The sequence below is a fragment of the Bactrocera oleae genome, chromosome 4 (assembly GCF_042242935.1).
Source record: "Bactrocera oleae isolate idBacOlea1 chromosome 4, idBacOlea1, whole genome shotgun sequence".
Taxonomy (NCBI): domain Eukaryota; kingdom Metazoa; phylum Arthropoda; class Insecta; order Diptera; family Tephritidae; genus Bactrocera; species Bactrocera oleae.
Window position 1 is genome coordinate 69,423,315 of NC_091538.1, and position 104,460 is coordinate 69,527,774.

Consider the following 104,460-nt stretch of genomic DNA (forward strand, 5'->3'; position numbering starts at 1 on the left):
GGCAGGAATTCCAAAATTATCCAGTGTGTTGCAGCATTCCCACTTTGAGGGTAGAACACGAAGACAACCGGCTGATCTGCATACAGGATCCATGGTAGGTAAGTAGAGTGCAGTTTTGACGATCCGTTGTAGAGTGAAATATTTCTCCAACACACCAACCTCACATTTTTATATTAGAAAAGCTTCCGTACTTTAATTCTTATTAATAGCCTTCCTGGATAAATAGAATAACAAAAAAATGTCTATCAAATTTATAAATTAATCATTAAAATTAAAGCATTAAAGATTCTTTACTAACTTCAAGGAGCTGTAATTTGAACCATATTTTTAGAAGTTTCAAGTTAATATTTTCGCTCTTCACAATCAAATGTATCTGGTAGCGAAAAAGATATTTCGTAAATTAATTCTTACAAAGCTACTTGAAAGGTGTTACAGCTGACTATTAGAAGTGCTAATGGTTAAAGAAAGAACACCAGCCATAACCTCACAGCCAGCTCTACTAACGCTCTGCTGCTGACATTGTTTTTCTGCTGCTAAAGCTGCTGCATGCCAGAATCTCGACTGCAACCAAGACATGTCAGCTTGTTTTGGTTTTTCCTGTACAACGCCGATCATGTGAACGGGCAAGCAGGAGTTTGGCCTTTCGGCAAATGCGAACACCACGATCACCATTACGAAGATGCGCGAAGACAACAATGGTGTAACGCGACGTTGCGACAAAGAAAGAAAGGCGCTCTACCAATGCGGCTATCGTTGATGCCAGTTCGCCTGTGTAACTACCAATAAGTTGGCGCTTGTTGTTGCTGTTCCACGGCAGTCCCATCCAGCGCGGTGTAATGTTGTGCAGTGAGATCGCTTCGTCATATATTCGCGTCAAACAGTTGGAAAGTACCTTTTTAGTGTACAATTGATTGTCCAACAAAGCATCCGTGCACAAAATTTGCGCGAAAAAATCCAAATGATCGAGGTATAAGTTACGCCCACTTGGTGGAAACAAGTTAGCGCAGGTTGTAGACAAAGTCAGGTGCGAAATATATGAAAATTTTGTTGCGCATGCGTATTTGACTAATTAGTGAAACATGCAGGCAATCACAATATCACTTGTGCGTCAATGTGGGAGTGTGTGCAATGTGTTTACATGTGTACATATATAACCGCCATATGTGAATGTGTGTGTGTCATGTAATTCATTTGGTGTCAGTTCAATGAAAAAAGTGTTTTGGAAATTAAAACTTAACTGATGTGAATTTAACTATAATTTTTTCATTTTGCACTCTTACCATTTCTTTACGATCTTGTGTTTTGCTTATCATTCGTCATCACGTACAATCGATAAAATAAAATACTGTTATATGTTTAATGTGATGCAACGCTGCGATTTTATATTTTCATACACACACGTATACATACATACAAATTACATTAAATGCAATTACACAAGCACAAGAAAGTGTCACATAAAATGCACGAAGTTGCACGATCAAATGACCACGATCATACAAGTAATACTACAAACAGACATTATTTGGAGTGAAAGAAGTAATCACAAATTATACGAGTATAATGCCCAGCACAATCAGAGGTGAGTGGTTTCTATACATACAAATGTGTTGTCTACATAAATGTTATATATATACATATGTATGTACCGCACATAGGTATGTACTCGTATATATAAAGTATTGATATACATATTACATATATTACCTTTAAACAGCTTAAATCAATCATATGAGTTATTATTATTAAGCAATTTTACTCATTTTTTATATAAATATATACATAATATTTATTATATAAACGAAATCGGTATAAATCATATTGAAGAGTCGATATTATTAGCGAAGTTACAATTTAAAATACTTTGTTTAAATTGTCGAAACCTAAAAAATTAATGTTCAAGATTTTACTTATGCAATGAAAAACTATGCAGCGTTGTCATATATTTCAAAAATTTATTTATTAATATTTAAGAAAATTTCAAATAGCTTTCAGATCATATATTGCACCACACAAGCTTCCCATGAAAATCCAACTTATTTCTATCTTAATTATTACAAATAACCCAAAAATAACACACAGAAACTCCAAACTTTAAGACAACAATTGGCTAGAACGAAACTTATTCATATTTCTTCCATTCAGCGTCGATTATTAAGAACACTTGTTTTAATAATAAGCGATTGATTTTTAAAAATTTTGGATTCCTTTGATAGCGTAGCCGAACTCCAGGAGGCCCTCCGAAATAAGTGTCTGGTGGTAGGAAACATTTTTCTGCTTAAAATTAAATGAAAACCAAAAAAAAGTATTATTATTATAGATAAATACAGATAATAATCGAAGGACTAGTCAAACTTTTGATTTGAAAATGGCGGCTTTCGAAAAAGGTCATTTCAGTGTGACTTAAAAAATCGAAATTATTATCATAAATCTTATTTCTTCGATCACTACCTGACAAATATATGTATGTACATATATATCTAAAAAGGTCGTGTAAAAATGTCAAGCCGATCGGTCCAGCTGTTTAGGAGAAATTTTTTTTTACCCATTCTGAAAAAAAGCGTTTCTCGAAAAACTCTTTTAAGGTTTTTGGAGCCTAATCGGCACTAAGTTAATCTAACACTTATGATTATATCTGCGAAATTATTTACCTTAAATTTACCTTATAACCTTAAAGGGACAGTAAGACAATATTTCAACTATCGTATTACTTCAATCGTTACAGAAAATGTATTGCTAGCTCTTTCTAACCACGTTGATTGATATTTACCTTTATGTCGAATCAAAGTTGCTTAATAAGGAACAAATAATTTTTTTGAACTTCTTCATCCTGATTTTATTTGGTCACTTTGTAAGGCAGCTTTATGTTCGGAGAATGTGGAATTGCCTCGGACAATAATCCATGTCAACTTTTTTAAACAAAAAACTTTTTCATACAAGGACTTAATTTTGATGGATTATTTTGTATGGCAGCTATATACTATAGTGATCCGAAAACAGGCCTTCCGACAAATGAGCGGGTTTTTGTGGAGAAAAGGACATGTGTGGTATTTGAAGTTTCCATTTAAGTGTTCCAAACTTTGTGGCAAATTTAATATACCCTGTTCAATTCCCTCAAGTCTATCATGATATTTACTGATTTAGTACCTCGAATTGAAACATTTATAAAGTATCTTTTCTACTGTAACAGAGATTGTGTTTCTATGCTTAAAGTTTAAAAATATAATTAATTCGTATTCGTAAATGCACGTACAAGCATACATACATATATACATGTGGTTTATACAAATTAATTTTCATTAAATATTCCACACGCGCAATGCGTTGAGAACCGTTGTTTACCGTTAAGGTACATATGTTATTAAATTACAAAATTTCCAAACAAGAAGCAATTCAAGAAACGACAGCTAAATAGGCACGATAAGAACTCACATACCTGACGCCGCAAATTTACAGCTAATGCTTACATACATATGTATGTACACAGCACATCTGCCATTTTAAAAACCCAACTGAAAGGCGACGCTGGTGCTGGCGGGGCCAAACAGGCAAGCTGGCCAGAGTTGTGCTTATGCGTTGACCCGCTGTCAAATGCTTTCATCATCATTAACGCGAATAAGGTTAAAGAGAGAAATGCTGTTACTCTAATCCACCAGCTATTGATGGGGCAACTGCAATTGCAGAAGAATCATGGACGATGCGAAAAAAGCACGAAAGAGGAATACATGCTAAAAAAGATAGCAAAAAATAAAATATTAAAATTGGCTAATAAGAAATCTGGAATCTGGAATCTGGCAAGGTAAGGCGAGGCTCAACAAAAGGCTAACGAGTAGCAAACAACATTGCAGAGAAAAAGTCCAATTCATATAAGACTCGTTAAGATGTAGCCACATGCAAACCTACATGAAGCGGAGTGCATCGTTGCAGTTATGTATGCGTTGCCACCACTGCCGTGTCATCAATCAAATGCATATTGAGTAATGCTGCGCCCAAGTTTTGCTGAAGAATTGGGAATTGCCAAAGAAGCAAAAGCTTACAGAAGAAAAAAAGATTTCGACGATAATATCCGATAGGCGGTGAAGACACGCTCCTCTTTGGTCAGTACGCAATGCAGCTGCCGGTCGACAGCCAAAGTGCTTGTGTACGTGCATTTCCCGTCATATATATGTGTGTGTTGGTATGCAGTTGCCCCGAGGTGTATCCCATTTTCGACGCAGAAGAAGACTTACTCGTTTCTGCCATAACAACACAGCCAACAGGAATTTATTCATCTTTGTTATTTGCTAGCGTTGTTATTGTTGTATTTATATAGTTGTATACAGTTGTAATTGAACCGGTCGTTACTAATCTTGCAACACAGTTGCGCAACACAAAAACTCAGAATCAACGGTACTGCGCGCCATGACTCCACTAACGAATAACTGGTTCTTGGCTGTTGTTGTTGCTTAACTGGAGTTGTTAGCTGGTTAGTTGGTTGGTTGGTTGCTGGCAGTGTGGAAAAAAACTGGGGCTTTATTACGGGACTTTTACTACGTTTGAGTGAACAGGTTTGTCGACGATTCGCTGACGATGACGAAGTCGGAGAAATGCCTGCTGAAGAAGAAGAACGAAGACTGCGACTATGTAAAGACATCGTGCAGTAGAAGCAGTAAGGCCGATGGCGACATCCAAAGATGGTGTGCAACAAATGCAGCACAAAAACTGGCGTTCGTTTATACTTACATAGAAGTGTAAGAATTAGCGTTTGGCCAAAGTTGTGCACGCGCAGAATTTGTCGCTGGCACATGGGATATCAGTATGCCATTGAGCAGCAGCTTTAGTGTGGGCAACATCAGCAACAGCAGCAACAACTATGTATGTATGCGCATATTTACAAGCGCTATAGTGGAATGTGCGCCGCGCATGCGTGCAACTGTCTACTTCAATTTGCACGCGGCCGCACTCGATATGCACTTGTGCGCCACACACATATACACATACAAACATCTATTGTTTTTGCTGCCATACTGCATCTACCTGCGCATGCAGAGTCACTTATCACATCACAGGCGCGCATGCATTTTGCAATCTTCTTACCTCGTCTTCGTCGCTCTTGTCCTCTGCGCTCAATGGCACATTCTTTGGCAATAACAATATCAATTGAAATCGCATCCAAAGAAACAGCTGGGTATGGCTTTCTAAATGCTTGAAATGATAGCGTATTAATTTGAGCGGCGGAAATTCCTGTCAAAGGCAGTTTTCCTTATTTATGCACATAAACAGAATCGGTTGAACACATGTTCACATGCAGGCATTTGTGTATGTATGTGTTTTTGTGCGGATGCAATGCAAATCTATGCGCATAATGTTTTTATATTGTGGTGAGAGGGCGTGGATTTTCCTCAACATCTTTTATCTAATAATACAATGGGGTCTCTACTTCAAGGGTTGTCTAATAAAACCCAGGTTTATATTCGCCAGGTGCGCACAATAGGAAGATTTCCTTCATATGAACTACGGCACATCCCAGCAGGAGAAACCTTGGTGACGGCGTTTCAATTATTTATTTTTATAAAACAGCTGACCCGTACCTAATATCAACAAATTGCGGTGTGTCTACTAGTAGCGTAGGGGGGAGAGATCTAAAGCTAAGAGTTTTCCCGAACCCAAAATGTCTCTTTAGTGGCACTAAAATGTTTCTTAAATAGCTTGTTAGCAACCTAACGAGCTGCAGACCACCAGAATGCCAGTTATACAATGTTAATATATCCTTTATTTAAGACACAGGGTAAGGCAGGGTACTGTGGTAAATATTTTCGCAAAGTCGCTTATCGAATAGTCTGCCGCAAGTTTCCTTTACGATCTGGTATCGCCGTTATCGATATGATACGGTAATGCGATTCATATATGCAATAATAATTAAATACAAGACATACTGCAATTTTAGAACGAGAGAGAGAGAGAGAGATATCAACAAAGAAGCCTGCTGCACCACATAACAATCAAAGCAGAATAGATTATTAAAAATCATATAAACTGACCGATCGAACTTAAGTTCTTGCTTGGAAAACATAAGCTATCACCATTAAATTTGGCATAGATTATTATTCGAGGCATCCTACAATCTTCGAACATATTGCTCCGATCGGACCTCTTTAGCATTTAGCTGTCATTTAAGCTGACCGATTAAAATCAAGATAAAGATCTTTTGATGCCCTTTTATGCTATAAAAAAGGCACCTGTGAAGGGTATTGTAACTTCGATGCAGAAGAAGTTAACGTTTTCTCTATTTAAATTTTATAGGGTCTCCGTGTTACAAACTTCGTGGCAAAATTAATATACCCTGTTCAGGGTATAAAAATCAGAATACGAGTACCATATATAATAGGAATTTGAACCCGCTTTTTAAAAAGTAACACTCATGCAATGGCACTATTTTAGTATTTTATCAGAAATTCGTCTTTTCCTAGCTCGGGGCTTAAACCCCTCAACTACGCCTTTTCAAATTTTCGTGCATCAACATAACGCGGTCAATGCATAGATAAATAAACATTAAAGAAACACTAACAACATTTAGTTGGTAAACAATTCCCCATAAGCTTTCCGTGCGACGCAACTGAATTTAAGGGTTGAAAACTCACCATTCAACAATATTACTAACAGCTAGTTACAACAACGCCGTAGCCACCATTACCACCACCACTACGACTGATAGGTTTTCCAACTTTTCCTTGCTCGCTGCACTTGGCATTATGCCTACTAACCCTATTTTCCAGCAGCGAGTCCTATTTTCTACACATGGAATTTAGTTCAACATGCTTGCTCTCGTGCCCACCACAGTCTTTCTCTGTACAATATTCCAGGAAGCACACACACAAACAATCATACATATAACAGTCAAGTACATGCTCGTGCGAGTAGACAGAAACGAAGCAAAATGATAGTCGTATCCGACGAGTAAGGACGAAAGCTCGCTGTATAAGTAACACGCAAACACACACTCGTACATATATACAATTGTAGATATATTTATCGGTTGGTGGGTTAATTTTTCGCCATTCGTGCGGCAGTGTAAGGGTGAGAAAATTTCCTGTGAAAATCACAATAAATACAACCGGAAATTTAATATGAAATTATGAATGAAGAGTAAAAAGGAAAACGATAATTAAATTAAATTAAAAAATTCGATATATAACGGATTGAAACAAAAAATGATATAAAATAGATATAATGAAAATAAACGAAATTAAATTAAATAAATAGAAATTAATAAATAAAAATAAATAATAAAAATAAAAAATAAAATATATAAATTTAAAAAAATAAAATTAAGTTCAATAAAATAGTAAACAAAATAAAACAAACTGAAATTAAATTAAAATTGAAATCAAATTTAAAAATACAATTAAATTTGAAATTCAAATTAATTTAAATTAACACCAAAACTACAAATATAATTCAAATTACAATCAAAATTAAAAGTAATAGTTAACTAAGGCTAAAATTAAAATTAATTTAATTTATATTTTAATTAAACACAAAATTAAAGTTTATAACAGAATTAAATTTAAATTCTTATTATAATTAAAATTAAAACTAAAATTAATATTAAATAAAAATTATATAATAAAATAAGCTTAAACTTGAATTTACTTTAAAAAAAGAATTAAAATAAATTAATAAATTGTTTGTATTTCTATTTTAGATGTTTTGGGTATAGAAAAATTCAAATAACGTAAAAAGTACTTATTTAGTTAGCGATTTTTTTTAAATCAAATTATTACTATTTGTTTCATATTACATTAATTAAAATTAAATAATCTTTAAGCAAAAAAAATATTTTATAAAATAAAATAAAAATATCTAAAATCTATTAAAATTTTTTTTCTCTATAGAATACTTTTTTTTTTATAAAAAATTGAAATTTAATAATTTTTTAAAGAAAAAAATTGTAAAATCAAAAATGAAACTTGAATTAAATTTCAACTTGCGTGTTTTCCTACCACTTTAAATACATATTGTATGCTCTCATTAAAGTAACTACAACAGAAAATTACTGAAAACTTAAAAGCACACTTCCAGGCGCACTGGAAGCGCTTTTGTGTGTACAACACAACCATCCAGTGGCTAAGGGGTGGCGCAGCAAGACATCGCTATTCGTATGTGCGCGTGTGTTTGTGCGTCCTTGCTTGCGCGTTGCACTGTGTCATAAGCGAGTATTTTCCTTTTGCTGCAACGCGGCACAACGTTCGTTCGGTCGTACGCTCGCTGGCCCGCAAAACAGCTGCTGCCCGTAAATCGCTTGCAATCACATACATGTGTAGTTTCGGGAAGTTACAAACAAGTTTGCAGTTAAAATTAATTAAAACGCGACTATAAACATTTGATTTTGCTGTGAATTGTGATATATTTTATGAAAACTCGCAAGGACCAGATTTTCATTCGCGAAAGCTTATTGGCATAGCGCAGTCAGGAGCGCATTTGCGCACAGCTGTGATTTTTGCCACCGTAACGCACCCTTCCACGGGAACGGCATTTAGAGCGCAATAAAACAACAAAGAACAACAAAGCGAAGTGCAAATGTTAGCGCGCTAGTGTGTGTATGTGGGCGCGCGCGCTTGTGTGACAGTGAACTAAAAATCGATTATCAATACGAATGATGCACCCATTGTTGTTGGAGCGCACTTCGTTCACACCAACGAATACGACGACGGCGACGTCATTGTGCATGGTGAATTGCAGTTGTTGTTGCCTGCGCTGCCCCAATCGTCTGACCGCCGTACACCAACTGCTTACTATTGCATACAGCAAGGCGCACAGCAGATGCTTTGCATATCCAACGTCTTCGTGGCTACAATTCCACCAATTCCAATTATTTTGACATATCGGCCCATTCCATAGACAGGAGTACAACCACGGCTTGTGCGGATTGCGAGCGCCTCGTGTTTGTGCGTATGTTGTTGTTGCGTGTTGCTACTATAATTTACTTAGTCACTTCCTTTGCGGGAAGGAACGCGCGCATCGCATTGCAATCGCTGGCAGCGCTCATTGTTGTTGTAGCATTATGTATGCACTACACCGCCACCCGATGCGTTACCATTCCAGCTGCCGAGCGCTGCGTACAACTGCGAATGCAAACGCGAATATCCTTGTGCAATAGCGAATATTGAAAGGAAGTGTCGCAGCGACCAGCAGCAATGGCAGCAGTGCAAAAATACTTGATTGCAATGCAGCAACAGCAACAGTACTAGCAGCAGCAATAGGAAAAGCTCAGTGAGAAATGTGAACAATATTGTCGGGAAAATTCAATGAAAATTGGAAGATTGCAACAGCAGCAGCAGCAGGAGCGGGCGTTGTGCAAATTGGTGTGTGCAAAATATTTATTAAAGACAATGCAAGTGCAAGTACACACGGACACAAAATGTGAAGTGAAGTAAATGTTGCAACGCAATTAAATGGTAAATCAGAAAATGTGCACGCATGTGTGTGTATGTGTGCTGTGAAAATTTAAGCAAACAAAAATTAAAAAAAAAACAAGCAAAATTGAGGTGTAAGTGAAATTTCGCAAAACTCTCGAACTGCAGGCGTATTTTATGCATGAAAACTCCCAAATATACACGCAAAACGGCAAAGGAAATATTGCCAGCAATTTTCAGTAAGCAATTTACTTAAAAAATTATTTTAAATTTACTATAAAAATCCAGAAAATTAATTTTAAAAAATAACTAACTACAACAGTCGTCGTCGTAAACTATCGGTAACGGTGCATCGGTGAATTTCGGTGAATCGCTTGCTGCTACGAGTCGTTGTCGTGGTCGGTGCAGCGTCGTTGTTCTTAAGTGCACTTAAAAGGCTGATTTTTTCTTATTTTGATGTTGTGCTTCTACACTCGTATAGACTCGTTTAATATAATAAAAAGTAAAAACAAAAACAAAGCAAAACAGTAATAAATAAAATAATAATAAAGAAATAAAGACAAAAACAGCAAACAGCAAACAAACAAAAAAACAATCGAAACAAATTCTATTACATGACTTTGAATAAAAAAAAAAATTAAAAATTTCTAAGAATTCTTAGACTTTTACGACTGACTGACGAGTATTTCAAATCTATACTAAATAAGTTCATAAAACCCGCACTAAATTCACCACAAAAACAGCGCATCAAAACCATTAAATCTTTATGTGCAAGCGCTAAGAAAAAACAGTTAACTGAAACCATTTCAACAGCAAAAGTTTCAGCATCCAAAAACATTTTGAAATCAACTTTGGCGATGTGATGATTTTCTGTGAGAATTTGAGGTTAGTTTAAGTGAAGTGTGGTATAGTGAAGAAATTTACAGTGTTTTAGTGTAGACAGCATTTATTTAAGGCAAGTTGAAAAATTCAATGAAAAATATACTCGTTTTTTATTTAATTTGAAAAATCAATAAATTGTTCCAAACGAATAAGAAATTCATCAGAGAAATAGCAATTTTTTGAAACGTGCAGAAGGTGGTAAAGCGCAAGCAACAAATTTTAGGAAAGCATTTATAAAATGTGTTGTTTATATATTTAAACTGAAAAATAAAAAAACAAATAGAATGCAAACACACATCGCAGAAAATTGATCTTAAAATAATAGGCAACTTAAAGTTCCTTAACTCATGTAACGTAAAGATTTATTGTCAAGAAGCACTTATTAGATACATTTTTTAATTACTTGTACAAATCGTGTTTTATTTTTCCAAATATTTAGAACTATTTTATGGTACAGGGTGCTACGTCTTTTATGTTGGTAGGCTGCAGAAACTTTACAGAAAGGCAAAACTAATCTACGGATATTAATTTTCATCATTCTCTAGTTTTTTTTGACAAAATATTCCGGATTTTATAGCAAAGGTATTGGCATGTTTCTTAAATGCAGCTACAAGCTGTAGTAATAATTTCTTTGGAGATTATAGTATTCTCTTATAAATGCCAAATTTCACGAATAAATCTTGTCAAAACAAAAAAAAATTCCATAAGAGGACCGTAGTTTGATCAGTCAGTTTGTATGGCAGCTATATGCTTTAGTGATCCGATCTGCACAGTTTGTTTAGGGAATATAGCGGTGCTTTAAGCAAGAAGCAATGTCAAATTTTGTGCAGATATCTTGTCAAATAAAAAAGTTTTCCATATAAAGACTTTGGATCGATCAGTTTATATGGCAGCTATACGCAATAGTAGACCGATATTGGCGGTTCCGACAAATGAGCAGCTTCTTGGGGAGAAAAAAGTGTGTGGAAACTTTCATACCGATACCTCAAAAAGTAAGAGACTAGTTCATGTATATACAGACGGACATATCTACATCGATGCAGATCGTCTCTAATCATTTATATATGTATATACGTTATAGAATCTTCGACGTTTTTTTCCGGCTGTTGCAAACTTAGTGGCAACATTAATGTACCTTGTTTAGGGTATAATGATGGCGCACCCTGTGTATTTTCGCAAAGTCGCACACTCTAATCAATATTTGAGTTACAAATAAATGTTAGTTTTCTTTAGAGATAAAATTGTTGTTGTGATAATATAGAATGAATATACTTGTAGATAAAAACAAACTAAACTAAATTTTAAATTTCTTTGTTTGAAAAAAGTATTATAGAATTTATTTTGTATTAGAGCGTTTCATTGGCGAAATAATTGCCGGATACTAAAAAATGGTACATACATATATATTAAAGATTATATATTTTTAAACAGCAGTGGCGTGAAAAATTTTAATGCAAAATATGTTATGAAACTATGAAAATAAATTCAATGTTTATTTATTTAAAAACAGTGAAAGTAGTTAAAACGAAATCAGCAGCAAATAATTAAATAACATTAAAAATATATTTAAAAAAATTAGTTGTGCAAAAGCAGTTTTCACTAAGGAAATAAAATTTTTGAAAACCGAACATTATTTCATTAATGCATAATATAACATACACAGCAACAAAAAAATAAGTAACTAAAATAATAAAATAATTAGAAAACACACAAAAATATAACCTAAAAACCCAAATTCAAAACCAAAACTTTTCGCATCTTAAAATTCAAAATCTCCATACTAAACTACAATATATTTTAGTGTTGCATTGTTACCCCAACTGCCAGCAAAAGGTGTGTGTACAACGCGTAATGGAAAAAAGTAAATTTAAAATAGTTTCAAATAAGCGTTTAAATTATACAAGTAATTTTAGTAGTTTGAAAATAAATAAAAAGTCAATATTTTCACTGACATTTAAAATAAACATAATCACATTACATAAAGTACTTATATAAAAGTTCTTTAAAATAAACGATACACCAAATAAGTATAAAATACACTCGTATATACAACTATATAAATATATACACTCTAGTATACGTATGCATATAATATATGTATATACACATGCATACATATAAATAAATAAACGTTTGTGAATATCTCATTCTACTTGTACTGGCATGCAAATTAAAAGACTATACGGCAATTAAAAAAAAATATATATATACTTGTATTTAAAAAAATATTTAACGCGCTAAAAATATATGCATATATACTTATATGAGAATCCGAGAAGGAAAATTAAAACTGTAATTTAATGGAACTTCATAAGTAATTACAATTCCAGTGGAAATATACATACATATACATATATAAATACATAATAACTGTTCTTATTAATCAAAAAATGTACCTTTATGCACGCACATACATACACACATACAAATAAAAAAATGTATACTCACCACAAAAAGTTGCAGTTAAATGGTAAATGAAATATTTATGTGAAACAAAAACAAAAGCAAATATATCAAACTAAAACCGCGCCATTAACAACTGCGTTTTTTATATACAAGCACACAAACACACACACCTATGCATAAATGCATACAGATGTGCATAAGTGCTTTCATGAATGCGTGAACTTCAGTTATCCGCGTGTGTGTGTGTTTTTCGCAAGTGTAAACATGCATTAGTGTGAGTATACATACACATATGCAAACATACATATATGCTGTGTAAAGCTTCTTGTATAATGAATGTAAACAAAAAATTACAAGGCATGCTGTGAATGACACACCTACCAACACTCTGCGCTGCCCACTCGTGAAGAGACACAAAGACGTGTGTATAACATAAGTGTAAGTGCGTCAAAAACATAGCAAAACCTACAAAGTGAAAAGGAAAATTCTATCATTTTACGGTTTTTGAAAGTTTTATTAAGCAAACACTGTGTTTTTACGATTTTGTGCGAATTTTCACGTGACACGAACGAACAAAACATGGAATGCAGCCATTTTTCAACACTTAATAAAATGAATTTATGCGTTTAGCACAAAAATTGTTATGAAAAAAAATTGAACGTGGTATATTTAACAGAGCTGAGTAAACAGATGCGCTCACGCATCGTGCGGATTCAATAATGTAACGAATATGCTTAAAAACGCAACAAAAATATATTTAATATCAACACTGTTGCCATCTGTGACCAAAATAAGTAAAATATGGAGCGTCGGTAAATCAATTATGACAAAGGGAATCACTCACGCAGTGCAAGATTTGTAGTTTACCGAATAAATGCAACAAGCTAAGAAGCATATTTGAATGGAAAGTTCGAAAATTGGGCAAACGATATTTAAATATTTATTTTAATTGAGTCACACCAAAATCACGAAATTTAAACACGCGGAAAGTGAAGCAAAAAAATTGTGAAAAAATATATATCAACAGATACAAGTACAATATTAAAATCGTAACAATATACATATATGTATAGATAGACCAAATTTGCATTCACAATTTAATAGTAACATAAAACATTACGCTAAATAATAATCACGAAGTAAGCGTGAAAAAAACGCTTAGAATAGTCTGATCACCACAAAGTGACTGAAAAAAATTTACTAGATTAACGCACATAAATGCACATAAAACTAGTTTTCACGTATTGAAATACAACATTTTTATGAGAAAAGTGAAAAAAGTTGACTCACGAAATACTTACGAAGTTTAAAGCGCACAATATTAGGCATAAAAGCAGTATGAGCAGCAAAAGCTTGTTCCAATTAGCATAAATGCAATAAAACTGACGTAAAAAGCACTCACGCGCACTGTATAAATAGGTATACTTAAAAAGAAGAAATAAAAAAACAAAAACACGAAATATCGCATTTTAACAAAGCGCACAAAAAGAAAGAGGGAACATGGTGGATGCAACCCAGTCCCAAAAGCGGAAGGAATCATTCCATAACAATATCTAAAATTTTGAATAAAATCGAAGCAATAACAGCATAACAACAACAGTATACAAACAACACCAAAAAAGACTTTTTAAACGTAAAGTTCAATCGCGCTTGTTAGCACGATCCTTCATCAACACATAAAAACAAACAACGCATTTAAATGCTGCCCATCGACTCGACACTTGCAGCGAACTCTGCAAAAGTGTCTCATAGCTCACCACCCTACACGCTGCGCTGCCGACCGTCACGCAACACCAGCAACGTCGTGTTAATCACGCAACAACAGTTGGATAACAAGTGTGCCGCTGGACGCACGTCAGACGATGCCACCAATGTCAGCACAACTTCAGTGCATGTACACAGTGGTAGTAGCAACAACAACCACCGTGCAACAGGTGTCACGACTTTGAGCAATGACAATCCAGGCGGCGGCCAAGGCAATAACAGCAGTAGCGTTCATTCAGCAACGAGTTTTCGCAACAAAATGCCATCGATCTCAATTATACCGTTGCCGGTTAGCAGCGCAGCGGCCACTATCGCTATCTGTAGCGGTACAGCGACGAGTACGAGTGTAGTGCGAACCGTGACCACCTCGAATAAGGCCACTTCGCCGCCACCGCTTTTCAATTCACCGCCAAGAAGCAATAACAGCGGTGGCAGTGGCTTGCAGCCGCAACGTCCACTATTGCAGCATCAGTATCAGCAGACGGACAAGTGCACTATATTGAAATTCGATGTGGTGCGTAAGCCAACTGTCGCTGCGACAGCGGTCGAGCAATTATCGCGCAACATTATTGCCACGGCACCGAAAGCGCAGACGACCGCCACAGCAACTGTAACGAGCGGCATGGCGTTTTCGGCGACGACCGTTGCCAGTCGTCAACAACATTTGCAGGCATTGCAGCAATCCATTTTCGATCATGAGATGTCCGATGATGCTGAAGCGGATGCGGAAATTGCTGCACTGCATCAACAGGTTCTGAGTGGCAACAACACCAGCACACTGGCTTCAGGCAGTCAGCCCATTATCGTAAAGATCGAGCCAGCACAGTCGTTTCACATCGTCGATGAATCGGATACGCGTGTGCTGAGTTTGCCGCTCTCCGATGCAGATAAAGTCGGTGCGAGTTGGATTGATCTGAAGGATATCGCAGGATTGCAGACCACCTCGGCCACATTGGTCGACGTGTGTTTCGATTCGCCGCCCGGATTGCTGCCGGTTAGCACGAATATGTCCACTTCCACGGCCGAAGCGGTGGTGCAGACGGTCGTTGAATCGGGCGGCATTAGTCATACACAAGTCGCTAAGAAACGTCAGTTGGTTGTTAAGCAAGTATCGGTAGAGCAACCGGCGACATCGGCAACTATTATTGAGACTGTAATCACACCTGCTACGGTTGTAACAGCTACACCAACACCAACAGCTACGGCTACGACATCCACAGCATCTGGAACGACTACCGTGAAGCGCTTCATTGCGAATGAACGTGTACAACAGCAGCAACAATCACAACAGCAATCGCAACAACAGCAATTGCAGCAGCAGCAACAAATTCAGAATAAAGGTACCACGACAACGGGTACTGCATTAACACCGTCCTCATCAACTGGACTGAATGTTGGTGGAGCCATGACAGGTTGGTGCTATTCAATATTAGTTTATACTAACTAAAAGAGAACAACTGATAGTACGTATATTTATATTTATTTGTCTGAAGATTACAAAGGAATGACGCTTTAATTCCTCCAAAGACACCGTGTTTGTATTTATTTTATATTTAAAAAATTCCTTTAATATGAATTATTTTGAGGCAATGTGATTATATAATATCAGCTCCTTTTTTATTTGCTGTTGCTAAAGTATTATCGTCATCAGCTGCTTTCAGGGCATTGAAATTTCGTTAGTTTCTTTCTCATCTTGTAGCCATTCAGATCGCCGGTGACGTGGTGGCTACCCAACTAAGCTGCTGATTAAAATTTAAACTGACTTTAAATGACTGTGTATTGTGGAATAGCTGAAAATTATACCTTCCATAGTATGTATGTTATACTACATACCCTCAGCAGTCGTGATCGTGCCCAAGCTCTAGGGGTTTTAACTAAGTTCTAGTGGGGTTAGACGAACACCAATTGCCAGAACTGAGTGGAAGAAGTTCAGAAATATATCGTCACTTTTCGAAAAGCAAGATGTTTCATTTCCTCTAAACAGGACGACAAAATTTTGTGATATGCTCAAAGCGCTTTGTCGATACATGAAGATCTCTTCATTTATAACCAAAGAATGGTGTCAAAATGCGATCTTCTAGAAACTAACCTAACCCATATAGTATACAATGAAACTGTTAACAAGAGTATAGTAAAATAAAGTAAAACATATGAAATGGCATAATATGGGAGAAGGAAGTTTTCTTGAAAGCAAATTGCTGTATGAACGTAGATGTTTCCGTTTGGACCCACACAATGAATCTGAAATTGTTAACTCTATTGGAATACTTATATTCCTCAGCGCGTTTTCCGACCTTAGTGAGCAACTTCCATGAGAGCGTAACTGGTCTCAATATAGTCTGTAAGGTAGTAAAAAGCGAAGTTCGAAACAGAAAGGCATAGATCTTAGATCTTCTTCATAGTCGGTAGTACACCCATTGCGACTGTCAAACTCGACTTTCGAAAGAGACCGAGATTAAAAGTAAATAAAAACTTCTTTAGTTTAAATCAACTAATAGCTCTCATATTTTTTTTCTTTGCCCTAGAAAATAAAGTAGACTTATTACCTAGAAGGAGCCGGAGATTCTCTGGTGGTACCAAAATTTGCAGTTTCAGAAGCAGGAAGTAATAAGTTTTAATATAAATTTGGACCAGATATGGAAAAGCTAAAATTCTTCGATAGTTCAGGGGGCCAATGTCAGGCTCATAACCATCGAAAACGGTTTATAACAAAGGAGCAATCCTTAACCAACTGTGTGACTGTTCAGCCTTGGTAAAAATCAGGTCAGTAGTGTCATTTAGCGGATTCTTGTTGCAAAGAATTGGACAACACTCTTATACTTTATTAATATAAATTGCGACCAGAAGTTGTTAGGCGAAAATTTGGAAAGAAATCACCTATTATTATCAATTACTAACTAATAATATTTAAACACTACAAATTGCAAACATAATCACCTTTAATGGTTAGCTGTAAATCTCTAGAACCAGTGGTGGTATTATACTTAGTTATTAAAGGTGATTCGTGTGGAAAATCGTCTTACCCGTTCGCAAAACCGTACTAACTGTTCAACACATTGCGCGAAATATTAGTTTAACGATCACCGAAAAATCAACATAATTAACTTATAAATTGAAACTGTTCTTTTGTTGTTACTTATGCGCGTGTTGTTGTAATTGTTGTAATTTAATTGCAAAATCATCATCAGCAGCAACATTAACATGCCATTGCTTGATACACACCCCGCGACCACTTGCTCTACAACAACTGCAGGCGAACTGCTGAGCAACGTAACAGTAAGTAATGCCAAGCAATTAACTAGAAAACAACAAAACACACACACAAAAAGCAAAATTAAAAAATAAAATAAATAAAAAGAAAAAAATACAAAAACAAATGAGCAGCAAAATTAGCAAACAGCAGAATGGAGTTTATGCATATATATGTATGTGTATGTGTGTGTGATGAAGAAAAAATTAAGAACTGCAATTTCAACCTGTAAAATAACACACGTAATCGCAAAATCCCCAAGAAGATTTCTCCATGTTCTTACACACACACACACAGAGATTTGCGTGCTCAGCTGTATGAAACGTGCAGTTGTGTGCGTGTTTTGGTATGAGTGCAAACATTTATTGGCTATTCACCTTTGCGTGGTGCGCTTTCAAGTGTCCCACTTTCCACACTGATCCAACTAATACGCGAAGAACCGCAAGCAACAACAGCAATATGCCAGCAAGCGACGAGAACGAACGCAGAAAAGAAAACAAATAAAGAATTGCCAGTCAGCCACAGAACCAACACGTTCTGACACACACACACACACATAGGAATACGGAAAACATAACTGCGCTAAGAAGCCGCTTCTTCGGCTTGGAGCTGCCACTTCAGCTCAGTTATAACTTTGGCTTCGTCTTCAGCTTAGTTTTGCTGTTGCGATTGTTATTGCTGCCGTTTGTCAGAGTTCGATTACTGCTCTTGTTGTTGTCTGCGCATAAGAGTGGTTGGACTTGGTGCTGTTAGCTTTGCCTCTGACTACGGCCGCTTATTGTAGAGATTCTACAATTTCGCGGCGCTCATGCTTACACAACACTCGCCTGCCGGCCTGCTTTGCTACACTTGGTTGACTTCTCAACATTTTAACCGCAATGCTCTGTGCGCGCTGCGCATTGCTCGCCTGCTTCTGGGCTAGAACATTTGCGCTGCCAGCAGGCGAAATGACGAAGTGCGCACTTAAGTTGAAATTGTAGTTGAAGCCAGAACCGAAGTTGGCCAAAACCAGAATCGCCGGCCGCACGAATAGCACTGAGCCACATTACGGTACACCAACACTCTCGCATTTATGTGTGTTTAGTGTGTGTGAGTGTAGCGGTGTACGTGCTCGCCAGGCTACATGCGCTCGCACAGCGGCAGTTAGTGCTAATAATTTTACCGTAGCACGAACCTTAGCGGTAAAATTTTCTACTACAAACTATACAGTTAGCTCATTGGAGCTATGTGCCAAAGACAGTGGAATTGCCAATAGACACGTAAAACCAGACACGAAGAAAGCGCAAGACCTGCATGGCTAAAACGGGAATGTAGATCTATATAGATGTTTGTATATAACTGTATGTGTGTGTGTGTGTGTGTGTGTCTGTAAAAAGAAGATGTGGGCTTAAAAGGCCCGCAGAATTAGGTACGCGTCTATGTTAATAACAGTACATTTATACAAACAGACATAAATATGTATATGTACACTTAGCCGAACGAAGTGGAAAAAGTCAGTTTCATATATGGTTGTCGTGCAAGCCCATTGACTATCTACCTAGCCAAACTAACAAATTCACCAATTGCCTGTCTACCGCATTAACTACCAACTCGCCTGACATTGCCTTGGTTGCCAAAGAGGCTTGTGATTTTTGTTTTTCGCCTGAACTGTGGGCTCACACCGCCGGTTGGGCGGAAAGGGAGCGTCGTTAAGGTACTATAACTTACGAGTGGCTGTGTGGCATTGTTATTCATACGAAGTTTTCGCGTCGCATGAATGGAACTAACTGACAGTTACATGGCTAATCACAGTTACCTAAATGCATATAAACATGCAGGTTCTTTAAAGCATTTTTTGTGTTATTGCGCACACACACACACACATCCATGTGCATGTATTTGAACATAAATATTAACATTTGTACTTTGTACTTTGTATGCTTCTTGTGTCGAGCGTGTCTAGGTCTTCTTAATTATTGTGTAACTGTGCGTTGCACATGCGCAACAAAACAGGTATAAATGTGTTGAAGTTCGTACAAATTAGTGTCAGTATGTAAACATTTGTGAATTTTGAAATAATTGAATGCGAAATTACAGGTAACGGTATTGTACGCGCATTTTATCTAAACGCGAAAATATTTACAAAACTGTATAAGAAATAAAAATATAAATTATTAAGTTTGGTTTTAAAATCTTTAATTATTTGAACCGCAACTTGACTGAAAAGCAAATAGATGTTTAAAGCTGATTTCACCTGCAGCTTATAAGGAATATAATTTGTACTTGCTTTTTTATCATATAAAACGAACCGACTTTCATCATACTGATACTTTCAATCCTCTTGATTCGTTTGCTGAAAAATTTTCGCTTATAAATTAAGGAAATCCCAAGAAAATAGCATAAGCCCTATGCGATTAGCAGATAAGGGCACTCTCTGATATAATACTATGTAAGATTATTGCCTTTATTGCCGCTTTCCTATCGACGTATATGTTGATCTTACTTATGATGTTTTCTGCGTTCTTAGGAAACTCAGCAGCTTTTCTAACCGCAAAAAACGGCCGCCTGGAAGATATAACAGTATTACGAAAGCTTGAAGGCTTGCTTGAGCTCTAGCTCTGAGCAATAGATTCCGCCGCCCACTCCATTAGCGTTTAAGGATTTTTTTCTTGAAGAAAGTGGCCACCTGTTTATACATTTTACTCAATTAAATTTTTAAATAAATGAATTATTACGATAAGAGTAACACAATTAATAGGCTTAAGAGATCTTGCATTTAAAAATATTTTTAAGTTGGGCTGCCACCTATTAGAAAACTTTCAAACAATTATATATGTATGTATATATATATATAAAATAAATGAAATATTATATTATTTTATAGGTATTAAATTCAAGATGTTTTAAAAATGTTTCTATTGAAAATATTTTTAATAAGTGTTGCCTACTGTTAACAAAATTTGTTTAACCTATAAAAAAAATGTTTATTAAATTATGTGGAATATTATAATTTCATTGATGAACAAAATATTTTTTAATGGCTAGAAAATTGAGTTGTGAAATTTACCCAATATTTATACCTCCTTTAATTTAATTCAAACTTTACAACACATCCTGGTGTAAGTAAACATGCAGAATATTGAAAAAAAAATTTTGTTTATTTTTTGTTTTTGTTCTGAAGGTCCTAAGCGTGATTATTTATTTTCCAATGAAGCCAATCCCAGAAAAGAAATGGTACTATTATAATAATGCTAGAAGAAAAAAACTCACAATTAAGCATATACACTTTGAATTCTTTGCTATGTTCAGATCAAAGCGCTGGGCGCATGCGCATTCGCCAAAAACCCAACAAAGCTATAACAACGAACCATCAACGAAACAACACGAATTGGCGCACACAAGTATTACATAGCCATAATTAGTTGCTACTACTAAAGTGCAATTGTACCACACGGCGCACGCGTGCTACAGCACAGCACACAACCATACACGCATACAAGCGCACAAACGAATGAATATTTTCATTATTATTCGAACTTTGCAAAATTTCATGATTTTTTGATCGTTTTGCGACCACAAGCGGAGTATTTTCGATGCCATTCGGTTTGATTAGTTCGCTGTAAAGCTACCTCTACACTTGCCAACACATGTCTCTATGTATGTGTGTGCGTTTTATCTACTGGCTTTTTGCTGCGATTTACAATTCACCTTTGGCCATATTAGCGTTAGAGGTGGCTGTTAGCTGCTGGCTGCGTTATGTTGTTGTGTTGCTATTGTGTTATGTTGTGGCTGTAGCCAATGCTGCTGCTAGTTGTGGCCCTGAACATGGTCGTTGGACTTGGTTTTGGCTCTTAGTCTTTGAACGCAACAGTGTTTCACAATTTCCACGCGATTACAAAAGTATCTGCACACTATCACTTTTTTAGCCTGTTTGCTTTTCGGTGGTTGTTGTCTATTGTAAATCGGTTATTTTTCTATGCATATATTTGAACGCTGCATATATATCGATATATAATATATGCAGCTATGCATGTGTATATATGTACTCACTCCTATATATATATATATATATGTGTGTGTGTGTGTGCTCTTTATTTATTTGTATATTCAAGTCGATTATTATTATTATATTATTGGCCGTCTAAGGCGCTTCGAAAGCTATGGCACTGGCTTCACCTAAGCAAAGCTGAGCCAATAAACGAAAACGAGCCATCTAAATGCGCCAAGTGGTTGTAATCGCCTGCTGGCTAATTTTGCAAAGGTGTGCGCACACACACACATGCACAGCCATATGCATATAGACGTTTTCGTAATATTTTATATGCAAAATTTATTTATAAGCTTTTTCAATCTTTCAAATTGTTAGTTGGTTAGTTATTTGTTTATTATTAGCGGTGCTTTTTCCAATACCTACATATACAAATACATATACACGTACATACGTATGTGTATATATTTCAGCATCATATTAATTTTATTTTCTTAATTTATTTTTGAAGTTTAATTTTTAGCCATACATATTTAAATTTTTATTTTTATTGCACACATATTAGTTGTGTTTCATGCATTTCATTTCGACATTTCGACGTTGTTTAACATAATTGTTTTAACTGAAGTGTAGAAAAAAGCATGAAATGGAAACGGCGACAGCATTGCACAACGTTGCAAAATTAATGTTTGCAAAATTTGCAAAAATGCAGATTACTATATATTTTGCACAAATTCCAACCTAACATATATACACACACATCTGCACATATATGGCCAGACAATTGGTTACTCAATCTATTTTAGCTCGTTCGAACAGGTCTTTAATTGGTTTGTTCGCAAAAAAATGTTAATTTCAAGGGCAGACTTCTCTAAAATTTCATACATCTATCTATGTATATCCCCTAAAACACTCACGAATTTTATGTGACAACACACCAATACAAAGCAATTTAATTATCACGAAATTCGATGATATGATATATTTTTATTGCACTATTTAGTGTAGTTGGCAACATCTTTATCTGATTTACTGATGAAAATATAATCACATAATTTTATGCGCAAAAACAAATCCCTCTTCTTAAATTATTATAAATATCCATAAGCTTTTGCAATTGTATACTCGTAGCATTTGTTCAATTTAATTCGACTTTATTCACTTAACTCACAGAAACTTTTTGCATGTTGGATGTTGTCTCTTTAGAGGATATAGGAAAGTAAATTAAGTTGGCCCACAATTCCGGCCGTTTACGACGGATGTTTTCGCGCAAACGCCTCAAAACGTTCAAATAATACTCTTTATTAACCGCCTGTCCCGTTGGAACGAGATTATGATATACCAAACCGTGAATATCGAAAAAAAACAATTTCCGGAATTTTTTTGCTCTCCATGTACAACATGGTGCTACAGAGTATAATGAACGATTTTAAGACAAAAAAACTCGTTTAATACCATCGATCAACCACCGTATTCACCGGACTTGGTCCCATGCGACTTTTTGATTGTTTCCAAAACTCAAGTTATCACTCCATGGAACCCGTTTCGACTCGATTGAGGCCGTAAAAAAAATTAGCAGAGGGAACTGAAGGCGATCACGGATAATCAGGACTACTTAGTATACACTCCTACATATTTATCGCGTCAAACTGCTTCGGAGTAAGAAAGATGGTTTGGGGTCGTGTTGGAGATCCGCTGTCTTTTTATGTTTAACATCTAAATGGATGAACCTCGCGTGAACTCGCTGAGCTCTGGTCCACCACCAATACTTACAAAGATCTTCTAACCCTAAGAGGCTCATTAAACTGAGTAAGGTTCATCTTCCACTATTTGTTGTAATAAGTTATTACTCAAAGAGCACCTTCACGGCGACGCTAAAAATGTTGATTGACGCCAATTTACGCCAAGTTGTGTAGAAGAAGCCAAAGTAAAATTATTCCCAGCAATTTCGCAAAACTATGATTGAAACATCTCGAATCTGATACCTTCAGTCAGTCTAAGTCGCCTCAGAAAATTTGTGATGAGCCTTGTCGATATGAGAGGAATAGTCCGTCTTTAAAAACTTAATTAGACTATAAAGTGTAAAAATACAATTTACAAGTGAATGTTCTCGATTCTATCAAATGAACGTGATGACGTTTTTAAACTGATTTATGTAGCAAAATACTAAGCCAATTAAAATAAGTTACTCCAGAGATGAAGCGAGTTATGTAGGGAAGGTGGTCGATTACCTTAAGAATATTATATTGTAAATTCTATTGAACTCCTCTATATCGTACAATCCCAATACCCAAAACTAAATAATTTATTATTTAAACCACTACGGTATCCGTTTTAAATGTAAAGTGTCTATTTATGATAATTTTAGTTATAAACAGTACATGTTGAAGAAACCATTAAATATATTTCGAGTTTCCTTGGATGAAACTTAAAAACAAAAAATTTAGACTCAAAAATGTCCGTAGAATGACCTACGGTAAAAAAAAATCAATGACAAACTGGGTGTTATAAAAAAAAGTTGAGTTTTACCCAAGATGTCGTTTTTGACCAGCAAAATTTTATCAGATCCAAAAACTGTAGGTTATTGTATATAGAACTATGTACAGAAAACGCAGAAAAAATTTATAGTGATCGGATCATTTGTGTAAGAGCAATCATTCGAGCAAATTTAAAAAATAGGTTTAAAGCTTTACTAGCTTTGTAAGTATTGAAAAAAGCAACGGACCGGCGTTTTAAGCTGTCCAAGTGAGACGCGGTTAAATATTAAATTAAGTATGCATGCAAAGGGTGTTTTATAGAGGTAAAGATTATTTTTTTTGCTGAAAATGGAAGAGGAAGATCAATAGTGAGCATAAGAGCAAATCAGTCGTGCCTTTTTGGGTTACCAACGAGAATATTAATACTATAATTAATAAATACAGGTAAGGGAATCATATCAAGTGCAATTGCAACCTTAGTCATGTGATAGTGTGCTGTAGAGAAATGTAGCAACTCTTTCTATGAAAATTTTATTTTTACTTGCATATGTATGTACACATGATGATGTACATACGAGTACACTTGAATACCAATTTATAAAACGAAGTCATAGGTAATAAATCATTGTCGACCGAATTATTATCGATTTTCTACTCACCGAAAAGTATCTTTAAATATAATTACATTACATGCATATATTTACTAATATATGTGGATATGTGTATGCAGATGTGTGTATATATATACAAATATTATTGGTTATGCATATAAAATGCAATCGCTGACAACAGGTTGACAATTCTTCAAAATTGCGTCTTTTGGCCATCTATTGCGGTAGCAAAGCAAATAGGCGAAGTAAAGAAGATATAAAAACAAGAAAACAAATGCGAAATGACATGCCATTAAAGTGTGTAAAGCATATTTACTAATACATGAATATATATGTACTTATGTATGTAAATACGCAATCTAAAGTGCATACAAATGCATTTGCATGTTTTATGTATGTACTTAGGTATATATATAATTGTGTTCGCATTGTGTCATAAAACTTCTCAAACATATGAATACACACGTGTGTATGTATCTGAGTGTGTGTAAGTATGCATACAATGTGCATGCAATTTTTTAACGACTCTATGACAGCTTAAGCTCGAAGTTATTCGCGAAAGTATGTGTATTTGTATGTAGATGTGTATGTATATTCCTCAGCTTACAATTCGCACATTCATAGATTTATGCATACACATACCATACATACATATATACATGTATATTATTTGGCATGCATACATACAGTCGCATTTAAATGTATGTGTATGTATGCGCTTGTGCATGCTTAACAACTTGTCCGCAAATGTAGGGCAATAGGATGGGTCAGTGCAGATGCGTTCGCTGCCAAACGTTTGCGATGGCAATCTATTAAAATTGGTTCAAATCGCAGGGTTGGCGCAGAGGCTGCGGAGTAAGAATAAGAAGAAGAAGCAGATGAAGACAAAATCTCTAAAATTCACTTTCAAACGCAATGCATAGTAAAATAAAAATGGAACAATTTCGGCCGACGTCAACTTGAAGTTTTGAAGGGGCAAGCTAGCGAACAAGCCTTAGAGATACAAATGCACTTACATACATACATACATACATATATATCTGTTTTAAACCACATGCACGTATATAGGCTAACCCTTGCGCGTGTAAAGAAGTCACATGTCAAAAATGAACTTGGTTTGCATTCTTTGAAGTTTTCAATGCATGTACAATACATATATAGTTATGTATGAATGTTCCATTTATGTTTACTTATGCATGTATTAATTTTTGTATATGTAAGCAGATTTACGCATAACTTTGCATATATTTGTAACTGTTTTAGTAGAAAGTCGGAGTGCGGGACTAAAATCCGCTAAACCTAGCTTAATCCCAACTCATGGTACTTCGTAAGAGTGAAAAAATGTTTTTAGGTCTCCTCTATGATTCAGATTAACTGACACCTAATCTGTCGAAAATTTCTCAGTTTTGACATAATTAAAGCTGACGCTTCGCTGATAGCTTCACATTTATTAAAGGAATGCCACATGATTATAGTTGAAATTTCGTCCTCAAACTCACAAGAGTCGTTTTTAGCCTTTCCGTTTTGCTTAGAAAGGGGGAGCATTGAAAAATACCGTGTCCAAGTTTACTGCACATCTTGTAGAAGTTAAACAATAACTACTAATGTCGTGATGGACTTTACAGAAATTACTTCTAAAGCAGCCTTAGTTGGATCAGATGGATCCCCGAATTTTTTCTCCCGCATTGCCTCGAAAATCTCTTCCGCAGTAGATTTTCATCCATGTCTTTGCACATAATCGTGACGTAGTGGGTTTTGGACTGCATTACAGCCATTTCACCAACACCTCTCTCTAAGGCGTTTTGGCACGTTTCGGCTCTCTTTTCCCTTGATTTTTCAATTCTAACAGCAAATCTCCTTTCAACGTCTTCCGTGGTATCGCTTTGAACTAATGGTTTAAATTAAAGGTTTGGGTAGTTTCACTACTCTGTGGTTCTTCAAAGAGTACCCACTAGTATGCTCAGAGGCCAAACCCTAAATGAGAAAATTGTTGGAAACTCCTGACAATAAGTATGTTCAATCAGTGCCCCTTAAACCTTGATTATATTTTCGATAGTTGGGAATGCCAAAACCAAAGGGAATACGAAAAGGAAAAACGAAAAAGGAGAATAGCTGCGTGATTAAAATAAAAAGCAGAAGAGCAAATTAAGCACACGTTTTCTTATTGATTGATCGCTTGTACCCCAGGATTCAATAGTCCCATGTTGTCTATCTATCTATTTATAGATGTTCGGTATCAGACTGTGGGTGCACCTTCGTGGGTCCTTTAGTCCTTTGGATGAGGTTTGCAACCGTTGCTACCACTTTTTGTCACACTTGTTTCTATCTTCTATCTTTCGCAATATATGGGCTAATGAGAGTGATATCGTGCAAATTCGTTTTATCAGCCGCATCGCTTTATATGCTTCGGAACGAATTCCTGTAGACCTATGGTTACATAACATCCATCTCACCAAGCACTCCCTCTAGGTCGACCTGGAACATTTCGAATCCCTAGCCTACTTGTTTTTTCAATTGCATTAGCATGACTTCTTTGAGAGTTTTGCTAATGTAGGTAATATTTGAATCCAATATTTCAAAACCATTGTCATTTTTTATTTGGCGAAGTATAACACATAAGTACTTGTATGTATCAGTGTCAGCATACGAGACAGCAAGTTTTTTATTAATAAAATAGCGTCTTAATTTATATCTAATTTTTTTTAGCACGATCGGTCTCCACAATTTTACCACGTCGACCCATTTTTTGACTTTTACTAAAATTCCACTTCACCTATTTGAATTATTTGAGAACTTTAGCAAATCGGAGATACTTCAGGAGTACTATAATCAAAAAACTACTAACCAGCATTTGGTATTCGAACCTAAGGCTAACGGAATGTTAATATCGCAGCCGGCCAACTTGATCTCCTGAATATATACAATTATATTTACATATCTATAGACACATTACTGTTTGATTCCCCAATTTATATTCGTAGGTACTTTTTTATGCATTATAATTCGATCAGTTTAGCAAAATATACAGATTTTTATCGTTAAGCATAAATGCATTATATACCCGATGTCATCGGCGAAATCTAATTCTGTTTGGGTTAAATCTATGGCTCTTTCAACATATAAATCAAATTCCCAATGTACATTTACATATGTATATACAAACACACATATGTGACTGTATGCTTCCGCCACCACAGCTTATCGTACACATGCATAAATACATATATATCTACATATGCATATGCCTTATCCACCAGCCTTAAAAGCGCAATTTGCAAACAGCTGTTCCAAAACGCTTTACAGCTTGCATACTCTTGCTGCAGCAAATGAAGAGAGCCATGTAATGAAAGAGCGCAAAGCCATTTTAAATGAGAGTAGCAAGCATTTCACTAACACAAGCAGACACGTGCGCTCCGCAAGCTCTCAGCCAACGCTGCAGCGCGCTGCTCCACCACTGCCACCACTACCACAACTACTCATGCAGCGGCCAACAAACGAATGATCGGCGAAAGCAAAGAGGCAAACATAGCGGCACAGAGACACAAATACCCACTCAACGCAGGCGAAACTATCTGTAGTCGCAATGTTGAGGCGCTGCTCTTGGCTGTGTAGTCATTTATAAATATCGCCTTTGCTACGTATTTCGGCTGCACAAACTCTTTTATGTACAATGTGTATGTGTGTATGTAGTGACAAGTTTGTTTGTAGGTGTGCGCCCCACCACGTCACCGCATAGCGCAAAGTCGGCAGCACAATCCCGGTATGCCCGTTGCTACTCGCGCTTTTCCCGATTGCTGCCGCCGTCAACGTCTGCGCCGCACTACCACTTTCGCACTATTACTGCACACATGTATGTGTGTGTGTGTATGTGGATGGCATATGCTTATGTAGCTTTGGTACCGTTCGTTTGCTCAGCAACGACAGCGTGGCTACCGCCTGCCGCCAGCACACCGCCCCGCGCTCGCTGTGCCAAGCAAACTATCCAGAGCATTGCGTAGCCAAATGAATTTTTGTGAGTATGTGTGGCTGTGTGTGGGTTTGTACCTCTTCCCGGTTGCTACTTTGGCCGCTTTGGCTCTTCTTTTGCTGCGTTTTTGTTGGCAGCGCAGCCAACACTATTTGTTGTAAATTAGTTACGTACATACATACATACATATATGGTATATGTACTTATGTGTACTCGCCTATGTGTGTTTGTGTGCGTTTGTATGTTTCGCTGCTGCGCAGTCGCCGCCACTGCCAGTGCCACAACCGTGGCAGCGACTTCACTCAGCGCTCTGTTGTTGGTGGGTCTTTTGCTCGTTGGCGCTTGTTGTTGTAAAGTCCGCGCGCGCGGCAATGTGCAGCGTTGACGATGATGGAATACAACGAACTCGATAACATTTTGAGGCAGTCTTTGGCTACACTTCGCATTGAACGTATCGCGGATATGTTGCGTTGTCTCGCGTTGCGTACAACATCAATAACATCATAATCATCAAATTCTCCATTTGATGTACTCAACTCGATTATTCAACACATTCGACTTTAAAATAAATTTTTACAATAAATTTTTCGTTACAAATTCACGTACATGGATACTCTAGGTATTGCAAGCTAAGAAAACAAAACATAAAATTTAACAAACAATTATTTAATTGCATAGATTTTAATATGAAAGTAACATAAATAAAAGTGCAAAGTGCTGTGTTTTTAAGTGACGCTTTAACAGTGTGTGTGCTGTGTGCAACTCCTACTAATAAACGCTATTGCTTTTACAATTATGTTACGGTATGTAATATTTGTATAAAATCGCCTACGAAACGGATACGCGCTGTACGGTTCACATTAAAGTAACAACTCTGTGCGCTTACGCGGATGCGTTTCGCAATTGAAAACTTACAAAATCTGTAAATTGTCTTAAAGCGGCAAGCGAACGGTTAGTTGAACGCTTACGGTCGGTCGTTTGGTCGGTCAGTCGGTCGCAGGGTCGTTGGACGGTCGTTGGCTTACAGACGTTGCTTATTGGTGCCTGCATCCCTGCGTCTGCACCGCCACCCCAACTCCCCAATCCCCCACACATCCCGCGCTGTTTATACCGCACCCCACTTGCGCAATGCGCCACCTTGCCGGCTGGTGCATTTAGGCCGGTCGCTTGATGCAGAAGCCTGCAAAGCAGCACTTGCTGTTAGCCAAGCGCCCAACCGCCCACCGCAACCCAACCAGCGACCAGCTGCCCGGCTTTCCTGGTGCGTCGCGCCTGCCAGCAACGCGCACGAAGTCGCCGTCGGTGTCGTGTCGGCACTCATCGTTCGCAACGTACTAACACAGATGCACACGCCAACACACACAAACGCGCGCGCGCACACAAACACTCGAGCAATGTACTGGACTGCACAAGCTGCATTGCAGCAGTTAGCAGCAGCAAAAGCAACAACAACAACGCGCCGTTAGAATAGAAACGCTGCAGTACGGCGCTGCAGTGACGGAAGTGACGTAATTTCCGAAACAGGAAGCAGCAACATAGCGCTATAGTGAGCGAGTGAACGAGCGCAAGAACAAACGCATAGACAATTTCAATGGCCAACAACAGCAGTATCGTGCTGCTGCTGCTGGCGAACGTTCAGCAAAAAACTAGAAGGAGGCGAAAAACTGTGAATGGCAAAAATTGAAGAAAAAATGTGCAGATTTTTTGAAATCAAATAAAAGAAAATTATGTATGAGTTCAAAACGAAAATGAAAATATGTAAAGAAAAATCTGAAAAATAATAATAATAAGTTAAGTAAATAGCAACGCGTGTGCAAATCCGAAAAAAAAAGTTCTGAGCATAAAATATGATTTTTGAATATATGAAGAGCATATCAATAAAAACCTACATATTTCTTCTTCTGCGAAAATATTGAATTAAAAAAACACCTAATTACCAAAATATTTACATATGTGCCGAAAATCAAGCGAAAACAAAACAGCATGAAAAGTGTAGTGCTTATCTCAGTGCAAACTTGTGTGAATTTAATAAATAAGAAAACAGTTGAAAAGCAAGCCAGATTGTTCGATCCAATGAAGCGCCGCAAAGCCGCTAATGAAGCGCGCTAGTCGAGTACGTTGCATGACTATGGATATGCGTTTGAGTATTACAGTTGTGGTGGTAGTAGTTGGGCGTTGAGCGGAGCAACCCTATATATACATACACACACATATGTGTGGCTAGAAGAAAGTTATATAAATAAAAAAAGCGAAGCAAAATAAATTTCCCGGGGAGTGAATTATGAAAGAGGTGCCTACTTACCCCCAACCTTCCCACACCCCTGTGCTACCCCCTCGTACATGCAAACCGTAATCCAAATTGTCGCAAAATTGCAAACGAAAAGCAAAGGCAAAATTTCTGGAAAAGACAAAATTTGATTAAAAAAGCGAAATGTTTGGCAAAATAGCGAAATTTTTGAACAATTTGGACAGTTAACTGTTTATTGAAAATAAAAACAAAAACTAGTATTTCTTTTCGGACACAAAAATGTATTTTTAGATAAAATATTGATAAGCAAAAAGTCTCAAAAATAATTCATTTGCGAAAACTGCTTTGGAAAACCATGAAATAATAAGACAAATCATTAAAAAAAATTTTTTTTTTTTTTTGAAATTACATCATTGCATTGTGCATACACATACGCGATTTATCTGAATTTGTCGAAGTTGGTGGGATTGGATTGTCTGCTGGCTGCGTTGTTTTTGCGTTATTTCTTAAATCTTTACTTATGCATTTATAGAAATGAGTTTTGTTTTAACAAGTTTCAGGAAAAACATTTTTTTTAGTTCTTATAGAAGTTTGCATATTGTTTATATTGTGCCGCAACTAGTTGACTTCCAATAAGTAATAAAAACAAATAAAGTTTGTCGGAAAATTTCAAATTACAGAATTGAAGTTTACTTACTCCTTAGCTAGTCAGAATGAATTCATAAAGAGAAAAAGCAATACAAATTTAATAACACTTTCTAAACAGTTTTTAATCTATGCGTGATTTTACCAAGTTTTGAAATAAAACCTTGTTAAGTTTAATTCTGCAGCGCTTAAACTTTTTAAATATTTTTAAGTCGTCCATATCTACTTTCCGATACTCTCCATATATTTTCTTAAAAGCCTAAGTTTTATTTTTGTATTATTGGTCTCGTCCACCTCTTGACTCTAAGCCTGAGCAGGCTAAACAACAACTTGTTATCATCACTCCTTAATAAATAAATTTGAATACAAAATTATCAGAATACTCTCCACATATTTGATTGAAAACATTTTATTATGATTTTGTTTATTCTTGCAATTAATTCAATTTAAAAATTTTTCTTCTTAAAGACCATAATTACATACATATTTCAAGAGATGCTTGGTTGTGACCTATTCAAAGAGACTTCTGAAAATCTATTCAAATTTTATAATTAAAATAATATAAGCCTTATGAAGGCTAAAGCAGATATTACTGAAATAACGGGATTAAAAAGTTTTAAAACTTAAAATTTTTTTTTAGCTTAACAACATACATACATACGTTAATGATATCTGTTCTCAAATAACATTGGAAGGAGTAAATGTAGTAAAAAGTCATAAAAATATCATTTTTACATTATACTTTAGTAACATTTTTCTCTAAAATTATTGATATTTACAGAATATTAAAATATGTATTTTCAATAAAAAGATTTTAGAAAAATTTTAAAATTATATTAAAACCAAAAAAAATATATATTAAAATAAATTACATAATAGGATTTTTTTTCTCAATTTGGAAGGTATAGGAAAACCTGAATTAAAACTAAAAAAAAGTAATAACATTTAAAGTTAAAAATACTATTCATTAGACAGTTATAGCAAAAAAAATTAAGTAAAAAATCTAAATATTTCATAGACTGTCACATAAGCAGAAAGAAAAGAAAATAATGATTTAGTGAGTTAAATTCTGTTTAATTGAGTGAATTTTTAAAACATACAGTTAGAGAAAAAAACGAAAGCCTTACTTTTTCCATATGTTACCAATTTTCTTCCAAATTTGAACAGCTTACAGTATCTTTAAAAAAAACAACACATTATCCAAAAGAACATGTTATAACCCAAATATAAATGTTGTAGAGAACCCTATCTAAACAAACCAATTATCATTTTCCACGTTATGTTTGGTCTCTTCATAATTATTCGAAGATTACTTTTCAATTTTTTGTGCAATAAAAATCAAAAAATAAATACTGCAGCCGTAATTAATAATTTGTTTCAATACGAAAACTGTAAAAAGCTACCACCAAATTATATGATCTCTGCAAATCTGCAGACATCTGTATGTATGTACATGTGTATATAAATAAATTAAATCCACAATGCACATGAAACCCAAATTTACTAGCATGTATTAGTACACACATACATGCAAATGACATACATATTTATATATAGATGTATTGTATATACATATACATATGTATTAAGATATGTATATATACCGAAATGCATACAGCTATCATCCCCTCATTTGCGAGTGAGTAACTATTTGGCCTACATTTGCAATGAATTCCTGAACAATTAAAAGCACATCTTTACTCTGCACCAACACGCAGACAGCATGAATTACATACGCACATACATACGTGTATGTTTGCAGTATGTATGTATGTATGTTTGTATTTGAACAGAACATCGCTTTATGCTGCAGCAAAGCAGCCAAGCAAGGAAATAGGCAAGCGAACTGAACTAGCCAATATGCGAAGAAACTTGCATAGGACAAATGATTCGCTGCAGCTTTCTATGATTGAGTGCACAAACCTACATGATTTCTTTTCGAGCGAGCAAAATCTTCAAAAAGCAAAAATCAGAAATCATAAAAAGAAAACGAAAAACGACGAAGCAAACAATAAAAAGAACAGCCACCATCGGCGGCAGATTACAATGCAACGAAGCAAACTATTAAAAGCGCTCCCCCGTCATGTTGTTGTTGTTTCAATTTCATTTTTTTTTTATAGGCTTTTGTCTTTTTGTGGGCGCTTGTATGGTCGTGTGCGTATGTGCGTGTATTTTGTCAGCAAACATAACTAATTGTTAGCGCTGTTAGCAAGCGAACCCAACCGCGTAGCAATCAGATCCACGCCAAAAACAACAACAGCGCCGATGTCCAAAGTAAAAAAAAATAGTCAAAAGTTTGGTAAACGTCTACGAAGACCGACACATAGAGTAAACACTACATACAAGCGATAAATATTCCGTCAGCATGAAGAAAACATATGGTTTGATCGTATAAGTTTCGTCTAGCGAGACATTAGGCTACTATGGGTTGGTAGTAGTCCAATATTAGAGCCAACAATGACGGCTGTATAGATTTCCGAACAGTTTGAGAAAGTGAACGGTAGTTACGGTTACTCGAAAAAACCCCTTAGAAACCAAAAAACTTTTTAATTGCTAGACTAACACAGTTTTTATAGTCTAACATCTTTACTTCGAATTATAGAGTTGTTTTTATCAATATTCAAATTTCCATTCCCATTTTCTGGTGTTATGCACTTCCAAAAAAAAACGGGTTTTGTAATTTTTATTTTTTGAAGAGGCATTTAAAAAATAATTAGAAATCGTATACATTTTTTGAATTTAATGTATTTTAATAATCAATTAATTTCAAAAATCTTTGGATTCCCTTGATCCCGTAGCCGATAGGCAAGAGGACCTTCGAAACAGGGATGAAATCCAAGAACTAAAAAAATTTTAATAATTATTGATGAAAACAGGTAATGATCAAAATAAAAATTTTGATTTTGACAAGTTGACGTCTAACCAAAAAGAAGTCGATTTTTGTGGAAAAATTTACAGCACAAAAGTCAATCATTCCGTAAGAAATATATAATTTTCCTCGCCGACTTTGAAAAGTCGTTTCGGGAAAAGCGCTCAACAAAAAAAAATCGTATAAATACGCACAAAACTCAGAAACTACTTCCGGGTCAATTCAAAATTTTCGAAGAATACTCGCAAATATATGTACATATGTATGTATATGCATTCGATATATATGTACACATGCAAAATAAAAAATAAAAAATTTGCGTAAATAAAACAAATTTTAGTCCAGCTTTTAAAAATTGGGTTTCGACCTAGCGCATTCATAATTCAAAAAAAAAAAAAAAAATTTCTACCTGCTAAAAAATCACATCAAATTTAGTTAATATGACTAGAAGGCTTATATTCAATTTTGAACTAGTATGTCTATAAAAAATTCCATCATTTTTAATGCAAGGGCTGAGCAAACACAACACACTTTAATGCACACTCCGCATACCGCTACACATGTCAAAACTATCCCCAAACTCATTTCATGCTTACACCGCTCTTTCTCTGTGTTTCGTACTGTTAGTAGAACAAAAGCTGTGTAGCCTACCCAGCAGGCAGAATAAGAAACACTTTAGTGCAAACAAACACAACTACAAACACGCATACATGTGGCGTGTGAGTGTGTGTGCGCCCATAGAATAAGCATTTTTTCACAAAGCACAAGAAGAACAAGAGAAAGAAATGGAGAAATGAAATGTTTGTTGTTGTAATAGTAACAGTATACGAGTACCGTACGAACAAACATACATACCTCTTCGAGCATAGGTCATTGGTCTTTTTCGGCGTCAACGACACGACGGCTAGCCAAGCAACTAGCGAAGCAATCTAGAGTTCTGTACGACGCTGTCGTCGTCGGCGCCGTCGCTAACGTAGAACGTAGTAGTTGTAGTCGTCGTCATCATCATCATATAGCCATTTTCTGACGTCGCCGTCACAGTTATTTGTGTTGACTACAAACGCAAACAGCAGCAAACATAGCGCAGAGCGGTGTAGAGTGTGTGGTGGCGGAGAGTGTCATGCTGAGCGAGCTTGCGAGCGTGTCGCGGGGAGGCGGTGGATATGAAAACTGTGAATTGGAATTCGGTTAATGTATGTATGAATGGTTTGTGGGGTGTTGATGGGGTAGTTGGGTGAATCAAGCGCGGAGCTGGTGTCAACGCCGTGTTTAAGTCGATTTGTTGTGGGCGAATGTTTGCGACTGTTTGCTCACTCCCAGACTGACTGATTGTCTGCCTTGTCTGCATTACCAAACTGCTATGACTATTCGCGATCTATCGGACTCCTTATCTGTATGCTGATAAGCTTGCATACAATATACATATCTATGTATATATATATATACATACATATATATATATGTATGTATGTACTCACAAATGTAAAGCTCAGTCATTAGAAATCAAAATCGGAAGCCATGCAAATGTTTGTTGATATGAGAAGTGTGGGAAAATTATTCAATTATATTGTAATACAGTTGTTTTGACGTTATACTCGTTATCTGTATTACCAAATCATATGTCACTAGATAGTTTAGGCATTTAGCTTATGGCTAGATTCGCCTATCGGGGGGAAATCAATTGTTTAATACCAATAGATTCAAAAAATAAGTATTATTAAGATCCTTTGGCGATCCCTTGAGCGGGAGCTTGATCTACTGTGAAAATTATAATTATGCCACTTAGGTTTAGAACGAAGAACCCTTTAAGGAAATACGTTAGTGAAAAATATGGTAGTCAAACGGACAGAGACTAAGATATTAATTCCGATTCGAAAGCAAAAAAAAAATATTCTGACCATTTTTCAGATATGCTCTCAATATCTGTCGGTCCGAAAAATTTATTTAATTTTACTGGGTATATTAAGTTTGCCATGAAATTCATAACACCCAGAAGGCAACGTCAGAGGCAATATGAAATATATATATCAGCGGGACGAGCTGAGTCGATTTAGCCATCTCGTCTGTCTATATAAGGCGAAGTAGTTCGTCAGTTTTTGAGAAATCGATCTGAAAATTTGTACACGTTCTTTTCTCTTCAAGAAGCTGCTTATTTGCCGGAACCGCCGATATCGGTGAACTATAGCATATAGCTGCTATACAAACTAACCAATCAGAATCACGTTATTATATGAAAAACTTTTTTTTATTTAAGAAGGGTATTGTAGCGTCAGTGGAACCGAAGCTAACGTTATTTCTCGCTTTTGTTTTCCAATGTTGAATATCATTATTCACCTAGAAGGAATATATGGGACCTTCTAGGTTCTAGGTCTATCACACTCATCAGTTGCTATTATTTTGTAGATATTCAGAATAAGCGCGTTCTATGAAGTTAAGGAATGTACCTCAGTCCATACATATGGTATGTACTTGTATATACAATACATGTACATACTTATGCACAATACATATGTATGTGTCTAAATAATTTTACCAAAAATCTGGTGACAATGAGCTATTAATATTTGACTTTGCACCGCCAAATCACCGCTTGATTTTACCAACGTGTGTGGCCAGTAATAATTGTTCCAGAAGCTGATTGCCACTGCGAAATTTCCACCAAATTGCATATATTTACACAATACATAGTGAGTGTATGTAACGAGGCATGTCGCATGTAATTTACCGACGAATATTACTGCGATTGCCGTGGCTCCTGCTCCTTTTTTTTTACTTATTTGGGATATGCCACTAGTCTTTGTTGGGGCTTATGGGCCGCCCGTTTGTTGCTGCAGACTGCCACTGTTGGCGGTTGGTTGCATGTGCATAAATAATTTCATTCTATTTTTTATGCTGTTCCCCAGTTTTAAGCCCATCTTATGCGCACACAAACATACGGATGCACATACATACATACACTTATATATACTTATGCATATTGGTGCATGGCTATATTTTTATATTCCACATTATAATCATTCCATTTGCAGTTAGTCGCGCGACGAAGTCAATTTCTCCGACAATTGCTGTTGGCACAATTTCCGAGCAGCGCTGCTAACAGCAATTAGCAGCGCAGTAGACTGCACTGTCGGCTTCGTTCGTGTCGCGTCAATGTAATGTTATGATTCGTTGAGTCGATTGTTGTTGTTATTGCCATTGTTGCTACTGTTGTTGTTGCTGTTGCTGTTAGTGATGATGTTCTAGCGGCTCGCCGTTGTAACTGTAACTTGCTGACGATGGCGTAGTGCGCGCGCGCACACACACACACATTTATTATTTGTAGGCATTTAAAGAAATAACTGTATAGCGCTGCCTCTATGATTATTCAGTTCAGTTGGCTGCCCCAGAGTCGCTTGAATTGCTGTTCGCCGTTCGCTGGCGGCTCAAATCATGATGACGTATTCCACCCATTCCACGACACTCCAGCTGGTGGTAGCGTGCCAATCGCACTTACCAACAAGTATGCTCATACCTACATACATACATGTTTTTTTGTAATATACATATGTATGTATGTATCTACTTGTATGTATGTATCTACTTGTATGTATGTATTTGTGTACATATGTATGTAAAGTGCTTGTTAGACAACAGTGTAAACATGTTTATATTCGGTTAGATACCGGTATTCTGGCCGCCTTTGGATACCTCACTATGGTTACATATTTGAAACGTTGAGTATATACTGTCGTACATATATACCGTTACATTCATACAAAAATTTTCATAGCTACACTATATGTATGTACACATTTTTACAGATGTATATACGCATACATATATATATATATGTATAAAACTCAATATCTAGTATATATGTACGTGTGTGTGTTTGTATGGTGGTATTTGTGCATTTCTTTTTATGCCTGTATCTGTGCTTATGCCCGCGTTTGGCCTGTTGTTTTGCTCTTCTGTTCGCTGTCACCAACGCCGAATGGAGCTTTAGGTCATAGAACTTTTGGGCTCCTGCTGTTGTGCTATGTGGATTGTTGGTGTTTTCCTCTTCTTTTTCTGTGCATATTTCCATTCGCGTTGTGTATGTATGTGTGTTGGTTTTCTCGTTTTTTTTTACTGTTGCTGCTGCTGTTGTTGTTGTGTAAATTTTTTGTTGCTACTTATATGTATGCTGCAGAGATTCCACATTCACACACTGCAGGCATATCAAGCCATTTTTGTTGGGTCAGCAGTGATTCATTGAATTAAATTACTTTGTAAACTTACATATGTATGTGTGTATATAATTACAGCATGCTTTAATATTTAGTGAAAAATCTTTATATCTGTAGGAAATATCGCTCTTAAATTACCGCAAGCCATCAACACCTTTGCTATAAATGGAAATATGCGGATATACTTGTATTTCAGTTCTGCTTATAATTTTAATTATGAGCTGTGAGTTAAATTTATTGCACTGTGAAGAGTATAGAAAGAGTAAAATATGGAGAATTCAAAATATAAATATATACCATATACATATTTACTTAAAATAGCCGCGGTAACTATTTTTTACGAAAATTATTGGACTATAATAATTTTTTCAAGTCCGCCAGGGTTTGAAAATATAAAATTTCTTCTTAAAGTTTTCCAAGAATTCTTGAGAAAATTCGTTTTTAATCAGTCTCCATTTTTAAAATTTTTATAACGAGACCACTAGACATCGTACCAGTCCCTTAGTAATGAGCATTCGATAAACAACAATTCGCAATAGTAAATTCACTCTAACGTGACTTGTAATCGAAATTTTTGTATTGTTGTAGAAATATTATTGTATTTTTATTAAACAGTTTAAGCTTAGTTAAAAATAAAACCTAATTATAAATTTTTTAAAATATTTTATTTTTCATGTTTTAGTTGATATATTTTTATAGCTTTTTTAATATATTTTGGTTTGTTTTTTCAATTTGTGTAAATTTTTTTTTATATATTTTCTTTTTAAAATTAAAAAAAAAAATATTTTGGTTATATTTTTAAATATTTTATTTTTGTAATACTAATATTTTCGAATTAAGTCAAACTCTTAATTAGTTCATCTAATTCTAAAGGCAAAATATGTCAAACTATTTGTTCACGTTTTGTATATAATACATATTTATGTACTCGTATGTGATAGAGTATTGAGCACGTGATACGCGGAAGCACCCACAATCGTTTATTTATCGATTTTTCGCTGCCAAGCAACGTATACATGCACCCAGCGGAACATAAACGTTCATACATATACTACATATAATATAGATATGGTATTCATACAATATAAATATATGTATACAAATAAGTGTCGGGTGGATTTATGTATATAAGTACATATGTTCACATATAAATATCATTACAAATGCATATGTTAACACACCCACAACAAGCGGCAAATGTTTGTTGGACTTTTTTGATATTTGAAGCCTATACTAAGGCGATTTGGCTGGCCTCAAGCGTTCATACTAAATATATATGTATTAATGCAATATTACACATGTTATGTAGCCACGTACATATATACACTATACGCATATACGATATATGCACTCGTATATATTACTTTCGTATTTGCCTTCGCTTATGATTGTCTAAACTCAAAGTTAGCAATGGCAACGATAATGTTATTTGTGTAATTTATCCTACACATATATACTTTTTTTTACATATCTATGACATTAATGGGCTCTTTCTACTCCAACAATAAACAAACCGGCTCCAATATTTGCTCATCAATTGTTATTGGGGTGCGTGCGATAATTGCGTTGGTGTCAAAAAACAGCATCCCTCAAGCGCATTGAGGCATATATACAGTGACTGATAACATTGAACTTATTCTAGCTGGTTTTTGGAATCGCAAAAAACATATGTGATATTTAGATTTGCTAGCTTAGACGTAAAATCTAGGACGTAGGGAGCAAAAATATCAATAGCCATCAACGATCCGTCATTTCTCCTTTCGTTCTCTTTAGACAATGTTTGAACATCTGAGATAATTTGTAGAGAATTACCGATTAATGTACATATATAGCAGCCTGACAATATCAGTATTTTAAACCAGTTGGAATGACGTTCAAATTCAGCCTGAATAATTGTGAGGCGCACTATAGATATGCGCTCTTAAATATTGAGGTTTGCTTAATTGGGTATCCAGATATACAAAAATACAAGCTTATACGAATATAGCTGTTATCATGTCGCATGCGTGAACCATTCTGCCAACACATGTGCATTCTACCTCCAACACTTGACCAGCCAACGAACAATCGAGTAAACATCGATAAATTCTAGTAAATTTAGCTAAAATATAAAATTTTGCTTATTATTTTATAAGCGAACATTGCATACCCCTTTTACACTTATCGAATAATCCAACCAACAACACTACTAAAAATCGCTTAAGAAAACATGAAAACAACAAATAATTTCATTAAAAAAATTCTTCATTAATAAAAAGCGACCTCACCAACAAACAAAAGAGCAAAAATAAATATATTAATTGAAAACAACAACAACGTTTATATATGAATCTCTGGCAACGCAGAACAAAAACCACAAATTGTGTGCAACAACAACAACAAAAGTGTAATATTTAAAATAAAAACGCAACAATAGTAATAAAAATAAATAAATAAAAACAACAACAGCATTAAAAGTTGAAATGGACTCGTCGCCGCAATTGTATAAAATAAATTCCAAATGTCTTCCGGAATAAATTGTCGTGAAATTTTCGTATTTTTGGAAATCTTAATTTGGAACCAAAGGGATCATCAGAAGAAGAGAAATCATAGTCATCAACAACAGCAGCAGCGACACAGCAACAATAATAATGATAGTGACCAGCAACAACACAAGCAACAACAACAACAACCACAACAACAACACAACAACGCAGTGAAAGTGTTAAAGTGTAAAACTAATAATAATAACAACAATAATAACAATAACATTCACAAAACCTATAGCAACAATAGCAGCAAAAGCAGTAACAACAGCAACAACAACATCGACGTCATAAGCGATAGTCAAAGTAGCGACAGTAGCAACAGTAACAACAACAACAGCTGCAGCAGCAATAACAAAAGCCAAAAATTTAACAATTACACGCATAGTGCTGGTCATCGTCAGCAACAACAACACCAACAACAGCAACAACAAACGCATTTCCAATATTTCCAACAGCAGCAGCTGAATAAAGCCAAATCTAATAATATCAACAACAACAACGCCAACAACAATACACATTCAAACCACTTGAAATTGTTGCAAAATCAAATGAAAATCGCACGCAAAGCCTGCACCAGCAGCGGCCAACAGTAACAGCGCGTTTGAAGGGAAAAAGAAATTTCACAAAATCCAAAGAGGAAATAAAAATTCAGAAATTTCTACAAAAGAAATTCCGCAAACTGCTGCGAGTTGGCACTTAGTCGCCAAACACAACCACACATACATAAAAGTGTTAAGTGTATATGCGTGGCTGCTGAGAGCGAAGCAATCAAAAGAGAAATTCGAAAAAAAAACTATAAAACGCTTTGTTGTTGGCGTAGAGACGATGTTTCACACCACAAATGCGCATAGCTAAATTTAATGAATTTTATATAAAAAGAAAAATAATTTTTATAAGAAAAAAATGTTTGATGATATAAAAAAAATTAATGATTTTATAATTTAATTTACATGCGCGTATAAGTCAACGGACAAAAACAACAAAAATCACAAAAGCAACTACGAACGAGTAGCGCGCAGCGAGTGTTTTGTTAAATGCATAAACTATTGGGGAAAAGCTGATTACGAAACTATTTGAGTTGGCATTTTTTTTACCGAATGTTTGAAAATTGTTTGTTTCAAACAATTCGCTAATTGTTCGAACAAGTGTCTTAGAATAAAAAGAAATAATAGTTAAATAAAAAAGTTAAATAATCTACACACACATATAAACTATATATATACAAATACATATATATATATATATATAATATATACATTATATAAGTTGAAATTGAAGAACTATTAATTAGTAAATAACCAGCAAATAGTACCTTTTCATAAAAAAATAAACATTAACAAATATATATTCGAAAAACAGTAACAACAACAACAACAACAGCAGCTAAATTAACAGCAACGTTTAAATTATATACAAGCATAAAATAATTAAAAATTAAAATTAAATTCGAGCGAAAATTGATAAAATAGCAGAGCAAATAGCAGCATCATTTAAAAAAATCAACAAAACTGTGATACTAATATTTCACATTTACATACATACATATTTATACATAGCAGTTGAAAACAAAAAAAAGGCAAAACGTGTTGGCGAAAGGAAATAGTAAATTGCGTAACTGCAGCCAACAACAACAACTTGAAAATTCAACACACATAAAAAGTTGAAAAAAAACAACAACAAATAAATAAGCAGCAAAACAGTTTCAAACTTTAAAATAATTAATAAAACAAGTACCGTAAATCCTTACAAATTTATATACACACCCTTACTTATATATGCACATATAGTACATACATATGACTTAAGTAATAAAGCATTTTGTACACTTGAAAAATTAAAAACAAAAAACATTTTGTTAAAAGGAAAACTTTTGAAAAATCGCTGAAGTACTTGAAGTAATAACGTAATGCTTAGAAATAATTACATTCAAAAACGTAAATACGTTATAAAAGTGCGTTACGCAAATTAACTAAAAATTAAAAAAAAGGAAAAGAATAACAAAATAATTTTCAAAACCTGAAAAAAAAAATAATTTTCAAATACTGCAATATAACAAAATAATTTTCAAAACCTGAAAAAAAAATAATTTTCAAATACTGCAAAAAATTAATTTTCAAATTCTAAAAAAATTAAAAAATAATAATTTTTAAAAATTAAACAAAAGTTAAATAGAAATAAAATTTAAAAAATTTAAAGCATTAAAACAGTTTTAATTTACAAGCATATAACACACAACTCCGAAGTGCAATGGCCCCCCTGGCAAAAAATTAATATAATAATAATATTACAAATATATTAAACCAATTTATTCAAATTATACATATATAACATAGCATAGCATAGTCATAGCCGTTAAAGTTTTTGTATAAAAGTAGTTGTAAAACAAACGCTGATAATTGAAAAATGTAATGCAACATTTTGGAAATTACATTATATTATTAATGCTTAATTATTGTTAATTACTTGCGAGTATAATTGTGTAACTGAGTAAAAATTGTAAAAAAAATTTCGTCAAAAAAACTTCGAAATAAATTTTTTGCAACAATAAAGCAAATAATTAACAAAAACATATTATTTGTGGCAAAATTAACGGTTTTCCTAATTAAAAAAAGTAACAACAAAAACAATTTAACGAAATGTGCACGACTACAATGCCTACGGCACGTAGACGAGGACGAAAGCTTTTGAAAAAGATTTCACACGGCGCAAAATTTTCAAATTAAACAACTACCAGTCAAGTTAATTAATAAAATTCCCACAAATAATAAAGGAAAATTAAAAAATTAAAAACGCGACAGAAAAGTTGCAAAATAAACGGAAGCGGTAACAAGCAACAACAAACGCGAGTGCAACCACAACAACAGTAAAGGTGTAAATAAAATAATTGAAAAAATAAAAACCAAAATAAACTACAATAAATAATAAAATATAACACACACACACATTCAAGCATACATACATAGCAACCATAAAAGCTACTAGCAGTTGGCTGTCTGTCTGTCTGTATGTATTGCAGCTGGTTGGCAGAAAGATTAAAGCTTCGCTCACATACCAACACACCTACAACAATAATAACAATAATAACAACAACAAACGGTTAGTTAGTTTGCGCCAAGCTATTGAAGCTGAAAGTTTCGTAATAACAAAAACAATAAAGCATATAATAATTACAACAACCAGCACTAAACATTACATGAAAACACATAAACCCACACTCATACATACAAACATACATTGATAGACAGCAAACAAACATTCAACACAACTAAAACGACGTGCAACATTACCAACAACAACAACAACAACAAATTACTATAATGTATACGCAACGTATGTTTGACATGTGGAGCAGTGTTACATGCAAGCTGGAAGCACACGCGAACAATTTAGGGCAAAGCAACGTACAATCGCCGGGACACAACAACTCTAGCGGATCAATAAAAGGTAAAAATAAGCAAACCACAATTTCTCACATAAAACCAAACATGATGCATATAAAAACACGGAGCACTAAAATATTACATACAAGTATGTATAATATACATACATACATATGTACTAGTGCAAAAAGAAGTAAGCGTAAAGGATATGGGGAAAACTAGTGAAAATAGGTAAAAAAAAAACAGCAAAGGTTAGAAGCGACAGGGGCAGTGGTGAGCGAGCGTTTGACGGGGGTAGCGTGCCAAACTGCAATTGGCAGCACTCAGCGACATACACACTTGCACATGCACCTGTACACACATGTATGGATATTTGCGTATAAATGTGTGTAAGTGGGTTATAAAGGCTGTGAGACAGAAGGAAGTACACTAACGGAATTAGGCAAATGAAAGTTATTTCTGAGACTTCTTTTGATATATGAACCTGTGAGTAAGGGGCTAGCTTGGGCGGTACCAAATAATAGAGTTTGCCTTAGTAATTTTCTGAAGAAATTTTACATTTACAATGTTACTGTTTTGTAGAGTTGCCAGACTTTAAGTTATTTTAAACAAAAATGCTGTTTGAGAGGTGAGCGGGGTTATTAACTGATTTTACCTATTTTTACATGGTATTATTCGTCAAGCGTTGCAACACTGCGCTAAAACATTAGCTGACGCATGCACTATAATGTTGCGCTTCTTTTTTTTAATGAAGAAATTCTTATTTTCGCCATAAGAGACATTTAAGTAATCTCCTAATATTAAGCCCTACATTTACCATAAACAGTTTTAAAAATCAATAATAATAATAATAATAAAATGTTTATGTCATTTTTGAGAGTAGTTTGTCATAAGAGCCATCCACAATGGCAAAACTTCTGTAAACTCCGTAAAACTCAAATTGATAGCATTGAAGATACCGGTTATACCGCTTTAATAAGGTATCCGCATACTCATTCTCTTAATTATGTTCTATTTTATTGTTGTTTGTTTTAAATCAAAATTTTCTGGACAAGTAAGTAGTGCGCAAAGTCAGCGAGCAGAGAAATGGCGAATCGAAGACAACTAAAACTAATCAAACACAAGAGAAAATTACTCGACAGGCGCATTTTTTATAGCATGAAAGGGTATGAAAAGCTCTTATCTTTATTTTGATCAGTCAGTTTGTATTCCAGCTATATACAAGTATATGTCATGGTATTTGGATCAGACTAATATGTTCAGAGATTATAGCGCTGTATTGGGCATTAATACATGCCAAATTTTGTTAAGATATCTTGTCAACTAAGAAAGTTTTCAAGTGCTTGATTTTGACAGATCAGTTTGTATGGCAGCATATACAAGCCGCTTCTTGGAGAGAAAAGAACGTGTGCACAATTTCAGATCAATATCTCAAAAGCTAAGGGACTAGTTTTCGTATATGTACATAGACGGACGAACAAACATACAGATAGGCATGGCTAAATCGACCCAGCTCGTCATACTGATTATTTGCATATATGTACATATGTAAATTTTATAAGGTTTTCGACGTTTCGTTCTGGGTGTTACAAACTTTGTGGCAAACTTAATAACTCTGTTCTAGATATGAGAACTTTATAACATTCAGTCATATTCCCACAAAACAAGTTATTATAAACCAGAAACGTTTCTTAACAAATAATAAATTAAGAAACCAACCAAAAATTTTAAAAAATGTGGGTTTTTCTCAATATTTTACGAGGTTCAATTAAAATAAATAAAAACGGGCATATTTAAAATATATTATCTAGAAAATTTTATTTGTTATTTAAAAAAATAATTATTTCCAAAGCACAACAAAAGACAACAAAACATATACATGTATGTATAAAAATAAATATAAAAATACAAAACAAAAATTAAATTAATTTAAAAAAAACTATTTTTAAGACAAACAAAAAATGTATTATTGAAAATTATTACAACTAAATTTAAAAAAAAAATATATATATATATTAAAACTAAATGAAATTAGCTAATAAAAATTAAAACTAACCAAAAAATAGATATATTATGACAAGAAATGAAAGTGAAAAAAAAGAAAATAAAGTGAGGATGAGCTCTAACTTACAATTTCAAGACCATAAATTAAATACATACTTATTTTTTATTTTTATTTTTACAAATTAAATAATAGTTACACACAGCGAGAGGCTATGGGGCATTTTTAACTTTCGAAATTACTTTTCACTCAAATTTTTTTTTCACCTTTTCATTAGCCAAATTTAGTGCGAAAGCAAATGAAAGTAAAAGTATTGTACCTGCTTATATATATGTACATCTCTGGGTATTCACATATGTTATTTGTGTATGTTGGCTTATACATACCGTAATTTTTAATAAACATATGAACACTTAATAAGTCAAAAACTACAAGCAAGTCATTCAGTCACTCAGTCAAGCGATCGCAGCAAAAGTCAGCAACGATAGCAAAATAATAATTACATTGTCGATGATGTTGCCAAAAAACAAAACAACAAAAATAAGTAAAAAACCACAAAAACAGAAATAAATATAAAAACAACAAAAACGAAAATAAAAAAGAAAAAACTGCTAAAAAGACAAAATAATAAGAAAAGGAACGAGATACAAAAGTGCGAACAATCAAAACACAAGGAAACAGACTGTAGCCAGCAGACGGTAGTGATACAGATACCCAACGCATTTCAGTCACACAAACACACACATACACACATGAGCATATGCTTACGTACGAGTATTTAGTTGATAAAATATATTATATTATGTGTGCTGTGCATTTGCTGTAGGAAAGCTTTTGCCACTTTCATATTAACGCACGAAAAAGCTAGCAAACCTGCATATGAATTGTTGTTGTACGCGTACATATGTATTCAAGCATTTGCACGCAGCCAACGCCGCATAATGAGAGTGAAAGTCGTCGCTGCCGCCACTGCCGCCATGGCCCACGAATGCTCGACTACCGCAGTTGTTGTTATTGTGACTTTTTATTTTCAGTTTTCGTTGTTCATCGCTGCTACTGGCTGTTGGTTGCTGCTGCTGCCTATGAGCTGCTGTTTTGCTGCTCTTTTGGCTTAGTTGAAGGGAAACCCATGAAATCGTAAATGGCATTACGACACAGCTTTGCTATCTCCCTCCGCAGCGGCGTCACCACCATCGACCGCTGCATTCAATGGACGCTTTCTACATATGTACGTCCGTCTGTCCGTCCAACCGTCCTTTCTTTGCGCTGCGGTCCGCATTGTGTTTGTGGTCGGTCGTTGGTCGCATTGCATATTGGCGCGCGCACACATACACTCATACCTACTTATCTATGTGTCACACGTTTGTTTATATTCCGCAAGCATGAAAGTATGAAAGTATGAATGCAAAAGTATGAAGTAATATCGTCAGATGACTAACTAAACAAAATAACTCACTAACTCGCTGCCGCAATGCTGCTGCACTGGTTCATCGGCTCACTGACTTACTTTCGTGCGTTTGTATGTTTTTAAGTCAGCCAACCAACTGACTGACTGAGTGCCTTACATATTCACATTCATGCTTGCAAGCTTCGGCTGTTATGTGCATGTTTGTGTGTGTATTAACCACGCAGGTTGCGAGCATTTGAATGCAAGTCTGTTAATGTGTGTGCGTGTGTGTGTACTGATTTGGCGAGTTGGCCAAGTGATTGACTAACTGATAGCCGTGTTGATTTTGTTTGAATGCTTGCTGAGTTTATCAGTTGAATAACTTGTTTATTACTTCATAATTCGTTATGCACACCAGACCGAATGTAACCGTGAGATTGAGGTCCACTCAAGAATTTAGCTTTTGAATGGTAATTTGAAATTATGTGATATAATAATTTAAGTAAATTTGTGTTAACAGAAGTATGTAAGTATTTAAATTCTTTTGAAATTAGGCAAATTTGTCGATCAAGATTTTTCAATTTACAGAACCCGAAATTTAACGAAACATATTTGGGAGTAACTTAGCCACAAATGGTTAATGTTGAATGTAAATTTTTAGCCGTCTTCAAGTACTAATATTTGACCTGCAGAGAACGTGAAAAATGCTTATAAAGCGAGAAAAATTGCGATTGTAAGATCCTTCGCCGGATTTTTTTCTAGTTCTTGAGGAGTCCTCAATTTTTATCCAAAACTAGAGAGCCCCAAAAGCAATAAATTCACTGTAAATGACTGGAGCATTTACTAGAAGCACTTTCTTGACAAAAAATGTCTCAGAGAATTAATATTTCTTGCCGAGAGCAGACAGTTACTAACAAAAAAGTGAATGTCCGTATAAAGTATAAATATATATGTATATATGTATATAAAGACTATAAGAATTAAATGAGGCGATTTAGCCATATTCATCTGTATATGTATACAAGAAGTGTCGGAACTGTCGATATCGGTTCACTATATGATATAGCTGCCATACAAACAAATCCATCAAAATCAAGTTCTTGTATGAAAATTTTTTTTATTTGAGAAGATATAAGCACAAAATTTGACATAGTTTACTTTCCAAGCCAAAGCTATAAGCTCCGAATATTTTTTTCATATCGGATTACTATAGTATACATATAGCTGATATTTGTATGCTCTTTTAGTTATATATAAGAAATGCACCTATGAAGGTTATTATAGCTAAGGTTCAGGTGAAGTTAACGGTTTTCCTTTCTATGGTTTAACATTTCCAACATATTTTAATACAACTGCTTAAATTAACTATACGCACAATTTTAATTTTATTCAAAACTAATACAAAATCGCAAATAAATTTGAAATGGGTCGTTGAATATTATCTGAAACATCATTAAAATCTCATAAAAGAGTAAAAAAAATAATCTTGCCTAATTTGAAATCCGCCATCAAATATTTACGTTAACAAAAATCACATGCACATGTTTGTATGTATGGAATGTCTTGTAAGATGTTTGCATTTTTTTTACCTTAATTTAAATAACCATCATTTACGGATAAATAAACACGCATATGCATTAATACATATATACACACATTCATACACATATACCATACATATATACATAAATATAGCAAGACACATGCTACATTTAGTTACTGCATAGCAATTTCGGCTAAAATTACAAAACACCAATATATAACCATTAAAGTGTGAGAAAGTGAAAACAAAGCAAAAAAATGAAAGCGCCGAAATGTCAGGATGACGTTAATGCTTTAAATTGCACAAATTCCGCAAAAATAGAAATACCATAAAACCATCGTTAACAAGTAAAGAAATTACAAAATTTCCGTTATGCATGAATAGTTGCTGCGGATTAACAGTTGATTTGATTGAGTGATGCCAGATCACAAAAAACTAACAATCAAAGTTTTTTTTTACTTTTATTCATAGATATGGATATTATACACAAATGTGTATATCATAATTAGGAAAATGTATTATTCGAGATAATGCCAATTTATTCCATTATTCAGTTTCTATCTCTAACCTGTAATAATATACCATTTCTTCAAATTTGAAACGGACTGAAAAAAAAATTTAATATCGTATTCAAAATAGGGCCTTGAGCCTATACAAGCACGTCAACGTTTAATCCAGTTTTCAAAACACTTCTGCAACAATTTCGATAATTCGGTACCCGTGATTCCACTAAAACGCACAAAATTTCAAGCACGCTCATTGTTAAATTTTTTTTTTTCAATGGTAAAAAAGAGCAGTCAAACTTTTCTAGTCGTAAACAAACAGCTACCAAACACACACTAACTGAATTAAGGAGATCAAACTTCATACGAATATAAATAAGTATATTGTAATAATCTAGGAAATTTTTTTTACGGATTTTATATTTTCATGGCAAAATATTAAAAAATAGGGCAATTGCAGCAATTAATCGAGAGCGACTCAGTAAAACTGAATTGCAGTGCCTTTCATATCTTGGTGCTGAATCATGTGAAATCAAAAAATCAAAGTTATATCTTTAGAAAATCATTTTGCCTAGGTAAGACTGGGGGTTCTTCGAATTTTTTTACTTTTTAGGAATACTTTGAATGAAAAACCGCCGGTTTTTTGCAACAAAAATCGGTTTTTTATTGTAAAATGGAAAATATTAACAAGTTTAAAAAAACGATCCAACATTTCCTATCGGTGCAGTAGTTTTGAAGTTATGAGGGGCACCGACTTAAATATACGGGAGTTGAGTTGTGAGGAAATCATTTTAAAGTTTTGAAATCTGACGTAAGACATTCATAAGACAAGTATTAAAATACTCGTACCCTCGTCAATTTTGCTCTAATCGACTTTAATTTTGAGACAACATACTTGAGATATTATGCATTCAATTAATAAAGATATTAAAAACTCTAATTCCTCTTTATATGTATACATACATATATATTTATAAATGAATTTTATGGAATTATATGTATATTTTTAAAACGCAAAAATTACTTTTGCGCTTTTAAAACCAGAAATAACTATTCAGTAGTTTCAATATTAGCATATGTTAGTACATACTTGTATATACATACGTACATATGTATGTGTATGTATGTGTGATGTGACAATTGTTTCTTTTATTGTTTATTGTAGTTGGTATTTTGCAGATAATAACTACTTGACTTTTAATCTGCGAACAACCACTCACTCATGAAAATAGGGAGCGCGAGGGGTTAGAGGCGAATTCACTCAATTCTTATGCAAAACAATAATGCTGGAATTAGAGACATCAAAAGCAGTTATATTTTATATATGTATTACTAAATTTTTGGATTTTCTGTTTGGGTCCATACAATCAGACATAATAGAGATTATGTAAAAAATTCGTCTGTTGGTTGCTCATTAAAAGGTTAAGCGCTTCTTGGCGCTTTGCTTAGGTGTGTGAAACGGGAAAACGAAAGTACCGCTACAACAGAGAGTGGGGAGGCGTTGTTACTTTCTTGCTGCTTAACAGAATGGAGAGAGGAGAAATAAAGAAATGTTAGTAATTAGAAGCGAAGTTAACTGTATTTAGTGGCAATAACCTCAGCGTAATCGACACCAACACACACACTCGCACACAAACATTTGCATAACACACAGTCACACACACCAGTATCATCAGAGCCAACACAAAAACGACATCCAACTCCACCCCCACCAGCCTTTTTTGTTGCCATTAGCGGACTTTAACTGTATTGTTTGCATACGGAAACACAAGCGTTGGCTCAAACGAAATATATACATACCTACATACTTGTATACACGTGCATGTGTGTATACATGTATCAACCAAAGCAACGAAAATTATAATCGCTGATTCGTTGCCGTATTTTCGGGTATTATTATTATTGTTGGCGGTGCGTTTGCCCGTCGACCGCTTGTCAGGCAACGCACGCAGTCTGCCGCCGCGCCACTGTCTGCCTCCTATTGCGCCTCCTCAAATAACGCTTCGCCTTTTTGCTTTCGTTCGCTTGCCTTATCTACCTCAAAATCGCCACAGAAACAACAAACGCAAACGGAAAAAAAAACACAGCAGTAGAAGCTAACCACGAGAATGCACGTAAGCCCTGCACTCACCAGCTAGAGCCAGCAGCTAACCTCTTGTGACCGCCCCCTCCATTCCATTCCAAATTTACTTGGTCGCCCCTCATTCCACTGCACTCCAGTCGGCAACAGCGCGCGCTCGCGTTTTTACAGTTTTCTATGCGTGTTGTATTGTTGTACGGTGTATTGGTGAAACGCGCTTGCACACGCAACCATCAACACTCACTCCACTCTGCTGGCTCAACGCGTTCGCTCAGCGCACTCGTATTTACATGCGTGTGTTTGTGGTGGTAAAAAGAAAGCCCAAAAAATGTCCATAAATATAAATTTTGGGAAGAAATTTCTCCAAATCGCCGAAATGACGACGCCACCCGCTGCCGCCGCCAGCTTTCGACAAAGAGAAATATGTTGACGACGCTGTGCTGTTGAAGCGCGTTCACAAACACACGCACACACACACATGCAAGCATAAAAAATTGTCCAAACGAAACGCAGAAAAAATTACTGAGCAAACTTCGAAAAGTGCTAGCAACAGCAACGACCATTGCGACAGCAACGCACTTTTTGACAGCAGTCCCCACAACACAAACGTACAATTGCGGGTTGCTGGTATTTCGGGGCTCGAGTCGGCGTGTGAAAAGACAATGAAAAAAAAGTTCAGCGTGAAGTAAAATGAAACGCTCTCACTTGCTGCGTAAGTAGAAAAGTAATTAATCGACGATCGTAAGTGGTGAGAGTTAGTTCCAAAGCGCGTGAGAGAAAGGGTTGCCGAGAGCAAATAAATTGCAGTGTGAAAAATTTAGAAATTGTTTATGAAAAAGTGCTAAAAGCGTTCCTGCTTGGTGGAATTTTTTAAACAATTTATTTCTGCAACACTTTCAAAAGTCAAAATTTCTACTAAGACATCTTCGAGGATATATTTTTATCTAACACTGTATGTTGTATAAAACAATTTGTTCAATAATTACCTTTAAACCGTACTTTGCCAATTTTGTGATTGTTTTGATTTTGAAGAAAAGTTTTAAAAATTAAAAATATATTTGAGTTGTGAATTTAAAATATTAGCTTCTGATTTTAAAAGGCATTACCTATCGAACGAAAATAATAAAAAGAAAACAGTTTTCTTTCAAAGCATTATATATTAAAATTTATTTCAAAGCAAAAAGTTAAACAAATAGCTTTCTTACCCACTGTGTGAGCGGGAATGCGTTGAGTGCGTGGATACTTGAGAGCGCAAGAGACCACTGCCGAAATAATCCCAAGAGGCATTCTGCAGTGCGTGCAGCTATTGTATATGGTAAAAAAAAATCATATGTAAACATTATACTTCTCCCATATATACACATTATATATGTATGCAAATGTAGATGATTAAATAAAAAATAAGTAACTGTGGGCTGATAAGTGAATACGCACAAACAAACTGACAATGCCTGTGCTTTCACGCGAGTGCGTAAATTTCTCGCTCTCGCCATCGCCCTATCAACAGTGCGTGGTGTATTCGTGAGTGTGTATGGAAAAGCAGGCACACAGTACAAAACCCAAGAGATACGCGAATCGGCGAACCATAAGCAAGCGAACGAACATGCGAACGCTTTTAGGCCCCAGAGCGCGTGACAGCAGTGAGGGGCCGGTCGAGTGTAAGCGCAAGACACCGCAATCGTCGTCAACGTCAACATAGTAAAAGTCTAAAATCGACAAAAATTAAATTTCGGCGGTCATTCACCCGAGTGACGAGCGCATACAATACACACATATGTATATATATGGATGTGTGTGTATCTGTGGGTACGTGTGCTTTTGCTTCAACTGTAGGCGACGACACGCTCCACGCGTTGCGCGCCTAGAAGTCGGCTGCTAGCCCAGCTGCGCTCATATTTTGGCAGCGTTCGACATTTATGTCTACAAAATTCACAGTTATGGGCTGACTGCACGACGCGGCGCAGCGTTTGTTGATCAAACAGCTGAGCAACGCACAAATTTTTTTTTTTAATTTCATGCCAAATAAATGTATACGCTGGATGAATAATGATTAGAAGAGCAATCGGAAGAAGAGCGTTTGTAGCATTCTATTGCTCGTTTGCAGGTGATGCGCCGACAGGCTGACATATCGCCAGTCCACTAACCGATAACTCAAAACAAAAATAAAAATCAAACTAGCGGGTAGATTTGTATATCATAGGCAAGCATTCAAAATTGAAATTTAGCGTCGATTCGATATTTTTGAGAGGGTAAATAATAAGAATGCTTAATAAGAGCGGTATAAACATAAATTGCGCTCTTCTACGCTTTCTTCATCTTCTTCACTTGGATGTCCACACAGCGCCATAAATAAAAAGCGTCGTGTGACGTATGTTCGAACCTGCCAACACTTACTTTAATTCAATTGGCAACAACGGTACTTTATATACGTGCCATCTCACACCTCAGCGCAAGCCAGCGCTGCCGCTTGAGCTTGTCATGCCCGGCCGTAGTTGGGTAAGGTTGGCGCAGTTGTGAAATTTCAAGCGGATGACGTTGTGCGAACAGTGTAAATGCCCTCTGGGCCACTAATCAATGGATCACGTATTACATCAGCGCTTTGTGGAGGATGAGCACGCGCGCGTCCGCTAACCGCCAACTGCTAAGCGCGGATGATGGCATTGTTCCCACGTTTTGAGCTCTCACTCACCTCATCACAAATCGTCAGTAAATTTCTTTATTTCTTTCTATTTATGGCATTTTAATAAGGTTCTTCGCCCGTTTGTTGGCACACAGGATGGGGTTTTCTCAAAATTAGTGGGATTAGGCGTTTAGTGAAATTGTGAAATGAATTATGGGGTTCAAAAAACTACTTAACAGTTTTTGATTGTTGGCGATTAAGAGGGCTTATTAAGCTTACATATACAAAATATTTGATCAACGCTATGTACAGCGTACACTAGCAAACCTATTTGCATATATGCAGAATTGTATTTTTGTGGATATATGGTATATATGTACATATTTATATACGCGTATCACATGTACAAATATTGGAAAAATTTATTTTTACTTTACTTTTGCAGTATGAGTAATTTGCCAAGTTCATTGTACTCAACCAGCAGTGGAAATAGTTGTACAAATATATTCCATTTTTTTATGTACATATATACATATGTGAGTATGCTTGTACACTTCCACTGCGCACGTGTGCGTGTGTATGTGTATGTGCTAGCGTCTGCCCGTATGTATAGCATTTAAGAGATTTTTATTGATTTATGGGTGATTTATTTGAATGCTGCGCTGTGCTTTGGCTTCACTAATCATGTAAAGATTCGTCATTAAGTATGTGAGTATATGCATACTACTACAGATATCTTTGTATGCATGTATATATATATTTATATGCATTTGCATCAGCATTATGGCTTGTTACGCTAAAAGGTATTGTGGCTTACAAGTATACTATATATTTATGTACGCTTGTTGCCGTTGTAGTTGCTGTTAGTTACAATTTCTACACAGTTTCTTTTGCTGCGTGTAGCTGAAACGTTTACTGCCGGCGGGGTCGCCGCAAAGTTCAAATATTAATCTAATATCGTTGGTCATTGCCTCTCTGATTTGGTATTATTTGTGATTCAGTCTAAAATATTCGTTTATTTTCCATAAAAAAAATTAAAATATTCAATATTTAGGAAGCTTTTGCATTCCTTTGTGTTGTTTATTATGAAACTTTTATAGAGGCTGTGTATAAAGCATCATTGTATGGTCATAACTCTAAAAATTATTTTACGATGCTAGAAGGGAAAATTAATAAGAGCCTACATAAGCCTTAGAACTATTAAGATACCTTTTTTTTTTTTTGCTTGCCCAACAGTAATCAGAAAATATTCTACTCAATCATGCAAATACTCTATATAACATGTTGAAAGCTATTAAATTAAAGTCCATATGTTTCTTCCTGAGATGTGTATCGACGTTGCCAATTAATTATTTTACATAAAGGCGACGATTTTCATACATATTTTCGATTATAACCAGAAGAACTAGCGATTTAAGGGGCAAGCTTTTGCTTTGTGCTTTGATCATTGTGTGTTAGTTTCTTGCAAATTTTATGTAATGAGTTCATGATCCATTAAAGTAGATGAGTATTATAAGATGTATGACGTTTCGGTAGATATGGACAGATAGTTAGCAGCTGAACAATCTAGTGTATTCAACTCATAAGACGGATTCTTTCGTGTGACTTATTTCATAGGTCGCACTTTCAACGGTTATATCCACTTAAAAATTTTGAATAATCGATTTTTCGTTTTGTAGTATATTGTACATATGTCCATACAAAAATTGAAAATATTCTATGAAAAGTTGTTTTATTTTTATTTTTTCCAAGATATAAGCGTATTTATAAGAATTTTTTATCTTAATATAATAGGCTCCCAAAATTTTAAACACTTAAACCTATAAAGAACTGCTACAAAATAATTCGCATGGTTTCCTTACCAGTAATTATTTATTCAACACATTTGTGGTCTGCTCTTTGTTACCGAGGAAACTCGCTGACTTCAAATGCAGTAAGAAAATGTTTAAACAAAACTAAAAAATGCTATTTTACTTGGAAATATGTAATCAGTTGTATTTTACAACAACTAACATATGTTATTCTTTTTAGAAAACCTCATTCGTTTGCATTGTTTAACTCTAATGAGTATAATTAAATTACAAACGCAAAATATATATATATTAGTATATATTGTACTTATACTGCAAGCTACAGAGGTACATACATACATACACATACACAAACATGTACATATTATGGCTCTGTGTCAATATGTACAAAAGTGTGAACAAGTTAAAAATGGAAAAATTGCTGCTATTGCAAAACTACGCACGCAATGCACAAAAGTGCAAAACCAGAATCGCATTAACAAATTGAGTGAGTACGTACAATCAAGCACACACACGCACATTAGCTCAGCTTGCAATAGGCACAGGGTACGACCAACACTTGTAAGTGGCAAATATTTGCTCACACACATATAAATACATAGCTTTATGCTTATTCTTTATCTATTCGCCATGCGTTTTTACTTGTTTTACACTTATTTATTACATTTTTTTGTTTTTTATATATTTGTTTTTTTTTGTGTTTTTTGTATTCATTTCCAATTAACTCGCGCGCTCGCGCTTCAAGTATATCCGCAACCGCCCGCCTCGAATATTTCTGGCAATCATCCATCATCGATCTAACTTTATTTGAAAAACTGCAAGCGCGAGCCGCATTAATGAAGACAACAGCGACGGCGAATAATGTCGAAAAAACGCATCGCCATGTAGTCGCATAAATATTTATATACATATACATATACATATGTACATACGTTGAAATGTGCGTGAACGCAAAATAACTCGTTGCGCTTACAAATACACAAAAATGCACACATACATGCATGCTTACGCGCAAAGTGCTCATACGCCCCGGTGGGCAGTGCGAACGATAAGCGAAGACCACCAACTAGCAAGCATATTATGAAAACATTTATGCGCACACATATGTGTGTGTATATCTATTGTTTTACACTGATGCATATTTACATTCACTTTTAAAACATAAATTAAAATGTGTTTTCTAAACATTTGAAGATAAATGCGGCTGAACATTTATTATTGTTTTCACTAAATATTATCGATTCATAAAAACGCATGAATCAATAATATTTAGTAAGATAATTGCGTAAAGTATGTAATTTGTATATATATATATATTGAACATCCTCGAAAACGTTGGAGACCCTGTCGATTAGAATGCCCGTCTGTCTACCTGCCCGTCTGTTCCCTCAGTTTTTAAAATACCGCTCGGAAATTTTGCAGATGCCCCTTTCTACCCACGAAGTTATTTATTTGATGGAACCGCCGATATTTTACTACTTTAGAATACAAACCATACCATGCCATACAAACTGATCGATCCTAATCAAGTCCTTCTACAGAAAACTTGTTTTTTTGACAAGAAATATATTGCTTAGATCGGACCACTATAGCATAAGCATTTGGTAGGAAAGCTTTTTGTATTTCAGGAGATATTATCACGAAATTTAAATGCGTTATTATTCAAAGCAACGGTATAGTCTCCGAAATTATTAATTCTTCAGATCAGACCAGTATAGCATATAACTGTCAATCAAGATAAAGCTCCTTTTAAACCATTTTATTATAATAGAAATTAATTTGTGGATTCTTCGAAGCGACTTAAAACCTGCAGCCGACTATATTATTGCTAAAAATAAAACGAAGCTTAAAGTTAAATATAAGCATATATTTTTAATCGTAGCGAGCTGATAAAAATGTGCTGCTACTAATCCTCTTAAAGTCTTTTTGAACCTAGTATGAACTTTCTTTACTTAAAGCTCCAGAAATTATGTTTTTTGGAATCTTCTTTATAACCTTAAAAACGAAGTGCATACGCAAAACTAAACTGATTTATTCCTGCAATTGATCAAACCATACACCCTAAATATACTAAATATATTAAGAAAAGATTTATTAAGTACTTATTTTGATACCTCGCACACATATTTATACTTTTACATTTCATACAAAACATATAAAAAAAAATAGTGAAATATTAAAAAGTGCAGAAATTCTACAATCATCTATATTTCTACGGAAATCTCCAACTATATGGGATACAGTCTACACCGAGACCAATATACTTGTATGTACACGCATAAGCTTCTATCACAATTTCAATTGCGTTTAATGCTTCAATTCTACTTTTTATTTCTTTGTATTTCGCTATAATCTAACGTCATTGTTGTTGTTTTTATCGCCGTGGCAAATAGTTGTTCCTAAATTGCAACGCATCTGCGTATCTTATCTGCGCGAACAACTAACTCGATTGGCCAGCCGTTCACCCGCCCAGCTATGCGACCACCGCTTGCTGCTGATCATTTTTGCGCTTTGTCGGTGCGTCGCTTGGTTGATCGGTTGATGGGTCGCTTTATAACACACACACACATACGCAGCTCGCTGCATGCACACTTTGCATCGATTAGTTTTGCGTGAATTTGCGTGTGTTCTTAGCAAAAGTGGTGCGTGCATATGTGGATGTGTGTGTGTGTGTGTGTGTGGGGGCCCACTGCCCCACCGCCCTAACAGCACCGTGACCACACAATGCTACACAGCCACTGCTTCGGAACGCATCGCTTTGCATTGCTGAGCCGCTTCACTATTTGCGTTTGTGTCTGCCGCCTCGTTTTCGCTTCGCTTTGTGTCTGTATTTGCTTTTCGGTGCGCGCACCGGCATCAGCCACCACCACCAACCATATATGCAAGCAGTTGTATGTGTATGTGTGTGTGTGAGTGTTTTTGGTCGCGTCTGTATTTGTGTTGCATTTTCTGTTGTGTTCGCGAATTCGCCGATTCGCCTGCATGCAACTGTGTCATCGGGCCGCCGACCACCACCCACCGGACCCGTCGTCTGTTTGCTGCCAGCTGCCAACTGCCAGCCAGGCGATGAGTGCGAATGAATGCGATTGTTCATGTGATTGTTTTGGTGCGACGACATGTGTATGTATTGGTTTGTATGTGTGTGTGTTTGTATTGGTTTTAGTATCTTTATTCGCATGCTTGCATGAGCTGGTATTGTTGTTTTCCTCTTGCTGTCGCTGTTGTTGCTGTTACTGTTGCCGTTGTTGGTACCGGTGTTGGTGTTGGTGCTGGTGTGCGCGCATGCAACTATGAGGCACCGAGTTTAGAGCCAACAAATGAAAATAAGTAGGACAAAGTTGAACACACCAGCCAAGGACGGATATTAGTTAGAAGAAAAACACAGAGCAAAAACAAAACGGCGAAAAGCAAAACAAAAAGCAGAAAACTGCACAAAAATACAAAAACAAAAACAAACGAATGGGGAAAAACTCTAATTTGCGTTGCTGGCGCTGCTGTTGTTGCTGTTATTATTATTAGTTTTGTTGTTCATGTTGTTGTTGATGTTGTCTAATGGTTATTGCAATTGTTGTTGGTTAGCGGTGATGTTGCTATTATTGTTGACTGCCTGAGTGGCTCCCTGGCTGGCTGAGTGACTTCCACTGCAATATGGCAGCAATTGTCGGCCGCCCGGTGCCCGTCGCCCGCCGCCAGCACGTTTGATATGTTGTTGCTTTGCCGTGTTCTTTGTCATTTCTATTTTTGTGTTTTTGTTGCCGATGTTTTACAGCATTATTGCATTTTTGTTGTTGCGATTATTATGCGGCTTATTTTTTTCACTTGTGTGTTTTTCGTTGCTTTGGTTGGGTTGTTGTTGTTTTTGTTGTTGCTGCTATTAATTCACAGCAATGCACTTCCAGCGCACATTAGTGGTCGCCATTGCATTTGTAGGCTGTATGCGTTTACACGTTGTTGTTGTCATATTTTATTCACACATTGCTATTGTTTTCGTTGTTGTTGTATTTCATTTATCGTTGCGACTGCAAATACAACTACAACAACAACAGCTCAAGCCACCACAATAACCGCTTTAGTGACTTTATTGGTTTTGCTGGTTATATATACATACATACATACAATACATATGTACATATGTACGTGCTTGTCCGCACGTCCGTCCGTCCACCTATCAGTCACTCGGTTACTCGGTTTGAATGACTATCTGGCGGCCAGCAAGCAATTTACACGTTAGGATGTTTTTGCAAGCGCGATAACTATGTACATATATATGTATATGTATATGTATGTGTATGCATTTATGTATATACGTAAAAAATGCATCCGTAGAGCTGTGTGTGTATTTGCAGTTTTTGGTAGTTGTTTCTGTGTGTTTTCGGGTGTTTTTTATTTGAATTGCTGAAACCAGTTTTCGGCTTATTCATATATTTTTTTCATTTGCTGCTGTTGTTGTTGGTTTTCTCCGTTTTTTTTTTAATCCATCCGTTCGTGTGTCCATCGTGTTCGCTTTAAAGCCGCTAAAGTTCTTAACTTTATTGTAGATTCGTTGCATTTTTATTCCTCTTCTTATTTGCAGTGCTTAGCCATACTTGTTGTTGCTGTTTTTATTATTCGAAATTATTTTTTTTTAATGACTGCGCACACCGTTGCATTCTATTGCTTTTGCAGTTACTGCAATTCTCATTTCGTTTTTGTTCGTTCTTTCACACAGCTCAGGCATTGTTTGCCTTTTTTCTCAACGTCGCTGTTGTTATTATTATTGTTCGTTGCAACAATGCGTAACCGCTTGTGGGCATGTTGCAACACACAGCCCCAAGGCTCTGTCTAAAGTTTTGTTCTTAACCAAAAATCTCACAAAAAAATAAAACAACCGAAAATACAACAACAACAAGTAATTTAAAGCGACGAAAAAGCACAAAACCAGATTTATTACACACACCGCAACCGTAACCGCAACCGCAACCGAATTTGAAGTATTCGGAAAGCAACGAAAACGTATATAATATTAGCAAGCAAAGCGCTAAGTGCATAACTTCAGGGCTATAATTTTTATTTTAGACGATTATCTTTTGGTGATATCTTCTTTGGGATTTCACAACCATTGTTGGCCATTCTACAAAAAATTCGATTTCTACCGCTTACAAAAATAACTTCTGAAATCGCAATAAATATGTTCAGTGAAGGTTAATCAATTCTGCACATATTTTTTTGGTTTATTTTAGAGAACTAGTGTATTATGATTTTTATTATGCTATTTTATGAGGAAATTCAATTCAATAGCGATTTCAAAGCCAGTTATTCATAAGCATAAAGATAACTAAATTTGCAATTGTAAATAGTACCAAACTGCATTACCTGGTTTTAATATATGTATCTAATAAGCGCGGGACTCATTGAGAGCGCAGCTATATGCTAATTCTTACATTCAAATATGGTTAAGCCTATATTTAAGATTATAAAAAAAATGTTTTCTCTACTTCCCATATCGAAATTCATAAGTCATTAAGCTGAGATGCTGCCTTAAATAGCTGAGAGTATTCATTCGACAATAATCTCAAGCTATTTTCTACAAATCACTTTTTAAAACAGGTATAATTTATGTTAAAGTAATTCTGGATATTTCAAATTAAGCTTTATGTATGAATTGCTGTTTTGAAATTTAATGGCTTATCTGAATAAGGATGACTAACTGATCTCATAGTGATGCGAAGACTACAAATCCGGAGAACTTTAAGGACTGAAATTGCGTCAGAGCGTAATAATAATGATAGTAATTATTACTTTAATTATGTTAACCGTATATTATTTGATTACACTTAGATATGTTTCTCTTTCAAACACATCCTGAAATGCCAAGGAAACTCCACTTCAATATATCAAAACTAGTTATAACTGCTATTATATAGATGTCTTATATTCAAATGATATCGAACCATGAGGTTTTTTCTGAAGCTCCGAAAGGAACCATTAAATATCTGTTTCCAGGAAGTACCACATGAACTGCATTCATATTTGCGCTTAAAGTTTTACTTTTTGTGGTTGTTACATATATTTTTATGCCAAGCACCTTTTTTGAAAGGTTATGTAAACTTGTAAATTTCAAAAAATCGATTTTGTATTGCATTATATTAAGTGTGTACATACATATAAATTAAAATATTATCCGCAAACTTAAGGTAGATACGGTAAAAAGTTTCGTAGGTATGGGCATATTTGTAAGAATTTTTTAGTTTAGTGTAATCAACTCCTAAAATTTTAAATGCGTTTCCACGATGCGCTGTTTTCAGAGCCGGTGAAGAAAATTTCTTTGAAACGGCTGGAAATTTTCAAACGACTTTCTTAAATATATGTACAAGTTTGTCCAGTAATGGTGGAAAGAAAACGATTTTGCAATAAATTTGTATTTAAGCCACCTTTTGGTGTAAATTTTTTTGCAAAAAAATTACTTTTTTTGGGTAGCCACCATTTTGTCAAGAATTACAAACACACACTACGCTGTATTCATCTATTATAATAATAATTTTTTTTTGATTTTTGGATATGCGAAAAGCATAAAAATCTTCCTCACCGCCAGACACCTTTTTTCGCAGGTCCTCCTGGAGATCAGTTACGGCATCAAGGGAAGCAAAATTTTTTCAATATAAATCGTTAATTATTAAGTACATTAATTTCTGTAAATGTACATTTTTTTATTTGTTAATCAAATAAAATGTCACTTCAAAAAAGAAAAACACAAAATGCACACTTTTTCTGACTTGAAAGTATGTACGATAGATATTAACCTTAAGTCATCAGCTGTCGAAAAAATACCTAATAGTCAAAAATTTTTAGCCACAGTATTTATTCTTTGCTTTCACAATTGAGCTGTAATTTCTAGACCTTGAGTAATTTCTAGAACTACAAGTTCTATTTCGATTATTTCAAAACTAATTAGAATAGAAAGCTTACGAAGTAGTCATTTACAGCTATTGAAAATTATTTGGTTTTTAACTGAGATATCTTAAACAAATTGGCAACAATTTGGCTGCAGAAGAAGAACCTCGCGATATTTTTCTAAAAGCAGTTATGTCATAATAAGAAACATCAAAACGGATTGGGGGACTGGCAATTTACAAAAGATATTTCTAAGACATATTCTAGAAGACGCAAATTAAATTACTTTAAAATTAACACGAAAACGTAAAATAATTTTGGACCATTCGCTGCACACTAAAGTGATTAGAAAAGCGGCTTTTGTCAAAAATAATTGAAAATCAGCAACAGCGATGATATTAGCAACGACATGAGTGACAACTGTTTAACAGTACGCGAGGGAATCGGGAAGACTCGCGACTTTATGGACGAGGCGCACGATTGTACGTGCCTATATGCAGTGACATACACGGACACACGTACAATGATTGCTATAAAAATAAATTCTTTGGCGACTTTAAAAGCATCGCGCAGCTATCGCTTTTGCCACATCTGGAAGCGTACGTTGGACCCAATAACACACTGATGCTAATGTCGCTACAAAGCCACATTCATAACTACATGCATATATGTATGTATGTATATTTATGTATCTATTCACACATATACACACACGCTCATGTATCTGCATTTAACATGTGTCTGTCATCAATGTATTACTTGTGATTAAATATGAGTTATTGTTGCTTCGGAGTTAGAATTACGAAGAAGGAGTTAGACACAGCTAAACCGAACCGAACCAAACCAAACAGCAAAGTTAAATACCAAAATAGTTGCTGCACACACACACACACACTCTCCCCAATGCATGAATGTGAGAACTTTATTAGAAGCAAATACAGGCGCACAGCCGATAATGAATAGCGCACAAAAGCTGAATAGAAATTGAATAAAATAGCGGAGAATAGTTGGGGCAGCGCTGCCGCGTCGCAAACTGCAACAGAATAGAACAGATGCCTGCAATTGTTGTGCGCTGCCGGCGAGCGCAAATGTGCTGTTAGCGAGAGCAAAATGCGCGTTTTAAGAGCAACGAAGAGCCAGTGGAGCCATTGCTACCACAAACTAAGGGAGCACACAGCGTCAACGTGTATGGGGCTCGCCGAGTTCTCGTGTAATCAGACGCCAGCGTGAACGTCGCCGTCTATTAAAATGATGTAGTAAAGCCGCTAATGGCCTGCAAGCGCTGCGCGCTCTCACGTATATGTGTGTGTGTGTGAGTTTCTGTTGTTGATGTTGCCGTTGCCGCCGCTGTGGTCGCCTAGTATTGGAGCCACATGCAAGCAACTATTCTGTATGTACGCGCCTATGTATATGTGTGTGTGTTTGCTTGTACTCACTGTGCTTATGCGCCAGCGACGTGCTAACTGCAAAGTGTTTTCTGCAGTGCAATGACCCCACATCGCGTTGACCCACTTACGAAGCGGCTTTGCGAATACGAATGCGAACCGAAGTGCTCAAAGCGAACGATTCATCAGCGTTGGCTGGCTGCCTGGCTGCTTGAATGGTTGATTCGCGCTGGTTGCTTTGCTACTTGCCATACGAGGCGACTGCGACTGCGGCTGACTCTTGGCTGCGAAGTGTTGCTGTTGTTGCTTTTATGGTTGCATCGACTAGTCTTCGCTACTCTGCTACTTGCTTGTATGCGACTATATGACTTTAGTGTGCTGCAGTTGTTGCTGCTGCTGTTGTTGTTTTTGTTGTTATTATCACTACAACTGCCGCTACTGCTGCTGGCGTTGGTGCTTGTGCCGTGTCGCTTGTGCAATCGTTCGCGCCTATCGCCGCACTCGCCGCGTGCACACCGTCACTTCCCATTTGTCTTCGCTGTTGAGTTGGTGTATTTGTTTTTGCCATTCTTGTTGTTGTTGTTTTGTGCGGAGATCTTTTGTTGATTGTTGTAGTTGGTTTTGGTTTTATTTTCGCATTTGCAACGCTGCAGCGTTGCACCGGCCCACAGACCCGCTTTATGCTCAAAATGCAATAAAACGACAGCACTAACAATAACAACACAAGTATGTACATATATGTAAGCCATCAAAAGAACAACAATGTACTGTGGCATGCATTCGTTGCACCTTCCGAGCGACGTCGCATCGTTTGCGTGCCAATGCGTGCGTGTGTTTACATGCTCTTATGTATGTGTGTGTGTGTGTGTTATTTTTGTTGTTTACATTGCTTTTTATTGCTCGTTGTCGTCGCATACAAATTTCTGTTGGCAAATTCTGTTATTGGAATGCAGTTACAATAACAAAAACAACTGCAACAACTACAGCAGAGCCACTGACAAAGGCAACAAATTTTGGCCTGCTGCTTGCTGCCAAAAAATACGCAAACTTAATAACAATAATAAAGCGCAAAAAATAGCCAAACAAATATTTTTTTACAGTTTAAATGGTAGGCGACTTCTTGGAAGTCTCCACGTTCGCGTTGCATTTAATTTTACGAGCCATAAATTAACAATGATAAAAAGTATATAGATGTGTATACTTGTGCATCTGTGTGTTTACAGATATACATATGTATGTATGTATACATTTAATATTTGTGACAAGTGCAAAGTTTGCTTTTCCAGTATATTGATTATCTTTTGGATGACAAAGTAGTCAAATTTACACTATTATTATAATTTTTTTTGAGTGCCATAAATGCACCGTTATTATGTGCTAATATTATAAGTGTTATAATTATTGTTTATTGTTATCGCATTCCAAATTTCGATTGGTGTCTAACAAATATATACATGTATATGTGTACATCTGATCAAATTTGAACAGGACTGATAAAAACCCACGTTTTCATATATTTTAATACGAATCCTAATTACCGCATTTATAATAGGCTCCTTTTAAGCTAATACAAGCATGTCAACTCTTAATCGAGTTTTCCATATGTTACACTTATTATAAGCCACGGCTGGGATGGCCCTCAGTGCCTTCAGAGATTAATGTTTTTTTTTCGTTTTTGGATAATTTTAGGAGTATTTGATAGATTGTTGTTAGATAGTTTCAACGTCATATTCATAAGCCCACATCTTGTGACCTGTAATGGTAAAAAAAGTTGTACCAATCTAAAAAAAAAAATATTTTTTTCGGCTTACGCGCTCAGTTTATATGGACCAGTTCGAGTCAATTTTGATCAAATGTATATGTAAACTAGATAGGAACCAAGCTCAATTCTTGGAATCCATTTCTATAACATTTTCAAAAAAACGACGAAAGCTTTTTTGTTCGACATTGTTTTATAATTTTTATGCAAAGCTTTTCCAAGAGAGACAAAGATGCCAGTAATAATGCAATATTTTCTAAACTCCAATTTAAATTGAGGTCTAATACCTTGAAAATTAAGGAATTTTGAAATTATGTCTATTAGCTTGGAATACAGAAAGTAGTTATTGAATCTAGAAGTAAAAGAAAGTGAAATCTTAGAATCACACCCTAGTAGTTGAAACTGCACTAGTGTGAGTACTGAACATCAGAGATGGATTTATAGACATCTAAGAATTAGAAACATCCGGTGCTACAAAAGATATATAATACCAATAAAATGTATTATGAGGTGTCTGGTGTTATAAGCGGGATCAATAGCATTCTCTTTTGAGCTGAAAATATTGGAGTTTAAATTTATCGCAAGATTGCGAATGAAACATATATTTTCACAGATTTGTATATACTCCCGTTAGAGAACGTTGTTCCATTTGAACAATTATACTCTATAAGTATAGTACAAAAAACATCAATCTATGCTTCATAGTAATATATGTATGTATGTATGGTATATCCAAGCCTCTCTTTGTTTTTTATGAATTTCACAAAAGCGATAAATAAGTCTTCAGCACATATATATTATATATTCATACACACTTAAATGCTCCCCCACGCTATATACTATAAACTAGAAAACGTGTTTTTTAAAAAAGAACTCTCGGAAACTCTATATACATATATAAAATAAATTGTTAAAATCGGACTACTATTGCAGTATAGTAGCTGCCATACCAACTGATCGATCAAAATCAAGATAAAGGTCTTCTCAAAATTATACATATAGTTGCTATAAAAAATGCACCTGTGAAGGGTATAATACCTTCCGTACATCCGTAGTTAATGTTTTTTTTTTTCGTCTATCAGCAATATTTTTTTCATATTTTTCATAATTAAGTGTTATTGGTTAATATTGCACTTGGCAATCATTGGCGCACGTCATGCGAATATCGCATGTTTAACAAAACACACAAAAATATAGAAAAACTCAAAGTAATAATAAAACTATTTTTAATCGTTTTATTTTTATATTTTCTTATTTTTATTTCATTTTACTTTTGCCTTTGTGACGCCTTGTCACAGGTGGGGAGCATTTGAATTTGTCAAATGCATTCGAGTTGATTGCCGCATGCACATATGTACATAAATACCTATAAAAATTAATGCATTCAAACAAAGCTAAATGCTAAACTATATGCACTTACTTACATACATAAACACACCAGTCTACAATTTTTTATTCCGTCGAATTTGCGTTTGCATTTTTTGTTTTACTTTAATTCATTTTTTCACTTCTATTTTAGTATGTTTTTGTTATTGTTTTTATTATTTATATGAGAAGGTGACTCGCGCTAGCCATTCCGCCAGCACCAACTGTCCCCTCCACCTGGCTTACCCTATCGCTTCAACGGCGATTAAGACGCCAACTGCACGCTACGCTGACGAGATAAGCGTTTCGGCAAAAAAACACGCTCACATATGTAAATGCAATTCATATACACAGTTTGTATTATTATTCGCATGCAAACAATTCGAAAGACTGTGAAGCTGCAAGAGATCAGCTTTTTACGAAATTATTTATATGCCACTTACATACAACACACATACACACAGATGATATTTATTTACATAATAATTTCTGAAATGAATTGATGGAAAACAAGCACATATTATCCTCATTAAAAAAATATTTGTATGTACAGATACAGACATAGATATATACATATATATTTTAAATAATAATAATAAGAAACTCAGCAATGGATCCGAAATATACTTTTTCTTCAGCCTCCAGTGCTGAGAACTAAAGGATATGTTAAACAAGTAAGGAAGCGCTAAGTTCCGGGTGGTAACCGAACATTTCTTGCTCTTGCAACTTGCAAGGATCAAAACCAGGGAAATGCCTTCAGGTGTTCGCAAAACTTTATATTAAAAAATTTAGCGAAAAAGTTCAGTTTCATTGTTCGACGAAACGGTAAATCGATTACAATCAAATCATATTAACATATTTTAAAGGTCATAAACTCACATAGGTTTATTACCACATTTTACTTCCCAATTTCATCCATTTTGAACATAAAGATACACTCTTATTAGAAAAACACGCTTTCTCAATTTCATTAAAATAACTAGCATATTGGCCGGAATATGGTATGTGGTATAAAGTCAACTGGAAGTTCGAAAATCTTAAGGGAAGTATCGATCCGATTCAACCCATTTTTGACACAAAGATATATTATTATTAAAAAACATTTTCCCCGAATTTCAATTATATATCTCACATATTGACCGATATTTTCGACAAAAAGTCAGCCATAGGCCCTGGGGTCCACATTTCCGGTATCTCGGGTTTGAATACTTATGGTCCGATTTTAACAATTTTTAGACCTGAGATGTCATACCTTAATATACGTACGAATTTTTATCCCGGTATATTAGCTAGTGCTTAAATAATAGAATGATATATGATGTCAACTAAATGTAGATTTTAACAAAACCGTTATATGCGGAGTGGGCGTGGCTATCATCCGATTTTACTAACTTTTATGCTGTTGCAAGAGGTGTCGAATTATCTATAAGCTTAGTTATGGTAATTTATGGGTTTTCGATTAATGGCGCCTTGTGGGCATGGAAGTGGTCCGATTACACCCCTCTACGAACTCGTCATCACTTTTTTGCCAAAGTACACGTGTACCAAGTTTCATTAAGATATCTCAATTTATCGCTTGTACGGACGGACAGATGGACAGACAGACACCAGGATTTCAACTCGTCTCATCATCCTGATTATTTATACATACATATTTATATATATAACATATATAATCTAGGTGAACGAAACCTATATACTCTGTAGCAACATCTTGCCAGAGTATAAAATGTTGAATGATCACTGTGAAACTAAAGCAAAGCTCCGCTCGTATTCTTAATGGTTATTCCAATAAAGTGCGAGGTATCTTTATGAACAGTCGTCTTGACGAATCCAGTGGCTGTCAAAAAACAAATTTCTCATTTATGGGAGGTGTGCCCCCTATCTTAAGAAAAAATTGATATATTCATATATCAGTAGGTTAAACCTTTAAAAATAACACTACACCGTCTTCATACAATAGCCTACTAGTTTTCTATCTTTCTTTTAAAATTCCGCCATTTGTCAATTTTATCTTTTTTTTTACTGTACGGACAATGTCTTCTAGTAGAGTTCTTTTTAGGGTTTTATCCACGGAGAAGGCCGAAATTACTGAATGAAAAAATACTTAGAGATGTGCGAGATATATATAACATTCTGAAGTGTTTGGTATATCTTAACTTTCTTTCACTAATTTACTAAAGTAAGATGGTAAAAGTAGAGATATGAATCTAATAGTAGAGGATCATAAATTTCGGGCAATGTGATCTACTTCAAGACTAAATCACAGCTTTATCGTTACTTTAGTCCATTTTTCGTTCCTAGGGCAGTTCTGAATTTTTTATTTGTTTTCTATATATGGATATATAAGCTTTCTTTTAATATTGAAAAATAATTTTAAAAAGAAATTTTGAAAATTTGAATTGAAAAAATAAATATCCAATTTTGAATAATGTTGCCTTAATTGTAATATTAGAATTAAATTTCTAAAAATTCCAATTGACTTAAACCATTAATTGAACCAAATTTACAATTTCCCAATATTCCCACAAAAGTATTAATAACAAAATAATTGAAAACCAATTTGAGTTCGAAAACGTATTTTTCAACAAACCACTAACAATAAAATTTTAATAAACCCTCTGTTCCATAAAAACTAAATTTATATTGGCACATAAAACAATAAAAGAACACTCACAACAAGCAGATAATTCTTGCAAATCGTAATTACCAATTTCATCATTATTTACAATATTCGTTTAACCCAAGCTACTTTAATGTGCGCTTGCAAACATCAAATCGTAATTAAAAAAATATAAAATTGTGTAAAAAAAGATGCAATAAAAATATTACAGCATAACGCGCTTCTAAGTCTAGCTGCTGTTTGTCACACTGGCGCAGCCAACCCCCAGCGATAGCCTAATCACTTGCAGCGCAACAAAAACACAAGAACTACAACAACATAAAGCTTACATTTTCTGAACTGCAACTATGAATGGCGTATAAGTGCACACACACACGTACAAGGAATGCTACGGTAACTCACACAAATCTTCAGTTATGCTCATGCACACAGTCACAAACGACGAAAGAAAATTTTAAAGAGTTGCAGAAAACTCAAAAATATTTTCAATTATGTTTTAAAGAGTGTGTACTTAAGAGCGAAAATAAGAGTACACAAATTAGTACGCTAAGAGCAAAGCTCCCAGTGTCGCCTTACAAAGAGGTGATTAAAGCGAAAAGCTCCGAAAGCTTTATCGCATATTCTATATGCCATTTATTTGTTCATTCATTTCATTTCATATGGTTTCGAAAATATTTATGTGCGCGCCAAACGGCGTTAGAGGATGGAACGTCTTGTCTGTACAGTATGTTTCAACAACAACAACAACAACAGCAAAAAGAATATCAACACTATCCAATAGAATACAATACAATATATTTGATGTGTGTTATAAATCCAAAGAAAGTTCATTGACATCTCGAATACTTGTCATTTCACAAATAAACACTAAACACACATTTATATGTAAATACTGCTATGCGCATACATGTGTATGTATGTACATACATACATATGTATAGGTATGTTGTATGCAAACATTAGGTTCCGTTCTGTGCGTGACAAGGTGCTGCTCGCTCGTTGATGAGGTGAAGTGAGTAATACACAGTATTATTGCATTGTCGAGCCGTCAGCGGCAAGACGCTTACGCTTAGGGGTGGCATAGGTCATAAAGAGGCAGAAAAGCAAATCAAAGTAAATAAAGCATATAAAAATGTTTAGAATATGTATGCCTGATAAAACGCTTCAATTCTGCTCGTAGCTTAGACACCCGGTTGCCCTTTTGACAGCGTTGTGTTGTTGTAGTTGCTGGTTTGATAATTCTTCGATTGTCTTGTCTTTGCTATAATGTCCATATTTATGCTTTAATTACTTGGTTTAAGCATAATAAAATTGCTCACGCATACAGTCGTACATATGCAATGTGTGCATTACTTACGTACAAGTATGTTGTTGCTGCTGTTGTATTCCTATTTTAAGCTGTCGCCGCACATTAGTGTTTGAAAAGTGTTTTTTTTTCATTATTTGTAATGTTTTGCGGCAAAAAGTTTTAAAGCTTTGACATAGTTTTTCATTGCGAAAACACAATAAAGAACATGCGAGCAGAGGAAGTAGTGTGGCTTCGGTTTTTGCTTTAATTACCTGCATCAACAAGTTAAGTGTCGTTTGGGCCACTTTACATTTGTTTTGAATTCGATCCATCGATTCTACTAAAGTATACAAATATTTTGTATACAAGTGTACGGTGAAAAGTTTTCGTAAGTCCAAATTAAATGTTTTCTATGGAGGTGTGCAACTTAGATTACTACTTTAATAATTTAATACCGTTATACAAATTCTTTTTAGGCTTGAAATAGCAAAGATCAGAATATAAGTTATACTTTGAGGTTTAAAATGTTCTCAAAAAAGTATGTCGAGTGTGTGTCTGTAATTATACAAAATTCAGAAAAATTATGTAATAAAATGAAATATTAGTAGTGGTGTTTTATGGTTAATTCTGCATTTACGGAAGAAGCTATGGTGGCCAATTGATTATTTTAACAGTGAAGACGGCGTACAAACTCTTCAAGAGTATTATATTCCAGTTGGCTGCCAATATTGCTTTCAATTTAATAAGTGTTGGGTTGCAAAATAATCTATGTAAAATTTCATAAAGTTATCTTGTCGAATAAAAAAGTATTCCAAATAAGAATTTGAGTTTGATCGATCAGTTTTTATGACAGCCTATAGTGGTCCCATATAGACGATTCCAACAAATGAGCAGCTCCTGGGAAGAAAAGGGAATGTGTAAAATTCCATATTAATATCTCAAAAACTGAGAGACTAGTTCGCATATATACAGACGAACGGACAACTTTCATTGTGTTTTTCGTGAGTACCTGCCATCGACGGGCTAATCTCACGGTGCCCAAAAGCACAACGGATCAAAACAATGTGTTGATCAGCGCCCCAAATAACGCATTAAAAAGAAATAATGCAAGCTAGCGAGCATCATTTAGTTCCAGTTCTTCCAGTATTTAGGTTTAAACCACAGCCACTACGAATCTCCGCAAAGGGCCAAACCCAATGAGCAGATTGGACCAAAATCCAAAAGCTTTCTGCTCCACGTGGTATCAGATTTAAGCCTCCGGTAAGAGCTTGTTGCCGAAGTCACTGCCAGTTAAGCACCCATCAAATTCAATGACTGCTGACATTTGTCGCTTGAACTTCAAATGTCTTTTAGTTAGAGGAATCTCAATCAAAGTCTATAACATCAGTTTAAGCTGAGTATTATAGCACTATTTCTGCATTAATTTTGCTGATATTTCTTAGCAAACATAGTGCATATGAAGTTTAGTCGCCTCTTACGACAGGCATGCCTTATCGTGAGTAAAATCTAACCCCTAACCGCTGGGGGTTCTTATGAAAAATATTTGAAACACAATTGGGAAAACAATAATAACGAATATAAAATGTTTAAATATAATATATAAAAGTATTATTTGCTATTTCCCTTATCTCAAATATCAAGTAAAAACCGGACATATCCTTTATCAACTGTCAAACAGACTTTATAACATTTTTATAACTTTCAAATGATCATCATCTCATATTCGTTTTGTTTTTCTCTTTCCATTGCAGCTCAAATTGAAATAATTCCATGCAAAGTCTGTGGCGACAAGTCATCTGGCGTACATTATGGCGTTATAACATGTGAAGGTTGTAAAGGTTTTTTTCGCCGGTCACAAAGTTCTGTAGTGAATTATCAGTGTCCTCGCAATAAACAATGTGTTGTCGACCGTGTCAATCGCAATCGGTGTCAATACTGTAGACTGCAAAAGTGCCTACAATTGGGAATGAGTCGTGATGGTGAGTATGGCATGCCATATAAACAAAAACAAAAACAATTCTTATTAATACTTTTCTTTTATTCAATATTCAAATTAATTCGACGTTAATTTTGCAGCTGTAAAATTCGGTAGAATGTCGAAGAAACAGCGTGAGAAAGTGGAGGAAGAGGTGAAATTTCACAAGGCGCAGTTGCGAGCACAAAGTGACGCGGCGCCGGATAGCTCAGTTTTTGACACACAAACACCCTCGAGTAGTGATCAGCTGCACCATAATTATAATGGGTATGTTAACTCTTCAATTTATATAAATATATATATCTGCATAGGTTATACTCACGCTCACATGCGTCTCTTTGCAGCTATGGCGGCTACTCAAGCAATGAAGTGAGCAGTCCCTACGCTTATGGCTACTCGACATCGGTAACACCGCAACAGACGATGGCCTATGATATATCTGCGGATTACGTCGACAGCACCACGTATGAGCCGCGTGGCACGATAATGGATCCGGACTTCGTCAGTCATGGTAGGAGACTAAAATCACAAAAACTCGTGCCAATGCGCATTCCCATAGACGAATCAGCATTTAATATTCGTATAACCACTTACCACACGCATTACCACTACTACTACTACTTACTACTACCACTACTACTACTACTACTCATCTTAGTCATCATTGAAGTTATCGTTAACAGTTATCCAGTTCAGTTGTCAAGTTCATGCCGTGAGCCCATCGCGTTTTCAAGTTGTACACTTTTTGTCCAATCTATTATTGTCGAATCAAATCTATTTTCGTTTTTTTGCTATAATTTCTTTTTGTCAGCGCCTAGGTTTTGAAGTGAGTGTGAGTGTGGGATGTAAGTAACTCCGGTGCTACATGCGTACATATGCATATGAGTATGTACCGCAGCCATGGACTGTAAATACAAACAATGCATTAATTTACTCTTTTGTTGTTGTTTTCAAGTTCAAGCTGATGATAAGTAAATGAAATTAGACTTAGTGGGTTGGTCGCGTCGTAGTGGGGCGCGTAGCTTCAAAATTCCAAAATTCATCCAAATTTATCTGCACACATTCATTTTCTAAAACACATTGGCATACAATCATTCATACTTAGTTGTGGGGTACGCACTTTACATTTCGGGAGGGGTGTCTCAAATATTTGTTATTGTAATGCCATATATTTATTTCGTTAAATCGCTGCATCAATAATTCGCTGTTGTCTACCAAAAATCAAATTAAAAAAAAAAAACAATAATCAAAAACAAAAACAAATATTCGAAACTCTGGTAAATATTTTGATTGTATATTCCTTGTTGCATTGCTTCTCCTCCCCCCACCAACCAGCTGATGGCGACATCAATGATGTTCTTATAAAAACCTTAGCCGAGGCACACGCCAACACAAGCACCAAACTCGAAGCCGTACATGATATGTTCCGGAAGTCTCAGGTAAAACCGATGATATTTGCACTCAATCGCCCGCCGAATTTGAACTCTAACTAATTCTTTATTGTTTTTGTTTTACTTTCATTTCGGTTATATGTGTTTAAAACTATGTTTTCGCTTGCGCTCATAAGGATATTTCGAGGATACTCTACTACAAGAATCTGGGCCAAGAGGAACTGTGGCTAGACTGCGCTGAAAAGCTAACACAAATGATACAAAACATAATCGAATTTGCAAAACTGATACCCGGATTTATGCGATTAAGTCAGGATGATCAGGTTAGTAACTAACTAAAAAAATTTTATAACATAGATTACGTAATTCGATAGACGTATACCGTTTAATCAAATTTGAGCCGGACTACTTCATTTAAACATTGTTAAAACCTTTTTTATGTTCGTGTGAAGTTTGACCTTCATATGTCGATTAGTTAAAAGTTTATCAATGCTTGACTCGTACCAAAGACTTGAAGCTTTTACAAAAACGTCGTCGAGTAGAGGTCGCAAAAGTGATGCTTGACAATGTAGTTGAGAACCCTACATTCATCAAAAGCATCAATGCTGTTGACGAGGTGTGGGTTTAAGACGTCGAAACTGCCCATTAAGAAGGAGATAATGAAAAATTAATTTTTTTTATTTTGGGCAGTCCAGGTCAAATTTGATCAGATATTATACTATCAAAAAATGCCACTAAATTAGCTGAGTGATGTGATATGATGTGATGTCGCATGTTGTAATGTTTGTAACATGCTTTAATTGATGATATTCAAAAGCTTGCCATATTTGAGCTGCATTTAACTGTTAAGATATGATATGAGTCAATCACATGTGATGTGATAGGGCGATGTGAATTTTTAATTAATAAAAATTCGAAGTAATCCCAATAATTACTTATAAATATGTATTGCAGTCTAAATTTCGTTAACCGCTGCAATAAATGTAAATATGTTTTCCATGTGATGCTGTAATGTTATGATATGATGCGGTAGTAAGATGTAGGCGGTTTAATGCTATATATTTAAAAACTGAATTTTATCAATTTAATGGCCCTATGTAACAGTAAATTTGTATAGCAAGCTGTTTCATCTGCTTTGGTCCGATGTGATGATGTGATGCGATGAGACAATGTGATTCCATAACATAATGCCTGATATTTAAAAAATCGACGCCAATGAAGCTTTTTGTAGCAATATATGAAATAACATAATGATTGATATGTTGTAATGATGTGATTTGAATAAAGCGATGTGATTTATTTCAAGTAAATCAATTCACTTGAGCACACATATATAAATGTGATGCGTTGTAATGATGAGAGCAATGTTGTGTTAAAAATAATATATATGATGTGATTTATTGAGATTATTTATAATTTGAAATAATTTTTCCACATTTTGCTCTATCCTTTCAGATTCTGCTGCTGAAAACTGGATCATTCGAACTGGCCATCGTGCGTATGTCGCGATTGCTCGATCTCTCACAGAATGCGGTACTCTATGGTGACGTGATGCTGCCGCAGGAAGCGTTCTACACATCCGATTCGGACGAAATGCGTCTGGTATCGCGAATCTTTCAAACGGCTAAATCAATAGCTGAACTGAAACTGACTGAAACGGAGTTGGCGCTGTATCAAAGTTTAGTGCTGCTCTGGCCAGGTAAAACAAATATTTATTTATATAACCATTAATTAACCAACATAAATGTTTACAGAACGAAATGGCGTGCGCGGTAATACAGAAATCCAGAGGCTTTTCAATTTAAGCATGAATGCAATAAGACAGGAGCTTGAAGCGAACCATGCGCCCTTAAAGGGCGATGTGACTGTTTTAGATACATTGTTAAACAATATACCGAATTTCCGGTAACAAAACTTTTCAATTGTCTATATACACAATTCACTTACTTATTTATGTGCTTTGCAGCGATATCTCCATAATGCACATGGAAGCACTGAGCAAATTTAAGCAACAACATCCGAACGTCGTCTTTCCGGCGTTATACAAAGAACTGTTCTCAATAGATTCGCCGCAGGATCTCACATAACATCAAGAAAACTATGTGGAGACTACGAACGCAATTGATGCACCGGACACCTTGGATGCGTTAACGTAGAAACAAAGAATTACCAGATGGCAGTTGGCAGTTGACGATGAAGAAGGAGATGCGGACGTGAAAGCGGTGACGGTGGCGGTGTCGGTGACAGTGATGGCAAGTAGTGCATGCAAGGCATGAAACTGATTGCTGCTGCAATAACTTTTCGTTAGAACGAGCTGTAACAACAAAAACAAACATTTAAGAAACAAACAACAACACCAGCAATTTCATTTAAACGATAGCAAACTTGAAGCAGCCAGTCAGATGACCAACAAGCGTCCGAAGTTTTGTTTAACGGAACTTAAAGTGACAACAACAAACAATGTATTCTCAGTTTATTCACTGTTAAAAAATAGCGTAACATAAACAAAAACATACTAAACAAGCAAAAGAAATAGTAAATCATAGTGCAGAATAAAAGAAACAAAAGGTTTATATAACTAATTAATTCAAGCCACACATAATAAGCAGTAACAAACAATAACAAAAAAAAAAAACGGAAAAACAAGAAAAAAATAAGCAAATATTAAGCAGCAAATTAAGTTTAAGGATATTTATACAGAATTTAAATAGTAACAGAAAATATATACATATATATATATACATAGACAAACCAAACCAGAAACAAGCCGAATGCACATACACACACACACACGAACGCATTAGCAAACAACACACCACAATCACACCTATAAAAATTTACATACAAAAGAAAAGAGAAGTAGTAAAAAATAGGAGCAAAGTAACACGCAATAACTACAAGATACCGTACATTATATCACATTGTTATAACAAAAAATAAAACTAAATATCAAATATTCAGAATCATTATAAGTGAAACGCGCAGCAGAAACACAGGAAAATTAAAGCAGCATTTAAGCCACAAAAATAGGCGAACATAAAGTAAGACAAATAAAAACAACGGTACATATGCCTACAGCGTACTAACAGTTATAGTCACACACACACATACCCACTCTCACCTTGAAACAAGAAGAAAATCTCGAAAAAATAAAATTTCAACTTCAAAAACTAAAATACAAAAACGTTGCCAATCTAACGTAAACTCATTCAGCCCTTAACAAAAATTAAAACAAAAGTAAAATGAAAACTCTATATACTATGTAGTTGATGCCTAGCGCAATCGGCGAAACGCAAACAATTTATTTCGTTCAACTCGAACCAGCACAAATTTTTCAAAAAAAAAAAAAAAAAGAAGGAGACAAAAAATTATGAATTAAATTTAGAAGGTATATAACTTGCGAATATTATTGAAAAGACTTTTGCAAATCAACAACCGTACACATACAAAAACACAACACACACACATACATCACTAAAAGAAAACGAGTGCTTACGCCCAAAAGACTAGCGGTTGCAATGACTAAAGAATAAATAGTTGAAAAAGTTGAAATGTGGAAGATTTTCGAAGCACAACTCGTAAGGGAAACATATTTTATAGACCGACTGTAAGCACATTGCGAAAATAAGTCTAATCGCTGCCCGTTCAATGGCGTAAGCTATTTTTAGGCGTCATTTAAGTTTCCAGCACTGCTAATTAACAGCGTTGCCTTAAACCAGAGAATGTTAATGAATAAGAATAAGAAAAAAAATTAATTCATTTACATTCTCTGCTTAAACCGTTAACGCCGCTGACTGCTTTTGTATTTGTTATTGTTATTGTTATGTTTTAATCTTTTTCTATAAAACTTTTTTAACTAGTTAATATGGTTTATTAATTTGCTGTTTCCAAACCTTTTTCATAGGCTCAATCGTAAATGTTTATAACGGTCTGTTGGCCAGTGCTAATTGACACGAGCAGTTGCATTGCAGTGCTATGTTTTTTTTGTAATTTGTTGATTTGTGTTGTTTTTGTATAACTCCTTTCGAGAATACTGCTTTCATAAGGAAAATAAGTACGTAAAGAGATCCACCTGCATATATAGGAGATATAAGGCTTTTTACACATACATATAAGAAGCACTTTTTGTTGTTTTGTAACGTATAACTGTTTGCTAAAGCTTTCAAAGCTTAGAGAATTTTTAAATATCTAAGTTTTCTTGCTGAGAATTATGCTATATTTTGCTGAAAAAACCGCTTCTGTGTTCCATTCCCACGACCATTTCCATAACAGTCGGATACACTATGTAAGCGGAACGAAGATCAAATATCAGATCAAGATCTTTCGAATTGACGGTATTTCATAAAATTATTTGGAAATGTTTATTGTATATGAAAAACTGAAACAACATCCGACTCTTTGTATACTTCTACAATTAATAATTTTTCGAGATTATCCAAGAAATAGATTCAATATTATTGTTCATGAGAAGCGCACTTAGTGTGACAGCCTAAAAAAAAGTCGAAAACTACTACAGTAAAATTGTTGAAGAAAAAAAAAACGTTCTCCACTTTTGCTGTGATTCTAGTTTTCCCATGAAAGATAAAACCAAGAATTCTTTACTAGAAGATATTGTCCGTACTTATGATCAACGGTCGAAAAAAATAAAAAATTCACAAAATGGGGCGTTTAAAAAATATTTAATTTTACCCAATATTTTGGTCGTTTTTGGCCTGGAAAAATTCGCTTTGTGATCAGATCCAAATCAACCAGTCTGTTAGTTCATTATATGAAGAACTATGTACAGGACATGTAGAAAAAAATTTGTTAGTGGTCGGATTATTTCTGTTCGAGTAATTTCTCAAGCATATTTGAAGAATGTAGTTTTGAGAAAATCGCGCTTAAATATAAACTGATAGAGCTGATTTAACTGAAGGCTGAAACTCAAAAAATATTTGAGATATGAATTTAAAATTTTAATATTTTATTGTTAAAGGTATAAGTTATTGAAATATGAAACAATTCGATTTAATTTTTTCGATAAGAATTGCCGGAGCTTGAGAAATATTAAAATCATTGGTTTTGAGTGCAAACAATAAGTTATATTTTTCTTAACAAACAACAAAACTACCAATGCTGTAGATTGTGGCACTCACTACTTCTACCATCTCCTCCTTTTCTTACTAACAACAACAATGTGAGAGTTGTTTCTGCAAAACTGAAAACACCGGCATCGCCCAATTGTGTTCATAAGTATAGTTCACGTCTTTGTCTATCGAACGAGCAGAACGTATACATATATAGATATTCCGATTTGATATACAAAGTTTATTTTAATTTTGTAATACGTTTTATGAAAATTACAAAAAAGTAGCTGAGATATTTTACACCAGCCTATAGTGTTCAAAAAACTAGTGAAAAAAGGCATAAATTTGTATTCGCGGTTTTATACTCGTATTTTGTTAATGCATATACATATAAAGTGCGTATGTATGTGAAATATGTAAATTTTAAGCGTTCTACTTATATAGTTGTACAATTTTATTATGTTGTTGTTGTTTTAATTTTTACATTTATTTTAATTTAATTTTTTTTCAAATGCTGCACGTCAATGGTATTTATGGCAGCATTCAGTAATTTATATATGAAAATGAGATATACGATTTTACACCACATTTGTGTTCAGCCGGCGTAGAGCTTTGCAGAAGCACTTTTGCAGACACAATTTTTTTAATTTTGCTTTTGTTGAAAGTGTTTTAAAAATATATTTGCTTCGCCATGAGCCTTATCTATCGAACACGAAAGTAGTTTGCGGATTGTACTTATCGTATATAACTTTTTGTTTTTTTTTGTAATTATAATAATTTTTCTATTTGGGTGAGATCTCTTTGCATTACTAGCCGTTTGAACACTTTGAATAGTCCTAATCTGTTGAGAACGGCTTCATGTGTTTGCTTTAATCTGGCTTTATTGTTTTTTATCTGCTTGATTTTACATTTACAGCGATTTTTACGAGCTTTCACTTGTCAAGTTAGCTTTCATAATTGGGACAAGCTTTTGACACAAACGTTTTAAACGGGTTTTATGAGCTTTCACAATTTTTCAAAAGTTTAAACAAGTTTTTGACGCAAAAATTAGATTTAAATTTTTAAAAAGCTTTCAAGTGCGCTATCATAATTGTGACAAGCTGTTGACAAAAAAATAAGTATTGAGTTTTTAGAAAGCTTTCACTTGTCAAGTTAGCTCTCGTAGTTGGTATAAGCTTTTGAAATATATAAAACTAATTATTAAATTTTACAAAAAAGTTTTCACTTGTCAATTTAACTTTCATAGTTTAGACAAGCTTTTGGCACAAAATTAAGCTTAAAAACTTACTTATATTACAAAATGTGCTTATATTATTTAATGTTTCTTTCGATATAGTTTTGTGCTTTCTACACGCATACTAGTATGTGTTGCGATAACACTGTGATGAAAAGTCTAGACAAGAGCACTTTTAAAGCTGAGCCCCTGCAGATTAGCTTTTGCGTTAAAAATACGAGTTGGCAATTAACAAAAATGTTTAAAAAATTTTCCGTTATACATTTTCGTCGTACATTTCACACGTTTTTCAAACTGAAGTCTGATTTCATATTTAGGAGACTTGAAGGGTCCACCAGTCACTTCAACAGCAGGATTCAACTATCACTAAGCCGCACCACACACACAAACACACATACACAAACGCATATATTTATATGTACTTTTCAGTAGTCAAAAGCAAACAAAAAATCATAACCTCTCCTCACCATCATTACTACTACCAATAACAACAACCATAAGCAATTAGTGCAGTATCATAGACGAAGAAATACGAGAGAGTTATAAGCAAAAAGAAAATTATATATACATACATATATAAAGAAACCAACAAAAAAAAACAACACTTGGAGGACGGTGATAATTAGTGTGTCTTAAAAAAAAATTATACATAAATTTTTTTCTATTTTTTATCAATACATATTACATATTCTAATTACGATTATGATGACTTTAATTACGATTAATTTTTTGAGCCGATTCCGAGAAGCGTAAAACAAGTTTAACTAAATTTTAAAAAATTAAATTCAAAAGTAAACTGATAAAATTAATGAAATTACATGAAAGGAGCATTGAGAAAACAAAACAAAAACAAAATAAAATTTCGTTTTATGTTTTTGCCTTAAATTAGTTGGAAAAACAATGATATACTAAAATATAAATGCATTATATATATATAATTGAGAAAAAAGCGAATACACATACATAAATGCAATACGAGTACATATGTACATACAAGTATCACACAAGCATATATACACAGGATACATATATACAAGCGAAAAATGTGGAAAGTGGCAAAGAATTAGTAATATGCAGAAGAAATGAAAATGAAAATGAAATATTTACATACATGTGTATAAAAAATCTAACGTTATACATACATACATATAAATTATATTACTGTTAAAGGTAAACTGTAAGTTTTTATTGCAACTAGTGAAATGGTTAATTTTTTATTATTATTATATAACTATTATTATTATTAATATTATGATTATTATCAACATTATTATTAATTAAAATTAGTTAATATTTATACATATATATATCTATATGTATATATATACATATATATATACGCTAAAACGGTAAAATAAAAAGTATGTTATTTAATTAGCGGAACTACGGTACACATGTCGAAAATAATTGCATACATATTATGGTAAAAAGTAGTTAAAAATAATTACAAAAACAAAAAAAAACAGTAATAAAAAACAATTAACTGAATGCATGATTTGACTTTTTATTACCAGCAATGCAGTGAAAACGGTTAAGAAAAACAATAAAAAAAAAATACCTTAACAACAAACAAAAACAATTATATAACGCATTTGTGTTTGATATATTCTTTTAGCTACAAATACATACATACTTACATACATAGTGCATACAACAGACTAAAATCTCTCATTTACCCAAAGCAAACCCAAAACATTAGCGCATTTCCTTTATGAAACAAAACAGCAAAAACAAAAACAAAAAAAACAAAAACTCAATTATTTATATGAAAATAATAAACATTTTTTTATTAAAAATACTACCAATAGCATTTAACTAAACACAGCAATAATGCTAAAGTTGTCAAAGCAAAAAGCAAATGCAAAGCGTAAGAAACAAAAAGAAATAATGTTGATGTGTCGATACAGTGGGCCTGTATAAAATACATGTTATTTATATATATACATACATACATATACATATATGTATATGAATGTGTTAGTATATAACATGCTATGTATGTATGTATATATATATATGTATATAGAAAAACAAATATAAAAACAATAAGGAAAACATATATATGACATATACATATATATATAATATACAATTTTGTTGGTCTTTGATATAATTGATAAATAATTGAAATAAAGTAAAAACAAAAAAAAAAAATATATATATATGAATGATGAGAAATCGATGCATTAAAGCTAATTTTTAATTCATAACTTAAATATACAATTATAACTTAAGTAATAAGTGTGAGTGGAATGTTTACACCTCTTACATATGACATACACATATTAACACATATAAACAGTTATACATACATAGAAACTTACGCAGCACACGTTCATTAATGAATCCACACACACACACATATACATAAATACAAACAAACATACACACACACACGCATACATACATACATGTACTACGTGCATTTGCATTCAGTTTCAACTAGATCAATTCATTTATGTTTGTAAATTGTTTTTTAATTTTTATTAGATAAATCGATTTATATTATACTCCATAGGCATAATAAACATTAACATAAAAGAAAATAAATCAATTCAATCTTAATAAATATATCTGAATTATAAAGAATGGGTGAAATATGGTCTTTTATTTTTAACTGTATGTTAATATATTAATGGATATATGTGTATAGCAATCGTGCCACATTAAGCTATATGCTGATAGTTTTCTGCAGCACTCTAACATTTAGTTTAATAGCTGGTTGTATAAATTTAACGGTAACATTTCGATCAGTTTTAAGTAAGATTTGAACATTCATCATTTTAAATCTAAAATTTCATATTTATAACTTACATAATCTAAATAAATATATAGTTGCGTTTTAATGCGTCATCCTTCGCATCAGCCAATACTTACCTTCACAGCGGTCTTCTATAATTGTTTCTATACGTTGACGACAACTTTTGGCGATCTTGCCGATATATACATACATATATATTTTCAATTTGAGCAATCATTTGAAGAAGTTTTTCCCTTTCCCTTGATAATAACATCTGATCAGATTTGATCCGAACTGATCCATTTAAACTGCGCACACATACCGAATCGATAAAATGTTTCATCAGGGAGATGGCAGAGAATCTCAACGTCTATTATGGATCGATTCAACGACCAATTCGACTTGATTAATGTTTTTGGTATGAAACGTGTCAATGCTAGACTCGTACAAAAAGACATGAATCTTTTACAAAAACGACGTCGAATGGAGGTCGTAAAAGAGATGCTTCACAACGTAGCTGAGGAACCAACATTCATAAATCACATCATTAGTGGTGACGAGTCGGGGATTTGTGAATGTGACGTCGAACCTGCCAACTATCTAGCGAATGGCGCTCCATAAATGAGCCGAAACCGAAAAAACTAAATTCGTTGAGGTCACTGAACTGTAGGTTAATGGGGTCAAAAATTATACAATGGTATGTACCTTTTGTCTATATTACATACATATATCACAATTCCAAAGCGTCTCATTGGAGAGCGACCAGTTTTCTGATATTTTAGAGTTTCCTCTATTATATAATGCTTCTTCTATCTCATTATGTTAAATCGATGACTTTCGCACACATCTTCCTTCCTTTCTTCGATGTCATCGTCGCAGAGATGCATGGGAGTGTGATATGTATAAGCTTTCCACGATGATGACATATAAGTTTGATCGAAAAATACACGACTGAAATAACAAGTAAACATGGATGATGCTCATATTTTTACTTTTTAATTAGATTACATACTATAATTAATGATGTTTTCAAGAAGCTCAATTTAGAGCTTTGAAGACATATTTTCATTTTGGACGACAACTTCGAAAACGGAGAGACTACTTTTTAACCACGACTCAATCTCTCGAAAAACTAAAGAATATAAAGAACTGTCTCCGCTGATCCGAACCACATAACAATTCAAACTTTCTTATTTATATATTTTTCGTTTACGAAAACACAATTAAGCACCTCTGTGAGTCCCACAGCAATTCATAAAAGGTGCTCGTATAAACGGGAATTTCATCTACAGCGCGTTATCAGCAGTAAAGTATAGGAATAAAACAGAGACGCTAGCAGAAGCAGAGCATCAAAGCACTTCTCACATTCTAGCGCAATGAAGGCACTCATAACTCTCGTTGGACCCATCTGCTTTTTGAGCCTCTTACACCACTTTCACGTCGGTAATGCAACCTCAAGTGAGACGGCTGCACTGAGCCCGAAAAAAATGCAGTTTTCTATACAGAACGGAGAACCTCTCTCCGAGTTGAATCGACATAAACGCTTTCGGGTTTTCAGACGTTTCGTGTACGGCACATTGCCTACTACGCAGTAAGCGTTGCGATCACTGTAATAACGATGCTGTTTGCGAATTCTTCTAACTGGTAGAAAAGTTAGAAAGTAAACGATTTTTTAATTATAATCCAACTACTTTAAGTTATCGATGAATTAAGAATGATTTCTGAATAAATTTGTACATATTTTTATATACAGAAAAATTGAAGCGATACTGTAAATCTCTATTTTGTAACTATTTGGATCTTGAAAAGCGCAGTTATAAATACCAATCTCCATTTTTACTAGAAAACTCGGATAAAAATTTTGAAAACAATTTTCTGAATAAAATTGACTCAATCACGATTATATTACAAATTGTTATATCATCTAAAGAATATTGTTTCCAATATAACGAAATCCAGTCAAAACCCGACTCAAGCATATCTGTTACGCAATTAGACTACGTGTTATATATTTTTAATAAATTTAATCTTATCAGCTACTTGCTCCAAATGTTGCACATCGCCGCAATTAAGACCAATTACCTCTTCTCATTACCCCCATTTTTATACTTTCTTGTTGTTTGCCAAATCATTTATATACCCACTAATAATGATCCAAAGTAAGTATACTTTTTGTAAGTTCTCCGAAATTTGGTACCTCAAACAAACCTCTGAAAATAGTTCAAAAAAAATTACTAATGACCAAGAAGCCTTGCTCTTGACTGCTTTCAGCTGCAGACAAAGTTTTTGTGAATTACTTTCACTTCACTTAGCCTTTTTAGGCAGAAACATTGATAAACTTTAAATTGCACCCCTTCCGTTCGATGGACAGTGAAAATAATGTAAAGTTTATCAACTATGAATTGAACAAAAACAGAAAAGGAAAAGCGATGAGATGGTAGCACATAAATTAAATAATGGCTGGGATCATTAGCAAAAAGTTTTATTTGGAGCAACAACGTCGAGGAATACAATAATATAAAGAGAGTATTATAGCACGCAAAAGATATGGCTATATACTATATATGCATAGATCGGTACAAAAAACATCAATTTTATTTTATAATTCACACAGATATCCCTTTAAACAATATTCTGGTACGGTGGGCTAGCTATAAAGCCGATTTGTTTGGGTCCTCGATAAATTAATATTAGATATCATGCTACAGATATATACCATCTGATCAAATTTGACACGGACTGACACTTTCGCGTATTTTGATACACAGTTTTACTAAACCCTTCCAAATAGGTTTCTAAGCCAATACAAGCAAGCTAACGCTTAATCCATTTTCATACACTTGTTCTAAGGCTTAAGCCTCAGTCCCTGAAGCGAATTTTGGTTTTTTCTGCTCACTTTTGGAGGGCGGCAGCGACACAGTCCAGGCTTTGAATAGACTTGACAAGAGCTGTTCTCATTTTTATGTACGTAGATGTTGGTATAATTTAATTTGTAGTATATCAAAAGCACTTAATATAAATATAATATTTTTTTTTAATATTGTTTATAGGAGAACGTTGGGCTTCTTCCGGTTGTCTAAATCTCATAGAAAGGCTTTTAGGGACGCTACAATTTGGTTGGTAGTATTTGGTTGATCTGAAGTTATATCTAACCACTCTGGTTTCAGGCAATTAGATAGAGGTAGCACAGCTTATTACAGGCAAGCATATCAACAGAACCGGTTTTAGGGTGGTGTTTTTCACTACTTATTAAAAACTATTCAGTTAATTGAAGTTATAAGTTCTCCAAAAATTTTTGAAGTATGGTATAATAAATTATGTATATTTTTGATTTCTTTTAAGTAACTTCGAGTTCTTTGGAGTACTCAGTAATAATATTTTTATGTATAATACTCGCAAACTAATATAGATCCTTATGTGAATCAAGGCATGACAGCCTTCGATACAACATTATTATAAGTAATATATAATATTAACATATATATTAACATATTGCTATAATTTCATTAATATTTTTAACTTTTTCTATTGCTTATTTGTGCCACTTATGCTACATGATCATTAATATATGGATATTAATAACAGTATAAAAACGCAAAATACAAGCCAGACCTCAATCTCCAAAGCATAATAATAATTCAAAATCATATTACACATATTAAAAGAACTGGTTTTATGCCACACATTGCCTAGTTATGGCTTCGAGCAATTTATTTTCTGCACTATCAATAACCAGATACCAATAAAATCCTTTCACACAAGCAAACTTATGCTTTAATTGATTGCATGAGCGATAAAGTGGGGTACGGATCATCTGCACCATAAAAAGTCAGCTTGATATTTCTCCCAGTTTGAGTTTATTTTTTAATGATGTCAGTAAGCCACAAGCGAACGCAGCAATAAAAAATGCGTACTCGTAAAAACGCATGCGAAGCAGGAGTAAACCGTCGGCAGATGGATGGCACTAAGCCAAGGCGTGTCACCGTGGCGCCAACAACCCCCACCCAACGGCGATTGCTGAGCGCCAATGGCGGGAGTAGCAAAATGCCAACGGTCAAAGCAACATCCGTTCGAATAAAATATGCTGAATATTTGCAAAAGCTGGAAATGTAAAACAGTAACCAATAAATAAACACAACAACTCTTGCATCAAAAAAATAAACGATGTAATGGAAACAATAACGGCTGTTATACGAGAAAATCCCGTACACAAGCGCACTAACCAAAAGGATTTATGAAACCAAATTCGATATTTTCGATTTTTCTTCTTTGGTCCTCGACTTCACATGTAGTAAAATTTATGGCCAGGCAGCGAACTGGTCGACTGACTGATTGACTGACTGACTGCGGCCATGTCGCATGTTTTGCATCTTTGGTATAATATTTGATTTGGTTTTTTGGACGATGTATAATATGCATAACTTTAATAAACCGCCTTTTCTAAATAAGCCACACGCTTTTGCGAATCACAATAAACAGCAAACTAGTTTCGGATTGAAAACGGTAATCAGCATTGAGCAGCTGCAGCCGCATTTAGGCGCAATGACGCTGGTGCATGTGTGTGTGTGTATTGTATGCAGATTGCAGATTGCATTGCCGCATTTTTGTCATTTACCGATTATAGATTTTACAACGCTGCCCCATCCCCTCTTCGCATCGTTGAGTTGTTGTTGTTTAACGGTAATGTTGTGATTGCATTATTTTCCCAAGCTGAGTGATTATTTCTAGTGTTATGTAAGGCCACAAATGGCACTGGTGAAGCGGCAAACCAGTACCCGTGTCGTAAGAGTCGCAAGTGTCGTGATTGTCTTGCTTCTCATCGTTTCTTGGTTTCTTGTTTGGTCCGTCGGTGCACCTTTTGGTCACTGCATTAACGATTTATAAACCATTTCCGGTATGTCATACATCTCGCAGCCGGATGATGCAGGATGTGCTATCTTGCTTTTTGTTTGTATATTCTGTTTTTGGTTTTTGTTGTTTCGATGCATGTGTCACAAGGTGGCGCACGTGAGGAAGTCGCTAAAGCATATATAGACCAAATACGCTGAATTTATCGCGACTAATAGTGACAGCGGAATTGCAGTGAGATAACTTCATTTAGTTTTTGCTCGCTTCAAAAATTATATTTGAAACGTGATTTAATGCAGTATTTATTTGTGTTTACGTCATATTCGAAAGGCAATCTGTTTTCCGGTTTTTATGAGGGTGTCTTTAAGCTTTAAAAGTTTAATAACTGTAAAAATATAGTAGAGCCTCGAATAAATAAAAAAAAGTATTAGCAAAACGGCAAATAAATATTTCAGAGGAAAAGCCATGGATAGCTGAAACCCATTATTGGGTAAATTTGAACGTTAAAACAATGTTACATTGATTTACTACCTATATATTAGTGGCTTGTGATTTGTAGGCGTGTGATAAAAATGGCTCGAATCAAATAAAACTTCGCGAAAAATATTTAATAATACTGAAAAAAAAATTTTTCGTGTTATATTTGCATTCGTGCATTTTTTGCCAACCTTCCCGTGCTCGGCTTTGAATTGATAACTACAATTAGAACTCAACTACATAGTATTTATGGAGACTATGGTAATTCGTGGACCGAAAATTGATCCATTATTATTCGATCACTAAATTTTGCTAAAATATCTTACATACTGACCGATATATGCGGTATAAAGCCAACGGGAAGTTTTACATTGAAAAATTAGGTATATGGGGACTACGGCTAGTATTGACACACTTTTATTCATCATTATTATTGTTTTTAGCAACATGGCATATTATTACCAGAAAAAGAAGCTCTCTGAGTTTCATTAAGATAACTATATGATACAATGTCAACTAGAAGTTGGAAAATCTTTATGTTAGGTAGCGAGCTATGAGACCTAATTTAACATTTCTTTTGGCACCAGCACACATTATTATCAGCATCTCACATTATTAACCGATATTTTCGGCAAAAAATCAACGATAAGCACTTAGGTCACATATTCGGTATCGAGGGGATTTGACAAGTTATGATCCGATTTCGACAATTTTTAGATGCGAGTTTAATCCCGATATATACATTTGTTCTTGATTTGTGTTCTGTAAAGCGAAAGAGTCAGATGGAATTTGAAAGTGTGTATGGAATTTTAAAAGTGTGGTTGTGTAGAACCTATAAAAGCTAAATAATGAATACAACTTTTTATTATAATTAAAAATGTGTACAAGCTTTTATGCTTTCACTTACATTGGTTATTAAAACAATTACAACTCTTTACATCGACGTATTACTATTTTTAATGTATGTAAAATTTTTTAACTAAACACACATTCATTTTTATTTCCACTTTCTGTTAAATGTTTCACATGGTATTGAAGTATTTTTGTGGCAGTATTTTAACGCCAAAATAAAGTAGAGCTCCAAACTTCTATATCGTTACAAATTCGTAGAAAAGATTGATACGCAAACGAAACCTCTCCATACAAATGAAAATACTGTTAATAAATACTTCAAACATTCGATATATTTCACCTCAAAATACTTCATCAACTTTTTGACGACAATAATACCAAAAATATGTCGCTGAAAGTGGATTGAAAATGCCACTTCCTAAATATGCCACCCCCAGTTCGAGCCAGTGGCCCACTCATTATGCTATGGACATATCAAGTTTAGCAAAATAAAGCTTATGACCATATACTGTATGTATAACCATAAATTACATATGTATACAAATTATGCCATATATATATGTATGTATGTACATAGTGTTTACATGCGTAGATAGTAGCACAACTATTTTACATGCAGTTGCTCACCTGCTTTCAAAAGTTGTGTGATTTTTTGATGAACAGGAAGAAAACAATCAACTCTTCCCGAAGTGTAAAGCGCAGAAAGCGCGCAATTAATGTTATTATGATTATTGCATGTGTGTGCATGTGCTTTGTACATATAAGCTCTTATTATTGTTGCATCAATTTACTTCATTTTCCTCGTCTTCTGGAAAAATGTCCGTCAATTTATCAAATCTATATTAGAGAACGAGTTTTAAAACGAGCCGCACTAATGACTGTATTGAACCTGAAAATATTATCTAACTAATGTCAAAACGCTATTTTTGCACTCTTCAATCATTTTGCATATGTGTCTGATAATATAGATGTGTGCATGTCAACACAGTAATTTCCAGGAAATTATATACAGATGAGTTAGAGAAAAAGATTAAATTTTTTTATTATTTCTTTTAAATAATTAAATTTTAAATAATTAAAAGTATAATTTGAGTAAAAATATAAATAAAAAATTAAATAAAAACTTCTCTACATTTATATGGAGAGTTTCTTTTGCTTATTACTTTTCTTCAATGCGGTCGATTTTAACTCTGAAAATAATATTTTTAAATTCTCCTTATAATAAACATTTTTGAACTATATTTAATTTTTAAATCTAGTATTTGGCACTAAATAATATAAAACTCTTTATAATTATATGATCTGAATTGCAAAAAAAGTAAACAATAATTCAAATGTTAATCTAATTATTTTTATACCCTGAACAGGGTATATTAAGTTCGCCACGAAGTTTGCAACACCCAGAAGGAAACGTCGTATACCCTCTCAAATATATATATATAAATTATCAGCATGATGAGCTGAGTATGTCCGTCTGTATATACGCGAACTAGTCCCTCAGTTTTTAAGCTAACAATCTGAAATGACATTTTGCACCTGCCTTTTTCTCACTAAGAAGCTGCTCATTTGTCGGAACGGCCGTTATCGGACCACTATAGCATATAGCTGCCATACAAACTGAACAATCGGAATCAAGTGCTTGTATGGAAAACTTTTTTATTTGACGAGTTATATTCACGACATTAAATCGCACTCAAGTTCTTGTAAGGAGCCTTTGTATTTGTGAAGGGTATTATAGCAGCCGAAGTTAACGTTTTTTCTTATTTTAACACATTACTTGAAACACTGCTTTCACGTCACTAACTGTACTCATCATCCCAGCTATGAAACCTTTTTTTTTTTTGATAAAAATAATTTTCTTTCACTAAGAAATGTAGAAATCTTAGTTAAAGTATCAAAGAATTTTCATTAAATAAAAAATTCCAGTTAACATACACATAGACATTTTGGTATACCGTTTTTTGAACACTAAAGTCATAAGAGCAATAACAATCAAAATATCAGGAGTATTGAATTTCTATTGAATAACGGAACTGAAATCCACACAAATTAATTAACTCTTTCCCAACTTCTACCAAGTAAATATTTATATTGCACTTGTTGAGAAAAAGTTTCACGGTGCAGTGACGTCGAAACAAGCCCCCAGCAGAAAATTAGGTAATCTGGTAGACAGCATTTGCGATTACTTGTCCGACAGCTCGAACATAAACACCTGCGCCCAAACGCTTGCAACGTCACATAAACACACAAATAAACATACAGTAGCACTTGTTGCTTGTATTTGTGGCAGAGACAAAAGTGAAAATGAAAACATTTCGACAACTTTTCTCTGCTGCGCGTTAACTTTAAGATTTTCATATTTAAAGCGACAAGCAGCTACAACCTTGTGGCAATAACGTTTGAGCCGCGTTGCAAGTAACAATACACTATTGCATCAATAAGAAAATCGAAGCTGCTACACAAAAACACCGTAATCACTGTCTGCTTTAGCCAAATCGCCAAACCGCCAGCCGCCAAAGCGGACAATCAACACCGAATAGGCAAGCATTGTCACGCGCCTGACAGCGTGCAACATATCAATCAGTTAGACAATCAGTACGAGGAGGCAAAGGCAAGCAAGTTCAGTGGCTTGATACACGCCTTTTCAATTCGCAATTCGTCACATTTGTTCCGGCGTTTATTCGCCTATCTAGTTGCTGTTATCAAAGTTGTTGTTATTGTTTTAGTGTTTGCTATTGTTGTAGTCATCGGCGGTGCCGGCATCATGTTGCTGCATTCGAACGGTGTAAGTGTTGCCTTGTTGCCTTTGTTGTTATTGTGTGAACTAATTTGTTGTTATTGTGCGACAAACTTGTTGCAAATGAAAGTGTGTGTATGTGAGTATGCGTCACAGCAAGCAATCAACTAAAACGCCACGGGTGTAATGATCGAACAATAAGAAAGAAGAAAAGATAGCAAAACAATAGAAAATCATAACAGCAATCAGCAGCGTAAATTACGGGACACTAATTCGTGACGTTGATGCCGACTGCAGATCGGAAAGTGTAAAGAAAAACCACTTGCGAACATACTTAGAGCTTGTTGTTGTTATCTAGCTGTAATAGCTTGTGCACGCACACACTCACATGCAGTATGTGGAAGTGCAAGATAATTGAGTAAGAAAAGAAAAAATGCGAACACAATGCGCATGCAAAATCGCAATTTCAGGCATTGTTGACCACGATCTCGAAAAAAGTGCAAATGGTGCAAACAGTGCAAATGTGATTGCCCGCAGCAATTGCCTGGAAAATATGATCGGCGGAAGTGATTCAATGGTTTCGAATTATATAAACAGATGTGTGCCTGACGGTGCTATTATTATTGTTTGTTGTTAAGTGATGCAATTCGAATGTATACTTAGTTATAAATGGATTTGAACAACAGTAAATTGGGCTGATAACATAACTTCGCAAGAGTTTAAAGATAAATATATATTCTTATCAAAATTTGATTTTAACTTCGATTCATTATATTGATTGATATTTTTTCTGCTAAAATACATGTCAGCTCCAAAATAGACATCGGTTTCAGTAATTTCTTTCCAACGTGTATTATCTTAAGGTCTGTGAACAGATAAAAATCACTGTTCACGAGCAAATTTTTCAAATATTCATAAGAAGAGAGAGATGCAGCATTTCCTTTTGATGTCTTTAGAGTGCTAGCTTTTGCAATTTACCTATTTTTACCGCCATCAAAATTAGTATACAATGAAATGGGTAAATTAAGTTGGCAACAAAGTTTAAAACTCTCAGAAGGAATCGTCGGACACCATATAAAATAGCTGAGCTAATTTGATTTAGCAATGCCCTTGTGTCGGCCCGTTTAGCCAATCGAACTCTGAATACACTATTGCCATTACAAATATCGAAATTTTAAGAAAACAGCAGCGAAACTTGTTTTCTATCTGAATATGTATGTATAGAAATTCACAAAAGTTTCTCAAAACAACTTTTATAGACTTGCATAGCCATAGAACTAGTTTAATAAAGAACTGTTAAAAAGAACTGACTGCATTAAAAATTTAAAGTTAAAAAAATATGGATTGAACAACAATAGGCATTATGTGAATTCACAATAGTAATATATTTAATTTTTTATCCTTTATTGAAATCGATATACCTCGAAATTGCTTAAAATGTTTTTTCGCCCGTACATTTGCATCTGTAGTTGCAAACTATTAAAACTTAAAAAATTAAACGATATTTAATTTGCAATTTCTATATTAACTGGTATAATCATATTTAAATTAAAATAAAGTAATAACTCAATTGCAAATCAGTTTTTTTGGCATATACTTAATTGAAAATTTTTAAAAATATTGATTTATCATAATTGAATAGTATATGACTGAAAATAATTAAATTAATAAAAACGTATTTCACTCATTAAAGAATGCAGTCAATGCGATAAAAACTGCCGTAAGTTGTGGCGTATACGCAACATATTCACTCTGGCGTATGAGTAACATAATAAATATTGCCTGTGCTTCTGTACGAGAATAGGTATAGCTTACTGAATACCATAAATGTTGACATACCAATTTTATATTTTAGAACAACTTTAATAAAATACTCTGATGTAATATTTAAACTAATTATATTTATTTTGAATTTTATGATTTTGCTCCAAAAATATGTCCATTTTTACTCTTTGCTTTGCTAATTAAATTTGAACGAAGTTGACGAGATGTTCTCGAATTCTTTTTAATATTAAGATTTGAGAAATTTTCTTGTATACTTTAGTACCGTACCATAAAAGATTAGGTAAACAAGTAAATTCTTGTAGTGTAGTTATTTTAATTTGTTGGCTATTTAATGATATAACCCATAAAAACGTAATCATGAAAATTGTTACATATAGGAACCAATTTTGAAAACTATAATATGTATTTAGGCATTGTTATTAATTTTAAATCATATAAATTTACTACTATGGAACTCTAAAATATGCAAACCACTGAAAACCCAATTATGTAATTACGCCTCTTCAGCAGAAATTTAAATTATGCAAACGATAAAATATTAAGTAGACATAAAGCTGAAAAGCAGAAAGGAAAATGAAATTTGCCTGGTATTTGCAAGATTTATGACATATTTGCAAAGGATACACTTAAGGAATATGCATGGCACAAAAGCTGACAGCTGCACAAAAGCAAAAGGCAATGCAAGCCAATGCAAAGACGCCAGCATAAATTGCTGTCACATAAACATTAATATTATGTGTGGATATGTATGTGTTATGCATATCAAATCAAGTATCTTGTTATGTTTGAGAAAGTTGATGAAAAGTATACCTCTTACTAAACACACACACACACACACACAGATGCACTGGTCGTTTTAAATCCACAACACAATTCACAATTGTTGACATAATGACATATTTTCCAATCCCATTTAATTTTATTCTCACACATTTCATTTCATTGTACTCCCGCATAATTTTCTATAAATTTTACATTTTATTTTACTTTCTTTATTTACATATTTGCATAAATATGTTTGGCTTGTGTGTTTGTGTGCAGTTGCTTTCACTTTTCGTCATCATTGTGATGTTGTTTGCGCTCTCTGACGGATATCCTTCCAAGGAGAAATTAAAGTAAGTGTATTAGCTGAAATGTAAGTAGTTGTATTAGGTAAGTAGGTGAAATTTTCGTAAATATAAATATATGTTTATAAACACATTTATAATAGTAATAATAAGTGTCCCGATAGTAAATGGTATAAGAAAGTTTACTGAAGAAATAGGTCCATAAGGAACCTAGTCCATAATACGAACTTTGTGTTCCGTTGGCAAAGGGGTTACCATTGAAAATTAATATACTTTTGCGAGTTTAAAAATTATTTTATTTTCACATTTATTCCTGCCTTAGCTATACCCATGTTCTAAACCGACTATATCAAAGTAAAAATAGTAGAATTTTAATATTTTATTCATGACCATGTTGTTGTTTTCTCTTAATTTATAGCCTACTTTTAGAATGGCCAGTAAAATAAATCTTTAAAGGGCACACCTAGTGTGTCAGCATAAAAAAACGACGATTTTTGGGACTTGAAAAAAACCTACTATATCAATTGTTTTAAATTTTAAAGGGTATATTTAGAAATATTTTAAGTATACAGAGTAAGATTTTTAAAGATAAAATAAAATAATTTCAAGTTAGACGCGATCTCTGACAGCGCTAACAAAACCGAATCCTCCACTGCGGCAATGATTCTGGCCTCGTTCGTGTGTGAAACCTAAAACAGAAATCTCTACTAAAAGATACTGGTCGTGCAATGACAAACAACTATGGTCGAAAAAATAAAAAATTCTCAAAATTTTTTTTCAAAAGTTTGAATTTTACCTAAAATTTTAGTCATTTTTGAACTGGCAAAATTCTATTTTTAATCAAATAAAAAAAGCTGGTAGGTCATTGAATGGAGAACTACATACAAAACATGAAGAAACGTGTTTAAAAATATACTGATAAAGCTTATTGAACTGAGCGGTTACATTTTAGAAGGTTATAATTCAAAAACTATTTGAGAGGTGAATTTAAAAATTGTTTATGAAAGATTGGTAGGTAAGAGTGTCTGTTAGACGACGCACCTACGCCTGTGATATTTTGTAAGGTAGAACCTATCGAAATATGAAAAAACTATATATTTTTAATTGCACATTAAAGGCTAAAATACTGTAATGGAAACTCAAGAGTGCCTAGGAATAACCAACTTTATGGAGCGAAAATAGGAAAAAAATCTTTACACATAAATTTTATTTCTTTATTCAAATGTTTCCTTTAGAAAAAAATGCACGTCAAGTCAATACAATGGAGGTTTCTAACTACAAGTATTATACATTTATGAAGCAGAAGTATGCTATTCTATGTATAACAACTGAAGATATTATCTATATTGCTATCTTTGGGGGAACCTTATCGTGTAACCCGAAAAATTATAAAATGGACTTCAAATAAATTATAAAATGGACTTCAAATATCCGAAATCATCAATAATTCAGAGTTACCGAATATTCAAAGCAATTTTTGTAAAAATTTCTAAAAGAAACGAGATCAATTTATTTATCACTGATTAATCAACCAACAGACGGCGCAAATATGGTAGGCTCTCTCCTACTTAAACAACGCCCAGAGATCTGCCGAATGATAGAAGCAGTATTTTATGCAAATAACAATTCAGTTTTAATTCGACTTTGAATTGCCCATCGGGAATTTGTTATTTATTATGTGCAAGACATTCTAATTATAAAGATTGTTATAGCTACATACATAACATACACTTCTATATATACCAATAGATTTATGTGTATACTATGCAATATTTATTTACCGCCATAGCCAAGTTGTAAAATGTAAATATTTACCGTCAAGCTGACGTTTTTTAGATTATTTTCTCACTACCTTAACAACTCTCCTTTCCGATTCTATTTTCTCTCTATAGGATTCGCATACATGTGCCCGTGAAACATCACACACACGTACACACCAAAACCGTCATAAAGAAAGTGCCGCTGCCAATACCGGTGCCGGTAAAAGAACACGAACCCGTCAAAGAGCATCATCACCATCATTATGAGAAAGAGGCGGAGGAAGACTTTGAAGGTTATGATTATCCGAAGAGAAAGCGACAAGTACGGCATCCTTTCGTTTGAGAATGAAGTGAGACGAATGGAGAAGGTACAAAGAATGACAACAAATCAAAAGGCGACAAGGAGGATAAGCTTGAGGAGAAGGCTTACGTTGAAGATAGCTTGGAAGAAATATATACAGCAAAAAGGCAGTGGTCAAATGTGGTCCACAAATAAGCATTGAATTCCAAAACAAATAACTTGTACTAATATGTTGAATTTTTTATACACTGACATTCGAAATCTAAATTGTAAATTTGTTAACATTCGCATATGCTACGGACAGTCTGCCACAACACATACTCACACACACACCCGCACAATGTACCCAAATGTTTGCATTAATCTGCGGATAATGTGCGCAGATTTATTTAGTCGTGATAAGATTTAAATTATAGTTTAGAGTAGACAGTCGAGGCGAAAGCGCACACTAAATCCAAAGGACGAAGAAAGTATAACCAAAGCTGTGAATGGATGAGCGAGACACGACGGGTGAAACGGTGAAAAGACGAGCGCACATAGATTTATCTTCATATCCGTTGGAATTTCGCCCGGATAGACATCTATGTAATATATAATTCGCACACGTCTTCACACACACACGCACACACATAGCATAGTTATTATTTGCTTAGTATATAACTTAGCATGTAGACTTGTGTTACGGCAAAAGCTCGTAAATATATGCATATTAAAAATTTTATCAGTATATGTGTGTATGTGCATCTGTAGTGTTCAAAGTGGAATTTCTGTTGTTTAGATTGAAAAAGCGAGATTAAATTAATTTTCTTTGGGTTCAATTACGTTATTGTATTCCCTCTTTGCATCTATTTAGCTTAGTGTCTTGTTATTTTCTTTTTTATTCACTCACTAGTTTTTTATTACATAAACAAATGTTAGAACACAAGAAAACAACTTGTTCTACTAAGGTGATTTGGAAATTTCACATTTCGACGCATAAAAAATGTGTGAAAATAAAAGTATACGCAGCGCATGATAAGTACAAATGTACGTGGATTTTATTGTAGCAATGAACACCTTAGAATAAATATCTATTATCTGCAATTAGGGTACGCCAACTTTTTCGAAACTATTAGTTTTAAACTTCTAAATTTAGAAAAAGCTAGAAACAGTTCATGGAAAAGTTAAATCATTAAGTTAATGTATAAAATTACAAAATGTCACGTTTTAGCACGTTTTCTGTCAGAAGTTTGGAAAAGGTTGCCACATGTTTGAAATTTTTAGAACTAACTAAATCAAAAATAAGAAAGTCATCTTACCTTCGTATAGACCACCATAATGTAGACAAATGCCACAATTTAAGTGTTACATCGTAATTTCATATTACAAATTTTGTTGTAAATTTCCAAGCTAACAAAGTATTCTTAAAAGATCCCATCAACGTATAAGACACGTGTTTTAGCTGTTTCATTTTCTTATCTGTACATTAAGTCATTCCTCGTTTACGATCTCATTTACGATCGTTCGAGTGATACTTTAAACGCCCATAAAATAATTGCACAATAAATCAGATAAATGTTAAATGCTCTATGTCATATGTTCTTTTAACGAGTACTTTATTGCAACATGTAATTGCATATTACAGTTATAAATTTTATACTAGCACCTTTACAAGAAGATTTAGAGAGGCATCAGATAAATGCTTATAAGGCAACGAAGTAACGTCAAATAAAATTGAAAATATTTGTAGTGTTATATTGCATGCCACCTGAGTTAAAGGCAAGGCTGCCACTTAGTAACTCCTTAATTCATCGCTCAATGCATCATATAGGTATACATATACATATGTAGATATAAAAGGTGTAGTAAACTCTTATTCTCGTAGAAACTCTCGTCCTTGTTGAAAAAAACCTGGGACACTCGATTTTTGTAAGCTTCTCTTGAGTCGAATCATTCGCCAAATACTGAAACTGAAAGTAATCACTTGGCTCGAGTTCCGGACTATAAGGTGGATGCATAAGAACCTTCCAGCTAAGCTCCCGGAGCTTCTGGCGAGCCACTAACTCTGTATGTGGCCTGGTGTTGTCTTAGCGAAGCATTGTTCATCTCTCAATGGCCAAAGCTGGCCACTTCTGGGCGACTGTTTCTTTCATACGGTTCAATTGTTGACTGTACAGGTCCGAAGTAAGAGTTTGGCCGTAAGGGAGCAGCTCACAGTAGTTGATTCCCTGCCAATCTCACAAAACACACAGCAAACCCTTTCTGACAAGCCAATCCTGGCTGGCCACCGTTTGTGTCGGTGCACCGCGTTTTAACCACAACGGCTTTCACTTGATGTTGTCATAAGGGAGCCACTTTTCACCACCAGTAACCATCCACTTCAGAAATTGATAATTTTTTTCGATTCAACAGCGATTCGCAGATGGAAGTCGTTGACGGCTGCTCCAGCAATATTGTATCGAGAGATGAAATAACTGTCAGAGAAATGTTTTTAATACAAAATTTTATCCTTTAAACGCCATATAGCGTGATCCGAACGTCATTATATAGAATACTGAAGCCATTTCTTGAAAAATAATGGATTTCGTTTTACTTGAGCTACATATATATCAAATAATATGTATGTATGTGTATATATATATATGTATACATATTCATCAACATGGTTGCTAGTTTAGAACCATCTAGAATTTTGTCATAAATAGCTTATGGTTGGGGTAGAGTTTCGTATAATTATACGAAAGCTTCCGAGGTAGCTCTTAAAGCGTCTAATATTTTGTTTCGCCTAATATTTTGTTATTTTTACTGTTTAATTTCTTCGATAGGGTCAAATCTATGTACGATTATACTTTATATGAATGCCCAACCGAATACTTTCTAAGCTTTTCTTTAAACGTCTTAATTTATACACACATTTACAAAAATTAGTGATATATTCCTTATTTTGACAGGTAGCCACTTTATTTTAAATTATGTTTAAATTAAAGATCTGATTGAAACCTCCTCGGAAGTATTAAGAAATACTATTTTTTGTTATATAGGTACTTCTAAATTGTTTTTTCGATCCATGGCAACTCTATTCCAAAATATGTCTAAATTAGAGACTCAAACCCTACAAAGTCCCTGCTTCGTTTTAAAATTTGAATTTCGTTTTACTGGAAACACTCTACAACTTAACCTAACTTGTTTCGAAAGCACCCTTTTTGAAAGAGTCTAGATATACTTGTATTGTTATTACCACAGCTACTTTATGCAGGCTGGATTATTCCGGCAGTACTCGTGCACGCTTCTAAATATCCATTTTAATAGTATTCTTTTGTCGATAAATACGCTTGTACCATGTATTGGCCGAGTCTATTGAATTTTCTCCAATGATCTGCTGCAAGCACTAATTTAAGCATTTTATACACAGGAAAGTTAACAAACAAAGCAAAGTGTAGCGGTACATAATTTATATAAACATACGAGTATGTACTATATATACACATACATATTTACAATTTATATTTGAAACTGAAATATATACAAATACAAATATAAATAGAAACATTTAAGCCAAGTCACCGCATTTGCACCGGAAATGTGTGCCGTTTCCGACGTCATGGAAAGTATCATATTTTCTGTGTTTGTTATTGTACTTTAAAAGGCTTTCATAATATTTCTCCCAAATATACGATTGTGTTTATTGAATAACTTTTCAAACACATAACTCATTAAGCGGCGACCTTCAGCGAAATTCATTGAGTAACTTTTTATGTACTTTTGCATATAAATGCGTATGTATGTTTGTGTATAGCAGATACCGTAAAGACAAGTATACGCTAGACATAGAAGCGCTGTTTTCACTTTGTCATAGAATAAGGCTATGCATGTTTGTGTGTATTAAATATGGCATTAGCAAAATAAAAGTTGTATTATGATAATGCCTTGGCAATAAGAAGCAAATGAAACAAAAGGAAACTTTGAATATAAATGATGGTATTCGCTCTATGCAGGATAGGGAGGTATTCTCTGAGGTATGTACCATACATGGCAAGGTCGACTTAAAAAAATAAGCTGAAAGCCTGCACGTCATTTTAAAGAGCGCTCAAAAGTAGATATTTGCATTAGGGGACCCGTTATTTTCCAAGTAGACTTTTTTTTTAATTTTTTCATAGTTGTAGTTTTACTTGTTTAATGTAAAATGTCAGGAAATCCGGTGTTAAATATATGGCAGAAGTAAAATTATTAGGCACGGTTTATATTGAAAATAAAGGTATTGTTTACGTTGGATCCTGTTTCTGTTTTAGAGCAAAAACTGAAACTTCAGAAGACATTTGCAAACAACCAATCAAATTTAGAAATAACGAACAGCCTCATACATACATATATACATATTAAGAGAAGACAATTTACTGTAGTAGTAGTTCTACGCTATGAAACGCGATATTTTTTCAAATCGTTAGAATCGAGATTTGAATTTTTCTATCTGATAATACGTAAAATATATAAAACTGTAAGGCGGAGGATCTTCCCGTTACAATTAAGTGCTCATACTTTTGTAAACTCTCTTAAAGATGTCTAAGAACCAATTTTTCAGAGTACGAAGCGAAAAAAAAAATTTCGTTTTTTTACCCACCCTAATACATATATTTTATAAATAAATGTCGAAAACATATTATTTCGAACATGAATAATAAAATTATTATATCAAGCATATATCCTGAAACTTGAATTGAAATTTATGCATGCATATTCTCATAAAGATGTAAGAAATTGAAATGCCATGGTCCAGATATTAAACAAATAAAAAAAAATTGTATTTAAAATTAAAATAAAATGAATGAAATAAAAAAATGTTTAGTTTAAATTAAAATGAAAGAAATTTAGGTTTTTAATCTTAAATCTGAAAACACGAAAGACTTCTCAGTATTAATCTCTTTTTGCATAAATATACAAACACAAAAACTTAAATATGAACATAAATATTATATATGTATGGTATATGCTAAGAAGAATTCTATTTACTCTAAGTGAACATTTGAAATTCAACACGAAATGCGGGTAATTGCCACCCGGCGGCGCGGTCATCACTCGCTTAATGCGTTCTTCAAATAAAGAATTTGTAAAAACAACCACACGAGCAACATTATCGAGAGGAAAAGTGCAAAAAAAAACGTAAAGGAATGCGCACACACATGTGTTTGAAAATACCGTTATTTTCGCACAAGAATGTCTGAAATATGAAATACCAAACTATGAGTGTTGCATGAGCACAGGCGTTCGTCTGTGTGTGTAAAACGCCATGTAATCGAATGTGTCTGCATACAACAAGAACTCTGACACATTTGACCGAAATGACGGAGATCACGTGCTGTGTGTAAACAGCGTTAACGCGCGCACATTCAGCAAACTTCCCGACAACCAACACATTCCAAAAACCAAATAACAAATCAACAAGCCAGCGAGCGCACATAAACATAAAACCAAGGAAATGCACCGTCACTAGCGTGGCGTAGACGCAGGATACGAGCAACGTGTGAGTAAATTGTTGAAGCTGAGAAAGCTGGACAAAAGTTAGTGAGTGCGCGCCAACGGGCAAATGGGTAAACGAAGCCATGGAACTAGAAACGGATTAAAGAGCGGTTTTTTCTTAATTGACTTTTCGTATTCAAGAGGTCAATATACTCGTACAACTAAAAATATCATTCTCAAGAGCGACTTAACTTTAATTTAAAGGTAAATTTTATACAAAACAAAACCTCACAATTTTCTGATGCCCAAAAATTAAAAATTATTAATATATAAATTTAATATCGTTTGACCAGTCATTTTATTTAATTAATCTTGAGTCGACCTACAGAGGGTTTCCGGAAAAAAAGTGTTTGGCGGTGATAAAGATTTTTCTGTTTAAACTTTTCTGTAATCCAAAAACCAAAATAATTAATTATTATTACAGATTGTTAGAGGTGAATGCAGGTTTTGAAATTCAGTAATTAAATTAAAGTAATTTTTAAGATACATACATTACACACTTCCATCTCATCTCCTAGCAACACGAACAAACATCGGGTATAAATCTCATAGACTAGCATAAACAAAAAGAGTTAGTTTATCAAGCGGTTATATCTCGCTCCTCTTTTGAATTCGCTGCATGACTTTTTTGTAGTAAATTTTTATATAGCAGAGCAAAAATCGACTACAGTGACTAGAGAAGTGCCGAATCGAAGACTTTTGTTATTTATTTGCAGTTTCCTTATTATAAATTTGCTCTTAATTCCATCAAGCCACTTAAGCTCTGATGAAAATTGCAAAAATCTAATTTAGATCCTTTCATTCTTTATGCATATGTACCCATACAATTATGCATGACTTGATATATTTGAAGAGGAGATGAATGACTGTCACATTGGCTACTCATTTTAGCCCCCCTACC

General features: G+C 34.5%; 3 protein-coding genes across 5 annotated transcripts; all 3 read left to right on the top strand.

Moving 5' to 3' along the window:
- Positions 1-1,415: 1,415 nt before the first annotated feature.
- Hr3 (Hormone receptor 3) lies at positions 1,416-82,987 on the top strand. 3 transcript variants are annotated; one of them, XM_036370181.2, is made up of 9 exons: positions 1,416-1,582; positions 73,585-73,812; positions 73,910-74,075; positions 74,153-74,319; positions 75,144-75,247; positions 75,376-75,522; positions 76,655-76,898; positions 76,954-77,104; positions 77,166-82,987. In XM_036370181.2, exons 1-9 carry the CDS (start codon positions 1,564-1,566, stop codon positions 77,284-77,286), a joined length of 1,347 nt encoding a protein of 448 aa, XP_036226074.1. In that variant the 5' UTR covers positions 1,416-1,563; the 3' UTR covers positions 77,287-82,987. The 3 variants fall into 3 exon arrangements, with proteins under 3 accessions (XP_036226074.1, XP_014086984.2, XP_069964353.1); XM_014231509.3 differs by lacking the exon at positions 1,416-1,582 and adding an exon at positions 12,547-15,859; XM_070108252.1 differs by lacking the exon at positions 1,416-1,582 and adding an exon at positions 43,320-44,661.
- On the top strand, positions 29,160-43,208 carry LOC138855570 (myb-like protein D). Its single transcript, XM_036370182.2, has 2 exons — positions 29,160-31,009; positions 40,948-43,208. The coding sequence occupies exon 2, from the start codon at positions 41,190-41,192 to the stop codon at positions 41,808-41,810; it is 621 nt and encodes a 206-aa protein (XP_036226075.1). The 5' UTR covers positions 29,160-31,009; positions 40,948-41,189; the 3' UTR covers positions 41,811-43,208.
- A 9,848-nt stretch (positions 82,988-92,835) lies between the features above and the next one.
- On the top strand, positions 92,836-98,793 carry LOC106615362 (uncharacterized; the record flags this gene model as incomplete). Its single annotated transcript, XM_036370232.2, has 3 exons — positions 92,836-93,201; positions 95,980-96,053; positions 97,898-98,793. Coding segments are annotated over 3 exons (651 nt in total), but the record flags the coding sequence as incomplete, so codon positions are not given.
- Positions 98,794-104,460: the final 5,667 nt, after the last annotated feature.

Coding starts and splice junctions, on each gene's coding strand:
- Hr3 (XM_014231509.3), top strand. CDS start 14,383: ATGCTGCCCATCGACTCGACACTTGCAGCGAACTCTGCAAAAGTGTCT. Junction 73,813..73,909: donor ATTGGGAATGAGTCGTGATG/GTGAGTATGGCA, acceptor TTAATTTTGCAG/CTGTAAAATTCGGTAGAATG. Junction 74,076..74,152: donor CTGCACCATAATTATAATGG/GTATGTTAACTC, acceptor GTCTCTTTGCAG/CTATGGCGGCTACTCAAGCA.
- LOC138855570 (XM_036370182.2), top strand. CDS start 41,190: ATGTCTTCCGGAATAAATTGTCGTGAAATTTTCGTATTTTTGGAAATC.